We start from the raw sequence: 124,594 nt of genomic DNA on the forward strand, positions 1-124,594 counted from the left end.
TACTTTTGGGCCTTACCACAATGGCTAAAGTTAGATAAATCGCCTAAATCTACATTTGACAGAGTTTACGAGGTTACTAAGTATATTCGGCTTACTTATAGAAGGCTCTACAACCCTAGAACCCACCTTACCGTTAACAAGACAATTTAACGCTTTATGGGCCGCGCATGCGAGATTGTTAATATTCCATTAAAACCTACACTAGAAGGCTTTAAAGTATAGATTCTAGCGAACGAGGGCTATATTTTAGACTTTATGTGGCACGCTAAAGGTAATAGGAAAGGCCCAGTTGATTTAGATATGTTATTTGTTGACAATAAAGGCTTTTTAAAGACGCAGGCAGTAGTCCTCGATTTGCTTCTTTAAAAAGACGCCGATATAGAGGAACGCCTCTACCTACCTGGAAAGCACGTTATATGGCTTAATAACCTATTTATAAGCGTAAAGCTTCTTATAAAACTATAATGCCTTGGTATTAGGGGTGCAGGAACTGTTTAAACGACTAAAATAAAGCGTAAGAAGCAGGGGGACCTTAAAGGCGATATTGAGGTAGTTATAGCTATATAAGGGAAGAAGAAGAAGGTGCCTACTAAGTAAATCGACCAGACACTTGCAGAGCTTAAATTAACCCACGCGGCTTAAATACTATGGGGAGAACTGTATAGGGCCCTTTCTAAAGACAGCTAGGTAATAGAGTTTGCTTAAAAGGACGCTAATATTATGCTTTTTATAAGTACTATTAACGACGGTAAGTTCTATAATTTAACTTTGAGGCTTAAAATCTAATAACGTTATATATTACCAGGTCGCCAAACCAGAATTACTATACAGAAACGTCCTCCCCTTACTGCTAGCGGTGCTAGACAGACTCGGAAGGTCTTTAGTGATGATTTTAAGAAGCTCTTACCTATTCCTACCTTTATATTCTGGTACAATTATTATATATACGGTGTAGATATTGCAGATTAACTACGCTTATATTTTTTAACGCAGAGAACCCACAGGCAGACCTAGAAGCCTCTATAGCACTTCCTATTTAATACAGCAATTATTAATTACTTTTTACTATCCTCCTACCGTCCTACTAACCACCGCGAAGGCCGCTATAACGGCCACAAACAGTTCCAAATTAACCTCCGTAATACCTTATTTAAACGCTTGATTCGTAAGCGGAAGGCCCGCATATAAATATACGCTCCTTAACGCTCTACAAACGATATAATATGGGTCCCTACGGCGCAGCACGAGCTAATTAAGTTATTTAATAGGGACGTCTACTGCTCGGCTTGCACAGAGGCTGGTAGACATACTTAGGTGAAGCGTATTGGCAATAGGAAAACTCTATTAGAGCTATCGCCAAACACTATAAGGAAACCTCGCGATAGTAAGGAGTGGCAGAGGCGGCAGCGTCCTTTAAGGACTACTTTTGGCTGCAGTATCTGTAAAATACCTTTCTGCAGGAACAACGACTGCTGGAGGCCTTATATTGAGCAACTGAACTCCAAAGAATAAGCCTATATATCAATTTGCTATAAAAATAAAAGCTTTGTATTTCTGAGCACGGCCACCAAATCTTATTGATTTGATTGGTGGGCTCTTATCGATACCCTACGTGCCCAAGTTGACGGGTTAAGGGATAAAACTAAACAGTAAACTATTAGCAAAAAGCTCCCTAGCGCCGCTAGAGAAGCTATAAAATTAATACCTATAGGGGTCTATAAAAGGATATTATATACCGCACTAAAACGTAAATTGCTCCATCGATATATCATTCTCATTCTACGTTACATTACATCTAGGTTCATAAAAGCTACGTCAACAACCGTAGTACCATTAATCCTTCCCAAAATTCCTTCCCCAGAACGCCACGATTTTGCTTCCTAAACTCCCTATACCATACACTTCGTTCAACGAAGCCCAATATGTTCTCGATAATATCCGTACCGTAATCCTAAACACCGTGATGTAACTTAGTCAAGTGGGTATATTGGGGCTTTCCAAGTATTGGTTTACGGTTCCCGTGTTCCCAAACCCATTTACATCCTTTACTATCATTTTCTTTAAACTTGGCTCATATTCGGCCCCCGGATTCCACCACGTATATTGACGTTACCTCGGCCACTGAGGAATGGAAAAGCAGTAGACACGGCAAACGCAGCGAAGCCGAACCAGAGGAACGCTGTAGAAGCTTGGGCCTCACGACAACGTTTTTCTGTGTTAGGGGACCCGTTTGTAATGGAGTTACTACGAGTGTATGCCTATCAACATGTCAGTCGAAAAGTAGCATCATTCTTCCGACGTGCGACATACTCCATTGCTGCAGCTGTGAACATGTAGGTATGCGGCCGTTGCGATAGCGGCGCACAGGAAGAAGGTCGTATTAAGTAAATCGAGTGTAATGGTGACAACAGGAATCGAAAGTCTCTCACTGAATGCGGCAGTAAGGAGGTAGGGGAGCGACAACATGCTAAAGACGGATACGAACATGTCGTAGTTGACAATGCTCGGGTTTCCAGCAAAGGCGGTAGCGATCATGTTGCCAATGAGAGCCATTACTATGAGCGAACATAGGAACTACTGCACCGTCAATGGTGCCGCGCATTCTAGAGATAGCGATGCGACTTACCTCAAAGCTTCGCAGAGCAAGGTTAGCAGCTCGGGAAACCATTTTGTAGGTGCTTTGGAAGCGAAGTGTGAATAGATCTGCAAGTATACGAGAGAGGAGTTGATGGGCGAGTGCAGGTCTTGTTCAAGTAGAAACTATGCGGGTGACGTGCTGTTTTGCGGATTTAATAGGTAAGCGGTAGGTTGCGGAACGCTGCAGAAACAAAGCGATGACATCGGTCGACGTCACAAGCAGCGCAGCCAACGATGTGAAGCCAACGATGTGAAGCTCTAGTCCGCCGGCGCGACCGGATCGAGACTTACCTACTCGTAGTGCAACTTCAACGCAAGCAAATTCTTTGGTTTCGAAATAATGGGAAGATACAAACGGAATAGTTTTTCAGGTAGTTGTTGACTCACCAGAGAAGAACCAGAAGTTCATATCATGTCGTGTGAGTGGGGTCTGGTCTGGTTTCCCGTCCCACCTTCGTTGGTTTGGCAACCGTCACAAAGACACTCCTGTGCGGGGATCTGATATACGGGTGCCGACCAATCGTCGCTCATCACACCCTATCCTCGGCATTTTTAAGTTCGTAAATGCAGTTGTATATTGCATATCGTACATGTATGTTATCGCCTTGTGTAAATTGAATTGTCATAGGAAGCCCCTGCAGCGGATAGCAAGCCATCAAACACGCCACAGGAGAACAAGAAAACGCCAATCTCCCATTTCATCAGTAAGGCGTTTAAGCGTCTTTATGGCCTTATGATATTGGTTCAGAAAGGAAAAACCGTTGACTGAATTCGAATAATCAGAAATAAAAACACTTCTAAGTAGAAGTGTAACATAATACATCAGGGACCTAGATAAGCAGGGGTAGCAGAAGCACAGACATCTGGAAGTAGGTGGTAGAATGCTTCTGTGCATATCAGATCCTGCACAGGTTGATCTCACAATGTATACATCTACAAATTCAAACAATCGACAAAAATTAATTCCCCATCTTAGACATCAATAACTAATTAGAATCACTCAGAGGCTCAAGGTTCGTAATGTGCTAAAGATGTTGAACGAACATCGCGACTAGATCTCCTGGAGCTAGGATTAAGAATGATAATCGCTAATACAATCGCGGTACCCGATTGCTTCAATGCCAATATCATCTAACAGTCGCTTTGCTTCAAGTCTAGCTCTAATTATCACGCATAGATGCTGAGAGCAATGGTTGTCCTAGAAGGTATTTATTTGATAGTGTGCTCGAGTCTCAGTGCTCACCAAAAAGTTTTATTATCATGGCCGCTGGATTGACCTAAAGGGAAGAACCAATGGTCTACCGAAGTACCCGGAACATGAAAGATGCTCCTGTCCATACTTTTCGTCACGATATATTTCCCTCAGGCACAACCGTAATCTTTGGAGATTTTGAAAGGATTCAAAACCCATGGTTCCAAAAATGGTACGAGTAGTTTTGTAGGTGCTTTTAGGTGATTTTGTAAATCACACCCGTGGGATCCTCGCTGTTATTGGGAAGCTGTTCTGAACGCCGGTGGTCAATATTGAATTCTGGAATAGGTCAGAAGAGCAATAACCGCTGAGCCCACAGCCACGTCAAAGAGCGTCGTACTAACGCATATATTTCTAAAACCTCCCTTCGAAATTCACTGGGATTATCTCTAAGTCGGCTTTTTATTCTTTCTCTCAATGTTTCTACAAACACTTCAAGATTTCCGCAGCTATTTTTACAAGGAGAAAATTTGTCCCGACTCTCAGCCATGCCCTTTGGGAAAGGTATACAATTGGGGGCTTTGAGCAAAAGCTTGCACTTGTATTTTGCCTTTTCCCGATTTCTCCAAATCATTTATAATATGTGGTAATTTATGACAGAGCAACATACCTGGACCCTCCCCCGACGCTACCAGGCTATGCGTGAGGAAATAGGGTACGGGATTGTGGTTTCGTTAGGTTTGGATGATGTTGTCAAGTCGTATGAGACTCGCAAGGGCGCGGCTGTCCTGAGAATAGCGTAGATAGAAGACGTAGACGAGCTTTAGAAGCTTTCGTGATATGGAGTGGTATTTCGTACTCTCGGCCAGGTGTTTTTTGTTGGGCAAGACTGTGCCGGGACAGAATTGAGTGGTGGTATATGTTGGTAGCGTGTATCGTCCAAACTCTAGTTCCTTGTTGCGCAATATGCAAAGCCCCGTTCCAAATTGCAATGCGTTATCACGCTGTTTCTGTAGCAGGAGATCTACAGTGCCATTCTGTCGATGATTGTCGAACATGCAATTGCTGCGCAGCGTTTCTGCAGCTCTGTGGGAGGGATTGGCGGCGCATCTATCAGGCGAGCTTTCGTCTACTTGTAGCGATATGGGGAACTTTATTATGCATGGCAAATGTCAGAGGGAGTTTGGGTGGTAAGGCTACCGTCTAAAGGCGAGTTTAGCAGTTGGGAGAAGTGGCCTGTTTAGGTCTCCTGTCATGATATTGAAGTTGGGTGCAGAGTAGCAGGTGGAGGAGATAGGCCCCGTCAGTTCATCGTCATGCAAGGAGGCTGACAGAGTGGTTGTACTTTCTGTCCAAGACCTGTTGGGGCCTCCTGGAGGGGTCTCGAGGTAAGGGTTTAAACCTTGCCCTTAGATGCAGAATGGTAGAATGGAAATAAGAGGGGCAGCTGCTAGATATTCATTAGGTAGATGATTGTGTAAAGTAGTAGCCCCTTCAGAGCAAAGTGAATTAAAGAGCAAAGCCAAATGGCTCTAAGAGAAGAACATTTTCGTAATATATTTCTTTAATAACCTACCCTTTGGCTCTAAAACCCCCTCTTTATTTCAGGAGTTCTCAGTCAAGGCCGCAAATAATTTTTTAAGCAAGCATTTGTAGCTATTTTCAGTGCCTTTGGCAGCCTTCTTGATGTGGGTGATTGGTGGGTAGCTTCATCCCGAAGACCCAACCAGACGTGAACACCTACGCCGGAAATTCAGCATACAGCATGTCGACAGCTCTAGCAATCTATTAAGCTCAGGTTCGGCAATGGTCCTCCACCCTGGATGCATACCATGTAAGCTTTCTTGTCAATGACTTTGACGCCGCGCCGCGCCGGGGCTAGACGAGGGTCCATTCCTTTACTAAGTGCGGGTCGCTTGTACTCAGCCTTTTGGCTTCTGATCAGAGATGATTCGTCACAGCAAAGCTCTAGAACCCTAGCTGCCGGATCCCGTCTTGCTGTACGGAAGGAAAACCAGTCAGCTGCTGTTGGGGCCCACCATGCAGGCCTGGTAGCGTTCTGCAAATCGCAAGGCAACGCTCAGTACGAAAGAGCTTGACTTTAGAGGCAGTGGTTCGACTGACGAGTCTTGATGCGCTCCAGCTCCAATGAAATTCGAAACCCGCCCGTAACGCTTTGACGAAGCCATACCCAGTTGATTGAAATTTACCACAGCCGCTCTTTGGTTGATATGAACGCCACGCCTTCACAACGGCTTTGACCACATATAATTGATCGGCAGCCGAGGATAAAGGAATGTTTGGGAGAGGATACACTCCTTGACATCGTCGAATTTGCATACAGGGCGTTTTCAAATAAAGGGGTTTCAATCATGGCAGTCTCTACACCCCACTTCATGCAAAATTGTGCTCCTGTTGAGATAATGGCACAAGCGGTATACTGGAGGTCTTTAAACACAGGTGGGACGGACCGATACACTCAGGAAGAGCATGGTTTACTTGGCCAACTCCGATTGACCCACCACATCAAGCCGTGGTGTCATTACTAGGCGGCCTCTCCAGCTGAAGCTCCTACGGGAGACTGAATCTGAAATTAAATTCTCTTGGAAAAGAATGCAGGATTGGAAGCGCTTTTCTGGCAACACTCGCAGTTTTTTCTAGACCCCCACGGGACGTATATGCGCTTGTCTGGGTTCTAATAGTCAGGTTGCTCGCGACTGATGGTATTCTGACGAAGTTGAGGCTAGTGCCCATCGAAGTACAGGCACAACAAAAACTGGCTTCAGGGACGGCAACCTTCATCTAAATTACGTTACGCATGGTCTTTGATCATATGGTAAATGAGGAATGTTCGTGGAGGACGCACAGAACGTGGCTACAAGATTTCCGCCGACGGGGCTGGGTCTTGCGTGGCCAGGCGATCGAGCATTGCGCAGCCGGAGATCTTGTGCGAGGCACTCCAGGGGGCGCGTGATTTCCTTTGTTGCAGCGAGGAGCTCCCAGCATAGATAGTTTCATTGTCTCCGCATTACAGGCCGGCCCGGGTTTGGTGGATGGCTGGTTCGACTGCTTCAAGCGAACGATGGCGTACAGGAAAGTATCCTGAAAGAGGAGGTGATTCGGGGACGGCCGCAACCGAGCAAATCCTTGGGGCTGTCCTGCCATATGAGGAGACAGAGGGGTTTTTGGGACCCTGAAGGCGCAGCGCACCCCGGCTACAGACGCTAAGGGGGGTCTCACGACTCTGTTTGATGAGGAGAAGAGGGCGACGGCGAGGATGGATGTCACGATACGCAGGATCGTCGATGTTGATTTGCCCAAACACCCCCCCCCGGAGTACTGTCTCGCAGTCGCCCCCCGCCAACAGGCTTTCAATTTGCATGAGTTCATCCCAAATTTGTGCCCTGCTGGACTGGTGTTGGCCTGGCCTTCTCCGCATTTTTCCCATCTGCCCCCAAGCCCCCTGATCCTTGGCTGGGCCGTGCGTACTGCAAGAAGCCTCAAAGGCGTTGAACTCTCTGCGTTTCCAACCTCTGGCCACCTCTGTGATGAGCGTCCTGTCTCGAGGCCTGCTTCCTACAAAGTTGGGATCCCACCCTCGCCCATTACTGGACGAGCCGAAGGAAGTCGCTTTGTTCTCGGGTCGATACTTCTTTACAGAGTAACGTCGAACGAGCCACAGCGCACCTGCCGCGGCTGCGCGTGTTTCCCCACAGGTCTTGCGGACTCGACCCACCCGGCGAACTTTATCAACCTCCAACACACCTCCTCGTGCGTTCGCGACTTTGCGCCCTCGCTCTCCACCACCTCTCCCTCTGTCGCTCGGGATTTAGAGCGACAATGCGCCCTCGTTAATCCTTGGAGTTTCCAGTCCGTCTGGTTAGGATCGACGAGAGAGTCCCCAACGTTTGAACCGTGGCGTTTCCCCACATTCTTTCTTGCCTGGAGTATTACCGCTGATTGCCAGCATTTACGGTCCTATGCCACGATTTATGCCCCAGTGTAAACCGTCTCTTTCTTCCTCCACGATTCTGCGCAATTTGAAAGACTAGGGATAGATTGGTTCAAGAGTTTGGCGCATTATTCGGGCTTCGTTTTTCAGGTATACTGTCGCAGCGGGGCCTCGAGTAACCGTTCAACTCTTGGAATCTGTGGCTCACTATTGGCGTCAGCTTTTTTCTGGAATCAAAATTGTTTCGATACAGTACGAGTACGAGCTTTGGTAATAGAATTGCTCTCGGTAGGTCCGTGCCTCCAGCTCCTCCCAACAACCCTTTGACCTTATCCTCCGCGACGGCATAGGCTGTCGCGCGTATGCCATTTCGACAGGAGGTTTTAGGCGCTGACACTTATAGAAGGTTATCTGCTAGCGATTTAGATAGAGGATTTTGGCTCTCGAGATATCCCGAATTCTTGTATTTGGTAAAAAGTATTCTGTATCTAGGTAAGCAGCTCTCTTTAGAAATCCGATGGAGCTGCAATTGCAGCTACACGAAGCTTGCACTAGCTTTCTTTTCGTACCGCCTTGTGTGATCTCCTAATCGACAGTCTTTTTGTTATGCGATGTGCGCAGATAGATGTTCCTGCGAGCAGCAATGACAAACTGCCCGCGCAGTACCTTACTTTAGCTCAACCGCGTCGCACGTCGTGGCCCGATTGTAATGCTCTTGTATAGAGTGACTGCGCTGCGCATGGGGTCGCTGTAGAGCCTCAATCTCCCGAGTGCGGTGGCATAGGTTGAGCTGCGGTTGGGTGCAGACTGTATATCGATCGGTATCAACAAGCTGCAGGCCCTCCCTATTTTCCACAAGCTTCTCATCCTTCCGACCACTGTCTCTTTAACAAATCCTCTCCCTTTTAAGTCGCCCTGGGAGGCAGAGAGGGCGATTGACTTTGTTGTCGACTAAGAAGTGGGTGCATATAGTAATCCGCAGAGCTCCAAAGCTCCCAGCTCGCACACCCGAATCCGGCCTCACGACAACTCCAGGACGTCCACCACCTCGAAGCCGCGTGACTTTCTACGTCGTGTCGACTTCTCCCCCTCAATTCTCATCGACACTCTTCCACCTTCACCATTTCACGTCACCCACCCACCTTCTACCTTGATATTCATCCACGACCATATTCTTCCTCTCTCTCATCAACTGCACTCATCCCTCCTATTGATCAGCTCTGATCTTGCTGCACCTCGAGCTGATCGGCCCCAGTCTCCCCAGCCAACAGTCACTTATTCTTCTGGTGCTAGAGGCGTCGCGATAGAACGAAACATCTTCTAATCTATCGATTCAACATCCATCGGTCTAGCATCGACTAATTTATCACAATCATCTTCACAGTGCTTTTGAGATCTTCTGCTCAAATTGTCACATCATCGTCTAAAAGGGCGGTCGGCTCTAGAGTGGAGGTTTCTGGCGTATCTTCATTGACCTCACTTCAACACTTCTCTTCAACCACCACACTCTTCTCACGGAAATCTCATTTCAAAAGCAACTTGAGCATCATTAACGCAAGGAGAAGACCACTGATCCTTGTTGCTGCTTGTGAGTTTTCTGAGATTTCGACCTTCAACTTCTGCAACCTCAGGTCAGCTGAATTCAACCTTCCATCCCTCATATCTCCCTTACACGGTACACCTAGACAACGGCGGTATTTCTAACTCTTACTATTTAGCCTATCGTCACTCGGACTTATTAGAAGGGCTAAAGCAGGTCAACAAGTAAGATTCTAAACTAATCTTTCAGTACCTTCACAATACCTTGCATCAGAGACCTACCTCACTTATCCCCCTACACAATTTATCGCATTCTACTCTCAAGCCTGATATTACCCAGCGCATTCTCCATCACATATCTTCCAGTTACTTACTCACTTGCGACACCATGTTGTCTTCTTGCTCTCCACACCGCACCCTAAACATCAACTCGGATACCTTTCAGCATAAATGCTAACTCTTTCCTAAAGTACAGCTAGCTTAAGTTTACTTTATCTTAGGAGACCTTTACTATCTTACCTCCTCCTCTGGTATCCCTAACCGCTATAAGTAAGATTCACTTCACCGCCTTATAGTTATTATGCCACTAAGGCAACTATCCCTATGATTCACTAGCGCTTCTTTTAAGCGCCGAAGGGGTTTTCATACTAGATAGCATTCATAGCATTCTAGCTGCTAAGTATATATTGCTAATCTATCTCTAGAACGGTTGCATCCATCATGAGCTCATCGGCAATTTCCCCAAGCCACACATATAGGGCATCCTTCCCAACGCACGGCGCCACCACTCTAGCTGAGAAGACCAAGCTGCACGCGCGGAAGTCAACACCTGATTCTGAGGCATTGGCGTCATCTGATGACGAAAATCAAGACCACGTACAGCAGATCTTGAGATCTAGCCCTGCCACTGCCTTTTCTGCTGGACGCAGGCAGAGCTCCTCATGGCTAAGTGATATCCAGCCGAACCGCAAATTTTCGATTGGCGGTGCATCTCATTCTGGCGGATCGCAACCAACAACTCCATCAGGAGAACAGGGTCCTCTAACAATGTCTTCTCGTGGTGGGGCTACTGGCAACGCTTTCCCTTGGAATGCGTCAATGTTCTCTATTTCTATCGATCCGCGCAAAGAAGCGCCGTCTCGCCTGAAAGAAGTCCTGCAGTCACCAACTTCAGTGGGCCCTCCCAGCGAGCACTCCTTGGCCTCACCGACGTTTCGTGAAGAGTCAGCTGATAGCGGCATCGGTTTCCTGATCAACCAAAATCCAGTCCGCAAGTCAGTCCGCTCTCAATCATATTCAGTCGGTCAACAAGACCCCGAGACTGGTGGGCACGTGCAGATTCCTAACAATCAATTCAATCTGCGGATGCGAAGCAGTGGCTCGACCTCACTCCGTCATCGCCCATCGAAACCAAGCCTTCTGGGTGAAAACTCAAGAGACGCTGCGGGCCTTGCCCAACTTCGCGAAGACGACGACGATATCGAGAGTTCTAACGGATCTGAACAAGGTGTTCGGCTGCCAGCGTCCTACTTTGTAAAGCCAGAGCAGTCTGTGGATCTTGGTTCTCACGCACTGTTGAGACAGGCGGCTGTCGAGAACGCTCGCGCACGTCATCGCGCTTCGACAACTGGATCTCCCACTAGCCAACATCGTCGCAAACCTCCAGCCGCAATGAGAGGAATGTCCTTAACTGAGTCCGACTACGCCATCGAGGAAATGGAAGACACAATGGAACAGAATATTAACGAACCTAGATCAGCACTCACCCGCCGCTTCAGTGAGCATGTGTCGGTCCTTCAACACCGCGAGACTCCTGAAGATCCAATCATGGACAGTCCTAAGAAACAGCATTGGGCTAGCTCACTAAGTTTCGGAGGCGGCCTGGAAAGCCAAAGCCGACGCCACTCATTCGCTGACGTTCCTAGTCATCAAGCTTCACGCGCCCTTTCCACCCTTTCAAACACCTATGAAGAGGATGAAGGCCTTGGTGCTAGTCTAGCACCACCGCTTTCCCCTCGATCTCGCGAGCAATACGAGACGAGTGAGTACACCCATTTTCATAGGTTATCAGCAGGTATCGAAGAATCCCTATTGCATGAGCACGCAAGTGACCGAGCCTACGCAGCTACTTACTTCTCTGGCCATGGACCTGCTACTAGGAGTGTGCATGCGAGCACCATTTCGTCTGCACATCCAGCCCCAGCCCCAGCCCCAGCCCCATATCCTCAGAACCCATACGCAGTTCCAGCGGTTATTAGCCGACCCAATCGACAACTGTATATGGTGGCATTCAAATGTTCCCGCGCTGATGTGTACTACATCCCTGAGAATACCGGCTTGGAAGTGAAGCAAGGGGATATGGTTATCGTTGAAGGTGATCGTGGTATTGATCTCGGCACAGTTACTCATGCAGATGTGACGCTGGCTGAAGCTAAGCGTCTGAAAGACCAAGCTGCTGAGGAACATTTCCGCTGGCTTATGATGTTTTCTCGCCATGCAATGACTGGCTCAAGCGGAATTGGGGGCCCTAACGGGTCCTTCGCAGCATCCGGTGGGGAGACTCCGAGCACTGTCGGAGGGATGGGACCCCCAGTTCCCTACCTCCAAGCGATGGCCTCCCAACACGAAGCGGAAATCAAACCAAAGATGATTAGGCGTCTTGCCCAGAACCATGAGATTCAGGTCCTTCGCGATAAAGAAGGGAGTGAGGCCAAGGCCAAACGTGTCTGCCAATCAAAAGTGGTTGAACATAATCTTAATATGGAGATCCTCGATGCAGAATACCAATTGTAAGTCCCTTCCAATATGCAATTGTCCTATCTATTAACACTTCCCAGGGATTTCAAGAAGCTGACCTTCTACTACTTTGCCGAAAGCTATATCAACTTCAATGATCTGGTCACCGATCTGTTCAAGGTCTACAAGACACGCATCTGGATGTCTGCAATCAACCCTGCGTCTTTTGCTACCGCAGCTGGCACGCTTACTCATATCCCCCCACCGTCTGCCATCGGCCCGGGTGCCACCGCTCCTTTAGGAGGTTCTGTGACAGGCCCGCTTCCCGTTGGTCTTGGTTTCGGACGTGAGGCTTTCCGCGTTAACGAGCAGTTCGGTACAGGTATGTCTTCTTCCAATTGCCCTTCTTTTAATTCCATAGCCTTGGTTAACTCCTTAATAGTTCGTCCAAATCCTTCAGCTGAAGCATCTCGTGACGCGGGTCCTTACTATCCATTCGCCAACCAAATTCCGCAATTTCCTGTGCACCCCCAACCGCAGCAGTATGGTATAGCCGGTGGATGGCCCCAGCCTGTCCAGCAGCCACAACAGCAGCAATACAATCGATTCAATCCGTATGCTGGTGGTTACACGCCAACCACTTATCCATCTCCCGCTCAAGGCCTCACATCGATGGCTTCCCCGATGAATGCTCCATCTTACTATCCTTCTACGACTTACCCGTCTTCGCCTGCGCCCGGTGTGGCCAGCAGCTCTGCTACTCGTCCGTACGACTCTCATGACTCCAATTGGGTCAATCAGTTCCAGAATATGTCTTTCCAGCCTCAGAAGTAGGCGCGTTCACTTGAATCGGCTTAACCGGACTTCTAATACCTCTCAATAGAGCGCACAGATTGATTAAGAATGAGATTATATTTCATGCGAGACCTAGAGAGTGATAGCCGGATAGGTATTGGTTCATTTCTCTTCTTTATTACCTGTTTCCTGAAACAAGATCTCTGAATTTGCTGTATTAGTGCCGTAATGGCCTGCGGGCGGCGAATGGCTATGGGTTTTGCCTCCTCTTTGCTTCTTCTATTTTACTTTTGCTGGTACATGGCTTTTAGCCTTCCTTCCCCCGCCTGTATTTACTGATAGGCATCCAGCGAGCTTGGATTGGCTTGTAGTTGCCTCATCGGCGGATGGATTTTGCTTGTTTTCCGCACATTTTCCCCTAAAACTCACCTACTTTCCCTCATTTCAGATGAAAAACGTTGCTATAGATGACTCATCGGCGAGATTTTTTTACTCTACTTTAGCTAGTACGAAGGATGAATTATGCTGCCCATAGCTCACAAAAATGAAAACTTTTCCGCTAAGTTTCACCAAATTCTTCGTAATGTCATGAAATCTACATATAATATGAAATTTTTGGTGCTGGTAAGTTTCTTAGAAAATCTTTTTTGTCATTATAGAGGGTAGCATGTAAAGTGCTTCATTGGAGTCAACTACAGACTTGACGCCTTGCAAGAAAGGCCTAAAGGTCTCACCAGCCTTAAATTATCGTAGAGTATAACGCCCAGAGTATTTTATAATACTATTGGAAAATATAGAAAAATTATGCGACACTTTTTTTGGCCGAAATACCAATTAACAAGAAACAAGAAGGAATTAAGAATATCTCGCATTTACTATCCGAATTTAGCTAAAATTATAATATAGCGCTGAAGATATCCTAGAGCTATTAGTGAAAAGTAGGTTTGAGACGAGCTGTAAACCATACGGACTTTGAAGAACATTTTTCTTGGCCCGAGTCTCTACTCTGCCGCCGAACCTGCTAGATTCGTCGCACTTCACGTTTCTCAACTCTCCCATCTTCCCTATAGAAACCGAGCAACGCGCAACATGATAAAAGGACGTAAAAGAAGAGCCGAGAGTGAGCACTTCACCTTCCGTGAGGCTATTATTGACTGCGTGGATACAGGTGTTGCATCTCCGCTTTGGGCTTCCAAGGCACCACGCCGCTCCAACCCGCCGCGAGAGACCAGCAGCCCAAGCGCAAACACTGTAGCTGCCAAAATACCTGAATGGGAAGAAGATCCCGGCAGGACGGAAAGCCAGTGAGCGAATTACACGAAGTGGCGCCTGGGTTGAGGTGTTGAGGCGACTGACTAGTACCGTAGACACCTTCTTGCACTCTCGAAGATCCTACATAAACCGAAGCAGACAGACAAGGCTATACAAGAGTTTCGGGGCAAAGTAGAAGGGGATCAGCGCGACTTGGAGAAGCTGCTAAAGCAGAAGGAGGATGATATGTATATACTACACCTATCCATTCAAACGGGAACATACTCACTGAGGTGGTTAGTGTACACGCAGATATCCAGCATCAGTGTAACGTCGCTGCAAAAATTGCCAAAGCCTTCAAAAAACCACCAGCAGACTCCAGAGGCAAGAAGCCGGACGGAAATCATACAAGAAACTCTGCAACAGTCGCTATAGTCCCGACATCACATCCTGACTTCGAATACGTCTCACGGGTGATAGAGCTCTCACGCGGCTTGGTCAGCGAATATGAAACGATATCAACGAAAGTCCGTCCGGTCCTGCCCGAGCAAGATCGGTCCATCATCATAGATTGGCAGAACCATTTCGACAATACGGTGCGGCTACTGGGCATTGGGCATAAACTAGCGTTAAGAGATGTCGGGAAAGTGCTTAATTTGAATGAAGGGAATGAAAATGAGAAAGTTGAAAATACCGAAGATGAGGATGAGAGCGGGGTAGGGCGTGCCTTCCCATGGGTAAAGGCCAGTCGATCTGTCGGACTGATGTCGACACTACAATACGCTGAAAGAGGAGTCAAGAGAATGGCTAAAGGGTTACCACTGGATGAGGGAATTTGAGAGAAAATGGATTTTCGATATCTATCATGCCCGCGAGGCTTCAGTAAGGGGTTTTTTCAGCCCAAGTGTTCGTAGCAAGAGACATCATCCCATATAGCAACGTAGAAGATCATATCAGTTCTGCCATATACCCCAGATACTTCCAAACAAAATTTGGGCCTGCAAGAAACATATTCTGCGCCATACTGTTTTAGCGTTTCTCCTCCGCAAAGGCCACTTCAAACCCAAATAGATGTCAAGAGATATTATTTGTGTTAGTCAGCCATAAGCGAAAACTTCAACCCACAACACCAATTTTCCGCAGATGATAGCAAAACGACCAACCACACCCAACGGCCAGCGCAACAATCAGTCAAGGTGAGTGATTCCAGAGAGGATACTGCAGCCATTGCAGTTTCAGTGAGGCTATATGTGCTATTATGAACCCCCGCAGTCGTTATCCATCGGCTCATCTCGAATTGAAACTAATATCTACATTCTCCACAGATGGGCGCCCTTAAGTATGTTGAAGAGCTGCAGAAGAAGAAACAGTCGGATTTGATCCGCTTCTTGATGCGCGTCCGCTGCTGGGAGGTATGAAACACCACCTTCAATCCCCTTTCCTCACTCTGTTCCCTTCGGGAAGAGAATTCGAGGAACCGGGTATTTCTTGATGCCACTCGTTGAACATTAGCTGAGAGTGCATCAATCCGCAGCTTCGCCAACTGAAAGTCATCCATCGCGCCTCCCGTCCCTCCCGTCCCGATAAGGCTCGCCGTCTCGGATACAAGGCCAAGCAGGGCTATGTCATCTACCGTGTGCGTGTGAGGAGAGGTGGAAGGAAGAGGCCCGTTCCCAAGGGTGCCACATATGGTATGTGATATGCCCGACTTTCAATCTAGACAGACTGTCTCCAGCACCGCATTCAAAAGAGCCTGCGGAGTTTGAGCTTCTACATCGTTTCCAGGAATAGAGCGCTGACGCAGGTTCTTCAATTAACTAGGCAAGCCCACCAACCAGGGTGTGAACCAGCTCAAATACCAGCGCTCGCTCAAATCCACCGCCGAAGAGCGCGTCGGCCGCCGCTGCGCCAACCTCCGCGTCCTCAACTCGTACTGGATCAACCAGGACTCGACCTACAAGTACTTCGAGGTCATACTTGTCGACCCCCAGCACAAGGCCATCCGCCGCGACCCGCGTATCAACTGGATCACAAAGCCCGTCCACAAGGTACGCTTAGAGTTCCCTCCCTCCCTCCTCCCTCGGTTCCCACATATTGTGATCTACCCTGGTAGTCAGAGTGGTTTACTGACGTATGTGTCTACAACAGCACCGCGAATCCCGCGGCCTCACCGCCACCGGCAAGAAGTCGCGCGGTCTCGGCAAGGGCCACAGCTACAACAAGACGACGGCCGGCCGCCGCAAGACGTGGAAGCGGCACAACACCCTCTCGCTCTGGCGCTACCGTTAAGCGGTGCGTTGAGCGATGGGTCGTGCGAGGGTGTTTGGTGGTGGGTGTGTGTGTGTGGAAAATTTGCTGGCGCGGTTCCGGTACTCTGGCTGTTCTTGCAGCGATCTGGTTCTGTAGCTTGATGTGGGCCCATGAACCTGCGGCATGGATATGGATATCAAATGAAAAACTCATGTTCGAGAGGCATTTGTGAATTTCTTTGCGTTAGTGAAGGGAACTGTGGTTGGTAGCAGTCAGGGACTCTGGGAATATTCTCTTGACTAGAAGAAATCCCTGTGTTCCCAGCCTGCACCCTCTATGCATACCCAGAATGACATATTTCATCAGAAGTATAGGCTTGAAACCCCGAGAGGGATGGCTTTTATTGCATTGCTGACGCCATGGCTTAATTATGCCTTCCCGCAACTAACTCGCGCTGTATTTCAAAGATCATACCCCTATGCAAACCCCATGTGCACGCCGGGTGGATATCCGATGCCTCCACCAAAACGCCAAAAACACGCTGCTAAGGCCCCCAAGAAAAAATATCTCAACCCCTACGTAATCTGCGCTGCGGAACAGCTACAAGCCATGTACAAACACGAAACAGAACCCTGTATAAAACTCTCTCTACTATATAGAATGAGATAGAAAAACGCCGGCTAACACCCAAAAATGCCCTTTTCTGTTCTTTTCACTTGTTCTACCGCGTATATATACAATTCTGAGGTGCGCTCTATGCAGGAAATGCGTGTGTGATGACAAATGTAATGGAATAGATGGGAGGATGGAGGGAGGGAGGTTATAAGGCTATGGGATTCTTTTCGTCCTTTGCTCTATCCGCTTCTTCTTGCTTGTGGATTTCTTCCTCGGACGGCTGGGTCTGCTGGTGGTGCAAGTGGGAGGTCGAGTTGGCGGTCGAGTTGGTGAAAGACGCGAGAGTGGGTTGAGCTGGAACGAGGGTTGAGGTGGGGGTGAAGGAGTCGTTGTTTTGGTGGTCTTGGTTTTGGTGTTCGGAGTTCTGCTCGTTATTCTGCTCATCATTGTGCTCCTCTCCCCCACCCTCCGTTGGTTTCTCTTCCAGCTTCTCCTCCGTCATCTCCCCCAGCTTCTTCTCTTCCTCTTGCTTCTGCTCTTCTCCCTTCTTCTCCCCCTCTTTCTTTTCCTTCTCTTCCTTCTCCTTCGCTTCCTTCCCCATCTTCCGCATCTCCTCCGCCACATCCCACTCCTCGCCCCGTCCCTCCTCCAACCACATCCCCTTCCCGTCCCCGAACGCGATCTGCACCAGATCCAGCGTCCCGCACACCCCGTCCGCCTCCCCCCACCCCAGCCACTCTCGCCGCTCCGTCCACACCCCGCCGCGCCCGCCGCGCATGTCCCACCACGTGTCACCGCCCACCGCCGCCGCGTGTGCCGCGATGGGGCCCGAGGGGCTGCGCAGGTAGCGGCGTAGCAGAGCACGCGCATGGGCGTGGTACCAGAGGTCGTGCCAGGCAGGGTAGGTCGCGTTGGGGCCGGCGGGGAGGCGGTTGGGGAAGGGTGGCGCGGCTGCGTGAGGTGCTAGGGTTGGGGTGGGTGTAGAGGTGCTGCTACTGCTACTGCTGCTGCTGGTGGCGGCGCCCGGCGGCGCGTTCAGCTCGATCGGGTTGTCCCAGCTGGGCGGCTCGGGCGGGCCCGGGGGCAGGGGTGCGGCGATGTTGAGGTGGAGGACGACGGGGACGGTGCCGGTGTAGGTGTTCGAGGCGAGGGCGAGAGCGGCCCACGACGTGTCAGCGGGAGGCAGCGCGTCGAGGTCCGGGTTTATGCGCAGCGTGATAAAGTGCGCAGACAGGGCGTTTGGGCTGGCGTCCGCGTTCGGGTTGGGCGTTGAGAAGGGGGGCGCGGCGGCCAGGAGGGCGTGCGGGAGGCCGAACGGTTGCGTGGGCGTGTCGGTGTTGTGGTGGGTCGGTAGGTCGGTCGAGTTGTGGTGGGTGAGGAGAGCCAGCTCGGAGGCCGCGGTGGTGCTGAGGGGTTGGAAGAGGGAGTGCGTGTAGTCGAGGCCCATGGAGAACTCGTAATTTTGGCTGGGGTTGAGCGTCATGTTAACGGACAGCTTTTCCGCAACTGTCTTCGGCCGTCCTAGCTTGTTGGCAAGCCAGTTCCGCCACGCAGAGCCGGCAGAGAGCGTGTTCTGGCGAGCTTCTTCGCGGGCGAATTCTTGTTCGCCGAAAACGGTGGAGAGGAGGGATTGTGCTGTACGCTCAGAGAACGTGATGGGATCTTCAGCTTTGACAATCGCGGCTTTGAAAATGGCACGGAGGTCGCGAGCAGGGCCTATGACTGTGCCCGCATTGAGGTATTTGGCGCGAGTAAGATTTGCCGATTGATCTGTTTCCTTGCCGTAGATGGCCTTGGGAAGGATGGATTCGGGAACGGAGACGCAGGCAGGCTCGTCCTGCTGCTCTGGCGAGCAAACCTTCTCCGCGCCCCATATAACCGTCTGGTTATACAGCGGCCTTGCAGGTTCCCCTGCACTCGATGGCCTCGTCAAGCCATACTGCTCTCCCAAACGCTCGTTGGCGTCTGCTATGATATTCTGGTATTGCTTGATCATGACATCGGACGGAAGCTGGAACCACACATCGTAGCCATCCACAACTAACACTATATCATGTTCCTTCACATGTTTTGCGTCCTGTAGGTAGCTGTGTACGGCCTGCAGTTTCGCCATTTCTATATCCGCAACTGTGTCTAATTTGCTGTCGAAATTGAGGATAGTCGGAGGAGGATAATTGAGCAGCATGGCTGATAAGACGGTTTTGCAAAAGTTCGGGTTCTCATGTGTTGCCGGCATGAGCAGGTGGAAATTGGGTGTGCCCTTCTTGAGGTGGCTAGGGACGTTTGTGATATTTCCGCTTTCGATCTCGAGAGTCATATTCGAGGGTGCGAGGAGCGGAGACTCTTCGTCGGTCTCTTCTGGCGCATCGGGGCCTTTGGTTCTCCATGATGGTAGGTGGTAATTTGATATGGATTTGTAGGATAAAGACTGGAAACTTGAGTTAGCATGGCGGTTCTTGAACCACGAACAACCCCATAAGCCATTGCTAATCTTCGCAATCCTTGCAACAAGAGAGCAGCTTCGGTGTTCAGATGTCTCCTCTCCTCCGCTCCCTCCTCATAATACACCACACCCATTATGCCTCCGAAGAAATTCCAAAACACACCTCTGAAGAGCTCTGCAGCAGCAACCCTAGCAGTACCACCGCAAACACAGCCGATACTATCAGCGTCCTCCCCCTCCTCCCCCTCACAATCTGCAATAATGCATTGCCCAGATTCTGCGGCGAATTTCTCGGTGACGAAGGCATGCTGTCAAAAGGGTCTCGAGGAATCATGGCGAAGTCTGAGAAGTAAGGCCGCCGTTCACTGGCGCGGATAGCAAAGGGACACGACACTACGAGGTCGTGAAACTAGGGCTTGAGTAGGTAGACGCGTTCATGAGTGTAGCTATCGCTATCCCAGTCGAAACCGTGGCAGTTCGGCCGGCAGGACAAAAGCAAAAAAGCGAGAGACGTCGGCAAAACAGGCCCCAAGCAAGTTCACCTCCGCAGTCGGTCGTAAAATAGACAGATAGAGGGCGCAGCATGGGCGGGCTTGGGGGGATGGGGGCCCGGTCCACCCAGCCTAGCCCGTCAGCCCTAGGGGGGCCGGCGAGTGGGCTTACCATAGTACAGGAGACTCCAATCCCCCCCGCATAAGATCGCCTGTTCGCTTCCGCACTTTGACAGAGAGAGCACCGCTATGCCACCGGGCAGGCGCCAAAGTATGACGTGCCACTATCGAAAGCCATCGCTTTTGTCCGACCTGTCACACTTTTCTGTGCTCCCCTAAGCGATGCGAGAAAGGGATCAGGACAGGTGGTAAGAGGGGGTTTCTTCAGCTGTTTCTGGGTGCAGGATAAGCTTTGTGTTCCGGAGATTTTGCTGCTGTGCTACTTAAAAACCTGGCTTGGATGCTTGTTTGGGAATTAAAGCATCAAAACAAAAATTACATGGATGACCCGTTATGAGAAGCGATGATGACTTGGGCGAGTGTTTAGAATATGCAAGGTATGCGTTACTCCAGAGACAGATGTCTATTTACTCTCCTCTTTGGCATTATTAAAAGGAGGGTTTCTTTTGGGTTTGAACTGCTCATATTCATACAACAGCCTATCAAGTTATAAACGGCCGTAAGATCCTCCATTTCTAAAAGAAAAAAAGAAAAATAGAAAAAACCCATTTTCCTAATCCATTTGCTCGCTGCCTGATATGCTGTCCATAGCTGCCCATGCCATTACTGTAGAAATTGGGAAAAAGGATGCTCGCAAGCATCACAGTGGACCTAAAGGGTATTGTACAAAATCTGCAGAGCTAGCCAGCCAACACCAACGTGTCCACGGCAAGTGTTTGGACGCTCGCTGGTTCTAGAAGAAAGTTACCGACTTCACCGAGCGCCCAGCCCAGCCCAGCCCAGCCCAGACAAAAAGTTATATCCAGGCCCTAAAAGACAGATACGGGAGAGCTTCCAACCCAAGAAAGTCAAAACAAACACGAAGGGAAGAAAACCTTGGGAAGAGGTGAAGATACTATCTTCCAAGCAATAACAAAAATACCTTCTTAATCACATCCGCAGAAAGGACAGTGCCAAAGCTGATCTCAGCAAACGCCTTCTTCCGGCTAACAACGTCACTGCTACGCGTCGGGCATCCCTCGCGATACCTTCTCCCTCACCTTGGCACATGCCTCCAGCGCTGTCAGGTGCTTCTCACACGCTATATTCCAATGTTTCCTAACTTTCTCGTCTTCCTGCAGGGCTCTCAGGTAGCTGTCGAATCCTGGTTTGTCCGTTATCTCACCAGCAGTAGTCAACCACGTAGGATTAAGACATTCGCACCACTTCTCCCGTTCAGCAAAGTGTAATACCATAGCTGAGTTGAATTTATGCCACAGAGCCATATACGCATACATGGCCTGCATGTAGCTGGCAAACAATTGCTTGGTAACACGAGCTGGTTCGTCCGGGGCCTTGGGGACTGGTGGAAGGCCGAGGTTCTGAGGTGCCGATGGCTTGAGAGGGTGGTTGGCGGATGCACGTGACTCGAATGGCAGCGTCGACGTAAGGTCCCCCAGGTCGCGAAGACCGCCGTCTGAAGATGGCGCGATGGGTGCAACATTTTTCAGGCCAATGAGACCGTCAAGGCCTGGACCAAATGCATCTGTCGCGGACGAGGAGGCCCTAGCTGATTGTTTCTGCGAGCCTTCCTTCCACTCCGCTTTTTGTGGAAATGCTGGTACCGGTCGAGCTTCTCGAGCAGGGGCTGGTCCTTTCGGCTGACCATTTGGCGCTGAGGGTACATCCGTATCGATATCCATCGCGGAGCTATCTTGACTATCGCTACTGAGATTCTCGACCGAGGCTTGGTACCTACCGTTGGAAATGCTAGGTTCATTGGCGCCATCGCTTACACCAGCTTGCTTTGGCGCTGCTGAGGGTCTGCGAGCTATGGGAGCCTTTGTCCGCTTTGATGAAACTGAAGCTGGACGAGTTGGTGAAGGCCCTGTTGCCGGATAAACCCAGCTAGGCTCTTTGAACGTCCGCTGCCAATCCGATGGTGAGAAAATGGCGGGTTGCGATGCTGCTCCAGTTTCCGTCTGAGTGTTGACCGATTGGGGCGGTGGAGGAGGTGGAGGCATCTGTGACGATTGCTGTGGTGGCGGAGGCACCTGTGATGATTGCTGAGGTGGTGGGAAAACTGGCGGGGGTGGCGGAGGGGGTCGGGGCATCTGTGAAGATTGCTGCGTTGTGGCTCGCGGACGACTTTCAGGTCTACCCCGAGTCGGAGATTGTCTTCCCTTTGCAGTCCTCCCTATTGGTGGGACGGGAGTGAAGTAGTCAGGAGTGCCCTCGAATTTGCCGCTCCAATCATTAGGGGAGAATTTCGTATTGATGCTTTCCGCACTTCTACTTTTGAAACTAGCAAAGTTTGCTTTAGAGTTCTCTTCGGCAGTGGGGATGTTAAATCTAGTTTTTGCATTAGCACTTCCCTGTTCAAGGGCTGAGGTCTTCAAAGAAAATTTAAATAGTTTATCAGAGAAGATATAGTCCGTCTTGGTTGGATTTTTGGCCCGCGGCATCACACTGGACGGCATTGCCCAGTTTGGCACCTGCGGAACCCTATCTTCAACCTTGATAGAACCAAAAGGCCAGCGATCCGACCATTCAGCTGAATGAAAAGAAGGGTTGAAGCTTTTGAAAGAATCGTCATACATATTAGGTGGTTTCTGCCCAGTCCCAGGACGTGGGGCTCCATTTGGCGGGTTGACACCTGCCTCAGCTTGAGGCGATTTATGATGATGATGGTTTCGAGCTGCTGGTGGAGTTTGTTTCCCAGTCCTACGCCGATGAGATATGAAACCTTCGTCAGATTCGTCACTAGACAAGCCGTACATCGTAAACGGACGCGTCGCATTTCCTCCCGTTTTCGGTCTCGTATGAGCTGTGCTTGCGCTATTTCTTGCAGGCGATTGACCAGAGAAAGGCTTTCGTAGATTGGGACTAGCACTTCGATGCCGTGACCTCGTGTGACCAGAATCTGAATTGAAGCCCCCATTCCCCGATGAATTTGGTCGGCTTGGTGAGTTACGAGTGCTAGCAGAGCGTCCCAGACCCGCACTCGAAAACATTGTTTTCTCTCCGCTGGTCGAAGGATATGGGGTCCTTATACGAGGTCTTCCTTCCGTGAATGGCACCTCAGGATCCGCCTCCATCTGAGTCTTGAAATGACGCAGTGGGTCTGCTCTTTTCGGAGAAGGTGGCACTGTATTCTGCGCTTGTGGAGGTGGCGGTTCTGGAGGCGCGGCACGATAACGTGATGTATTATAGTACGCTGAGCCATGTGCTTGAGGCTCGTCCGCTCCTGGGGTTGCAGGGTCAAACCCAGCTTTCCTCGGGGTCCTGGTAGTATTACTACGGCCCATTCCAGGCTTTGAAGCATTGGGTGGGTTGTTCCACTTGGCCCCACCCACAAATGTCTCTTCACCGTTCGGTGGGGTTTTGCTCCTCATTCGTTGCCATGCATTGAAGACGTTGGCTCTGGCTTCGGCATCATCCCTCATATTAGGTCTTTGTGCGGTTGGAGACGGTTTCGGAAAGTTTGTAAAGCGGCTAGCGCCATTTGGGGCGGTAGAAGCTGTAGAGGTGTATTGGGGTCGAGGTGGAGGAGGTCGAGCGGCTCTTTGAGGAGGTGGAGGGAAGTTGGTGGCGGTGGTAGTGTAGGCATTTCGTGGAGGTGGAGGCGGTCTTCTGTGCGAAGGGGCATAGTATCCCTGATATTTCCTCCGCTCGTTGTCATATTTAGCTCTCAGTTCAGGGTCACCGAGGATTTCATGGGCAGCTTGGATGGCTTGGAACTTTGAGACGACGTCTTCCTCTCGGCCTGGGTTGCGATCTGGATGATATTTGAAAGCTAACTTCCTGAACTGCTTTCTGATGTCTTCGGTGTCGGCATTTTGCGGGACTTCTAGGTCTGCATAGTAGTCCCTCTTGGGATCGGACTTGACCATGTTGGCGGCAATGAAGGTGTTGAAGGTGGGAGACTGTCAACTGCCTCCGGGAGGAGGGAAAAAGCTCCAATAGTGTTGGTTTAGGCAGAGGCTTCCTTTCAAACTGGCTGCTGTAACTAGAGTGCACTTGACTTGAAGTCGGCTCGTGGCTGAGCACGGGTTTCACAAAAGGTGGAACAAGCGTCCCCAGGTGTCTGCCTTAGGTAGGATCACGGGCATCGCGAGGAGAAGTAACCTGCAGGTGACGGAATATACCCGACCAAGCTTGTGGAGCGACGATGTGGGGATGAAAAAGCCAAAAAAAAATTCAATTGTGCAGAGTGTGATTGGCAAAGGTGTAAGCAGAAACGTCGGCAGACATGCACGATGATCACCGACGGGTTTGTTTTGTGTTGGAGGGGCCTTGGCCTTTTCTCGCCCGTCGTCGCGCCGCCTTGTGAATTGGCGAGCGGCACAAAGCTGCTGAATTCGCTGAATTCGCTGGGTTGTCCAGAAGCTATCCCAGGCCATTCATCCACGAATTTATCCCACATCCAGCTACTGGTTTGTACTCTCCTACCCCCCAGCACATGTGCAAAACCGATATGTCCCGCATTGTATCGTTCAAGTACAAGGCTACCGCTCGGAAGGTTTTTCTCCTGCAGTCCGCCTGTGGTCCTTGTCCCAAAATAGTTATATTCCAGGGCGTTTTCACCGGTGAACGGCTAAAGTATTGGGTCAACAATTGGATCCTCTCCCTCATAAAATGCGCCGATTGAAGATACCTACTAGCAAGACTATCCAATGAATCTAACGGAGCATCCATCGAACCCATAATTCCAACGGCATTTGAGAGGCGGGTTGGTCGATTAGCACGATTGGATTGTGCTGAAGTGGGAGAGGGATTTATGACTGCACTACGTCATGAACACGAGCTAGTACGTGGGGGGCTCTAACGCAAATTTGCCTCTTTGCTAAGGCTAGTATACAAAACTGCTCATATTCTTGTGTCAAGCAGTGCGGTCATCAATTGCTGTCCTTCCGGCAATACTCATTACGATTTAGTTCCACACAAACCTACTGTGAGGGAGCATCAACAGGTCATTTCCCCTGCAACAAAACTTAGGTCGGTCCATAAAATTTATAGCATACTAAATATAAAAGTATAAAAATCCATACGCCGCTATGGAGACCCATTGAGTGCATGTGAAGATACATGTGTGCTATTCTTAACATCTGCAAATCAAATCACCCCGTATCTAGAGTGAGTTTTGAGTCAAACGAAGTGCGAACGAAGATAACGCAGTAAAACGGTTGCTTGAGGAAGAATACTGCAGCCTAGAAGGCAAAGAGAAGAGTAAAAATATGAAATTATACAGCTGCAGTGGAAGAGGCGGAACTCAATTTGGGAAAGTACGGGAGGGAACATAGTCTTCCATAACTAATTCATAGAGAGGAAATACATAAACAGCTTTACTCTTGAGCGCTACCCCCAGTAGACGATTTGGATATTTGAAGCAGATATCGTCATTAGAAGCTCTGCTACTGTAAGACGCAAGGACTACCGCTGGGCGCTGGCAGGGACGCTTGTAGTGGACTCGGCCCAAGTGACTAGCCTATCCTCGCCAACAAAAACTTTCCACGATGTACATTGAGGTGTAAGCTGACGATGGCGGCCGTTACAGGATGATGGCACCTAACTATCCCTTCCAATCCTCGATTCCGAGGCCGGTTGGACGGACACGCAAGGCGTCGTCCCAACGCACCATCCTTACCAATAGCTTCTAAAAACCTCCCGGGAAGCCTAAGGGCATACCGTAAGCGTCTAGCTCCTTTATAAGCACAGTGATGCCCAATACCCCATCATCTCCGGGTCCGAATTGTCCATTGCCAGTTCATATTCCGACGACAGCAGGACCACAGACCACACTAGCTCAAGTTCCCCAACCACGATACACTGGCATCATCTCCAAGGCAGGGCCGGCTAGTGCATCTCTCAAGGTTTGCCAATTCGTAGGCGGCCCAATCAAGAACGTTAAACCTCCACAATAGCTATCCCTCCATCAACATCAACCTCAACACTGCAACCACAACGAACTTCGAGAAACCGAAGACCAACCTAATCCAAGCAATCACAAGTGTATAAATACTCCCAAACCTAACCCAGGCTATGACGTGTTATACTTTTCCTAAAATAAATTTACCACATTCTGTAACCCAAACAACACTTAACTTTACTTTAGCAAATTACCTATTCTATTCTCAAAGCTATGAACCAGTCTGAGCATAAGCACACAACATTCAAATTATACTCCCGCTATCCTGAAACTATTCATCAGCCTATCTGTGACGATTTTGCCTAGCACATGCTACCAGAGGGCTTCTTATCCCTGAGAACCAACGATCCTGCCTTCCTTCCGCCGAAGGAGTTTTGCCGCAGCAGATTCATAAGCTCATAACAATGAGATTACTCAACTATATCAGACATTCCGTTAGGACCCCAAGGCCGTCTAGGAAAGATTTAGCTCTCTAAACTCGTTTTATCAAAATATTTGGGATCTTAGCAGATCATGATATGGTGAAGGGGCTATGAGTAGTCGCTCCGGCGCGGCTTAACAGATATTTGAACCGGCGGCAATACCTCCTCTGCTAATGATCCATTAAAGCCTTTATCATCAAGGACCAAAGCGCGGCATTTATCATCCCTTCATCTATTAAATTTACTAAGAAGCTTATAAAAGTTTAAGAAGACCTTAGAGTTCTGTCACAAACGCAGGCGTCGTCAGAGCATGAATGTTTGATCATATACTCACGCCTTACTTTTAGGCCTCTCTCATCACCCAACTGACTCAATTCCGAGACCATTTCCTGCTAAGAATGATGATCTTCAGACTTCGGGAATTTGTAATAAATTAGACAGCCCAAGCATCCGTCATGGATAACCACTTATCTATTCCTGCAGGTTCATAACTTTATCTTAAACCTTCCTGTATGTGAGCTGGGTTTTTTGTCTAGCTACCCCTTATCTCTGAGCTATACTCAGCTGACAGGGTCAGTAGTGATGGGCGCATACTTAGTAGAAAACGCTCAGATAACGCTTGGAAATCAGCAAGGCTGAGGCTCAGCCTTGTTCTCAACACAAAACAAGAGCTTTTGGCAAAGCTTGTCGTTTCATCAGAGACTCAGCCGCACAAGATCTTCGATTGCCTGTCGCTTTTCCCTGTAGCCTCCTCGCTCCTTTCGTCGCATCCCCTTCAGCTGGTGGTTCAGCTCACCACGGAGCAAGCTCTTTCCTCCAGAGCCGACCAGTCTGAAGATTCATCACTACACCCACCTTCCGTATGCGGCTGGCTGGGGCTGAAGACCCCCGCCAAAGTTATATCTAAACAGATGAAGGACGGTTTGAACCGACGCCTGAGAGGACGGATTTGTCGCTCGATAGAATAGGAGTTTAGACGCATCTGTCAGTTATGCAAGAGTTGTGTAAGCCACATGTTCTTCTTCCAAACATACGCAAGGGCCTTTAAGCCTCATACAGCTTTGAAAGCAGCGCCTCGCCACATGAGATAGGTAGACGCTTTATGAGTGGTTGGAAAACCGGTTCATTTGATTATGATTACTTCAGCCTTGCTCAAAACTGAAGTTTTCGCGCTCCACATATATTTCTTTGCATATTGTGTGTTATTGTTTCGCGCTCAAAATGGTCTGAAGTCTATACTTCCTTTTTTCGGCCACTACTTTCGATTTAGGGGCTCTTCAAAACTAATAATAAATACTGCATTACCATTCGTTCATACTTATGACATGAATTGCCTTCTTCTGATTTGCGTCACCTTTTTTCTCACACTAATTCATGCATACCATTCTACCGTAGCAGCAATGACCCGCTGCCAAGAGTGTCAAAGGAGCCTTGAAGCAGGCACTGCCAGATCAGGCATGGCCGACTCTCACAACCACTGGATCCCCAAGGAACGCAAGCACAAACCGCTACCCAAATACGAGTCCAAGACTTACGAACGACTACCCACGAAGCGGGGCTACATTCGACTTCTGAATCTTCTTGCCAGCAATCCAGAAAACCCTCACATCGAATGCACACTGGTTGTTATGGAATTTATGAAGGACAGTAAAATTAAGCCGTATGAAGCCTTGTCGTGGTGTTGGGGATCAGCCAAGCAAACTTCCTATATCCATATTCGGAAAGATGGACAAATATACGCAAAATATGTCTCGCGTGACCTCGTTAACGCACTCAAAGTTCTCAGACACCCAAAGAAAGATCGCTATCTCTGGATTGATGCCGTGTGCATCGACCAAGAAACACTTCAAGAGAAAAATCATCAAGTCGAAATGATGTCAGACATATATGGTAGGGCTGACTGCGTATGCATCTGGCTTGGAGATGGCGACAAAGCCAGTCAAATGGCCTTGAGGTTCATCAAAAAGGAAGTCCTGCAACTTCAAAACTTTGACGAGTTATGCGAGAGCGAGCAGGCTAGCGAGAAATGGGGCGCACTACTTGATCTTATGCAGCGCCCATGGTTTTCGAGGCGCTGGGTAGTTCAAGAGATCGCACTAGCTCGCAAGGCTGTTATATACTGCGGCGCAGACAGGATATCTTGGCGGAAGTTTGCCGTCGCCGTAGAGCTATTTGTCGAAGTCGAAACGGCAACTCACCGGCTTTCCGAGGTTATGAAAAAGGACCCTAAGTTTTACCACGTTCCCGGCTGGTTCGAGTATGTTTCCGCTCTCGGTGCGACTCTACTCGTCGAGGCAACGGGAATACTGTTCAGAGACTATAAGACTAATGGTCTCGTAGGCTTTGGATCCGATTCTGAGTCCGACTCCGAGTCCAATTCCGGATCTGAAGCTGGATCTGACGCTGAATCCGATGCTGAATCCGATGCTGAATCCGATGCTGAACCCTGCTCTGAAGCTGATTCGGACTTGGAAACGGTATCCAAGCCTAAATCTGGTCTTAAACCTGATCCTAAACCTGATCCTGGAGTTCGAGCTGTGTCCAGTGCCGTCCCGCTCAGCAAAAGACAGCCCCTTTTAAGTCTCGAGTACCTTGTTTCAAGATTGTCTATCTTTGAAGCCAGCGTTGAGCACGACACTATATACGCCTTGCTTGCTATTGCGAAAGATACCACTCCATCTGCTAGCGAAGGAGAAGGAGAGTCACGCCTTGTATTAGATCATACTCAGGATGTCCTTGAGGTATTTACACAGCAAAAAAGATACGAAGTGGAGTATGAAAAGCCTTATGTCGACGTCTGCAAGGATTTTGTTGAGTTTTGCATTGAGCGTGGCGATCCGACCCGAGCACTGGACATTATCTGCCGACCATGGGCGCCAGAGCCTAAGAAAAAATCAGCAAAGCGCAATTTACCCACTCAAAAGACAGCCAAAGAAGTTAAGAAAAGTAAAAACGACAAGAAAGGGGCCAAGAAAAGCAAAGGCAGCAAGAAAGGGATAGACAGTAAAAAAGATGGAGAAGACGAGAAGCTTGAAGACGATGTGCCATTACCCTCCTGGATTCCTCAGCTTTCCGGTGCGGCGTATGCCATGTATGCGCATGCAGGCATCCATACATTGAAAATGGGTCGAAAGAATGCCGACACTTTTGTCGGCTTGCCAGCATCGAACCAAAGAAACTATAACGCTGCCGAGAGCAAGCGTGTGGACCTCAAAACCCTAAAGTTCAGAAAACGCCCAAAACCGAAGCACTATAGTATGTACGTCAGGGGATTCGTATTCGATACTGTCACAGAAGTGCAGCCTTTCTCTCAAGGTGGGGCCATCCCTCGCGAGTGGTCTCAGGCTGGTGGCTGGGCTAACGCCCCTGATACGGATCCTCCAGATGAATTCTGGCGTACCCTGGTGGCTGACCGCGGCCGAGATGGCAAGAATCCTCCAGTCTACTATGCCCGTGCCTGCAAGGAATCTTTCAGTAAAGGCGGGCTATCTAGTGGCTCTGTGAATACCACCGACTTGATAAACAACGAGCGTTGCTCTGTTGTCGCGCAGTTCTGCCGGAGAGTGCAAGCTGTCATCTGGAACCGATCTCTCATCAGAACGGAAAGTGGAAATTTAGGCCTAGCGAATAGCAATGTTCAGCCGGATCTTTTGGTCTGCATCCTATATGGCTGCAGTGTTCCAGTGATTCTGAAGAAAAGCAAAGAGAAGACTTCAGAGGAAATAGATTTGGAGATAGAAGATGAGATCCGCCATCGAAAGACAGAGTGGTTTCACCGGTGGAAGGAGAATGCTAGACGCATAAAAGTATTTCGAGAAAAAAGAGAGGATGGGAAGAAATGGGAGATAAATATGCGGAAGACGTACTATAGGGAAAATATAGGAGCGGTTTATGAAGTTGGACAAGGCTCAGAAGAGTGGAAGAAAGGAATGCGGGAGAAGATCAAACAGGATCCGTATTTTAGGGAAACCGCAGGCGTGGCTGTTGAGAATAAGAAACACTACGAAAACTGGAAGAAGGCAAAGCGGGATAAGGTAAAAAAAGAGGGAAAAGAAAAGGAGTGGAACGAACCAAAGGTAAATTGGCTTGAGTTCGAGGCGGGATTGAAGTTCTTTCGCCGTCGGAAGAAATTAGCCCTAGAGCGAAGAAAGGATGACTGGCAGAAATTCTTGCTACAACGGCGAAAGACGAAGACATTAACTATGTCTATAGATCCGAAATCAGACCCGACGGAGGAGGTTAAGTTAGAGCACGCCTCTTCAGAGCCAGGGCCCGCGAACGGCTCTCATTCAGAAGAAAAGCGTACCAAAGATTCTGAAAACAATAACCACACAAAGCAAACCTTTCAACTAGAATCTGCAAAGCACTCTGCATTGGTAGGCGCCTCCCAGGAATTACCTGAAAAGGAAATCCAAACCGACAGTAAATCTTCACAAACGTCAATGAAGCCACCAAAGCCACGAAAACCACCAAAACCCTCAAGTGCCGCTGGGCTAGCACCTGTGCAGGGCAGTCAGAAAGAAACCGATATGGAGGAAGATACGCCGGGGTCGGTGTCCGGAGCAGAATCATTGCGCAGTAGTAACGCTAAGGCTGGCGAGAAGGATGTCCTCGACAGTACAGCTGAACTAGAACCTGTATATGATTGTATAGGAGAAAAGGAACTGGCCGAAAAGATCAAAAAGCTGCTCGGCGAGGACGACAAATATTGGTATGAGTTCCTTGGCGAATGTTATATTCATGGCATGATGGATGGAGAGGCGATGGCGTATCAGAATAACACAAAAACGCCGGCACAACTGTTTGAGCTGCGGTAGTGACATTTACGTTAATTTTTTCTTGGTGTTATACAATACTCATTTTATGTTGTAGAAAGTTGGATATTTGTTCAATTTTTAGACAATGGAAAACATGATTGGTGTGAACTTGTGTAGCTATCCCGGGCATGCACTCTTCATGACAAAATATTCTTGCTGACACAACTCTACGCAAAAATTCTCTATCGGGCCAAGATATTATAGTAATATGTATTAATCTAAATTTTGCGAATGCATAAATCAGCTCGATTTACCGTCCGTTGTGGTCTAGGGGCTAGGATTGTGATTACCCCCAAATCTCCCATACACAACTTCGTTCTCATAATGTCTAGTGCCGCTCTCAGAGCTTTTACACTTAACAAGTGCCGGCAAGGCCCGGGTTCGATTCCCGGCGACGGAAGCCGTTTTGGTTTTTTTTCTTAAGGTAGTTTATCCTGGCAGGAAAAGGTGAGGTTCGTAATGCTGGGGGTAAATTTTTGCTCTACTCTCAGTGGGTACGGTCAACAATTTCCATAGCTGGAATGTAACTATTACGTTGTATGTCTGCTCATTTCAAAGGATCTTTAAGCTGCTCTGAGAAGCCGAGTCTACACCTCGTCCAGGTCCAGCCAGACTAACTCGTGCTGCCTATTTAAGTTTAGCGTGTGATTTGCATTAGGGTAACGGTCACGTGATGGTATATTCATGGTGATACCAGGACTGTAAAAAACAACAGACGATTTTAGACACACACAGTAATTTTCTGGGAAATATATCATGTTCTATGTCTTCCTGCTTCCTTTCGTTTGCCAGGATGTCCTAAAAATCGTACAAGATCAAATACCACGTGATGCCAAGATTGTGAGATCTTCAACAGCAACTTCGTCAACGCTTAGCTTCATTGATCAAATTGTGCCAACAACCCACTCAAAATTGAATGAAAGATTTGCACCTCAATCCGATTTCTCTGGCTATCAAATAGGCTGCAGTTACTTCGCTATCTTTGCGTAAAGGGTTGAAGAACTTGTCCGGTACAAGCCACTCTAATTTGATCTTTCTGCGGTCAGACATAATTGTGTGCGCTGTTACTCATGAGTGAGCCAAATGCAGCTCCAGGTGGGATTGGAAACGGTGACATCGAACGCGTCGACTCCAGGACCAGGCTGGAATTAAACACCTCACATCTGTGAGCTTATGAACTCACCCAACTGTCCATTGGATTCTGGATTGAACAACCATGTCCTATCAGCACCCCCTTTGCACGTCTTCTTAACGCGTTATGGCATGGCCGCACAGCTTGTCCATCAGCCCAGCCAGCCCCTAAAGCCCAGATCTCAGCCGCAAACCTCAAACCAGTCTCGAATGCACATCAGGATCAATAAACCCGGACTCCTCCGATAACCTCTCCACGCATCCCTATCCCTCCATTGATGCAGCACATCATGACCGGTAATCATATCCAGCGCCGCCTCCTTTATAATCAGCGGCTCAATCGTATCATCCTCCGCATACAATATACTCTACGATACGCATCAGCCCAGATCCCCGATCTCCGGATCCCCAGATCCCTAGATCCACACACCTCTCTCCTCCTCCCCCCCCCCCCCCCCCCCCCCCCCCCCCCCCCCCCCCCCCCCCCCCCCCCTCCCCCTCCTCTCCCCTCCTTCCCCCCTCCCTCTCTCATTAAACCGTAAAATAATACCCTCGGCACATACCTGCCGCAGATAATCAACGCAATGCCCCGCATGCACCAAATCCAACTCCCGCACCCCCCCTTACCACCGTCGACTCATTCAGCGCCCACGCAGCAGCAGCCTCCTGGACGGCGCGCCGCAGCATGGTGAGGCAGTGCAGCTGGTGGAACATGGCGGTGGAAGGGGTGGCGGCCGCCGTCGACCTCTTCGACATAGAAGCCGCCGTTCGGCGGGTCGAGCCGCGCCCAGAGCTCGTCGTGCGCGGGTGCGAAAGACTCGAAGTCTGGGTGCGGGAGGAAAAGGGTGCGGTTGTGGAAGGGGATGCAGGGGGCTGGGTGGTTAGGGCGGAGAGATGGTGGAGGGTTAGGAGGGCGAGGAGGTTGAGGAGCATCAGGAAGGTATAGGTGAGGATAGTGATGGTCTGGGCTTGGGGTGCGGTTTTGGAGCTGCATGCTTCAAAGTAAAGGACTTGGCTCGAGTTCTCGAAAGAGCTATCCGCATGTACGATCCAAAGACCCGGAGTGTATTTCACCTGTTCTGGCGTCAACAGATCGGCAGCCGGTTCATATGCCTTGGCGTTTCCCCTAAAAAGCTACTACCTCTCGAAAGCCTGGGAGGTGGCGTCTGTCGAGAGGACTTAAGAGAGGCGAATTTGGGAGAAAATGGCTATTTGGCAAAGCTCCTACCAGAAACACTAAACCTTAATTACCAGCACGAGCGGTACTCGAAACCAATTTCGTGCCTGGCGGCCAACGCTGGGATTCTGCGCATGCAGGCCCAGGTCCGTCAACTATTTCCAAGCGCCGTAAGCGTCGAGTTTGACCTCGACGTGAGTATGCCAGAATCCTGGGCTTTTCGCATGGCTTTGGCTATGGGTTGCCTTTCAAAGGCGCGTCAGAATAGTTTAGCGCCCGCAGAAATAGTTCAGAAGCTCCTCGTTTTGCTGCGCACCTCCAGTCCCCAGAACGACTATCCGCCCAACGACCATCCGCCTTCCTTGAGACGGTCACAGAGGATCAGAAAACCCATTGTGGTCCCGGCGATTGACGAAGAATCTGACTCGGACTCGGACGTGGACTCGGACGTAGTCTCGGAGTATGAAGAAGGGTGGGATTCAGCATTAGACTCGGACGCGGAGAAATTGAGAGGGCAGTTGAGGGGAAAGCACTCCAGAGCGAAGCGAACTATGGCATGGACAGAAGAAAAGGTTAATTGTTTGATAAAAGCCTTCCAGTCCAATGTCTATAAGGCAAGCAATACCTATCTAGTAGACATCTACGACATTTCTTCCTTGTTGCCGGACAAGTAACTCACTACGAGAATGATCAACTTCGCGCTCAATCGAATTTTCGACCATCCTTTGAATAGGAATGCCGCTTTGGCTCCCCTAGGGCTGCTGGAAACCAATAACATTTCAGAACTTGGTCCCTACTTTCGCATCTGGGAAACCTTTAAGACGGTTTTCTTCAGGCCGACTTCCACAAAATTTGGGGTTGAGCTGTTAGGGATTTGCTTTCTCCTTACCGCTCCTGGGCTGCCAACTATGGACGTGGTCGCCGTTGTGACCGTTGCTCGACGAGAGTCTTGCCCGATCACTATTGTCAAACAACGAAAGCAGCGATTCCAGAATGACTTGGAGTCACTTTTACAAAACATTTTGGCTCATAATGAGAGCCCGGACAATGAAACAAGCTCCTTCGTCGTGAGTTGCATTGACCTCCCAATCACAACTTCCGAAACTCCAGGTGTCAATGTCTTGAATATGGCACTCCTGCTCCTGAGGTCACCGGTTTCCCCTCTTGTAACACTTTTGGGGTATTCATCAATTTAATTCAATGGCTCACGTCTTTTGTGTCTTCCCGAACATCCAATCGATGAAGTCATGGTTCGAGACACTATAGCCCACATCGCGGTGTCGAGTTTGCGTTTGTCAACATTGGAACGAAAGCCTCGGGCAACTCCAGCCCCGATCAGCAACGAGGAGAATGACGACGAGCACCAGGAGGATGAGATCTTCGTCGAGAACCAGGACCAAGATATCGATGATGAAGAAAGTCAGGAGCTCTTGACTGTTGAAGAGGAAGATTTAGAACTCGAGTAGAGTGCCGAGCACCTTGCCGATAACGCTAACGATGACCTTTCCGAACAGGCATTCGATAAGAATGAGAAGAATGGGCCACCGAAACTTAGCCCGATATGGGTACGCTCGCTCGATCTAAACCTCCAGGGATCGCAATTTGGCCTTGAGAGCGGGGCTCGTACAATCGGGGATCTGCCCGACATTTCTTGCAACATGTGATGCCTATGTTAAAGCTCTGATCAAGCAGAAGATGACCTGCGAATTGCGGACGCAGTATGAGTTCACCGAGGAACAGTTGGAGAAGATCATGGAAGCGGCCGCCCGCTGTGGACTCGTGAATGCCGATGATGCACCTAATCCCGAAATGGAGGGCCATGAAGCAGTGGTGACATACCGACGTCGAGTACGCTTTGCTCTAGAACGGTTAGCAGCGCAGATGCTTTCTCTGAAAAGCAGCAAACAAGCGGCAAAGTGCGAACTCAATCAGAGTTTGTACTACTTCATGTCGCGAATGCGGACCGGGCGTCCAGAGATCGCCTGCTCCGAATTTTCACACTCCAAATTCGTCCCGTATTCCGTTCAGCTGATCTTTGGCCAAGATTTCATCTCACCAGAGCTAATGGAAAAACTTCCTGGTTTAGACCCGATAAATGCCCCTCGCCTCTTGGGCGTATATCTGATCCTTATTCACTCGGACCATTGGTGTGCCTACGCCGGAAGCGCAACATCACAGACAGGGTTCTCCGAGCGAATAGCGTTCCATGCTAAGCAAGGATGGCTTTCACTAATGGAGCTTAAGGCGCGATATGATTTGGGTAAACCCAATGTTTTGGGTGTACATTTTGAGATGGCAAAGCCGGGAGCCAAGTCTTGCTTCAGGTGTGCACTTCAATTACCCGCCATCAAAAACGAAGGCGTTCGTCCCTACGCTCGAATTATGAGTGTGTTGTTCGAAGCACTCACGATGAGCGTGCTAGGAACATTCAGTTCTGAACGACCTCAGGGAAGTTTCTCGAAGCTAAAAGTGCAGAGCCGCGAGCTCTCGAGGCGGATACGCGAGGGAGCAGCAGCAGCATGCCCGCTTCGACCAGGAGTGTGGAAGGGGTTGAACAAAGTCTCGCCATGCTTTCAACATTTCGATCCCCACTTCTCAATACCTGACAAAAAAATACAAGTGGACTCGGAGAGTGCCATTGTCGAATATCCGGTCGAGCATTTCCGAGACACCAAGGAGCTATACTTGCATGCTGATACAGCGGACGCCGCAGCACAACTCCTTGGAAGCCCTGTGGATTCAGATCCCGTAAGACGCCGTCCCTTGATACGACGTATTTATGCCGAAATCCTGAAATGGAATGGTGTTGAGTATCTCCGAGGAGCTGGCGGGGAGAAGGACGAATTCCTGGCAACAAGTAGGGTTGCGCTCATCCAGGTTGCTCATCAGGATGGGCTTATCGAGATGTTTGGTGATAAACGGCGGATAAAACTGGAGACTATGGACTGGGAACGAGTAGCTCTGAAAGCGCAAAGCCTTATCCCTTACGCAGTGATGGCAATAATCAGTTAGTTAGTTACGATTATGTTGTATTATATAGGAACATAACTAACCTAATCATAATCGCACCTGCTGATTATGTTACGTAGATATAACTATATAATCAACCGCGGAAATAGCGGAAATAAAAAGAGGAAGAGGTAGAGCTTTAGGGGAGAGCTCTAGGTAAGCTCTGGGGCAAGTGTGTTATCTACACGTGAAAACTCACGTGTAGATAACATCACGTGGAGGCCCGTGCCCAAAAGATGTAATCAATATAACTATATAACGTACTTTACAAGCGAGCCGCGAACCTCAAAACTCACCAAAAAATGGCAAAATCGCACCTTAATATCTCGACAACCACTTAATAATAATTAATGCAAATTTAATAGCGGCCTATTAATATAATAACTAACCTATATAGGAAGTATTGGAAATCTTATATAAGTGGAAGTAGGTTAAATAGAAAAGTTAAGGCAATTCCGCCCCCACTTTCCTATTTAACCTACTTCCGCTTATATAGGATTTCCAATACTTCCTATATAGGTTAGCTATTATATTAATAGGCCGCTATTAAATTTATATTAATTATTATTAAGTGGTTGTCGAGATATTAAGGTGCGATTTTTCCATTTTTTGGTGAGTTTTGAGGTTCGCGACTCGCTTGTATTCGCGACTCGCTTGTAAAGTACGTTAATCAAATCAGAATCACTTTCTTTGATTATATAATAATCGGAATCATGGGGCTGATTATGGTTATATAGTTATTGCCATCACTGCCCTTACGAAAGACAAGCTGACTATACAGCAGACATACTAAAGCGCTACTTTCTGCTCGTAGCCAGAGATCCACACAATTACCTGACAGAACAAGTTCTGGAGGATGGAAATCTTCAAACGGTTCTGGGTATGTTTGGGCGGATCGAAGAACATATACATAAGCATTGTAGAAATTATCGCAACAACCTATCCCTTGAGACTCAGCCTCCTTATCCTCCCTCCGGTTCCTTCCGGCTTATTCAATGATGTACAAGCAAGGAATTTCAATTGGAATGCAAATAACGCACAGCCGTCGTCCATTGCGCATCTTACAAATTGCTTGTGCTAACAATACTATCTTGACAGACTATACGCCCGGCGTATCCCCACCGCTTGCCATCATGTGGCTACATCACAATATACCTAAGTGGATGCTTGACTGCTTTAACAAAGTCAGCCGTGGCGTACTCTGGGATTGCGCACAAGAACTGGTTGGATTCATCAATGGATGGTCGGAGCTGAGCTTGGAGTTCCCTCTCACTCCCGTCAAGATGGCGTGGAATCTCGTGCCTCGGCTCGAAGCGAAGATACGGCTCTTTTTCGCAGAACGCAGCAATGGCACCTTCAACGACGATGCATTAAGTTCTGTCTGGATCGAAGAACGACTGCGCGCAATTCTTGTCGCCAATCCGTGGCCTCCAAAACGGCTACGTGAGCGAGTTAGATTGGCCGCTCTGGGAACTTGCACGACACCACCAAGATCCCGACCCAGCGCAACTACTCGATCTGGATGAAGACGTTTTAGCCGAAGTCGAGGCTCAAGATCCGCAAGAGGCTGGAAATCTGGATAATTTGTTCATCACTTTAGCACAGCTGGAGGAGAAAGTTGCATCTGTCACCGTTGCTGCCACTATTGTGAAGCGATCAAAGGAACTCACCGCGACAACCACAGCTTCCGAAGTGGAACGGCAATTGCAAGAGAAATTCCACACCATCATCAGATGCAGAGGCTTGATTACCGATGAGCCTCTTTGGCGTAAGTCGACTGGACGCAAGGGTCAAACTGTGGTTGCGTTCGATGGACCAGGTTCTTCCACGTCAAAGAGGGGGCGCAAAGGCAAGGATGGGCAAACTGAGGTTGTCTCTGCTGAAGAAGACAGTTCTCGTCAACCAAAGAAGAGGAAGGTGCACGACGCTCAAAATCCTTTCGAATGTGGCGATTGTGGACGACACTTTACTTCCCAGCGCCCCTTAGACTCGCACAGTAAAACTTGCGTTGGGCGATGCCAGAATTGTGAGCAGCATGGTTTAGAATGCCACATAGGCGCCAGATGTGTATGTAAGAACTGCAGGGAGGAAAAGGTCAATTGTCGGTTTTTTCTTGAGGACTGCACTGACAACACCATACAAAGCTCTATCAGAGCGCGGCTATGCTCCAAATGCGGGTGTATGGAGCAATGCTCCTACACCCAGTCTGCCCATGAGGACAACTGTCGAGGGAGATGTAACGCCTGCCGAGATCACACACCCCCTCTATCTTGTCGGCATGCTCCTACTTCGTATCTCACATGCACTGAATGTACAGAAAGCGACTCCCCTTGCAATTTCGCTGAATGTCATGGCTGTGGCATAGTGAAAAGTAGTAGGCACAAATGCGTTGGCAAATGTCTGTTGTGCTCGGAAACAGGCGAAATCTGTGACTCAGGCATGCGAAATGGTTGTGTGCGGTGCGAGGAAAAGGGAGAGACGTGTATCTTTTTTCTGGAAGAGCATGATGAGAATTCGGAAGAGCGAAAAGAGCGCGAACGTCGGCTATGTACCAAATGCGGTACGCTGTTTCCAAATAACCAGCAAAAAGGATACCACGAAAAAATTTGCAAAGGGAAATGCGATGAATGCATCGCCAAGGGGATCCCATGCAGGCCTACTGCTGCCATTGACAGCCGTGTAACTTGTGCTTGTTGCCTCAAAGCTAAGATAGAGCGTTCTCGTGGTAGGGATACTAGGGTTCGGCGACAGCGACGAAGTTTAGCGTAATGTAATGGCTAAGTAGTAATACCTAGTGTTCAAGTGACTCCCGCTCATCATGATTCACGCAGATCCATGCATGGGTACTGTGGCGTCGGCAAAATCTCGGTGTGGCGGTGCATCGGAGCAAAATCCGACGTCGGCAGCCCTTGATGACTTCAATTTTCAAATTTTACAAGCAACGCCTAAAGTCATGACAAACCAATTTATCTCGAATGATCAGAAAGTGCCCAAAAAGCGATGCGGTATGTATGGACTTTCTCCTTTTCCCTCTTTCTCTTTATATCTCTCTCCTCGGCCTCGTCCTACTATGATATTTTCAAGTGGCATGTTTGGATACAAATATAAACCGCCTAGTAGTTGAGCTTATTTGATGCGTATAACTGATTCTCTCTCTAGGTATTCTCGGAGCCACAGGTGCTGTCGGCCAACGCTTTATTCTTCTTCTGTCTGAACATCCGTATCTGGAGATTTCCACCATTGGCGCCTCTGAGAGAAGTGCGGGAAAAAGCTACGCTGAAGCGGCTCATTGGCGTCAATTAGAGCCTATTCCTGCTACGGTTGCAAGCCTAGCTGTGCAATATTGTCGACCGGAACTCTTCAAGGGCTGCGATATTATCTTTTCAGGCCTCGACACGGCAAAAGCGCAGGAGGTCGAACTGGCCTTTGCTAGGTTGTACCCCGTATTCTCGAATGCTTCTGCGTATCGAATGGATCCCTTGACGCCCCTAGTTGTCCCTACGGTAAATTTAGCCCACATGAGTCTGATTCCAGCTCAGCGGCAGCACTTGAAGTCTGAAGAGAAGGGGTTTTTGGTGACGAATTCGAACTGGTACAACTCCATCCCATCCCTCTCCATACATATACGTACATGTACGTATGTATTAGAAGAATGATTAACCTCCCCACCTAGTGCCGTAATCGGGATCGTTATCCCCTTCGCCGCCCTCCAAGCAAAGTTCGGCCGAATCTCCGAAGTCAGCGTGACGACGCTCCAAGCATTATCGGGCGCTGGTTACCCAGGGGTTTCATCGATGGACATTATAGACAACATTGTACCCTATATCGAATCGGAAGAGTCGAAGATCGAGACGGAAGCCTGCAAAATTCTGGGCAGTCTAAATCCTGAAAAGAACCAAGTTATGCCACAGCAGATGCGAGTATCAGCAGCCTGTAATCGGTAAGCACAACTACTACCTCCATCCTATTACAACCCCATTCGATTTCCACCGCACTAACTACCCCTTCTATCTAGTGTCCCCGTCCTCGACGGCCACACCGCCTGCGTCTCCCTCCGCTTCGCCACCCGCCCCCCTCCTACTGCTTTAGCTGTTAAAGCTGCCCTGCAGTCCTATGTCAGTGAAGCCCAGACCCTCGGATGCTACTCTGCGCCCGCGCACGCTATCATTATACATGAAGATCCGACACGGCCGCAGCCCCGGCTGGACCGCAATGTGGAGCGCGGGTATGCTGTTAGTGTGGGGCGCGTGCGAGAAGACGAGTCTGGAATCTTTGATATTAAGTTTGTGGCGCTAAGTCATAATATTATTATTGGAGCGGCAGGGAGCAGTGTTTTAAATTGTGAAGCAGCAATTTTAAAGGGATATATTTAAATATGAATAGAAAAAATTCTTCTTCTTATTATACTTCTAATTCATCATCTAATTTTTAATAACCATTAAAAATTTAGAAATTTATTACACGTACTTTAGTGGCGGAGTATGAGCCAGAGGATTATTTATATTTAAATAAAGCTGCTATCCAAACCAGGCGGCTGTCCGAATTATCCCCTTATGCGGCACGCCTGGGCATCCGAAAGTGGTCCGTGCGTATGATATCCTTGTACCCGCAAACAGTACTGTAAACAACATGAATTTAAGCACTTTGTACCCGTGAATTGTACCCAGAAATGGGTAAAAAGCGTGCCTCAGATGACGTTGACTTCGTTGACCTCGAAAGGGAGCCAAAACGTACCCGAAAGAAGCCTCTAGAGCTGTGGGAGCCCCCAGATTTCGAGCCTCTACCGACTGCAGCAGATGCCCCGAANCATGGGTCCCCTACCCCCGAAATTTTGGCTGTCCAAGACCCATATAACCTATTCAAACTGTTTTTCACTGATCAGGTCATTAGGTACCTTTGCCAAGCAACAAATCGGTACCAAGTAGTAAAGGATACGGGTACAAAGCCAAAGAAAAGAGCCTGGAAACCGGTACAGCCACCTGAAATGGAGGCTTACCTAGGGGTCTTAATTTGGAGGGGGGTGTTCCCATTACGGACGCTGAGGGAGCTATGGAACAGTGATAAGCGGGGGTGCTTAGCAAGGGAGATACGGGAGGCACTACCTTTAAAGAGATGGGAGCAAATCCACCGGTGATTTCAGCTACCTCAGGACCAAGAAACGGGTACACAAGCACCCCTCACAGTTATTAAAAACTATAGTGGGTATATCTAGCTTTATACATTTCTTAGGGACTTAGAATGCTAGATATACCCCATATAATAGGCAAAATACTAACTATAATTTAGTAGGATAATAGATGGCCCACTTTTAGAATTAGGAATATGGGGCTATACCGGTAATAGGTGATCGAATATGGAAATACGCCAGGTTGAAAGTTTTGATAGGGGAGATATATCGCTTAGGGCTTGGCGCATGGGACAAGCACTGCTTAAAACAGCGAGTAAACCACCCGAAAATGGATACCAGTGTCCCAGGACACAGAGTTACTGTAGTAATATTTCCAGAAGACATCCTTGCTGAGGCAAACTTGCTAGGGATCAATAGGTGGGCCTGTAGGAGTGATTCGCAGGGCGAACTAAATACTGAAGAGCTAAACCTTGAGGTCGCAGTCTCTATCAAAGCCCGTTATCCGCTTTGCCGTTATGGCTCCAGAAGCCACGTCCGGGAATGAGAGAGTTGGAGTTGCTGATGCGGGATCATGCTGAATTGCAGTGTAGGGTCTGAGAGTGAAGGTAGTCCCGGAATCATTAGTTTATCGTGCACAAGTAATATAGATATTACTGTGCTCATAGGATTGATTCCCGTGAATATCATATTAACATATCTAGTTGTTGTCATCGTCAAATAATTCACTTCGGTATTAAGTATTAGTAGAGGCTAGCCCATTAGTCCGGCACCGTGGGCTTATGAGACTTGATTGATAAGATGCTTGTGTATGAAGGAGTCATGTTTGGCACTTCGAGGTATACTCCTTCCCACTCCTGCAGTGTATTGAATCCATATGCGCTAATGTTCCACTTTGCCCGATACGTTGTGTTGCCTAGTATTTGCTCTCCTTGGAGGGGCCGGAATGCAAGCAAGGCGAAGATAGGGCAAGGAAACGAGAGCATATAGAGGAACATTATTAGCCGGAGTTTTGTCCCGAAAACAAAACATAGAGAAGTGTAAACAGTATTTAATATGAACATGTGCTCAAGTAAACGAGATCAGGAAAGCTGGAGGTGTACCTTGAGTCAAACGTCTATGACCGGCAGTTGATAGAAGAATAAAAATGCGCCAAGGCTATGGGTGGCAATTAGGGAAACTTCAACCGATTATACGAATGAAGCTTGAGTAGTATATTGGACGACTTTGGCTAACGAGCTGCGTCTGATCAAGCTACGGTTCGGTGATGTATACCGTAGGCGACGGGGGAATATCGAGTCTACCTTAGGCACCATTCCGGCCACTAATAGATGGCTTAAACGTTTCAATTAGCCATTGTAGTAGGCCATCTGAAATCTCCACTGAAAGTCTTCAGCGAAGAGGCTAGACTCTTGGTAAAATTTCTTGATAAGCCGGCTGTTTTGATGCCGGTATCGGTCGCATCTAAGCACGATTGCCTCTACGTAATATTGTTAGCATAATTCTCCCAGGCTAGGTAGAGGCAGTGCTGGTGGGGGTGGGCTTGCTTCAGTTTTGAATTGTCACATATAACACCCATCAAAGAAGGATCTATATGAACGTATACTTAAAGCTAGAGTTGACTAGTCGATTGCGTCATAAGCACAATTAGAACATTAATTGTATTCGTGTAGCGATTGACATGACTACTCATCCCTATCACCTATTCCACTGCCTCCAACACATAGCTGCTGTTACTACTAGAGTCACGCCTCCAAACACAGTGCCAAACACAGCACCGAGTATAGTAGCCATGTCCGTTGCTGAAAGGTGATGTTCTGATGATGGCTGTGTTGCGGAAGTGGTTGTTGAAGTAGGTGGAGGCTGCGTGGATTTTACAGTTTGGAAGGTAGAAGAAACTCGGGTAGCTGTGGATGCGGTATTAACATAGCACATTAGTAACAAGATGGCAAGATGGTTTGAAGACAAGCTTACCGAGATGAAGTGCCAGAATACAACCAGAAATACTGCTAGGAGGGACTCACATATGGAGGGGCTGGGTAATGCAGGGCTCAGCGATGTGATGCCCGAGCTCGGGGTCACAGTCTCTGCTGAGACGACCGTCTGTGTTGGTTGAGCGCCTTGAGCAGGAGGCTGTGTGACTGGAGGAGTAGGAGTTGATGGTGTCGTGTCATGTCGGAGCACGGTGTATGGCCCAAGAGTGAATGTTTTCGCAATGCAACAGTTGGGCTCATACACAAGAAGTATTGTTGTTGTTGTGCTCGTAGGGTTAATTTCTGTGAACACCATATTGATATAGCCAGTCGTTGTCATAGTGATATAGTTTGCTGTTTGGCGGTAGGTATCAGTAGAGCCTCGATCAGAGAGCTGGGTTGCTTACGAGCCTGGACCGGGAAGGTGCTGGTGTATGGAGGAGTCATGTTCGGTATTGCGAGATAGATTCCATCGATCCTCGTATTTCCTGCCCCGGCGTATTCAGTGATGTTCCAGTTTACCGGGTAGGTCGCATTGCCTGGGATGAGCTCTCCTGCGCTGGGCCGAAATATGTTGTCTGAGAGTACTTGGGGAAGATACAGTAGGGAAATAAGGATATGGAGGAACTTAAGCATAGTTAGCTAGTATATAAGACTATTAGGATATATATTATGAAGGAGAGTAAACTAAGTTCAGGTGGATGGATGTTGAAATAAAAAATATATTGCTGTAGAAAGGCTAAGCATGTCTTCGGCCCTTCTCTTATCAAACATTGGATGGAGGCAGAAGGATGCCGGGTTCGTGGATGACAATAAGAAAAACCTAAGCCAGTGACAACTGATTGGAGTTCAAGCAGTACCTCGAATGGCTTTGGCCAGTTGCCGCGCCTGATAAAGCCTGCGCGGGTGCTACATATCCCATGGCTTTGCTGAATATTCTGGCTGCCTAAGGCACCAAATGATTTCCAAAAGACGGCTTCGGGGGTCGCACTGATAGGTATGGTATAATCCTTATAGATTTCGAGTCAAATTTTCAGCGTAGATGGAAACTAGCCGTGCTATCCTGTGCGTCGCTGACGAGCCACTCAATTTCTGACCGCCTAGTTGTGTCTCTCTGAATAACTTAGGTACTTAAGATAACTATAAAAGTCTTCTGTATGTTTAGCTGAAGTACTTCGGCTACTCATTCAAAACTCCCACGGCGTGGCGAGGACTGATCAAATGGCCCTCGCGTAAATGCTCTCATAAAGGCAACGTAGCGACACCAGAGCACGATAGCCTCTGCATAATACGGTTAGCATAATACTCCAATGACATGAATCATGCAAAACAGCCGGGTGGACGCGATGATGTTTTATCTGTGCCTCACGCTTTCGTGCTGCGCCTTGCATAGTAAAGCTCTGACACCAAGAAACACCATAGGCACTAGTAAGCTTATCCCCCACAACTTCGGGATTAAGAAAGCTTTAATGACGCTAAGGATGGCTCGGCTCCAACATAAATGCTAAGAGTTGTGCAAACTTCCGGCGATATCGATAGATTCCGCAGTTATGCTACCCGCGGTTTGGCTTGCAGAATGTAGTCAACCCCCGGGCCACCCAGGGCGCCCCAACGTTCGCTTTCGAGTTTATTGGCATACATGGCGGAGACTCCAGCGCAAAAGCAATGGAAGAGTGCTTGTTGTTGAAACGCTAGTTTTGTGTCCTTGGGAACTGTAGCTCATCCAATTTTTTTTTACAAGCCTATTTGTCACATAAGGTCGTTAACTAATTAGCTATGGCCTTGATATAATACACTTTTGACTTTCAATGCACGTCTGAAAATAAGGCAACTCCCTCGCAAATGCTATGCCTTTTGGCTGACCTAATGTGGCGGGCACGTCCAGCAGCAACCTTGAAGTCAATCTGCAGTCAGAACGAATGAGGTTGCACGCAATAAGTATCCCATTTTGAGGGCTTAAAATGCAGTTCATGACTGGCGAGTAGAGTGATGACTATGATCCAAACGCTGGGCTCGGCGTGGGTTGGATACGAGGCAGAAACTGGGCTCGCGTCTGGCGGTTCAGAGTTATTCGTCGAGTAACTCCATGACCAGCTCTGGGATGGCCTCTACGCCTTCTGCCCGAATGGCACTTACGGGGACCGAATGCAGTGTTTTCATCCATGCATTCTTATGTCCGCTTGGATGAGGCAGGTTGCCTGCTTTGATAGATTCTAGATACTGTTTGAGATTCTGGTAATTCGCTTGGGTTTCTGGGAGGTCTGCCTTGGTTGCAACAACGAACCATGGCTTTGAGGAGATTGGTGGAAGAGATAGCGGAGGCAAAGGCTGTGATGGTAAGGCGTTGAAAATGGCTATTTGCTCGGCTGTGGAGCCTCGGCTTTCCGACAGGTTGCTCACTGGAGGCTTCCAGTTCACTATTCGCCTTTCTGTCTCAGCATTTAACTCCTCACCACGTAAAGTCTCATACTCGGCCACTTCTTTCCAAAGAGCCTTCAAAGCGGTAATAGCATCTCCAGCAGAGAGATCTACCACAAACGCGAGTACTGCAGCTCGCTCAATATGGCGCAAGAAGCCTAAGCCAAGCCCCTTATCTAGATGGGCATCTTCAATTAGCCCTGGCACGTCGGCAATAGTGAAATTTACTCTAGGTTCACCATGTCGCCTCCGCTGCGTGACGCTCGGCCTGCCTTTGTAGTTGTCAAGAACCACCGTACCAATGTTTGGCTGTAATGTTGTAAAAGCCCAGTTGCCTACTCTTGCTCGGCTGTTGCTTAACGACCTCAATAATGTGCTTTTGCCAGCATTCGGCAGACCAACCAGTGCCAGATCAGCGAGCAGCTTCAGCTCCAGCTGAATTGACAACCTCATGCCGCCATCCCCTTTCGTTGCGATTTTGGGTCTGGGAGTATTTGAAGTTATAAAATGAGGGTTTCCAGAACCACCCATTGCTCCTGCCGCTAGGAGCATCGGAGTGTCCATGGGTTTATCCAGATCGAGCCAAATAGGTGCTTGAGGTTGAACTGCCGCAAGATGAGACCTCCTAGGCTTAGGTAACGCAGGAAAATCCATTCTCGCCAGTTTCGATGGCAGAGTTCCTGGAAACACGAGCCATTGGTCACGTCGCCAACTTCCCTGCGTTTCCTCAGGGTTTTCTTCGAGTTGCGCCTTCCATTGAGCTTCCTCTGCCTCCGTGACAGGATCGTGCCTTGAAATTTCTCGAACAATGGTTCCTACAGGAACGTTAATGACGATGTCTTCACCTCTTTCTCCGCCCTTCAATCTGCCCTGGCCATTTCTCCCTCTTCCGGCCTTGATCATGCCCCTTCGTGCAAGCTTGTGCAACGATGTCTCTCCCCGGACGGCCCGAATGTAGATATTACCCCCGCTCCCGCCGTCTCCGCCATTGGGAGGACCTTCCGCAATGTACTTCTCTCGCACGAAAGATACGCAACCATGACCGCCGGAACCTGCATGGAGGGAAAGGATAGCACGGTCGGTGAAGGGTGTTAGAGAATAAGATTCGGGCGAAGGGTTAAGATGGGAAGCTCGATCATCACCCGGAGTCCCCGATAGCGGTGTCGGAGGGGTAGACGTGGTATTGCATCTTCCGCAGATCGATTCGGGTCCAAATCGGAGTGAAGATCTGGTCGATGCAAGAATTGAGTCGGCAAGAAATGGGTAGAGAAATGGCGTTAAGGTCCCCCTGATTCTGTAGGCACGAACTGAAGGCATACGACAGACTTTTCAAATGATTGGTACTCTTGGGAGGCAAGAAAGCGGGATGCGTGAGATGTTTTTCAATCCCAGCACTGCGCGAAAAGTGGACCGGTCCGACGTCTTGGCATGCACCACCATCCCAGCCCTGGCAGATGGTCGCAACTGTTACTCCGATATTTCAACGCGTCTCAAAGCAGTCTAACAAGGTCGACTGTCAATTATGGGGTGCTAGCATCTTCTTTCACCTTGCTACGCTGTCGTTGCTCGATGCCGGGGCTAGATATTGTCTAGTTACTAATATAGGAAGGACGTGCGAGTCAGCTTGGCGGGAGCTTACTGTCTCGTCCTTACGAAGCAAGATGGCCTGAAGTTCTCTGTCGAAGGCGCATTCAATCGCCTTTTATTGTTCTGTCCGTACCAACGAACGTCTTGTCTGATTCTGCGACATAGGTAGTCTCAACTGGCTGATCTGTGAGAGACTACAGGCTGCTCGATCCAGCTGCCCGACTTGTATTCAACAACTACAATTAGCCGTTAACAATGGCACAACTCATCAAAGGCACCGCGTTTTCTCCCTATTTCACAGGTCCACTACTATACCTCCTAACCGCTGCTCCTCCGTTCCTCCGTGATCCCCTCCGCCTGCCGGAGAACTACTCCGCGCCTCTCACAACTTCTCTGAAATGGCTCTTTGCCATTGGGCTGGTTGGCAAGGCCAATAGATGGCTTAGTAATTGGGCGAATCGTAAATGGCTGCGGAAGGATGACAAGAGCGCGTGGGACTGGAAGAACGAGGTGGCTGTCGTAACAGGGGGCTCAGGTGGTATAGGAGCATTTGTGGTGAAGGGACTTGTGTCTAAGGGAGTTAAGGTTGCTGTCATTGATGTCCTGCCTCTGTCTGATGATTTGAGGGATTGTATGTTCCATAAATCTACTGCTCTATCCTGCTCAATTGCTGACGCATTTACTAGCGGCTAATGTATTCTTCTACCATTGCGATATAACATCTCGCGGCGAAGTAAGGAAGACAGGCGACGCGATTCGCTCATCACTAGGCTCTCCCTCTGTCCTGATTAACAATGCCGGCATAGGCAACGCACATAACATTCTAGATGCCACGCCGGAGAGTTTGCGAGCTATTTTCGATGTAAATCTCATCAGTCATTGGTATACCGTGCAGGAGTTTTTGCCTGACATGATTGCAAGAAAGAAGGGGCATATCATGAGTACTGCGAGTATGGCTAGCTTCCTTGGTGTTGCCGGCATGGCGGATTACTGCACTACCAAAGTCGGATTACTTGCATTTCATGAAGGCCTTATCCAAGAACTCAAATACCGTTATAACTGTCCTGAGATTAAGACAACTATTGTACATCCTGGGTGGACCCGCACAAGATTGATACAGAGGGTCGAGGAGGATCTGAGAAAGGCTGGTACACCTATCTTGGATCCTAAGACGGTTGCGGATGTCATGGTCAAGCAGATTCTGGAAGTAAAGAGTGGACAGATCATCCTGGGGCCATCAATTGCTTCTATGCTCCGGGCACTTCCAGCTTGGCTGCAGGAAAAAGTCCGTGATAAGAATTCTCAACTTGCAAAGGTGCGGGCCACGACGGGCAAAGCAATTTAAAGGGTGTACGTTGTTGGGAATGACCTGGGTGGTTTGGACAGGGTGTTCTCTACTTAGCTGTGATCCTTCCATTTCAGTTCGCACTTGTGAGACGAGGCACGTACAAAAGGGCTTTTTATTTAAGTTTTGTACACCAGTCGACGAGGCTCAAGCGGCGGTTAACTGGCGTGCCTGGGGTCAATGTTTCAAGGTAGAATCGGATCGATCGTTTGTTTCAAATGGCGCCTTTAGGAACGTATGTGGCTGCAGCTATAGATGCATGTATCTTCATATCTCCCGTGAGCTAGCGTCTCGAATTGTTAAAGGCAATTGGTGCGAGGCTGACCAGAGTTCTCGATAAGCGTCTGACTCCCGCAGATTTGCTTTGACGAATTCACGGAGGCTGAGAAGGCAGTCGGCCTGCCCTTGTGCTATTTTTAGCTGGGCTGTGCCGCACCAGGCAACGCGGCGGGTGCTGCTTTTGCTTCGCCTCAGCCAACACCCAAATATACCTTGGCACCTCCGCGGGAAAGGATGCGCGATGGATGCGCAGTCAAATTATTTGTCCTTGGTCTCCGGATGCTGTAATAAGGTCTGACCTCCTTTTTTCCTTGCAATTGGTCTACTGTTCCAACTCTGTTCTTTCCTACCTCTCTACTCTCTTCTAGTTCTGCTCCTATTCCGACCATGCAATGTGGGACAAGACTTCCTTTCTTTTATTCTATGCGACTATTCTCGTTGCGCAGAAGGCCGCTGCCGCCCAAATACTCGGTAAGTCTATTTCTGCTCGTAAATTTAATTATCCGCAGGGGCTGACTTCTAAAGATGGCCGATTCGCTAATACCGCGAGGCCTGCAACGTACCTGTCGACCAGTGTTATATTACAGTCAACAGCCTTAGGAGCATCAAGAAAAGCGCAAATTCCTTCACTGGTAGCTACATCCGATAGCTCGAGTCCTTCTTTTGCTTCTGTATTTTCCTCCGTTGGTGGCTCCTCTGTGGCTAGGGGAACACCTGGTTCACCGTCGTCCCTTTCTATGCAATCCCAAGCAACTCCTGGACGATCCTCTCAAGACTTGACTCCCATTGTCATTATTCCAGAACCAACTGCCGTGCTGCCATCGGCTAGTGGCAGTCCGCCGTCTGGTCCTCTACCGTCCAATGTATTAGTCACAACCCAACCATCTCCTTCACCTATAACAATTGAAGTGCCAGCAAGCGAAGTATCTATAATTGCCTCCATCGTGGAATCTCTATTACAGCTTTCCAATACACTTTCTTTTACACAAGTGCCCTCATCAAATGCTGCAAGTAGCCTGCCTACGGGTTCCGATGCTACTACGCCAACAGTCCTGAGAACATCTGAGATCCCAGCCAGCACCACTCAAATGCCGCTGTCATCTCTACCGTCTTTATCATCCGCTGGGAGCGGCGCCCAGACGTCAAATTCGTTACCGTTTAATTCTGGATTTTCCACTGTACAAATAAATACCGCTTTTTCTGACATTTCGACCGCGATTTCTTCTGGCGTTAATTCGATACCAACATCATTACCTAGCACGGGCTTTTTTGCTTCTTTCACTTCGTTGCTTTCATCCAGTCTCATGACCTTACCAATGGCTGTTTCTTCGGGGATGACAACTCGCCCACTGTCGTCAGTCCTCGCGGCTAGTGCTACTACCTCATCTGGATCTGGAATTACGGAATCGTCAAGTTTCTCGACTCCAGTAACCTCGTATCCCATAACTCCAACAACTAGCGTGGTTCTGTCTTTGAGCACGAGGAGGCCTACAACGAAGATTCCAACACTATCCCCATTTTCATCAATATCAACACCAAGCACGACCCCTTCTATTTTATCAACACATTCACCAATTAGCTCTTCGCTATCATCAACACACCGCTCGTCTACATACCTTACCTCATCATGGTCTTCTTCGGATACAACCAGCAGCAAATCATCGAAAGCCACTTCCATCAGTTCCTCACCCAGCTCTTCAACCGTATCCTCCACAACCTCCTCCGCCCTCTCCACCAGTCTCTCCACCTCCACTTCATCAACGACAACCAACCTCCCAATCACCCTCACAACAACCACCTCCGCCTCCGCCTCCTCCACCACCACCGCAGCCGCCACAGTCGCGGCCTCAACCCCCTCCAAATCCGCCATCGCCGGCGCCGTCGTCGGCGGCACGACCGGCCTCCTACTCGCCGTAATCGCAACGCTGTACCTGCTCCGCCGCCGCTCCCAACGCGCCGCCGCGCGCCGCCGCTCCGGCGGCAGCATCTACCCGGAGCTGGCGTACCTGTACGACCCGCCGATGCCGGCGCACATCGGCGCACTGAGCGCCAGCGACCGCAGCAGCCCCGGCTCCGGCGGCCTGCGCGGCGGCGGTAGCGGTGGTGGCGCGGGCGGGAGTCCGGGCGGGCCGAGCCAGCAGGTGAATCCGGATACGGGCGCGGGCTCTACCGCCGCTGCGCCGCTGCTCGGGCAGTACCAGTACCAGTACCAGAACCAGATCCAGACCCAGGGCCAGGGCCAGAACTGGAATCAGAGCGTCCAGCGCGGCAGTCCGCGGCTGAACGGCTATGGCGGCCCCGTGGCGGATGCGTCGGGCGCGCTGGCAGCGTACAGCGGGGCGGGATACGGCGAGCGGGACGGCGCGGTCGAGTCGGATGCGCTGCTGGCGGGCCGTGGCAGTGGCGCTGCGACGCCGGACCCGCCGCAGCTGCCGCCGCAGAGGTACCAGCCCGGGAGCGAGGAGGCCGCGCCGCTCGTGGGCCCGTTGCCCGCGGTTGGGGACGCGAGTCCGACGCTCAGGGAGCTGTTTGGGACATGGCGGGGGATGGACTTGGAGGCGGGAGGGGTGGGGCAAGACAGGAGAGGGCTACCGGTGGGGGCTGGGCAGTCATTGCTGTTTTCGGGGGCGGGGTTGGGGATTGGAGGGATGAATGGGCCGGGGAGGAGGTGAGGCAGTGGTGATGAAAGGAGTCTTAGGCTTTGAACGGCTTGAGAGAAAAAATTGGGGAATTTGTGGGATCGGGATGCATAGATAGGCGTTCAGAGGGCGTTTCGAGGTGTCGGCGGTGGGCGTGAGCGTTTTGGTCCTTCTTTTTTCATCCCCCTATTCTTCAGCGGCTGCTGCATTTAGCATTTCTTGTCTAATCTTCAGGCCTGTATTAATATACCCTAATGGCCAACATTCAACGGAGGAAGACAGGGAGAGCTGCCATGGCAGCGATATGTATAAACCTGGGTTGCCATAACCACATATCTATTGATTCTCCTTACACTGCATTTCGCGTGCCTCCATCTCCAGCAGCCATGAATATGCAGACGCCAGTGACAGCAACGCAGCCTATCTAACTGCGATGCGCACCCATTCCCACACCTCATCCCCAACCGACCCCGGCAAACGAGCCGCCGTCTAAATGACGCCGAGGGCCCCCAGTCCATTCATCTCTTCAGGCAAGATAAAAGGCGTGAAAAAAAGTAGCGGAGACAAAAGACGAAAGTGATCCACCAATCTAACTCCGAGTATGCAGTAGTCTTCTAAGAGAGGGCCCTTCACCCCCAAGACCAAAGAAATAAAATATTCTGCGTCCCTGTAACATCCCATTCAATTCGGTTTCCGCCAACGCCAGAGCCCTTGGGCGAATCCCCGCACGCGAGCCGTATCCAGAAACGATCCTCCCGCTCGGCCCAACAAAGCACAAAATCTCTCCCCTCCTCGTATCTTAGCTTTCACTCAGACGAAAAGGTCCGCTCACGTGCGCTGCTGGAAGAACCAAGTGCTCCGCTTCCCGCCCCCGTTCGCCGCGTCCTGCTGCTGCAGGCCCGACAGCACGGGGAGCATCGGTCCCTCCGCCCCGCCGCCGCCTCGCAGCGGTTTCGCGATGCGGGATCCCGCGCCGCCGAACGCGACGCTAGCGCCCGACGTCGGGGAACCCAGGCCGCGCGTGGAGCCCGCCTTGGCGGCCTCGAGGCGCTCCTTGACGACCGTGAGCTGGGCCTCGAACCTAATCACCGAGAAAATGTCAGCTAGTGCGTCTCGCGGCCGGGTGGTTGTAGGAGACCAGGACCGGCCGGTTTTTATGTGCAAGGGAGGAGTAGAGGATGTAGACTGACCTGTGGTTCGCTTGCGTCAGCTTCTCCTGGCTGTCCTGCAGCAGGCTCTCGAGGCTCTGGATGCGCTCGTTGCGCGCGATCAGCTTGCGCTCCGCGATCGCCACTTCCTTCTTCAGGCTGCTGTTTTGCTCAACGAGCTGTCGCTGCACCACTGTTAGCTGCTCGAGGTTGCGCTCCAGGAACATCATCTTTTTCTGCTGCGCGCGGTTGTTGGATGTGCGGAGCACGTTGTTGTACTGCTCGCGGGTTTCATCTAGCGAGATCTCGAGCTCGACGACCTGTGTTTATAAGGGTTAGTATGCTATGCTATGCTATGCTATGCTATGCTATAGGGAGGGGAGTTGGAATAATAGCCCGGAACTTACCCGCTCGCAGCGATTCTGCAGATCCCGCATCAGGCTCTTCTTCATATTGTCGAATTCGGCAATCTGCTGTTGGACCGTCTTGCCGTTGATGGCTCCGGATGCGACGCCGTTGACGATTGCTCCGCTCTTTAGCCGCTGCTGGAGCGACTCGAGCTCGGACTTCATTTTCTGGTTCTCCTCCACTTTGCATGCGAGGTCGTCTCGAAGTTCGTCGACGAGCTCGAGCTCGCCCTCCTGTCTTGCAGCGTACGTGTCAGCTAATCGGGCCTTGACTTCCTCAATGTCACCGTCTCCTAGGTTACGCTCAAGTATCTCCTCATATCTCTGTTGTAGGATTGCTGCGCGTTCCTCTAAAGCTTCTCGCCGGCGAACATGGGCTTCATCTTCCTCTCCCCTTGCTGTGATTGAGAGTTCTGCTTGTCGAACGATGCCCTGAGTTTCAATAAGTTTGTGCCGTAGCTCTTCTAATGCATCCGGGGCGATAGCCTCGCCAGCCGCGCTCATCTCGTGCAGAGTGTCAACTTGCCCGATCATCTTTCGGATACTCCGCTCGTTGTCACTGAAGACCTCGCCTCCTAGATCGAATCCGGCCATCATCTGGGCCATCCGCTCGGCCTTCTTCTTCTCCTTCTCATCAAGGAGGGCGCTAGTCTCCTTCGCATTCATCCTGGCATCCAGGAGCTGTTGCTTCACCTCATCTAGCTCGGCGGTGAGCTCGGAGTTAGCCTCCTTTAGGCCATCCATAGTTATCAGCGCTTCCTTGGTCTCGAAGTTGATTTTCTCCACCTGCATCTTCAGCTCGTTGATTTCGCCCGTTAAGCGCTCATTGTCCTTGTTTGTCTTGGAATCGCGGTCCTTGTAATACTGCAGCTCCTCCTTTATGGTCTTTAGCTGATTCTCAGTATTCGCGAGCTGCGTCTCCTTCTCGGCAACTTGGTCTTGCAGCTCATTCTCTCGCCGTAAGAACTCATCCTTCTCGTCTTTTTCTAGCACAATACTGGGCGTGCTGGCGCGCTCCATATCCATTCGAGAGTCGGGTCTTGATGGCGTATCTGACCTTGACGGCGTATCTGACCTTCTAACATCCGTGCTCGCAAGTCTTGACGGTGTCTCTGATCGTGGAGGAGGTGGTGCTTTCTTTGCACTGCTGGAATCCAGCGATATTGCTGGAGTCCACCGCTCTTTTGGTACAGTTTCACCACTACGCCAGATCTGCACTTCTCCCTCCAGACTCGAAATGTAGCCCTCAAATGTGAGGATTTGACCCTGAGCTTTCTTGAGCAGCGCCTTAAGTTCTGCGGGGCTGAGTTCGGCATTGATCTTCGCCTTATTCTTAATAGCCTTGGCTCTGACACCGAACCGCAGCGTACTCAGCGTTTCCTGGTCATTGTAGCTACTCGGTGAGCAATTGATGATAAGCGTCGTCCTTGAGTTACCACCTAGTGATTCTTGCAGAATACGAGTCAGTTTCGAGTCTCGATATGGGATATGCGTCGATTTGCCATCCGTCAGTGAGTTGATAACCATGCCCAGCGCGCTCAAGCTCTTATTGATCTTCTTCGCCTCCTCCAGCGTCTGCCCGCTTGCACCCGTCTTGCCCACCTTCTCACTACCCGCCAGATCCACCAAGAACAGCTGCCCGCTCTTCGCTGATCCCGTCTCGACGTTCTTTTGCGTGACCGTGATAACGAAAATAGAATGCGACCGCGACGACTCTTGGTTCATGTTGGTGGCCGCCACCGCCCTCGCCATGCCGCCGCGCCGCATGACTTCGTAGACCTCCTGCACGCTGGACACATATATCTCGAGCAGGCCCTTGACGTACACGCCGCGGCTCTTCTCCTCGTGCACGGGCAGGTTGTCGTTCTGCGGCGCCAGCAAGTCACGAATCCGCTCCATATAGATCTCCATGTAGCTAACCCGCACCGTGTACTCGATGTTGCCCGGGCTGGACAGGATGCTCGCGAATATCTGCTCCACGATCCGCGGTATTATGCCCTTCCCTTCGCTGTCGTCGATGTCGCTGCCCATCATCGTGTACGACTTCCCTGCGCCCGTCTGCCCGTAGGCGAACACGGTGCCGTTGTACCCGTTGAGGATGTCGTCCACGGTTGGCCGGATGGAGAAGTCGAAGACATCGCTCTGCCGCGATGTCATATCAAACACCCGGTCGAAGGTAAAGGCGCCTGCTGCTTCCCTGGACTGTTTTCCATGTATACATGTCAGCGTCTATTGAACAGATGCTATGCTGCATAGCTCCCAATTCTACAACCGCTCGTCTTCCCCGTGTGTGGCGGTCCTTACCTGGATGCTGCATGTGTCTTCCGTCTCAAATTCTACTATCGGTTCGCCTCCGCTGGCGATTTCGACCTTGTTCTGCGGGCGGAACCGCGCAACCACTGCCCAGCTGCATCATCAGCATAACAATCTCAAGTAGCATAATCTGGAAGACTGGAAAAATCCGCACCCTTAATAGTGTTGTAGCTCCTGCAAACAGCCATCGTGTCAGTATCTCTTATGTTCCTATGATCCTTAATCCGGTGTGCGGGAGATACTTACGCCATGATTGCGGTAATGTGGCGGCTATGGCCCGATGGCCTATAGTATTAAACGGCTTCTGTGCCAACTAGAGGAGCGCAGGTGGTGCAGCTGCGGTTTGCTGTAGTGGTACGTAGGCAAACCCGTTTCGAGGATTTTCGCGTCCAAGGGATGGGCCAGGTTTGCGAGGTGTATTAGGGGGAAACACAGTGTGGACTGGGTGGATTGGGGACGGGGGAAAGAATGACTGGAACAGATCAAAGGTAAATGACACGGTGTGGACTCGTTGGTAGATGTGGTTGTGGGGGCCGTGATGTTCTCTGTTGACTTGACGATCCAGCGTGTTGGCCTGCATGGCTGAAGCGGGATGCAGGCCGTTGTTAGCGCGATCACTACCCGTCGGCATCATTGCGCCAGTGTCTCACTGTCAAATGCCATTTTTTATTTTCGGTTGTGCAACAGTCAAATTTATCTAATTAAGATACAAGGCCCATCTGTACAGTTCGTGTACTAATCCTCTGGAAAGACACGTAGGGGAGACAGCTGTTCGTGGCCCACTGGTTCCTTTCCCTCCCTCTCCAAAAAACTTTGTCCCAGAACGCCGCGCTTGATGAATGAAAAGTAGCACCTTGACACCAACCACCAGCTATGACCGCACCTTATGCTGTGTAAATTCCTTTGGGTAGACAGTATGTCAAGGAAGACTCAGTCGTGTTTGAAATCGCCACAAGGATATGACTCAATCCTCCCAGCTCTTCTCCACCGTCTCGCGGACCCGCTTCGTATACTCTCGGCGGTTGTCTTTGTACAGGTTTGATGCTTCGACATTAGCGGGAGAGGAGGTATTGGGATCGTTAAGAAGACTATGAATGTTAAGCTAAGTCGAGTTTAGGTAACGGAAGTCTGGCATGATTATCCTACCTTTGAATACTTGTCAAGATAGCCGCTACGTCATATGTTGGACTCCATCTGTTCTGAAGAATATCCAGACAAAGCTCGCCGGTTCCATAAACATTTGGATGGAACATCTGGCTGATGAACTTGACTCCGGGTGGCTTGTTAGGATACGCTTCCTCGAAGTGCATTACAAGCCTAAATGTGCCATCTTCAAACGGTGTATCCGCAGGTCCGATTATAACAGCATTCCTAAGTTTTGTATAAGTAAGATATACGCGGTGGTCGTGTGCGGGGTGGCCATACCAGGTCATAACATTGTCAGCGATTGGAGAGGCGGAGACTCCAGCAGGAGGATCGTTTTGCATTCGCTACAAAGATGGAATGTTAGCTTGTCCATAAACTATCCATAGCAGCTAGGCTAAAATTTTCTAAGGATTCAAGATGTTAGATTGTGACACGGCGCCCTGCTGGACGTACCTTGAAATCCCTCATCAAACGGCGGCGAGCAGAGGTCGACATGATTGTTTGGAGCAGTAGTATAAGGCTGTGTGTTTCGAGTTGGTTATAGGATATAATCAAGAGATTCTTTGTATTCGACGCGGATTACGAGGAAGGCCAATCTTGCTTTGCCTTCGATCCGGCTTGCTTAAGAAGCAACCCGGGGGCAATCTCCCGATCACATGACCACCTTCACAACAACTTCATCTTGAAGGTCACCCAACGGGATTCTAGAAGGATCGTCGACCTGAATTTCGGCATCACTGTGCTTTGGTGAATATGAGCTCAATTGTAGATGTGGAATGCCCTTCTAGGACTGTGACCTGTGACTAGCCCTCAACCGAAAACTTAGTCACGGAGCATGCTGGGACCAAGTGAATACCTAACCCATCTAATTTTCAATTTCATTCTCTACCTAGCAACAGCTGATCGATCTCCTCATAATAGAACCAGGAAACAATCGCTGCAATGGTATCTCGCAAGAACGCTCCAAAAAGAAACAAATTGCTAGAAAAGGAGGAGCCGCGCTAAACACCGTAACAATATAATAGGCACTCTCCCGAAAGGCACGTTGAAGTACCACTTACTAAAGTCAATTTCATGTCGACTCATTACCATATCCTCTCTGGAAGTCAATTTGTAGCCCGTGCGGACCTTACAGGGGAGGTGCTGGACTCGGCGTCTTTACTCCGTGGTTTGATAGCCGCCGAGCAATGTACACCCTCCTGTCAAATCTGGTGGTTAGCGCAGCCACGTCTGCACGGCCTTTTTGTAGAGTTTTGATATTTTTGCTGTTTAAGGAAAAGTAAGGCCGTGCAGACGTGGCTGCGCTAACCACCGGAGATGACAGGGTGTACAGTTAGTGAACAAAAGTCTCCGCGTCTAAGCGATTTTACACCAAAACTCACCATATTCGCAGCATAATTACTACTACTCTAAATTATAAATTTATTCTATAAAAATTAATAATTAAAAATAAGGAGTATTTCTAAAAACCTACGTACTTAGATTTTTATTTAATAAAGAATTAGTTTAGATAAATATACTTTAGAGTTAAGTATTATAAAATTTAAGCGAATTTATATGTAAAATGCTCTTTTTTTGCTCTTCTCTAACTTTAAATTATATTTATCTAAACAAATTCTTTATTGGATAAAAATCTAAATAAGTAGATTTTTAGAAATACTACCTATTTTTAATTATTAATTTTTTTAGAATAAATTTATAATTTAGAGTAGTAGTAATTATGCTGCGAATATGGTGAGTTTTGGTGTAAAATCGCTTAGACGCGGAGACTTTTGTCCTGGCACTGTGTCCTGTCGCAACCATATCATCAACTTGACACATTTATTCTCCAAGAGCCCCCGCAGCCCCGTGATGCATGGCTGCTGCTGTGTGCTCGCGACCCAAGTAGTCAACAATCGGGAAGCGTGCTCGTCTCTCAAGATCATCAAGCGGAATCTGAGAACGAATGTATCTGCGGAAGCACTTTAGCTAAATCCTCGCCAATCCCCCAGTCGGTTTGGAATTATCTGAGATTAAACTTACTTTTGCCTGTGATCATCAGTGGGCTGGAAGTCCCAGCTTTCGAACCGTCCTATTCGATGTCAGTGTTTGAGAGATATGCTGGGGGAACCACGAAATGCCTACCCTTCGTCAGCGCGGTCCAGCATAGCCTGCGCTGGCGCTGGCTCGCGAGCACCTCCTGATGAATTTTCTTGAAATCCCACTTCTCATGTGCCTCCTTCTCAAACTCCGCCGTCATACGCACATGCTCCGGCTTCGACGATGCCGCAAGATTCACAATCTCCAGCGGATCGGAGGACAGATCGAACAGCTGTGGTGGATCCACGAGGGACGTGACGTACTTCCATTTGCCGCGTCGAATCATCATGACGGGTGAAATAGTGCCTTCACCCATGTACTCGCCGAACACTTCGTCACGGCCGGGCTGGTCACTGATTAGGTAGTGGTACAGGCTGTGTCCGTCGACAGGGATAATTGCTTTGGGATCGCCGCCGGCTAGGTCAACGAACGTGGAAAGCAGATCCATCGTCGACACTGACTCGTTTACCCGCTTCGGTGCGAAGAGAGGGGGGTAGTTGATGATGAGCGGCACACGGGAGCTCATCTCAAACCAAGACATCTTGTACCATAGATCCCGTTCGCCGAGCATGTCGCCATGATCGCCACTAAAGACAATAATGGTGTTCTTATCCAGTCTGCAGTTCTTCAAGATTCGGAGAAGCTTCCCAACCTGGTCGTCTACAAAGGTGCATGCACCGAAGTATGCTCGGCGGGCACGCTCGGCGGCTTCATCTGGCACCGGGTTGTTCCAGAGATCGACGGTCTTGAGAAGGCGGGTTGAGTGGGGATCCTGCTCTTCTTGCGGAATGTGGACTTTCGGCAGTGGAATTTCAACGTCTTCATATTGATCCCAGTACTCTTGAGTCATGGTGTACGGGTCATGAGGGTGAGTAAGGGAAACTGTAAGGCAGAATGGACGAGCATCAGGTCCTTGGCGAACATAATCGTAAAGATACTGAGAGGCCTAGCGATAACATATCAACAACTTTTCTTCTTGTGGGAGAATAGAGTGATTAGTAGTCCAAAATGCTTTCTAAGGGTGTCTGTAGCCTGAGAGTTTCTCTTATCGCTCAATGACCCTGAACAGGGCTCTTCATACTTGGCTAGCTTTTATTCGCCGCGTCCTATAAATTCAATTCTTGAAGGTCGAAAGCTTACCTTGTGCATGACATCTTCGTCATAGTCTAGCTGATTGGATCGGACGCAAGGGCCCGCCTGCATGACTGACGACATGTTGTGGTACCATTCCGGCCTCTCATCCGGCCTGTCCCAGTTGACAGTCCAGCCCAGATCCCCAGGATAGATGTCCGAAATGAGTCTATAGGTATTAGGAAGAAGGCCAGTAGTCATAAATAGGGAGGATATCTTGCCTGTGCTCAAAACCATGCAATTGATCAGGTCCAATGAAATGCATCTTGCCTGCCAACGCAGTCTCATAGCCCTCATGTCGAAGGTAGTGCGCGTAAGTTGGGACGTCAGATGCAAGTACAGATGCATTGTCGTATCCCTTAATCTTCGAGGGTAGCTGGCCGGTGCACATGGAAAAGCGTGAGGGTGCGCATAGTGGAGAATTGCAGTATGCGTTCGCAAAGACCACACCGGTCTTAGCGAGGGAGTCAATGTTTGGGGTACGAATGGGCGAGTTTGGATCGTGTATTTTAAGGAGAGGTGCGGCCATTTGATCGGCCATGATATACAAAACGTTTGGCTTGGAGGTGACAGAATGCCTTGCTCCTCCCAGGCCCTGGCCTACGAAAGAAAGGGGAGTAGTCTGTTCAGATACAAATCCATTGTTCCCTGACAAAACCCCTCTCACTGGGAGGCCACTGCCAAACTCAGCCCTTCTAGGCGGAGATTGCTCGTCGATTTGCGCTTGACAACCCAAATCTGAAGCAGAATGCAAAGATTGATCATTGCTCAAAGAATCACGACCGCCCAATGAAGAAGCACTTCCCGGAAGAAGGTTGCTGAGAGCATGGCCGTTGCTAGCAGAGGTGCTCTCCGACAAGACCTCCTGCGGCAGCAAAATACTAGGAGCCATGCCGATGATTTTTTCTGTGCAGCCGTTAGTGAAGATACGGACGATACTCAAAATTGAAATCGTGCGTTAGATTGAAGAAGGAAACTAAATGCTTAAAGAGAAACGTGATGACCCTAAAGACAAGTAGCTCGACAGATGGCTCTTAGATGTATCAGTAAGGCAACAGTTGGCGAAGAATAGGAAGAGGGAAACTGGAGGCAGCGAAGCGTTTCAAGGAATGGGGCGGCCTAATATATTATGGTTGAGAAGTAGGCGGTGAATAACACACTACTGGGCGGATCCGAGCACGCAAGTTTACATCGGACCGCAATCGGGCTAGCCCTGAAAAGAATATTGTCGCGTGCGAGATATGAGGGATATTTTATGGCGACCAATATCAAAATACCTGCCAGTACAGGCTCCAGTGTCCCCCTGGTGCGCTACATCTGCAAGTAAATTAGTAACGTAGGTGATAGGGTTATGACGGCGGTAGGATTATGACGGCTTACAGGTTTTGCACCCGAATTTTGTCTATGCGCCAGTTTTGAAGTTCCAAACCGTCATGCAACACAGCAATTTCGCTTTACGCACTAGAGAATTTCAAGTTTAACCCCTATCCCTTGGACCGGCCGCGTCCTCCCAAAAGCACAGATCAACCTTAAGCGAGGGCGATTTGACTAATTAGATTGCTAGAATCCTCAACACTAACGCTATACACCTTAGTACGCGCACAGTCCACTAGCTTATGGGAGGACGCGGCCGGTCGAAGGGATAATTAAGCTTAAAAAATTAAAGACTTTGCCGTTGAATTGCGCCTCTGTGGCCCTTTCGTTCTACCACCTTCTGGGATAAAGAAAACATCTCTCCATTTGATAGTCTATTCAGATTTAAATCAAGACGGAATGCATCCCACAAAACGCTGACACCTACTGACAAGGCATGCTGTCGAGCATATGTACTCCCTACCCGCAGATATTGTCAAAGTGGTGGTGAAGAAGATTGAAAGAACCAATCTTCACCTCGCGGAAGGTCATTCGGAGATAAATTCGACTGTTTGCACCTAGGACCTAGTGCGGTGAATAATCTCGAATCACTTTCCGAGTCGATCGACGACGAAAATCCAATGTGAAGTGGGGAACGCTTGGCAGCGCCATGTGTCACCAATGGATTCCGATGAATCAGATGAAGCCTAAGACCTCGAAAGTAGATGGTACAGCAATTTCCAATGGTAAAAGATTTTACGTCGGACGAATCCTGCGCAGTGAGGCACAAATGGCCACCACTAGGCAAGCCTACCGTGGGAACATCTCCCCATGAAACATAGCCAGTGGGAGGATATCTAAAGACGGTCCGAACTCGGAATGGGCTGGACCAATGGTTTTTGACATGAGTGGCCAGACTGCAGGTGAGCAGAGAAGGGCATGATATTCACCTATTGCTGGCGAGATTTGCTTCCCTTTGCATGACAGTGAATCTAGAACAAGGCCGTGAAGTTTGATTGGAGATGATAAGTGAAACAAATAAACCAACATTCCCAATTGCATGGAGACACCACCCAGCCCATATCGCCATAACCGGTCGGGGTTGCGAGATTCGCGAAACTCCGCGCCTCGCCCAGCATCCAGTATCTACCTATAGTACAACAATATGCGATCGTAAACGGAAGATCGAAGCCAAGGAGGTGCCATCGAACAAGGTATTTTACGACCCTTGGACCCAAGCTCATCAAAGAGAATTATGATCGATCCGCGTCCATATTATATCGATTTTCACGACTTCCTCCTGATCTATCCCCAAACCCACCTTTCGACCTGTAACCAAAACCGCCAGTACGGCCTCTAGGTCTACCATCAGGTGCGCCACCCCCAAAGTGCGCGCCAGATCTGCCTCCATAGCCGCCCCTTGAACGACTAAATTCGCCGCCTGATCCGCGACTATAAGAAGAACCTCCGCTCCTAGATCCAGATCGGAATGAGTCAAAGCTTGAAGTCGAACGACCACGCGAAGAGCCTAAGTCCGAGCCCTGGTCGAACTCATCATGACCTGACGGGTTAAGGCCCCTAACACTATGAAGACGGAATCTCTGAATTGAGTTTGATGAAATCTTCGGGGGTTCTTTCATACCCCAGCCGAACGTCGCGAGGTTGTTGATGGAATCAATTAGGAACTGTTTGTCTGAAAGCCATCCGAATACTCCAATGAAAGCCATGTACGATTTCTGCTTGACGTCCGGGTAAACACGCTGATGCGCTCTCGCCATGTCAGATAGAATATTTGCGGCCTTCTCAGACACCTGTCCTTCTTTTGTCATGTCGATGGATGCGATTTCCAAAGACGTATCGTTCTTCAAAGGCAACCTACTTAGGCGACGACGAACATCTGGAGAGTCAAGTGGTGAGACAATAAGCCAGCCTTGGCCTGCTTTACCCGCGCGAGCAGTGCGTCCAATTCGATGAATATAAGTCTCACGCTCCCTCGGCAAACCCATCTGGATAACATGAGTCACATTGGGAAAGTCCATGCCGCGAGCTGTGACATCAGATGAAAATAGAATGCCCGATTTAGAGTGTCGGAAATTGTCAGAAGCTTTGGTGCGCTGTCCTTGAGTGAGCTTGGAATGAATCTCATAGACTCGAGCAGGGTCCAGTGGGTGTTGTCGATTGCTGCCGCGAAGATTCCTGAAAGCCTCAGAAGCGAGTGTAACTTCTGCCGTAGAATTGAAGTACACAATGGCCTTGAAAGGCGAGCCATTGTTCTGTATAGCATTTTTTACTTCCCTTTCGCAAAGTTCAAACAGAGCAGGGAGCATATTCTCTAGACCGTTTGTATAGACGACATTCTGTGGAACTCTTTCATGTGTTGGCTCCTCGTCGTCGCGCACTGTCTTCACGAAGTGGAACCCAGGTTTCAGAGTCTGCCGAACAAGATGAACAACTTCCTTGGGAACCGTGGCTGAGAACATGAGAGTCTGTCGATCTCTGTTCTTAATATGAGGCAATTGTCGTTGGATTTCCCTGATTTCATCAGAAAATCCCTGATCAAGCAAGCGGTCGGCCTCGTCCATTACAAGACAGCTGAGCTTCGGAGCATCGACGCCTGAGGTTTCATCGGAAAGCAGGTCATTGAGTCTTCCAGGAGTTCCAACAAGTATATGGCAGCCTTCGCTCTGTGTTTTTTGAAGCATTGCTCTCTTTTGAGTTCCTCCAACGCCAACCTGGACAACAACGCTCGTACGAGCGACTAGTCTTCGGGCCTCTTCCGCAATCTGCTCGGCTAGCTCTCTTGTGGGGGAAATTATAATCGCTCGAATGTCGTCTGGGGATGTTCGTTTGCGACGGCTATATTCGCCTAGGCTTGGGTCCTCGGAGATAATGTTTTGCAGTATGGGCAGGAGGAAAGCTAGCGTCTTACCCGTGCCTGTCTTGGCTTGAGCAATGCTGCGAGAGATTAGTCCAACCTTTACAACGCGAAAAGTGGCGCTTACATATCAGAGCCTTTTAATGCTTGATTAATTGTTCTGGACTGAACTTCGGTCATGGCCTCAAATCCCATATCCTGCGTTATCGTGCGAATGACATTCTTGTGCACCAACCCTTGGGTTTCGAGCTCGTGAAATTTTGTAACCGGTCCGTCCGCAACAACATTGTCTATTTCAGTATCGGGAGCAGGGCGTGATGCATTAACTTGCCGCTCGACTTCGGCCTCAACGGCATATGTTGCTGTGTTCTGTTGCCACCGTGTGGTCTGGTGTAAAGCTGCAACGGCGAGTTCGGGTACTGATACAGCAGGTCGCCATGCTGCTCGGGATTGGGCAAATGCGGCCGCGCGCAAGACTCTAGGGGTGAGTGCCGTCGAGGACAGAGCCCAGGGGAGAGATGCAGGGCATCTCCGTAAAGCTCCAAGCATGGTAGTGTATGAAGTGATCGAATGGGAACCACGCAATTGTCGCAAGGCAAATCGGAATTAGAAGAATATAATAAAAGAAAGTGTGTTTACAGAATATAGCGATCAAGGCCTTGGTGGCTTAGAAGAACCCGGCAATTCCAGGGAAATTTTGGAGTTAAGGTAAAAGCACAAGGAGGTAGGAATCTCTGAACTTTTTTTCGAATGGGAAAGGAACCGCGCTTTCGGTTTTTCCAGAGCGCGCTAGCAATCGTGTCCTATCTTATCACCTCGTGATATCAGTTTTAAATTCGAAAGGGACTTTTACTTCAGCATAGCCGGCACATTCATATAATAAAAGTGTCAATTCGCGCACAGTCTGCCGAAGTGACATATAGACTTGGAAGGTGGTGAAATTATGCATTGATCCCATAAACCCCTTTCTATGTTCTGTAGACATTACAATCATTATCATTAAATCTCTACCACCGTTCATAAGCCATGCACATTTAAGACCCTCAATCTGCCGCTGTCCTTCTTAGCCATGGGATCTGGCTCCTCTCTGCACCTAGAACTACCACTCCCTCCGATATACCTTGATGGATACCTCCCGTCACTCCCCGAACCCACCAGGTGGTCAATTCGTTGATAGCCTGGCCCACCTTTCCATCGTTCATCTTACATATCGTATGCGTAAACTGCACGCACCACCGACCAAACTCATCAATAGTGTGAACTCCCTTGCTAAATATCCGTTCTGAAATTCGATGTTCACGCTCATAGTGGTAGGCATGTCCAATAAATAGCTTGACATATGGTAGAATAATTTGCAAGGTTCTGAAGAACTGGAGTACTAGCGCAGCTGTGACTTGCTGTAATATTGAAGCCTCTTCTTCCAGACCTCTATCGGGAACTAGCGGTCGCCATGCGAGAGCAGGTATCAAGGCTTGACAAGCGGGATCGAGGCTTAAAACTTGAAGGACGTTTGGAGGTATGGCGGCTTGCACACTCATGATTTCTTCGGGCGTCATGTCAGCCGGCAAACCACGCAGCAGGTAGGTTATACCATGAATGTACAGCTGCCGGCTTAACGGTGGTAGCCCCTCCTCGCCGTCACGTGCAAGAGATGAGGATTCTTGGTAGGCCTGCGCGACGAGAGTCAATCCTGAAAACGGTTAGTACAAGCCTTAACAATCTTCCTGAACCTAACTACCTTGATTCGCATATTTCCAGTTGATGCCGCTTTCAGTCTCAGACGAATTGAAGACCGGTAGAGCAGAGCCGGAGGAGATGGGACGATCATATGTTGAAGCATCGTTTGATTCCTCCGCGTCCGTCATTGCCGTCGACCAGCCATTTGGCATAATGCTTCCCTGCTTGGACGTATAGGTTGGTGGTGTTTCCGACCTACTATTCTGCGCACTCACACTTATGGTCCGGGTATGGTTTGGGCGACTACGAAAGTCACTGACTGACCGGCGAATAGACGGCAGCTTTGGTATTCGATTCTGAATGATGGATGGAAACATCGTATACAACGTCGAGGTCAGCGCTTGCTCACTGTGAACGGAGTGTAGAGTTTCAAGGCTTTCCAAGCTAGTAGGGTGGGTAGCAATTTGCCCTTCGGAAGCGATTCTCGTCTTAGTTCAAGGCACAAAGCATCGGGAATGGCCAACGGTTTCACGCAGTCGCAAACGGACGAAAGGCTCAAAGGTTCAAAGGCGCATTGTAAGGTGGAGAGAGAATCCACGAGGAATATATTCTGGCATTCCAGGCGGTTGCCTACCATGACAGAAATATTATCAGCGAGAAGAGTCTGGGGCATGTGAAAGAAAAAGGCATTCCGTTGATAGGCCGCCGCGAGGCTACGCCCGTTTTCTGTTGTGTCTCACATGTGCATTTTTCCGCAGCCTCAACACCCCCACTCTGCCACTCCCTATCATTGTCTCGCCCCCTTAATTACGCACTGACAGGGCAGGGGAGACAATATCGCTGTCTCGATCCGATAGAGTACATCAGAGAGCACTACAAGGCAAAAAATGCCCCAAGAGCAGAATCGGGCCATGAATAGAGGGATTATTATCCCTTAGCACGGCAGCGTCCAACGAGTAGGTGGTCTGTGCGCGAACACCAGAATTAAAAGTTCGCGTATGGTCACGGAGCCTTACTACAGCTATCGTGCAATTTATCTTCCTCACCTGCTTGTCTAACATCCATTATGGTATTGTCCCTAGTGTCACGTGTGTCTTCTTGAAAATCTTCCAACCAAAACAGGCTGTGAGCTCCCGTCTATTTAGACCTCCGCGAATGTCCTCTCTTAATAGCAGATTTACAGCAACTGCAATAATAACAACCGCTTTTAATACATTCTGTTTCCCTCGCCAGCTCCCTCAATTTGTGCCTTACAATAGTCCCCCAAAGCCCAAACCTATGCCATGGCGTATCTACAAACGTCCTCCACCCACTTCTAACGAGTTGGCTGATATTAATGAGATCCTGCGGGCTATACCAGGACCGAAAGCTACATCGGAAAATAGGGACCACCAACTCCTACAAATGGGAGGGCAAAATCTTGGGATTTACTGCATTCAGGCATGTTTCACAACAAGTATATACAAACTTTACCAGACTAACATATACAGATAATAAAAGTAATCGTAAAGATGGCATCTCTCTAAAAGATCGGCAGAGTTACCAATCAAGCCTTAAGGAACTTCTCGAGGCTCCGAACGTTGAAGGAATAGATGGAAGGCTAGATTATTTATTTAAGGGTAATAGTCTAGGTAATACACTATTCTAATCAGCACGTTATGGGAATATAATTCTAATAGTTGGTAGAGCATTCAGTTCTCATTAAGGATGACCCAGCCGATAAAGAGCTTTAAGGAAAGTGTGACGGTTGCTGAGTTGGATGGTGTGCAAACGGAGCGCCAAATTAAAGACCTTCCTAGTATAGCCGATAATCAAACGTACAGCTTCGGAGGGGAGGATATGTCACCAGATATCCCAGCACCTCGCGCCTCTAGACGATGACAGAGATAGCAGTCAAGGTGAGTAACCCTCTTGCCCAAAGCTTTAGAGAGTGTATCTTGCTAAGTACTTACAGATGTCTTACGGCACGAGAGAAGTTCCAACGATGATGGCGACCTAGCAAGCCCACCTCTCTCTACACAAAGGAAGCGGAAGCGCTCCCAGTCCGCCAATACCGACACGTCTGACGGCCAAACAATAGATCCAATCTCCAAGGAGTATTATAGCAATACGAATTCGATAAAGCGACGCAGGCCACTTACTCTCCAACACCAATTTAGTGTCTAATTGCGTATCTACGCCAGACCCGGCTCCTTCACAGCTATACAGTAACACAAACCCGGAAATCGATAATACAAGCAACAAAAACTCTAGTAATAATAACGGCAACCATGCCGGTGTCCCAGTCAGCGGCGAGGGCAATACTAACGACAAGAAAGGGGACGGTAACCACAATAAGTGCTACAACTAAACTCGTAAAGATAAATTTCTGGAGCCTACTATACGCCCAGCTCTCTTTTCCCGCCAATCACCTAGCTATCGGCACAGTAGTAAGGAGCTACATATGATTAATAGCAATGGGGGGGAAGAGATCCATAAGGACGTAGTTAGTGCCGACAATGGGGCCCGCGTAGGAACGGCTACGGCAGTTCAACCGCCAGACGTCATCAATTCCCGTCCACCTGAGAGAATAACGGAAGGCGGTTCCCCACAAGATGCCGTTAAAGATCATACCGATAGCGAGAGCGAACGGCTTAGGGCGAATTTAAAAGGCCAACAACAGCCCTTACTCACTGCAATAGGAATTCCCGCACAGCCTACAAAACGGAGGTCGCGGCATACAGATCGCAAATTACACCCTAAGAGCGCGCCTGAGCCTAGCCGGAGGAGGCTCAAATTTGCTGCATCTCATGCCAAAGGTAGATTCCTCACTCCTCTCCTCGCACGATCTGCAACCGCGGATGTGAGGGCGCCGTCTGACCGCGACGGCGTTGGCAGGTCGAGACAGACTCCGCAGAAGCTACAAAGGGCGAGGCTCGGAGGATAATCAAATCTGAAGCGGCTAAGCGAGGCTAGGAACACCAAAATCACCCCAAATCGACACTTTTCTATGGGCGCATTGCAACACCACGACAAGAAAATTAACTCCTGAAGTGCTAGGTGTCTTTGCGGACGCGTCTTCGTAAGGTTCTAAGTGGCTAGAAAATTATTACTGCGTGGTTGCGCAGCGAAAACGTAGATTTTGGTGGTCGTTTGATTATAATACGAGCCGTTATCTCAGGTGCCTCAGCCGCTTCTCCGAGGAATTTGTGGCGTTGCATGGCCCCACTCTCTTGCTTTCGTCCCACTCTGCGGCGCGCACTAACTCCTAAGCCAATAGAACGTCGCGCTACCTCCTACCACCCCTGCCACCCCAAAAATTCCTCTGCGAAGCGTCTAAGAGATTATAGGCGCGCGTTTGGTGTAAACTGGGTCCTTTTTCTAACGTATGTTAATTTTAAACAACTCTAGCGGCGTGAATATACTAGCTATAGTCTTAGTGCGCGATGCATTTAAATTATAATCTCTTCTTTTATTTAATTATAATAATTATAACTAGCTAACTACCGTATTAGGGGGCGAGATACAGCCTTAAAGTTTAAAGACGCGTTTTTGAAACTGGTCCCTCTCCGCCAGCCGTATCAAAGTAACGGCCGTACTCTACCACTACCACTCCGTTTCCTTCCAAATTTACGGAGGCACCTCTTCTATCCTATAATAACTAGCTCACCCGGTTAAACTATATAGATTTGCTTTATAAACCCTATCCCTCCGTCGTGCTGCGCTGCGGGGGCTGCTTCGTAGTAGGGGGTAAGCTTTGGGCAGAGCCTCGTGCAGAGCTTTAGTAGAGCTTCGTGCAGAGCTTCGTGCAGAGCTTCGTGCAGAGCTTCGTGCAGAGCTTCGTGCAGAGCTTCGTGCAGAGCTTCGTGCAGAGCTTCGTGCAGAGCTTCGTGCAGAGCTTCGTGCAGAGCTTCGTGCAGAGCTTCGTGCAGAGCTTCGTGCAGAGCTTCGTGCAGAGCTTCGTGCAGAGCTTTCGTGCAGAGCTTCGTGCAGAGCTTCGTGCAGAGCTTCGTGCAGAGCTTCGTGCAGAGCTTCGTGCAGAGCTTCGTGTAGAGCTTCGTGCAGAGCTCCGTGCAGAGTCATGTGTAGGCGTGCAGACGTGTAGATTGCAGACGTGCAGGCGTTCGTACGGGCGTTCGTGTGGGTGACTAATTGATTGATCAATTGTATGGACGTTTGTGAAGCCGTTCGTACGGGCGTTTGGTTGATTGATCGTATAGACGTTTATAGAGCCGTTCGTGTAGACGATTATAGAGTCTTCCTAGTATATTAGTGCTGCGTATTAGGAGAGCTTTGGAGCTCCGTATTAAGCTTTGAGTAGAGCTTCGAGCAGAGCCTCGCGTAGAGCTTTTAAGTAGAGCTTTTGAGCAGAGCTCCATGCAGAGCCTTGAGTAGAGCTTCGAGCAGAGCGTCGTGCAGAGCTTCGAGCAGAGCTTCGAGCAGAGCTTTGATAGAGCTTTGAGTAGAGCCTCGTGCGGAGCTTCGAGCAGAGCTTCGAGCAGAGCTTCGAGCAGAGCTTCGAGCAGAGCCTTCTGTAGAGCCTTGAGTAGAGCCTCGAGCAGAGCGTCGTGCAGAGCTTCGAGCAGAGCTTTGATAGAGCTTCAAGTGGAGCTTTGATAGAGCTTTAAGTAGAGCCTCGTGCAGAGCAGAGAGCAGAGCAGAGAGCTTCTCTATATAGACCTTGTATTTAGGCTTATTTTTAAAGGCCTTGTAAACGGCTTTGTATAGAGCTTTGAGCAGAGCTTTGTATAGGCGTTTGTGCAGGCGTTCGTGCAGGCGCGCCCGTGCAGGCGCGTTCGTGTAGAGACGTTTGTAGAGACGTTTGTAGAGATATTAGGGGCACAATCAGGCTCCATTGCGGATGGATTCTATAGAGCGAGAGGAGGGCTTTCGAATGGAGGTATCGGCGAGTTAAGCGGTGGTGTATTAGGGGGCGATATACCGCGTTAAAGGCGAACAACCGTTGTCTACTAGGCAGGCTGGCCTGCCCTTACAAATCGCGACCATAATCTCTCAGACCCTCGGAGAGGAATCCACCTCGAGGCTCTGTAATTGGCTACTAGAGCTAGCGCAAACACTAACGCCTGCGGCGTACATTAGGCTGCGGCGCCAGTCGCTAATTGGCTTAGGTGTGGCGGTGCCAGCCGCTGATTGGCTCAGGAGTTTGCAGGAGGTGAGGTGGATTTTCTCTCCGAGGGTCTGAGTTAACTGGGATAAACGAGCCGCACCCTTTGTAACTCATATCATGCTTCGGCCCATCTCCTCGGGTTTGTCATTCTTGGCAACCATTATTCACGACGATCGCAACATGCCAACATTCTCTTACTGCCAGTCGCTGACGCTCATAGAGAGCGCGCCCGGCGATATAGGGCATATTAATGGCGTCACCATCATGCCTTTGGCGCCGAATTCATGGTTGACTGGATTTCTCCACACCCTTCACGGCACATCCGGAATTGCGGCAAACCGAATGGCTATACAAGTAAGCGGCGCCGGCAGCGACTCGGAGAGTAATGCGCGCACTCTACGCGGCAAAACTACCACGGTCGGAGTCATCCCCTCGATTGATGATAATAGCTCAAGCGGAGACGATAATAGCGTAAGCGACAGTAACGTTAATCCTAACCATAATAACGTCTATCCCTGGGTCGCGCAAAACCCACTGTGCCGCAAAATATAAGGGGTACTTTAACTTTAAGCGACTATAACTCTACACACACATTGAGATTTATTATAATTCTGTATAAGTCGTGTAATAGAGCTTCTTTTAAACATTTAGGACAGCTCCCGCCTATAAATTATATTTGCATTGTCGCCTTCATGCCTAATTTACAAAGAGCCTCCTTCTATAGCATGACAGAGTTCCTTCCCTATAGCACCGCTATTAAGCTCTTACCACTCTATAATACTTATAAATGGTCTTATTGAGCCTTAGAACCTCGCTATAATGCTAAGAAGTTCTCATTAGCCTTATGCCTGCTGTCGCGCACAAATTTATACAAGGCCGCTACCCTAGTTGGTACTTCTGATTAAACTAACTACCAATTTCGGCTAGTGCAAAACAACCCCGCACCTACATAATTATCGCGGTGTAATTTATTTGTGATGACTGTTAGGCCTATGGCTGTGCGGAGTCTTAGCGGGCGAGCTGACCTTAGCCCCGTAGCCTTGCGATCCCCTCCACAACTCTCTGAAAATACCTACAGAATTCGCCACCTCACAAGGGTATGGCCAGAGCGGGTCGGCCGCCCTCCCTGCTAGCGATGGCGACATGAAGTACCACGGCGGCTCGCATGCCACCTACGTTAGTTAATTTATAAGCAGAATAGAGTTACCACCACCTTGGCGAAATAAATGGAACACTTTTAGATGAGTCAAAACAATATCTACTCATTGCGATAAACTGAGATAAAACGCTGCTGACTCATCAAAAGTATTCCATTTATTTCGAGGAGGTAGTGTTACAGCAGAATTGATTGAAAGGTAGGGAAGCATTTTAAAGGAACAGCTTTCTAAGTGAATAACTTATTATATTATAACTATTAGGAGTGATGCAGGCTGAGTGGTGGAGCTGTAGTGGAGGTGTCCTGCTACGCTATAAAACAAGGCGCTCCGCAAATCGGGCGCGAAGACGACGATAACATTGGTAATTTTCTAGCAGCAGCTGTTAGGAGGTTAGAGACGCGGGAAGGACTTCTGCTGCTTAACAGTCTAAGTACCTATAGTTTTTCTCGTGACGGAGTGGTTCTCGCTAAGTTAATTCACGTTTAATCTAAAAATCTGTCTTTGATAATTTGGACGTTGTACCGGAACCACTAACTTACTGAGCTTGCAGTCACTCGTTCATCCTTCAGCCACTGGTCATCCAAGCTATATCACATGATCAATATGTTGATGACATCAGCGACATCCAGGACTCAGCGCGATCATCCAACCCTCTCCCAGCCGAATTCTTCCATTCGTCCGCTTCTATTAGGAGCTCCTGCAACCCATCATTGAGAAAATTGCCACACAACTTCGTTCCGTCCCTAATCCAATCCTCATTCCCACTAGGATTTCATTTCCCTTTCTCCCTCACTCTGGCACCTGATGGTGTCTCAATGGCTCATACGCCGTATTAGTCTGCAGAATCTGACCGCTATCATACAGTATCTCCCCATGCTCATTGGATCCAGCTCTGCCCCTCGAGCCTGCTCTGCTCCTCGAGCCTAGCCGGGATCCCGGCCGCGAATGATCCTGCGATCTTGCTCGCGAGTGCGAGAGGAGATCGTTATGTGAACTATTTTGTGAGCTCATGCCTACCATTTCTTGGCCTCCGCCGAAGTGCTTGTAGCTTGTAGTATCTCGGCCCGCCTTCCCGCCGAGGAGACCGCCTGTGGCACGACGCATAACGCCAATGAATGGAATCTTCTTAGAAGTTTTCCTATTAGCGGCGTAGTGCTTGGTAGAGGCCTTCTTGGTTCGTGCGGCGCGCTTGCGCCATGTTATGAAGCTCCACAGCAATGCAGCCGAGAGCGAGAAAGTTGCTGCTGCCCAAACGGTGCTTAGGTAAGTATGTCCCAACTTGGTGACGATCTTGCTGGTCCCAGGGAGTTTCGCTTTGGACGAGTAGTTGGCTAACTTGTTGGCGAAGGTGTGAGAAAGGGCGGCTGTGCTAATGGCAGCAATGGCGGCGATCCAAGAGATGACTGTAGTGAGAACGGTACCCCTATAAGAGCAGAAAGCGACGAATCCTAGGATTACAGCAAGAGTAGCTGCAGTGCCACTGATGAGGAGGCCAATGAACACCATTTTTGGCGTTTTGCCAATGAGGTTATTTTTGATGAGGTCGACGCCCCAGACTCGCCAGAGCCGATGCAGGTCAAAAAACTGCTTGCCCCAAGAAGAGCAGTAGTCGACGAAATATTCCCCGTTTTTCTTTGTTCCGCTGCAGTAAAGAGACGGGAATATGCCGAAGAAGTCCTTGACTTTGGAAAAGTCATGAGAGTCTGGGAGACCATGGTACGTCTTGCCGTTGACTTCTGTGGTGTACTGATCTGTGTTGATCTACAAACCAGCGTTAATTTGAACGCCTCGAGTTCTAGACTCCACCAGAAACTCACCAGAGCAATATATCTGCCTGGATCGGTTGGGAGATTATCCTTGATTGGACCGCCCCCAGCACGTAGCATTACTCCCATTCCAGCTAGCAGGATTATGTGGAAGAGGATGGCAAGAGGTATCAAAATGATACTACAATTGAATTTCCTCATCGTGATGCTCGTGAGGGTATGGGATAAAACTTTCTGACAGGAAAACTTCTTGTAGCTCGACGGGTAGTGAATATCCCCGTTTGGGCGGCAGAGTATGTCAATCAACCGCCCTGTGGTATCCCTCTTCCCCAAGATGGCAGCTGAGTAGAACTTGCCTTGTTTCTTTTAGCTTGCGCGCCTTTGTGTCGCACATGAAATGTTTCACGAGCCGTAAGTGATGTGGCAGCTCTCATCATGCCATACCTGAGCAACTCGTTATAAGAATAACGGGTTAAGCAGCTATTAGCGTACCAAAGTCCTCTTAACCAATTAGAGGAGAGTACGCTAACAGCTGCCTAACCAGTTATTCTTATAACAAGTTGCCCAGGTATGCATCATGCTAGCAGTTCAGGATGCAGCATTGCACGGTTACGTTACGGTTATAACAAACTCATCAAATGACCTTTTTACTGTAAGCCTGCAGCCTTTCTTTCTGGTCTAGCCAGATGCAAATAATGCTTAGCCTATTAAGATAGTCTTTATAGAATGCCAAGGAGTTCTATAGTTTATATATCTAGACAGCTAAATAGCAATTAATAGCAGCTAGAGTTAGCACTATAATCTTACTATTAAATTTGGAGCTAAAGCTTAAACCCACCTATAGAAAAAGGCAAACAGCTTTCAGCTACACCGCTCTTTGGTGAAAAGCTCGTGTCCTGGTTAGTCTAGAAAAGTCAGCTTGCTCAACAAAGCTCAGCTGAAGCTTTGGCGTTCTAGGCATTCTCAGCGCACAGTCTGAACCAAAGGAAGGTTGGATCTCCCTTCCTTCATGCGCCCAGACTGCGCGCTGAGAATGCCCAGAACGCCGAAGCTTCAGCTGAGCTTTGCTGAGCAAGCTGACTTTTCTGGACCAACTAGGACACAAGCTTTTTACCAAAGAGCGGTGCAGCTGAAAGCTATTTGCCTTTTTCTATAGGTGGATTCGAGCTTTAGCTCCAAATTTAATAGCAAAATTATAGCACTAACTCTAGCTGCTATTAATTACTATTTAGCTGCCTAGATATATAAACTATAAAACTCCTTAGTATTTTATAAAGACTATCTTAATAGGCTAAACATTATTTATATCTAGCTAAACCAAAAAGAAAGGCTGCAGGCTTACAGTAAAAAGGTCATTTAATGAGTTTGTCATAACCACAACCATGCAATGCTGCATCCTGAACTGCCAGCACGATGCATACCTGGGCAACTTGTTATAAGAATAACTGGTTAAGCAGCCGTTAGCGTAATAAAGCCCATTTCGGTCAATCTAACAGAAAGCATTAATAATAATATCTCCTCTGATTGGTTAAGCAGCTATTAGTGTACCAAAGTCCTTTTAACCTGTTATTCTTATAACGAGTTGCCCAGGTATAGTTTTGTGCTGCAGTCAGTAGTCATATCTACAAATATATTCCAACACTGGGCTTGGTGCCTTATATGGAAACTTTGACGACTTCTGCAAACATTTAAAATGGCTTCAATATTTACATTTCTGGTTCTAATCTCTCATATATTTGGCTGGCTCTGCCATGGACTCTCATCACCACGCCCAACACTTGCTCCGTTTCGATTCCCTGTATCGAATAATCTATGTCCTGTACTCCCATCTGATGAGAGAACAAGCTGTGGAGAACCTACATTCAGAGAGTGCGACACGCCAACGAAAGATTGCGACTTCTGCAAGGAGCAGGGCGCTCCTGCCACCCTCACGGAGTTGTCTGAATACTTTGATACGAATACGACAAACGTCAAAATGTCGCCCTTGGATTATTACTTCTGGAAGGCCATTGAACTCGAATACACTGTTGCGTTTATGAAGAATCCTCTACCATGGGAACCTAAGGAGGACCTACCATTTTGTGGGCTGCCAACGCACACCTTCACGAAACGAGACGCTACTCGTGAAGATGAGAATGATCTGGCCAGGAGAGGACTCTTACCAACCCTGAATGATATCAAGAGAGAGGGTAATGTAGTTTTAGGCAAAGTGGAGGATTTGCGCAAGGAGGTTCATGATGCGGTTACTCCGCCACTTATCAAAGTAATTGAAGACTTCACAACGGACGCACTTAAGGGTATTGGTAAAATGGGTGAGTTTTGAACCATTGATTTCTCTGATCAGTCAACATGATGCAAGGTTGAGTTGATATTCGCGATCAAGCATCACCTTTACTGAAATACCTCTTATGTTATTGAATGACATTTTCGCTGATGAATAAATCAAATAGACATTCCAGGACTAGAAAGAGCTCCGAAATTCTCGTTTCCGCCAGTCTGTCTACCGACTTCCATTTCTATACCCATCCATTTTTCAGTATTCACAGCCAACGCATCCACTGCTGGTCTTGTAACCCCTTCAGTCATAGAAGGTCAAGTGGCAGCGACAAATAAGCACTACGAACCAATGGGTATCCATTGGTTTATCGCAACCATCAATTATCATATTGGCGAAGAGTTTCGCAGGTTTACTCAGCACGACAAAACTGAAACGGGAGACTTCAACACCTATGTTGAGTCTGTGAAAAGCAGATACCGATATGGCGGCAACGATGAGGCGAATGTTTGGCTTGTAGAGCGAATAGGATCGTTCAAGTGTTCAAATAACCCAGATGATCCACCTGTTCTTAATGGTTACTGTACTAAGGCTCGGGCCCTCTACGATGCTGATCACGGAGTTGACGGCTGTGTCGTTAGAATTGATAGACTTCCCGGAATTCGGTTTGTAGAGGACGAAAACGCCGATGGAATAACACTTACTCACGAACTCGGTCACTGGCTCGATCTTAGTAAGTTCCAAATATTCAAGTAGCCTGCCGACATGAACTAAAAAGTCTACTCTAGAACACGTTTTCCCATCATCAGGTCTCAAAGAGATAAAAGCACGAGGTTGTAAGGGTGAGGCGGACGGTATCTCGGACACTACTCAATTTGCCAATGATCTTCCCGACGGTCAAAATGTCTTCTTAAGGGTTCAACATCCATGCTGTCCTGTCCAAGGGGGTCGATTTGGCCAATACGAGTTCTGTCCTCCCGACAAAGACTCATTACATGTCACAAATTTTATGAGCTACAGCAGAGACAGAGGAGTGTTTGTAGAGAGCGACAAACTTGGAACTAAACCTTGGACTTCTGGCCAACGAGTACACGCATTTACCTCATATTTTGTCACAAGACGAGGTATTCCCGGCAGACTAGTAACTCCTTCTTGCGATGACTGGATTGTTTATCCGGATACTTTCAACAAAATCAAGTCTTTACGCGAACGAGACCTCACAATCAGCAAGTTAGCAGTGTTCTCAGGTGAAAACATCCTCAGACAAGCATCAAAACTCAGAGAAACACTCAAACGGGTGTGTGCGTCACCTATCAGTCCAAATACCGATCAGGCGATCGATATGATCTCTGGAGAACAAATCATATGTAGAGGCACAACTTGTGAACCGCCTGCTGGCGGCGCGACCTGTCCAGACGGTCCCGATCCACCATGTCAACTAGTCGAGCTATGTGCGGATAATAGCTTGCCTCCTTGCAAATCCGGCAGAAAACTATGCGAAGATGGCACCGCACCACCTTGTCCAAGCGGTGAAATTGTGCAATGCACTACACTCCAAACAAGCGATATACCTGGAAACCAAAATTCAACCCAGAACACAAACACCAATACCACGACTTGTCCAAAAGCCTGTGATGTCCATTTCAACACCTGCGATCCTAAGACAGCACCAACATGCATCTACCCTAATCCACAGGTGGCACGGCCCAGAGCTGCTTGTGCTTGCCGGCCTGGATGGAAAGCTGCCGCCTTTGCTGAGGGAGATACCACAAAACAGTGGCGACTGCCGATTCTTGGACAGGAGCATCGTGTTTGGGTTGCCGAGGGCGTCAAATGTGATAAGGAATGTACTGGTTTTGGTGTTAATAGCTGTAAAGAAATTACTGTGATATCGGAGGCTTGCGTGGGATAGTATGTGTTTTAACGATTGAGACCTTTAGCGAATGAGATGAACACTTTGAATATCCTATTCCTCCATCGTTGCATGTCATCCCGGTTTGAAAGCAGGCTGGGAGATTTCCACCTAGAATGGTTGAGCGAAATTGCCTTCTGCTGAAGAGCTCACATTACGAACGATTGGACTAACTTAGCAGCTTCATTACTTGCTCGTGGCCTCCTTCTGAAGCCGCCTGGAGTGCGTTGCCGTAGTCTCCACCCTGCGCGTTCAGATCGGCGCCCTTGTCGAGTAGCAGCTTTACCACCTGCTCGTGGCCTCCTAATGAAGCCGCCTGGAGTGCGTTGCCGTAGTCTCCACTCTGCGCGTTCGGATCGGCGCCCTTTTGGAGTAGTAGCTCCACTACCTTTTCCAGACTCAAGAGTGCTGCATAATATAGCGGGGCTGATATATCTTTCAACACCTTCCGAAAATCGGGCCTGGCGTAGGGACGGTCTGGGTCATGTATTCGGATCCAATTCAGGTATGCAACGTTGTCCGTTGTCAGCAAACGCATTGCAGCTTGGCTCGTTTCGGTTCCTTCGAGCATGGCTCACCCAGAACTCCGCCGAGTAACTTGCGAGCTTGAACGTCTCGAGGATATTGTATGGAGCTAACTTTGGTTGTTGAAATTGAAGTAGATAACTAAGACAGGCGATTGATATAGCGTCATGGCAGACACTACCCTGCATACCATACTCTGCTGCCTTGCCTGTCTAGATTCTGGCGGAAACTAGGTACTCCTTGACCGAGTAATGAGCCAATGCAACAATGTGTCTCGATGATCCTCGCCGTCGATCTTCGTCATCGATAGCCATAGTGATAAGGCTAGAGCAGATGTTTAACGCTTCCAACGGATCTTCTAAAACTTCATCACGGTCGAACATAGGCTCACGGTCTACGTCAATGGCGACAATTTCGGCGACTTCGTCTATTGAGAGTGGCCGAGCGGAGAACGTCAGCCATCGTAAGATTCGGATAGCGTATTGAGAATAGTCTTCGCTGATAGCAGAGAGAATCCGGTCGTATGTCTCGTCCAGACTCGGCGGTAGTGTTGCGAGGGCCTTCTGTAACATTTTTCGGTTCACACACTTCCCTAGTTCATCTAGCTGACAAACAGCCCACCGAAACCTAGCGTTATTGTTAGCACAGGATATTAGGGTCTCGTTTTCAGGTAAACATACATTCCATTGGCTCCGCCCATCAAGGTAGCCTCGATGTCTCCCATAATGGCAGCGTCTCTCCTCCATTTTCGTAAGCGCTTGTCGTCAGACAGCCTTTGGCGGACATATCGCTGTATGTATTTGTCCACTAATGTACTTTGGAGACAGATTCTATGCCGGCCATCTACAAACGCTTCTAAGGATTCCTCAATGTCCCGTTCTCTTCGGCTCGTTACCAGCAGGTGCAGATTCTGAAATTGCCATCCGGCTATTGTTTGAAGCATATGCATTAGGTCTGCGCGTTGAACGCATTCATCCAGAGCATCGAGCAGGACGTAAACTTGCGGGAGCTCCTGTATTATTAGCCGCAATGTCTCCAGAAGCCCATGCACTGACGGCTGCCGCTGTCCGCTCTCGCACGAAGAAAACAGGGTGTCGAGACTTGGAGGGATTTTGATGGACTGCTGTGAGAGTTGACACAGCAACGAACGCAGCATCTTCTCTGGGTCCTGCTTCTGCATGTCATTGAAGTCAAAGAAGAAGTACACAGTCACCTTCCCAGGATCATCTTGACAGTATTGGAGCACATGTTGGAGAACGGTAGAGCTTAGGATGGTCTTGCCACATCCCGGTATTCCATACAGCCAAAGAGGCGACGCAGCGTCCGTCTTCCATCTAGTGTATTGTTCGCTCTTAAGGAACCAAAGTCCAGTATCGGCCTGCCGTTGCTTAAGCGCTTTTTGATAGTTCGTAGACGGGTCTGGCGCAGATAGCCACTGGCGGATCTTGCAGAGCTTCGCATCTACAGACGAGTCAGACTTAACGTTGTGTAATTTCTTATCAAGACACCTCCCTGTGAGGGGCTGCAATGTTGATGATGCAGCAGCGTAGTAGAATGTCAAAATCCCGATGTGGTTCCGCAAGGTCTTCGTAATACTCTCGACTTTAGCGTCGTGGTGTAGGCTCACTAATGCCTTCTTGCCCCTTTCTCACCAGTTGTCGGTGATTTCGGGTAATGTTTTTGCGAGGATGGCGTCTAGCTGCGCGACTTGTTCTTGACATCCTGTTATGACAGGCAAGAGGGCCGTTTTCGATCCGTCCGCCACCAAGTCTGCGTCTATAGCTTCTTTTATCTGTTGAAGCGTAGTTCCCAATAAAGGAAGCTCGGTTTTGACTTGACGAAAAGACTTCGGGATTTCTCCCGCGATGGAGTGAAACTCATTAAGGCGACGTACAACTCTGTTGCTGAAGTCAGCGAGTTGGACGATGCTGGCGACAACGGCGACAACAGCTAAAGCTTCGGCCATCTAGAGCATGTTACTGACTCCTGTGTTCTTGCGACTAAGTTGCGAAGGGTCGGCGAAGTTGTGAGGTGAAGAGCTGAACGGCGCAAGGCAGAAGCATGGCGGGGTAGCAAAGCTGAAGCGATTTGGTGCAGCAGCGCAAGGCTGAAATCCTATAAGATCCACAATGTCGTTTAGAGATAAAGTAGCCATGCGACATCAGTAGACCTCTGCCTAATGCATGACGTCAAAGTCTCGTCTCAAATTACCTATCGCGCGGTAAGTCATGGTTATATATTTCAAGTAACGATTCTGTGGCGACACAAGTGCTAGAACTCGCCACCATCTGCAGGGAGGATGGCCGACCCGCTCCTGCCACACCCTTGTATGGTGGCGAATTCTAGAAGAGATGAGTTGGTTCACTGGAGGTATGGCTGCGGGTTAGGGCAGGCCCGCTTACTAAGACATTACACAGCCACAGGTGTGAGAGCCACAAGCCAGCTTGGTGGCCGCTGTAAATAGATTACAATGTGATGATTATGTAGCTGTTTTGCACTAGCCAGAACGGGTGATTGCTCCCGATCGGAGGTACCGACCGGGGTTGCGACCCTGCATGAATTTGCGCGCGACAGCAGACACGAGGCTGATAATAACTTCCTAGCATCGTAGTAAGGTTCTCAGGTTTAGGTAGCACCGTTACAAGTGTTGCGGAGTTGTTAGAGCTTCACGGTAGTGCTATAGGGAAGGAACTCTGTTTCGTTAAAGAAACATGCGGATAGTTGGGGCCCCAACTAAAATTTTGACCCGAGTTTGTAATTTAGAGCTTTATTATATAGACTTTAATTAATATATATAGAGATGAGGTTTTCCAGGGGGAGACCCCCTGGGACCCCCCTATATAGAGCTTTTGCTTAATTTAGAAGTAGTAGTAAGACTAAGGCGCCTGGTTATCGCTAGGTAAGTATATACTGCAGTAACCGAGGCGCCCTACTTAAACTAAGCTTAAAGGTTATATTGGTCACAAATCTAGTATATATTTAGACTGCAGAGCTTTAATATAGAGCCCTCTACGTAGGATCTGATATAGTAGATTGTGATTCTAATTTAAAGCTTTATATACTAAATATTTTTAATGCCTAATAAATAAATCGCTGTATGGCTAGAATTAAAGTCTACTACCCCAACTCGATCAAACACGCGTGTAAGAAGAGACATAACGGTATGCCGAGACCCCTCCCCCTAACGGGTAGAGGCGGTGCGGCTATAGTAGCATTAATTAACTACGTCGTTGCCCACTAGTTCGGATGTATGACGACGCGATGGCTCGGCGACGACGTAATAGCTTGGCGCCGAGCAATAAGAGAGAGGGAGGGGAGGGAGGGGAGGAGATTGGGGGTGGCTCGGCCACTGCAAGAAGGTCGTAATAGTGGTATAGTATTGAACTTTAAAAATTGTGTCCTGGGAGCTTGATTGACGACCCCTATATAAACCGTTAATAACGTTTAATTGTAGAGCTTTAAATAGGTAGATATTTTAGGAATGCCTATTATAAGTAGCTCCGAGTGCGAAATTTAGAATATTTAGTAGTGGTGGAGTACGGGACGGGGTATATATTTATGTTCCCAAATGTTATTACGTGACGCAATCTTTAGGTAACAAAAACCAGCCATTAATGTTGCTCGACTGATACTTACCGGAGGCTTATCCATCCTTCCTGTCTTCTCTCTTGCCCGTCGTCTCCTCGTCCGATGCTGTTTATATCGCCACGTTAACTAATAGATCCCTTAGTGGGGACTAGGGAGGGGTATTAGAGCACCTCCAGCTCCTATAAGGAAGAAGAAAAGAGGAGAGGAAGGTATAGAGGAGGGCGTATTTATAGACGGGAGGAGGCCTATAAGCACGGGAGATTAGGCGGCCATAATATAGCTATTAACGTTGCTTAACTAATACCTACCGGAGGCTCCTCCGTCCTGCCTGTCTTCTCTCTCGCCCGTTGTCTCCTCGTCTGATGCTGTCTATATTGCTACGTTGACCAATAGATCCCTTAGTAGGGACTAAGGAGTATTGGAGCACCTCTGGCTCCTATAAGGAAGAAGAAAAGAAGAGAGGAAGGTATAGAGGAGGGAGTATTTATAGACGGGAGGAGGCCTGCGAGTATGGGAGATTAGGCGGCTATAATATAGCTATTGACGTTGCTCAACTGACACCTACCAGAGGCTTATCCGTCCTTTCTATCTTCTCCCTCGCCCGTTATCTCCTCATCTAATGCTGTCTATATCGCTACATCAACTAATAGATCCCTTAGTGGAGACTAAGGAGGCGTATTAGAGCACCTCTAGCTCTTTATAAAGAAGAATAGAAAAGGTATAGAAAAGGGAGTATTTATAGACGGGAGGAGGCCTATAAAAGGAGTGGTAGTAAGGTTAAGGCGCCTTAGTCACTACTAGGTGGTATTATCTTATTAAAAGGGTCTACTGCAGTGACTAAGTGACGTTAATTTAGAAATAATATACATTCTTAGAGATTACGTGACTTATTATATAAGCAACATTTCCGCCCTTAAAAAAAAAAGTAAAAAATTCTAAAAATTGATTAACGCTATAGATAGCAGTAATATTAATCCGGCAATACTGCTAATTCTCCCTATATACCATTGTATATATATCTAATAGCTCTAAAGGCGATAAGAAGGTAGAACGGATAGGGGGGTTAAAATTTAGACAAATTGGATTTCGTAGATTAGCTATTTAAAAGTTAGGAAATTAAAACAAATGCCGCATTCTCCGCTTACCTCTAAGCTAGTATATAATTTCCTATTTAGGAAAAGTTGTTTATAAGTAGTTGCTACTGCCTCCGTATAAAATCTTCCTATTATGCCTCCTTAGCCTTACTTATAGATAACTAAAATTATTCCTTATTAAATCTACGTTTAAATATAAGCCCCGAAAGCTTTTTAACTTGTGAGATTGCTATATAAGTTAGCCCGGCTGTCTTATCCTTTTCCTTAATATCTAGAACCACCCGGTTAAGTGTTAGGCCCTAGCTTTTATATACTATAAGAGCAAAAGCTAGAGTAACTAGAAATTAACGCTATAAGTAAGAGCCTTTTATACCCTCCTACTTATAAAGCACGGAAAATATAGGGATAACTTTCTTACTATCCTGCTAAGTAAATAGGGCAGGTCCGTTATACCTATTTACCGCAATTAGTAGTAACTAGGGTTAATTCTTTTTAATATCCACGTGTTCCTTCTATATAATATCTTTAACTATACTAGTAGTACCGTTTACTAAGCCTAGTTCAACCTAGATATTCTATATTAGCATTACTTTCGCGCCAATATATAGGGCTAGATTCTCTATAGTATTGCACTAATTAGAAGTAGCCTTCTACGGACCTACACTAGTATTAACTAACTTAATAGCTACTACCGGCTGTAAAAGGTCGCGAAGCTAAGTAGTGTTATACTTACCTATAGTAGCGCGTATGCCATATAGCCGAATTGCGTTATTAAAGCCCGTAACCTTATTAGTAAATAGGCCCTACTTATACCTAGTTAAAAGAAGCTGTATAATTACAGCACCTGTTGTACCAAACGCGTGCTTACGCGTTTATGCGTTTAGTGCACTAACCACTCACTTACGCGTCTGGTGCACTTATAAAGCACTAACTAATTAGGGGGGAGGTGCATTAGTATATAGACCACGTAGTCTGCTTTATATAATCGACAGTCACTATCCAAACAAGCATACGATACTATATGTATTTCGTGCCCGTGAATACGACTTATTTATACTATTAAGTTAGTACGAACAGAAGCTTTTAGGTTAAATTACTTATAGAATTACTACGTAGCTCTATAAGGGTAGTCCTAAATATAAAGCTCTTAGCGTTATTACTACCCTACTATATAACTTAATCTAAGATAGTAGTTTGGTTAATCGCCTTATAGGCTCCCTTTTTATAGCTAGCGAGCTCTAATAGGCTAGTAGGTAGATTATTATATAAGGCCGCCTGACCTATAGGGGGAAGCTAATAGAAATCGCCTACTAGTAAGATGTTTAAGCCTCTAAAATAGTCGTTGTTATATATAGGGTAGATTTAACAGAGGCGGCGATTAATCTAGGCCAGATATACTTGCCTAATTATAGATTTCTTATTAAGGATAAGATAATAAATATCTTTAAAAGCTTATTATAGAGGTATAAGACTAGCAGCAAGCAATTCCTTAAAGGGGCGATTTACTAGTAGTCTTAGTAGATCGTATATAGTTTTGCCATTAATATTAAAAGTAGCTACCCTAGTAGGGGCGGCTCGAACTAATGGTAACGGCTTGCTATTAGCCCTTGCTATAGTATAGAGCGTAGTAGAGAGAACAGCAATAAGATATAATTTACTGGTTTTTGTCACGGCTTAAACAAATACCTCTAAACCGAAGCTTGAATGAATGCTGTATTACCAAAATACTAAGCTAAAGAGAAGGAAAAGGGGTCGCTAGGACCGATGTAAACAAATATATAGGGTAAGCCGCCAAGGCGCTAGCTTTAGGCGGGCCAATTGTAGGTCAGCAGAATATAGCAGAATTTGGCAGGTAACGTGCGATAGCGCCATTATATTACCCCCCTCTTTAAAAGAAAGCCTGCCCTTAGGCTTAGTTAGAAAAAATAGGGTAGTACTAGGCTTATAAACGTAGGATTATAAAAATATAAGATAAGGAGATAAAAGGGGATATAAGTCCGTCCTGACTAAGTATAAAGGCAATTATAGGCTAAGTGGAAGCACTAGGCTAGAAAAAGTAGCCGCTAAAAGTCTTGGCACGGATCTGATTAATTAGATAACTTTAACCGGTGGTTAAAGTTCCTAAACATCTAAAATTTTATAGTACTGGCAGAAAACGGCAGAATATAGCAGAATTTGGCAGACAGCTGTATTAGGGCTTTAGGGCGTTTTTATCCCTATATTCTTCCGGTAACTTATTGTCTTTATTATACTAGCATTCTATCTATTTATCTAGGTACTTTAGGGGTCTAGGTATATTAGGGTATTAGTTATAGAATTCTTTAAGCTTCTAGGGGTAGCCTATAAAGTTCTATATAGGGTACTAGGTTAGGTCAGGATCGTAGCCCTTCTATTAGACACGGTATTTTAGCGCTCCCCGTACTATCTTATAGGCTAGTATTTTGTTAACCTCCTATTTATTATTACCGTTTACTTAAACTGGTAGGGGAGGCTTGTTTTTTTATCTAGGTAATAGGTTATTTATAGCTTTCTATAACTTATCTAGCGAGAAGATAGGGTAAACCCTAATTAAGTCTAGAAGCTTTATCTTATATAAGTTGCCTATTTTTTAAAAAACCTTATATAGTCCTGCTATCTAGTAGTCTAGTTTATAGCTAGGTCGTTTGGTTTTCTAATTCCTTATTATAACCTAGATTATATTGCTAGGGGCAAAATCGGGCTCTTAACGGTGTTTGTTCGCCTACTGTTCTATTAATCTCTAAGCTTTTTTTAGGTTCTCGTAGGCTACCGTCTAGGCCTCCTCTAATCATTTGGCGTATTGTTAGGCCTTAGCATAGGATAGCTTCTCTTGTATAGTCTGGGGTTCTTCTAGCCTTTTTTAGTTAAAGCTTATACGGGGTAAGTATCCTATTTCTAGCTAAATTGGGGTAAACCCTATAAAGTTATAGGGTAGGGTTGCTTACGCGTAGTTTATTAAGGGTAGTAGTTTAGACTAGTTATCCTAGAAATAGTTAATAAAGGGCCTAAGCCTCTAATCTAGGTACTAATTTACGATCTCTATCTAACTATCTATCTAGGGGTAATAAGCCGTAGAAAGCTTTAGCTTAATACTTAGGATTTAGGTAAACTTATTCTAGAAGGCCGATATAAACTACGGCCTATAATTAGATATAATAGTATCTAGTGGTCTATAGATTTAGTAAATATAATAGACATATAGCCGGGCTGCCTCTTTAGCATTAATATTCTTATAATATGGAATTAAAAACAGGCGTTTACTAAAGCGGTTAACTATAACTATAACTATATCGTATCCGTTACGGTCCCTAGGTAGTTTATAAAAGTCTATAGAGATATACTACTAAGGGCGCTCTAGTATTAGGAGTGGCTTAAGTAGTCCTAGGGTCTTATCCTATAGGATTATAGCTCTCTAGTAGTCTTCGCAGTTCCGTATATATTAATTAATATCCGCAACTATTCTTGGCTAGTAGTAGCGGCAGTTAATAATTTTATAGGTTTTATTCTTGCTAGGGTATACTATAGAGACTTAGTAATAAGCTTCACGGATTAGTTTGGTTTGTAGATTGTTAATATTAGGGACTATAAGCCGCTCCTAGTATAGGAGTAATCCTTCCTCCGTCTTAAAATCGGGGTCTCCTTTTACGGCTTATTTGTAGAGGGCCCTTAGGGCGTTAGCCATGCGGTTTATAGTTAGGAGGCGGTTAATTAGCCCTATTAGCTTATCTAAGGACTCCTCTATTGGTGCTAGCTTGTTTTACTAGAAGTCTAGCTCCTTAAGGATCTGTGGGTCAAGCTATTCTAGATAGAGGAGGGCGCGCGTCTAATATTAGGTCCTTAGCTTATCCTAGGGTTTTATATCTTATTCTCTTTAGGTTAGGGCATTAGCCTTAGAGTTTTACTTACTAGAATAATATATAATCGTAAAGAAGAATTAGGAAAGTATTTCGGCCTATTGGGCTTATCGCTTTATAAGCTGCTTTATAGTTATAAAGTACTCTAGGGCTTTATAATCTATATATATCTTAATTTAGGAGTTTATACCTTTAAGCTCTGCGCGCTATTAGGAGAGTAATTAAATAATAACTAGCATTTTTTTGTTGTATACTTTATAGTTATACTTAGCCAGGTCTATTATCTTTAAGAAGAAAGCTATAGGGTACTATTTGCCGTCTAGATATAACTATAATAGGATTCCCGCTACGACCCTATTAAAGGCGTCTGTTTCTAGCATTAATTTAAGGTCTAGGTTATAGTAATAAAGGATTAGGGAAGAGATAAGCCGATTCTTTACCTTTTTAAAGGCCTCTATATAGCTATTGTTAAAGATAAAAGGCGTATCCTTCTTAGTTAGTTATATAAGAGGTTTTACTACAATTCCATAGTTACGGATAAACCGGCGGTAGAAATTACAAAAACTAAGGAAGGACTAGATTCCTTTTACTATATAAGGGGGCTTCTAGTTATAGATTACCTTTACCTTTTTAGGGTTAACCTTAATTCCTTTTATAGTTATGATAAACCTAAGGTATTTTATACGTTTTACCCTAAACTCGCATTTCTTAATATTAACTTATAAGCCCGCGTTCCGTAGTCTCTCCAGAACCTTCTTAATATAAACTTAATGCTTAAGTTTGTTATCTAAGTATATAAGAATATTGTCTAGGTATGCCGTGTAGAATTTATTAAGGTAATTAAAAAGAACGTTATTTATATACCTTTAGTACATAGCTAGTCCGTTTATTAGTCTAAAAGGAAGAACTTTATATTTATAGGAACTATAGTAGGTACGGAACGTTATTAAATCTTTAGATGTAGGGTTTATCCTAATTTAGTAGAAAGCTTGGCGGATATTAAGTTTAGTAAAAATCTTTACCTGGCTTAGATATGTAAGGGTCTCGTTAATTAAAGGAATAGGATATTAGTTCTTTTAAGTAATAGCGTTTAGCTTTTAATAGTTAATATAAAAACGAAGGCCTTTATTAGGCTTTTTTACGAATAAAATAGGGGAAGTAAAAGGGGCTTAACTTAACTCGATAAACCCTTTATCTAGGTTATTAATTAAGTACTACTTTATTACTTTTAGCTTATCTATTAATTAATAATAGAGGGGGCTATAGCCTAGCAAGTTATAGGCCTCTAATTAAATCTTATAATTATATGTCTGGTAGGGGGGTAATTTATCTAAGGCCGCCTTTAAGAATATATCCTTATAGCCTATATAAATGGTAGGAAGGAGGCGTTTAACTAGTTCCTCGTTAGTTTCCTTATCTAGCCTTTCCTCTCTATTATTAATAATTTGGTTAATCTTATATAGGCTTATTATAAAGACNTTATTNTCCTTNNNGTATATATTAAAGTANAACNCTATAGCGCTAATTNCGGNNATNTCTATNGTAGGGGGGTTANNTNATAATAGGGGCGTATATAACTTTAGGGACTTCTAGGGTATTAGCGTTATCGTTACTCCTTTTAGCTCCTATTATATCTTTTAGAGGTTATCCCTTATATCCTATTAATACGTTCTTTTCTATAATGGTTAGATCTATATAATTTAAACGTTATTTACGTTATTATCTGTCCCGCTTTTATATATAGAGTCCTCTTTAAATATAGCGCTTTAAGAGAGTATCTTTATTAGTATGGAGTTCTTTCCAGCTTTATGGCGGGCGTCTTTTTAGGTAAAGGCTAGGTTACAGGCTTAGATATCCTACTAGTAGGTAGGGTTAGCCCTTATGGCTAGTGTCTTGCGGTTAGTTTAGATCTCCCTAATAAAGGAGGGCAACCTTAGTCTATCCTCCAGCTAGATAAACCGTCTTTTTTGTATATTTAACCAAATATTAAAATAAGATATCTATTTTTGTCTAAGGATTATATTATAGGACCCTAGGTCTAAGATGTAAAAGGGGATACTATATTAGTGTTATCCGTTAAGAGCGATATATAACTTTAAGATGTAAATAACGGGCTAACCGGCTTAGCCGTTGTAGCCCTTTACCTAGATAGGCTTCTCTAGTTAGATAGCTTCTATATTTAGAAACTTGGCAATATTATTTATATAGGCAGTATTTATAAAGGTAAAGCTATTTACTTTAGTGTTAATAAGGGCGGTTATATTAACTCTATATCTATTTTAAGATACTATATATAAAACTGTAAAATGCTTTTTACCTATTAACTAACTAAAATTAATCTCTTTAAGATTAATAAGGTACCCTAGGGGGGAGTTTTTCCCTAGGGTTCTTCTTTTCCTAACTTATTAGATGTTTCTCCTTCCTCCATCTCCTTAATATTGCCTATATCCTTTAGCTCTGGGCAGGATAAGGTAAAGTAACCTTATTTATTGTAGTTAAAGTATATAGCCGAGGCAGGGTTAATCGGAGTATTACGGTAAATACTAGTTAATAGTGTAGTATATAGCTAGTTAGGCAAGGCTTACTAGTGTGTAGTTATAACCGCCTTTAGTATAAGAGTAGTTGTAACTTATCTTCCTACTTTAGCTCTTATAGGTATAGCTGGCGAGTTCTAATTATTACGGAGTTACTTCTACTAATTAGGGTGGGTGTTAATCTGCTTTAGTTCTAAGTCTAATAATAGGCAATAAGCTGTAAGTCTTTTATGGGTTGGTAGGTTATTTAAGGTTATAGCGATCTTTTTTTATAGCTAGATTATTAGCTTATTATATAGGTCTAATTAATAGTTCTTAAGGGGAACCTGGCCTTCTTCTATAAGGTATAGAAATTAAGTCTAAAATTTAGTAAAGGGTTAGTTTAGTTTTATTATTAGGTAATTATAGTTATAACGGGCATCCTATACTTTGTTTAGGTTAACATAGATAGCCGCTAGGTGCAGTATTATCTTATTAACAGATATAAATTAGATAGGGGAGTCATCCTTAAACTTAGCTTAAAGGTGCTGTTAGGCGTCCCCAGTGGTTTAACTAAAGAGGTAAAGTATTTTAGCTTCTTTGGAAAGGAAATAGTTATAGTTAACGCGGAGCTTTCCTTGTACTTAAATCCTCTAATTCTTAAAGGTAGGGTCTATCCCGTTAAATAGTAGTAGGGGGTTAAGGAGCTTAACGGACTTTAATTACTTCGTTATTATATCCGTACTCCCTAGTATATCGTATTTAGTAGAGTAAATAGGTTAACTAGGGCTTTAAGAAGGGGAAGCTGGGCTATTTTATAGGGCCGTAAGGCTTTCTAGGATCTCTTATAGGGTCTCTTATATATTTCTCACTTTAAGACAATTGGCTTCCTAGCTGGCTACGAGGGCGCGAATCTACTCGCGTATATCTATAATACCATTATTATCTTTAATTTCTAATCCTAATTGGATCTTAGGTTCCTCTTAGGTAAAGGCAGCTCTCTTAAATAAGCTTGCTTTAGGTGCCATTGTTAGCTTCCTAAGGTTTATTAATATTGTACGCTTTAGTTTCAATTCTAGGGGTATAGGTCCAGTCCTGTCTGGCTTATAAGGTGGGATATTATTTAGGCCTTCCCAGGCAATGTAGAGTTGTTTTGGTGTCTAAGTATAGCGCGTTAATGCGTTATTGCAGACGAAGTTTCTTTGGGGTGGGATATTATTGAGGCCTTCCTAGGCAAGGTAGGGAGAGCTTAGTATAATGTCACGGCTTAAATAAATGCCTCTGAACCGAAGCTTGAACGAATGCTGTATTACTAAGATACTAAGCTAAAGAGAAGGAAAAGGGGTTGCTAGGACCGATGTAAATAAATATATAGGGTGAGCCGCTAAGGCGCTAGCTTTAGGCGGGCCAATTGCAGGTCGGCAGAATATGGCAGAATTTGGCAGGTAACGTGCGATAGCGCCGTTACAGTTCCTGTCTCTCTATTAACGTTAATCCGTAGCGGGGGGGGGCTAAGGCCTAATTGGATCTGCCTGTAGTAATTAACTATAGCGTTATAAATATAACGCTGGCCTAGTTATAAGGAAGACGGAGTTGCTGTTTAGGATAGGCAGCTTAATAGTAGAGGCTATAACCGTGCTTCCTGCTAATAAGTCCTATTATTAAGCTGCGGGTATATACTACAATGTATACCCCAGTCGTAGTTATAATTAAGCTCCCTATTACTAAGCCTGTTAGGATCCTTAATTTTAACTTTGTTAGTATTTTAGACGCGGGTATATAGGGCCTTAAAAGACTAGTATAGCTCTAAGTCGTCTGCGAAATCGCCCTTAAACTTATTAATATTATTAGCAGTTTCGCGGCCTTTTTCTAGTTTCTAATTATAGAAGTAGTTAAGTGGGTACTAATAAGAGTTAACGTAAGCCTAATAGGAAGCTATATAATTAGGGGCCCTAAATCTATTAGTATAAGTAGCTACTTTCTTATACTCCCTCTATGGGTAATAAAGAATAAGCTTTATACGGCAAAACTTAGGATACTATGGATAGGAAGGATCGCCTTTATATTATGGAAAGTACGATATAACTTAAGGCTTTGCTCTTAGCCAACGCTTATAAGTAGAGTGATTAAAATAGAGTAGGAAATTAAAGAAAGTGATGTCCTCTACCTTATCTAGGCGGCGCTTATATTTCTTATAGTTAGATAGTCCGTACCCTCCTAGTTGGCTATCCTTAAGCTTATATATAGCGCTTTAATCATCCTCCTAGTAGTAGTCTAAAGTTACTACATTCCTAGAGCCCTCGTAAAGTAGAATGTTAAGAAGTAGATAGTATACCTCTTACGCTAACTAATTGTATTTAGTAATAAGCTTATTTATAAACCTGGCTATTACCAAACTAAAGGTATAAAGGTAGTTAGCGTGCGGCTATATTAATTAGAGTAGCTCCTAGTAGGAAGTTAACTTCTTCTCTTCCTTACTGTAATATTTGCCTATATAGTTAACTATTACTAATATGCTTATAGTAGGTAACGTATTAATATTCGCCATCCACGCTAATATTATGGCTGCATTGTAACTATTAAGAAGCTTATTATTACGCTATAGACAGAACGTTTAGTAATATAGATTTTAATCCTTTAATATAGCGGCCTTATTATGGAGAGAGCGTGGAAAGTAGAAGCGGCACTTCTTTACTCTAGTAGAGCCTTTCTTTAATCTTAAGTAGTAAGATTTGGTGTAATTACGGTGCCGCTGAAATCGATTAAGGTAGGCGGTAAGAAGCTTACTAGTATTAAGCTGTTCTTTATAGCTAAGAGTAGAAGGATATTAAAGATTAGGAGGCCTAGATTAATTAGGATTTATTATAGATATAAAAATAGCCTAGTACTTAGCAAAAGCTGCCCTTAATACACTAGCTAACGGATCTAGCTCTAGGGCTATTAAACTCTATAAGAAGCTATATATATAGCCGCTACCTTACACCTACCACTTATATTAGGACTAAAAGTTAGTGCTATTAAATAGACCTATAAGCACGTACTTCCTAAATAGATTAAAGCGGTAATATAGCCAGTAAGTAGTAATATATAGATTATTATTAAGATTTCGAGAAGTAATCCGGTAGCGCTAAGCCTTATTAGTAGCCTTATATTTATTAAATAGAGGTATATAAGAGTATAGATTATACTAATATAGATTAGTAGCGCTAAGTGTAAAGAATAGAGACCCGCTTTTAATATTTTTAGTATAAGCTATAAGCTTATTTCTTTTCTACTTCTAGTAAGGTCTAGTAGCCTTAAGCTTCCATATATACCGTATAATCTTATTTAGAACCTAGTTACCCCTACTACTATTTATAAGATTACTAAGCTTATTTAAAGATAGACTATTCTTATCTAATTGGCCGTAAAGAAACCGGGTGGCGTTAAGGGCTTGCTCTCTTATAATCCAATTAAACATATAGTAGCGAAATAAGGGGTAACGGCTAAACCGACTGTCCTAATACTTAAGTATATACTTGGCGTATGCAGCTAGGGTAACTATACGGCTTCGTAGTATGTCAAAATCTGCTTTACTATAAGGAAATAGGGTAGGAAAGGCGCCGCGTATAATAAAACTAGCTAATCGCTTAGAGAGAGGTATCTGTTGTATAGTAGGAACCTCTAGGCCCGCTTGTAGGTCTTATTAGTATTAAACCTCGCGACCTAAAAGCTTCAATTTATTAAGGTTAGGCACTAGATTAGGAACTAAAGTATCTAGTACGTTGTTATCGAATTTGCTGTCTAGTATATTACTACTAAGCTTAGCAGGCAGAGGATTAATAGCAGGAGGATGTTGTATAGGAGCAGTAGGGTAAGCCGTCAGGCTACTAGAATTAGACTCTAACTTATTAATATAAGGTAGCTAATCTAATATAGAGCCATTTTTAGGTAAACTAGTAAGCTGGGTGCTATATATTTTAACGTCGCGATAATTAGGATAATTGACCTTTAGAAAGTAGAGCCACTATGCTATAGTAGAGCGCCTTACGGTATACCGCTTGGTAAACCGCCGACTTAGGTATTCGCCACCCTCTACTGCCGCGGGCTTCACGACCAGTATATTAAGCTTAGTAGGTAGCCGTGGTAGCTGCCTCTAAGTCTTTAGTGTGTTCTGGCCAAAGTAGCAGACGTGGCCAGTATAGCGGTGTTGCTGGCCGCGTACACGCACGACTTGCAGATGAATGTATACGCGCGCAATCAGAAGCTCCTTTACCGCGGTAAGTATAGGTAAGAAGCCAGGAACAGGCCCCAGATTAAGCCCGTTGCTTTTACCAAATAGGGGAGGAAGGGTTGGATTCTTAAGGGCGTCCTTAATGCAGGCTTTGTATATACCTATATCGTTACCCTCCGTAGCTAGGCCTATTTAGAACCACCGCTCCTTATAACAAATGCACGTCTCCATATATTCAGCCTATAGTATACTCCTGAACTTCTTAATTCGCTCCCAGTTAACAGCCGAAATGGGTAGTAGTATAGCCGTAGTCGGAGCTTACCGCGAGAAAGGTGGTATTGGCGGTAGAGTAGGTATTGGCGGTAGAGTAGGCATAGGAGCTAGTTCCGGCAAGGACGTATTTGGGCTATATAGAGCGCCCCTTCTACACGGAGCTTTATCTGTGGTATATAGCGGAGGAGTGGAAGAGTGAGCTTTACCCCGCCGATTAAGAATGCGGTGCTCCCGTTGTATTGCCCTAATTGTCTTCCGCCGTTGAGCTATTTTAGGGGTATCTTGGCTGTTCTGGCCGCGAGGTAGGAAGGCGTTCTCGGTATCGTTTTTAGGTAGAGTAGTTCGCCGGCGCCTTGCAGGATAATTCTTAGTAGTAGAACCTAACTCTACAAGAGCTCTCCGCTTATTTGAATTATATTTGGAGATCTAGAAAAGTAAGTAGGAGTAGAAGTAATATATAGGGAAGACGCGCCTTTGACTAACATAACTGGCACAGCTTTAAAAGCTTTTTTGAAGGGCCGTCTTTAACAAAGTTAAGGCGGGGCTTGTAGATATGGCACTTGCTATACTTAATTACAGTAGGATCTGCCATCTTTATAATATGTAGTGATGTTAATAGAGATATTAATGAAAGGGAAGGTGCAATACTAAGATATTTTGATGTTCGTAATATTTTGATGTTCGTTATGTGGATTCTGCCATAACTTACCGCGCGCGGTTTTGATTCCAACTAATTAGAAGCTGGCTTGGCGGGGGTTTGAAATCCAGGACCCGAAAGTAATAGACCACTCGTAAACTCGGGTCAATAAGACTCTCTGCGTATTAGGCGCGAAGGCGACGATGTGTAAGGTAATTTTTAGATAGAAGGAGTTCTAAATGGTTAAAAGTAGCCACAGCACACGACTAATATAGAATTATAGTAAACATCTACGTGTGCGCATAGTTATAGTCGCTTGATGTTAAAGTACCCCTCATATTTTGCGGCACGGTGGGTTTTGTGCAACCCAGGGACGGACGTTAATGGATGTTCCAGCGAGGGTAATGGGTGTGCGAGTGCTGGGGGCCGTAACCAATAGTCGCCATCGGACGACGAGCGCTTACTGGCGTACAGAAGGCAGAAAAAGCCATGAAAGTAGATATTTCGCCAACTTCCTCAGAGAACCCGGGTGCAGTACGTACACGCTATCACATATTGCGAGGGAAAGTAGAGAAGGCCTCCACCTGAGCCGGACAGTCCACAGCTCAGAGCTCTCTTCCCGTCAATCAACCAGCTGTCGGCACAGTAGTAAGGAGCGGAATATGGTTAATAATAATAGAGATGGAAAGATCGATAAGGACGAAGTTGGTACTAACGACCTAACTTCCTCGCCGGTAGGAGCGGCTGCCGCGATTCAACAGGCAGACCTCATCAATTCACAGGAAAAAGGAGTCGCCGATTCATCGAACTTTCTCACACCGTCAATGACATAAGATTCTTGCCAAGTTTTATTATTACTTTGCCGTGTCCACTCCAACTTCAATCGTCGTCGTGCATTCTCTGAACTAGAGGGTCATCATTCACTAACTCCGGCCAGAATGCTTAGACTGGGGACCTAGGAGTCGAGATGAGCGCTCTGTCGAAAACATTACCCGGGTTGAAGAGTAAGAACTTGAAGCTCCGTCTCACTGGAAATTGCGAAGTCGCAAGGGAAGTCAGTGTGTCCAAGAGTCAGCGTCGCTGCCAGCGTCGCTGCCAAGAGGCTGATAACGTAAGCAGTCAGCGAGCTTAGAGAGTTGTGACAGTCAGTCAGCTATAAGACTGCAGCTAGCTGACAGCTCGCTGCTTTAGTGGTAAGATTTGGTGGTAAGTTAAAGCTTTCGGTAGAAGTTAAGGATATTCAAATCTTCGACTGAGATTATACGCCAAGCCATAAGAAACCCATGGGAATCTCTCGCTTAGCCATAGTAAATAAAGCATTTTCCTCAATATCTCCATTACGCGCCGTACACCCGTTCTCCTATGCCAAAATTTACCATTTTATCACCTATGTAAAATGCGACGTATATTACATTTCACGCATTAGCCAGGCAGTAGAGCTTCTTCCTTATTAAATCCATAATCTATGCGTTACTCAACTCCTTTAGCACCACGTAGGGTTCGTGGATCAACTCCCTAATCCTCTTAACTAGTGGCTTAAAACCAGTTAAATCCTTTATCCAACGCCTGTTAAGATTGCTCTTAATATGTTCTCTATACCGGCGATAAGCTCTACATGCGAACGAGCCTTTAGTTAAACTAAAAAGATTGTTACCGATGAGCGTAATAGACTATTAGCCGACACGATTGAAGCAGGTTAATGCCAGAAGTGGTGGTTAATTAAAGGCCTTTTATCAAGCAGTTTAATCGACTGTATTAACTCTAATGGAGCTTAAATGTTAATTTTACTGGCTATAAGCCAACTACAGAGGCAGAAAAGCCAGCTTGGTAAGGTAGACTTAACAGAGCTTTGTATTTAATTAAATCTAATATAGAAATAGAGCCTCCGGAGCCCTCACCACCAACCGTTCTACCTACCTTTTAAGCCTCTGCGGGTGCAGGACAAATTTAGCTATGTTTAGATACTGTATTGGGTGAATTAGGGCTAAATTTTAATCGGACAATGTTAATATTGTATATAGAGAGGTGCTGCTAAAATATGAAATAAAACACCATAAAGTCTATACAAATTTCCTAATTGGGACAGCTAGCTGACAGCTTGACAGTCAGCGTACGTCATCCAACAGCCAGCGGACAGCGAGCGATCCAATTGACGCAGTCAGTCAGCTATTTTGCTCAAGCTCGCGGCTAGGCTGACTGTTGGACACACTGAAGGGAAGTATAAGGAGTCCGAGATCATATGCTCACAACCAAATGAAATCGCTCACATTATATAGGTAACTATCTAAGCATTTACTCCTGGTTACCTTGTCGAAGTTTCTGCTAATCTAGCATCATTCTAGGTGGTGCACTCGGAACGCCATTTGGCGAGGCCGGATTCCCCTTTGGCTTAGGTGAGATATCGTAGTACTGGCACATGATATTCGCACCTCCTCCGGCTTTCTTATCATCGCCTGCAGATGAATGTTAGTCTACTCTCGAATCTCCGGTTCCGAGGTGGACTTACATTGGTTAACGATATAGGTAAGAGCAGTGACACAGTCATTTTCGACCATCTTTATGCCGGCACCTGTGCATGCATCGTCCATGTATGCGTATATCTGGATTCTACCACCATCTACATCATAATTGGCTATAACTGCGTTGGAGAATCCGCCGCCGACTGGACGGTGTCGAAGCCAGTTGTCGCCATTGTTCATCTTGTCGCGACAGAACGTTTTACCGTTGTCTATAGCCACATCCTTTACTAGCGATCGATCCCCTTTATCGTTGCATTTATAGTTCGCGGGTGTCGCTTGTGGAGGCGGAGTCGATGATGCAGGTGGAGGCGGAGGCTTCCAGTCGGTAGCCGTGCTGAGGGCCTTCTTCACGTCCACGACTTCTTTGTAAGGATAGGTATGGCGATCGGGAAATGCATAGCACTGGCAACCCGCGTATTGATAATTCTTGTCTTTGATCTGCAGTCTAGGTCAATGAGGGGCACGGCAGCGTCGTATGGCGGACTCACCCCATTGCACTTACCCTCACCGAGACCGATGGGGATGAATAGCACGGTTTCCCTCCCACCACATTCATCGCAAAACGGCCAATGCTCTACCGCCTCGGGGCAATCTCGATTGCAGTCGCATCCTTTATTATCCGCGGTACATTCATTGTACTGGTCGCCTTTGCACTTATCGTCGTCGCATTTCGGCTTCTGATCTCTAGAGGGGCATTTATCTTCTTCGCAAGGACAGCTGGCGAACGCTTTCGTGCACACCTCGTTTGTCCCTGCGCATAAGGTACACGGTAGTTCCTCCGTTTTGGGGCAGTTCTTCGAATTAGAGTCTCCGCCTCCCCCGAATGAAGATGAAAGCGCGCTTGTCATGCCGCTCAGAAGTTTGAAGACCGGCTCTAGACCGAATTTGTAAGCGGCTAATGCGATCGAGGTAATCGAGAGAACCCTTGCGTCGGTAATGAAATTGATAACGGAGGCGATATCTGATGCAGTGACAGTTGCGGTCGGAATATCACGAACCCAGTCTAACAGACCGCCTGGTTGTAGCTCTTGCGCGACCCGTTGGGCGAATGTTTGGGCTCGACTCTGACACACCTGCCGTTTCCTTGCTCCGCAGGGTGTGGATTCGACGTCCTTTGCGATCTTATTCAGGACCTCGAGGAATTTGGGCGATAAACCGAAGGCTACGTCGCCGGGTTGGTAGCCTGATGCCGCGGCCGTCGCTGTACTGGCCACGATAGCGGCCGGGATGGTTGTCGTCGAAACCTTGCTTGCCGAATCCGTTGTCGTGTATGGAAGGTCGGTCAAGTACTCCGTGTTGACTCCAATCCACTGATTTGCTGGTTAGTTGCGTTCATTGACGAGGCATCGGGGAGTCGAACCTTAGTCGTGGACGGCTCTTGATCCCAGTACTCCGTATGCGCGTGCGGTGCATGATATGATTCTAGAGGATACATAGACACAGGATTGACGCCTATTTGCCCCGAGGAGGTCGGCACGATGGCTTTGTTTATGGGCGTTGCTGTGATGGCTTGGGCCGACACTAAGCTCGCCCATCCTAGCATCAAGGACACTAACTTCGAACGCATTTTCTATTCGTGATAAGGAAAGATAAAGAAAGTATCTTAAAGATCCAAGTCTAATCCCCCTGACAGCAAACACATAAGATGATTCCGATTCCTACGGTTTTATTGCTTCGCCGTGCCTGGGTTTGCCCGATCCTGTGCCGCCTGCGGTTTTATTGCTTCGCCATGCCTAGGTTTGCCCGATCCTGTGCCGCCTGCGGTTTTATTGCTTCGCCATGCCTGGGTTTGCCCGATCCTATGCCGCATGGCATGTCGCAGAGGACTAAACGCCACGTTGGGCTGTTTTGCGGCCGGGTAAGCTGATGGATGGATGGCTTGACTCTGTTCGGACCAGACTTGCTATTAAGCAAGCAAGCCAAGCCGGAATGCATTAGCTTGCTGGCTTGAAACTTTCCGTACTTGAATCCGGCTTGCTTGGCTTGCTTGAAGGCTTGTTTGGTTTTATAGAAATTTTGGAGTTACATACAAAATCAAGCCTCCGAGCCACCGATTTGGCCAAAAAGCTCCTCCGCAACCCCGATTTATAGTCATTGTAATATAAGATAGCATAGAGATAACGTAATAAGGAAGTTCATGTGGCCGAGGGCATCTATCGCAAGGCTTGGCATGGTAGTGAGGAAGGTTTCGGTAGAAAGGCTTCAGTAGGAAGATCCTGCTGTTAACTCCAACGGTTAGCTACTAGTTATACTAATCCCGGTAAACTTATTACCTCATATACTAGATCCTTTGAAGCCCATTCTTAAATAGCTACAATTGCACTATAAGGCAGCAATGATATTAGGGCAAAGCTTCGAGAGACGCGGCTCTAGTAGATTATCAGCTTCACTAAACACCCGTTCGCAGTTGTTGCTTATAGCCGGTATAGTCAATATATCAAGAGCCATCTGTATGAGCTTTAGCTGGGTCGTTCGCTCCTGCCACTAGTAGGGTATGGGGTCGTTCGCCAGTGGGTAATCGTCTGGTAGTGGCGGCAGGGTCTTCCAAGCTTCGTATTCGTCTGACGCGTCGATAGATGAGCCACGCGGCTGGTGTGGTTACCTAAATAGTCCTGTTTGCTCCATTTGCATACTCAGAAATATCTAAAATCGTCAACTACAACATTAAAAATATATATATATATTTCCTATCAAGCGGGCAAGCAAGCAAGCAAGCAGGCCCTTTTTTGGCTTGTTGGCTTGCCCAAATCAGGTCCTTTGGCTTTGCTTAATAGCAAGTCTGGTTCAGACGACGTCGTATGGGCGTAGGTGTGGGACCACGGTATTGAAAACATTGGTTACCGTATTAACTCGTATGCAGTCTGGTGAGGAAAGTTTCGGATGGAGAACGATTGGGAGCTTCTTGGTAGGTAAGCTCTGACCTCGAAGGTCTTCTGCAAGCGAGGTGAAGTTTTGTTCGACTGATTGAAATCCTTTCTGAAGTTTCGTCACCCGGCTAGTAGTTACTGTAGTTGCAGGGGAAAGTTTACATGTCTTGTTGAACATATTTTAGCTGCCCAACAGCAGCAGCACATTGCTATTGGTGCAATGGTCCGGTTAACGCTACGTCAAATTCTGGGTGTGAACCATCTAGGTAAAAGTTACCTCTACAAGAGCAGTAAGCTACCTGTTAATAGACCAAACCCAGCTAGATCTAACCCATTAGAAACCCGATTTATGGTAGATGTAGAGCTCCATGTAGAGCTTCGGTAGAGCTCCGTGCAGAGCTTCGGTAGAGCTCCACACGGCGCGTGCTGTATTTAACCGAGAGTCTGCTAATCTATAATAGTTCTAGCTTAAAGCTAGACTTCACAATTAATTTCCCTAGCTGCCAAAGTTTTACTAGAGTTCTGCAAGGAGCTCTGCTAAAGGCCCTGCCAGAAGCTCTACCAGAGGCTCTCTACGAAGCTCTCTTAAAGCTCTGCACGGAGCTCTGCCAAGACCCCGCATAGAGCTCTACCGAAGCTCTGCACGGAGCTCTATCGAAGCTCTACATGGAGCTCTCTCTTTACTCCCCCCTCTACTCCTCCCTCTATTCGTGGCTCTACTCGTGGCTCTACTCGTGGCTCTCTGCTCGTGGCTCTGCCCGTGTCTCTACCCGTGTCTCCTTGCGTCTCCTTGTGCGTTTTTTTGCACGTCTTATAGGGGGTTAGGTAGAGAGGTGTAGAGACAGACATAGACACAAAGATGTAAAGACGCCGGGATATAAAGGCGTAGAGGCGCAGAGGTACCTCTAGGGGTAGGCCGTGCTAAATTAAGCTACAACTCTAAAAATAAGCTCTAAGCCACTAATTTTGCACCAGCAGAATAAAACTTGGCAGAAGATTTGGACAGTAAAGTTACTGCCAAGAGTTACCACTCGGATCCTGTCCGGATTTTGATCGTGAAGATGAGGACCCAACCCTTACCTCAGCTACTCCGTACTCCAATCCGACGCCAATTAGAATCAGATTTAAAAGATATACAGTCAGAACCCACAGCTTCTTTGAGACGGAAAAACTGCTTGCATGATATATCACACTTTGAAAAGTTTTGCCTTAAAGTAAAAATGTACGGTAAGCTAGAGACCTAGTCTACATTTAATTTTTTGCTTTCCGTCGGCACACACAACATCTTATAGATAAAGGCTGAAAAAACTTTCTTCATTTCCACACCTCACTTTCCACATCTCTGCACCCCCCTATCGTGGCTTCGAGGCGCGCCTCGTCCAAGTTTTCGAAGCAAGTCGTGGCTATTCAAATTTCTGGAAGAGGAGGCTAACAAGATGTTAGAAGTATACTTCAAGATGGCGTCAGAGAATGTCAGTGAAATCCGTGGAACGAAGCGTGGTGACTGCGGTAGTGTTAGCGCTGGTGGTAATAAGGTCCGACGGGTTCGACGACGAGTTCAACGCGGTGATCAGGTAAGCGGACTCTTTTAACGATGTTGCCATGTCGCTAACCAAATTAGGAGCGTATAACGTCAGTGTTCATGCGCCTTCCTCTTGAGCTTCGCCGAAAGATTTACAAGCTGGTCCTCGCCGAGACGTTTGATCCTTTACGTTGCAGTTATAAGGTTGTAGAACTCGAAGATCTATTCGTGGTAAATATCTGCAATAGATACCGCGACCTGCGTCAACTTCTCCTGAACCGTCAAGTTGGCTATGAAGCTCTTGAAATCATTCTCGCACGCAATAAGGTCTTATTCTATAACTACCTCACCACGACTTCGGACCGCAAGCTACGACACCCGGAATACCAGCCAAAACTCATGCCATTCGACGTCATCCGAAAACTCGAACTTAAAATGTGTAGCGACCACCGTACCACTCTAGGTTTCCTCGAGCTGTGTACAAATTTGCAATATCTCAAGCTTCATTTCGATATTCGCTTTGAATCCGCGCTATTCATAGGCGTGACGTTTCCAATATATCAAAGAAGGGCGGAAGAGTTGAAGATGGCAAGGGACATTTCTCAGAAGTGGATGCTGTTCTTCGATCTTCAGTCGCTTATAAAGGCGACCGCTCTTCAGACTTTGAATATTTCGCTCAGAACACCATACATTCGTGGATTTAGCGAGCTTATAAATGGCAGGGTTATCAAAGATGTTATTAAGCGGATTAAAAAGATCCTACCCTCCTCGGTACAATTTCCAGGAGAGAAGCGGGTAGGGGGGACTTCTTTTGACCGCAGCGAGTTCTATAGATATATAGCTTGATGGAGAAAGTGGCGGTGTTACCTAGAGATAACAAGAATAAGCGATAGCAGAATGGTAGATATCCAGATAGCCTAACAGAGAGACTTATAATCATTAATAACTGTAACCGTTATTTCCTTGCTATACTATAACTTTCCTCTCTTGAACGACAGTCTAAAGCACTATTTTTAGTATTCCTGGCTAACGGCCGCCTTACTGGCCGACTGCTGCTCGCCGAAGCTCTAATGCTGATTTAAATGTTATTTCGTTATTAATTCTTAATTCGGTTAATATTCCAAAGGGTAACTATAAAGAAGCAGTGTTAAAAGTATCGTAGTTCCCAACGTTCAGCGCCGATTAGAGATGGAATTTTGTAAGAAACGTCCGACCAAGTTGCTGCCCAGAGATATCTCCAACTACCACGCACCATTTGCTGTTTCCACACGCTGTCCTTAAAGCAAATAACGAAAAATAAGGCACGAATTATAGAGTCTGTCTCGTATCAAAACATCTTCCTGTAATCTTCCTACTATACTTACGATATACTAACGATAAACTAACTCGGATCAATAGGAACTCGAGGAAAGACTACTCGCCAGTGAGAAGATGACAGAAAAGGGTAAAATAGACGAGTGAACTGACATCAGAAATTCGCGGTGCGTAGAAAAGCGTGTAACAAAACCCAATCTCGTTTTCAAAAAGCGCACAAACAGGTTTGGGAAACGACCCTAGAGTAAAAACCCGTATGTATTTACTACCTACTCACACCCTTCCTCCAACCCAACCCAGCCAGCACACGCCCAAAACCCCAGCAACGCACCTACTCCAGCTCAAGCCTACCCTCTAAACCCCAACCTCCTCCTCCTCCTCCCACCCACCAGCCACACTCCCAATATCAACCCTCCCTATCTTCTCACTCAAAGTCCCAAGTTATCCCCCTTCCCTCATCCAACGGTATCTTTGCCGGAACGGGAGGCGGCGGCAGCGCCCCTCCCACCCGTGCCCGGGCTATCGCGCCATGGCTGCGTGTCATCGGGAAAGGCGGATAGAGAGTGGGGTCTTGGGGGCGGGGGCGGGGGCGGGGGCGGGGGCGGAGTATGTTCTTAGCCACGGCGTGGTGGGTGTTGTGTCTAGGGAAGAGCGCGGGGCGGCGAGGGGGCCAGGTGCCGGGGCTGGCGAAGGGATATGGTTGGGTAGGTTTCTGGCTTGGTGTGTTTGTGGATGGGGTGGTGTCGTGGAAAGGGCGGGCGCCGTTCAGCCGTGACGTTGCTTTCTAATTTGTGAATGAAGTCGGCGTGTTCGATTACGCGATCCGTTCTGCACACTGTGAGTCGAGAAGAGGAGGTGCTCGATCAGTCCATACGAACATACTTATCCGGTTGCAGTTCATTGCACTCGTTATTCAGTTGATGCTGCTTATAGAAACTAGCATCAGTATACCAAACCCGCACTAGTATTGTGGAAAACTGTACCTGCTTCGCTTAAGGCCTTTCTCCCACACCGCCATTGGAAGTTTCTGCGGCGTAGTCATTTGCTTGGGAGTGAGACACGATAGGTGTAATGGAGTGCTAGAAAAGCGCTGTCCGCTGTCTGATACCATTTTTGTTGAGAGCCTTTCAATCGCTCATCACGTGCGTCGTCGTTCATGTCTGAATCCATTGTAGTTAATGGCCTGGTGGACGGAGCAAGGCAGAGAGAGCTGAGCCTAGGTAGGCTCTGTGGCGAGTGCTTGGCAGAGAGTTGCTAGGCAATTTTAGTCGAGCCTCTCTTAGAGCTAGAACTACCTAGGTAGCTCCCCAAAGAGCTAAAACAAGCTCTACTCCGCTAGCTTATCTCAGTAAGCGTTTCAGACGGCAACCGAGATAGGCAAATTCCCTAGTACCTAAATAGAATAGCTTTATAAAACCCCCGCTAGCGTTATATAACCCCTGTATTTTAGCATTGCTGTCTCGGTTGCCCTTTAGTGCGAAAATATAGGAGGGTCAACTATCAACAGAACGCGACGCTACTAAAGAGCAATATATCTCCACTAGTTGGCTAGTTAACCACTTTCAAAGGTAATCGATTATATTTTAAGGGCCGCTTTATTTATCTATGTACTTATTTATGCATTTTAGCTAATATAAAGTTCTAAAATTACGGGTCGAAATTTCTTAATGCGCCTTTTTGGGTCGACTGCTTATCTGTACGCTATGCGATCCCCACTATCATCGTAATCAGTGTAATCGCTCGATCTGCTGCTCAAATACCCCTAAAGGCATACGATTACTAGTTCCCCTATGGACCATCTTCCAGGCATCAGCCAGCCTTGGCGGCCCATACGAGTTCCGTACCTTGAAGGTCCAGTATTTGAAAAGGAGGAAGGATTCCTGGACTTCCCAAAACGTCATGGATAAAATATCGAGAACATTCTTGAAGAAAAGTACGAAGAACATACTCCAGCCCACGTTGCGGCTATGCTTCAATAGAAGGGATGGTCGACGAGCCCCAACCGGATCCAAGCCCGCTGCTCTTCGCACTCGGCGAAGAGCCCTGACCTTGCCGCTACTAGATCGCCGATCAGACCGGAAAGGATGTCCCAGCACCCAGTCCGAGTCGCCGCTTTTCTCAAAGCTCCCATTTGAACTCCGCGAGCAGATCTGGAAGGAATGCGTCGGCGGAGAAATGCTTCACATTGACTGGTCCGATCGACGCATGCACGGTCTTGCCTGCCAAACACCCGAAGATCCAAGATGGAGTATCGACCATAGCTGCTGGCGATCCCGGCAGCATGAGCAACGGTTCTTGGAATCCAGGGGCCTGATCGCGCTGCTTTTGACATGCCGTAGAGTGTGAGTACGCCTTCAATACCACAACCCATGGCGACTTTCTGATGAGTTCGATCTACCAGATACTCCGAAGCCATCGGGGTACTCTATTCAGACAACCTTTTCGACTTTTCGGCTTCATATTTATGCTTGCTACATCTTCCTAATTTCCTTATACCTCGCCGACTTGACGCTGTTTCACAAGTCCATTTCATCTGGCACCTTCCCCACGGGCCTCCAAACGTCGCAAGATCCAGAGAGCACAGCCACTACGACAAAACTTGGATAGGGATATGGACGAATCTTTCTTTACTTAAAGGGCTTCGCTATTTACGTGTTGAGCTAGACATTATGCCAGTTCAAGCTCGGTATTGGGCCCAGCTGGAAGACGAGGTATGGGAGCCAATTAAAAAGGTGACAATACCACAAGTATTTGAGCTAGTTTTGCCATTTCCAGAGAATCCAGGAGGGAAAGTTGCAAAAGAGTTGCCATGCAGAATTACTCGAACTCATGAATCTCTAAACTGAAGTCTTTAACGGGTAGCAGAAAATATATTAAGACAAAAATTACGAATCCTTTATTTGTTTTAGTAGCATTGTTCCTGTTAACACTATATATAACGCAGAATCATTATCGTTTAAGTAAGAAATCATAACGTTTATCATAAAGAAATAGAGAAGAACCGTTCGCTCGCCAGTATGTAATGACTTTCTCACTCCAAAATAAAGCCGAACCCTATATCCATCCAATTGCACGGAGGTAGAGTACAAGTACGGCCTCTAAGCCTCCCAGGAGATAGCCGCTCGCTTCTGTTCAGCTTTCTCACTTATGCTGCCGTCGCTGTTGATGGTGAGTCCTTGGGAGATTATGTAGCATCCTGCGACTAGATATCAATCGTTTGAGAAACTCCAAGTATAAGTTGATCCATACTTACCAGACGCGAAAATTGCATATGAATCTGTTCATTATTAGCTGTCAGTAGGGGTACGAGTGTGTTGCGACGAATATTTGAGCCTGAAAACATACCAGCATTTTTCTCTGGTCCATATGTTTTTGTTGTAGGGTTGGTCACGACTGTCGATAAAGCACTGCAGCTTTTCCATCCTACGGAGGACATAAGACAAGAGCCCCATCGGGAGCGGGGTAAATTTACCGTAGCCACTTCTTCCACCCACATCAATGGTCTCAGTTCCAGCCCGAGTGTGAGTGAGCTATTGGCAGGTGAGTATGATTGGATTATTGTTGGGGGGATCTGGCTCCTCACCTCATGAAGCATTACTTTGTCAAACAACATTATCAGATCTACCGGGGTATACCATTTGTCTGTAACAAATTCATTCAATTTCAAAGCCATTCTAGCCAGCATATCAGCCTTAATGTCATTCTTGAATCTATAGCTATCCTTCATCGCATATTCTAGGAACCAAGGACAAATCTGAATTTGGTCGTATCGATCTGTTCTCAACGGCCTCTGAGTGTATGCAAAGACCTGACCCGTTTTACAGTCGATCTTTGAGTCAATGTTGACCGTTTCATCAATATCTAGGTGTGTTCGTCAGTAATACCCTGATGAAAGATGAGATTGCAAGTTCGCGACGCGGAAGGAACTCACGAGGATCATAATAGTGAAGAGGATCCTTCACCCTGGGCTTGAGCCTGCTCTGGTCACAGTAGATTCTCCGTAGTTGTTATTAGCTTAGCGGAATCATTTCAAGTTTAAATACATCTCATTACCACGTCATTTCTTTGAAGCTGGTTAGCATTGCAGTGCTGGGTTGAAATCCCCGCGACGCCTCCCAGGGCATCTGCATCACTCAACAATATTAGCAGATTGGCACAGCGTATGAGAAAAATCAATTGCAAGAGGTCTGTCACATACTGTTTACTGCCTGTGCCGTGAAGGTGTCGTTGGTGCCGAAGAGCTTGTGCATTAGGTCTCTTTGCGGAGGGCTCGGTGCGTTTACGACTACATCTCCAAGACGAGCAAGGGTGAAAGCTTGGATGAAAGCGGTCCTAACAAAGTTTACCTGGCCTTCTATGTTTTAGCAAAAGCATACAAAGCAATAGAAGTTGCTCTTACTTCCAGTGCAGGAAGGATCAATATACCACGCCTCCGTGAAGCTGACCATGTGTATCAAGGTAGCTAAGGCCAACAAAACGACTGGCCTAGACTTCATTGCTAGTGTTACAAAAGGGTGAAATGTAATCTAGGACGAGGAAAAGAGGGAAAGCAGTTGAGGTATGAACTGTCAAAGTTGACTGGGAATTGGGCACTACTTTAAGGTTAGTATATCTCTTCCCGGCCAGACAAGTATAAACCATCTGACACGGTATCCGCAAGATTCTTGCTACGTGTCTGAGAACACATTTTGTTCTGAAAGAGATCCTGCCTTGTTTCCTCCAGTGGGATGACAGTGCTACGGATTTGAAATTTGGTGCCGCAATGTTTCGCTGTAGCCTGTTCTTCAACCAATTTCGTCAATTTCCGATTGCCACGCAACATCACATCCCATAGGATGGAAGGCGCAGCACAACACCGTATGTTCTGAAAAGAAATTTGAGATGGACACTCTAGAGCTTCACGGCTGGTGTTTTCAATCCAGACCTTGCTAGGGCGGTGGTGCTAGGGATCGTGACTGCTTAGTCAGTGAAACTGTCGATCGGAAGTCCGTGCGCAGATGTCAGGAAAGAAGAACTCGTTGTGTAGATTGATCTATGAAGAAAAGAGACTACATATACATGAAATTGATGAGTCATAAGCATCCCTGATCTACCCCTAATATAGTAGTGATCGGCACCAGGTCGACAGAAACCAACTGATGATAAACTTTCGAAAGGAGAGACAATGTCCTTCAGGATGATGGAGAATACTACATCCTATCATCGGAATCCCGGCTGTGCAATAGGACAGATAGTCGTTGCCGCTGGCGAGAAGATTAAGACAGGGCATGCACACGGCGGATGGCAGCACTGAATGTACGCATCAAGATATAAAAGAATGAGCACACCTCCTGCATCTACAATAGCAATCTTTTTTCACCAAGCTCTTCAAACAGATCAAGTTCGAATCTTCGAATGCGAACTTTTTTCTCCTCTTCTGTATCGATCTGAAATCCCGAAGCCAACAATAAGGTCCAGATGTACCTCTTATCATACTTCCTTCATCTTACTCTATTTGTCAGAGTGCAGGCTGCTACAATTACTTTAAGTATACATGAGAACGCTATTGTGCCTACCTTATCTGGCCAGATCGGTGTCAATCCTGTTACAGTAGGGATCGGACCTGCGGAGGAGTATTTAGGTCCAATTGGAACTGACACCAACTATCTGACGCAAGAAGGTAGTACAACAAAGGTCAGTCCCTTTGCAGCTGTCAAACGGTGTATCCAGGCTGTCATTATAACATCGTGAATAGTGGATTGGAGTCAACACTGAGTACTTGACGCTTCTTACTGCTACCATCACAACAGATAATGTAGTTTCGACTATTACCTCCACAGTACAACTCTCCGTTGAGACGGCTACCACATCAGCGGACAGCCTATCACCTGGAGATGTGTCTGTACTGCTCCCTGAAGCCTTTGTGGATTCACTGGAGGGTTCAGTGAAGACGGCAGTCCAGACATGCAATGCTGGAGTAAAGATTCGGAAGCGAGATGATCCTCTTCTTACAGGTAATTTCTCTCAGGTCTCTTCTCTGATGACGATTGGATTACATGCCACAAAATACACCTGCTGACATTCCATTTGTCCAGTTCTTACCTGCTTGATTGATGCAGCAACGGAAGCTTCGAAACCTGGAGGTGTATTGGATATGATTAATAATGGCGAGTGGGAAAAATTAGGGTTAAAACTATCCAAGAGTGCCCCGGACGTTCTGCTCAAGGCATGGCAAATCGCCAAGAGCAAGGCAGAGCAGAACAAACTGCTCCTTTACATGGCCGCAATAACAGTTGTCATGGGATCGTCGACTCAAAACCTAGCAGCAAAGTTGAAGTTCAAGCAAGGTGAAGTAGGCCCCACTTCCACTCAAGAGACATCTTCGTCGACATCTTCGTCGACATTATTAGCGTGTAATCCTACCGCAACAACAGATGAGAACTCCGTAAGTGCCATCATCCGTTTTTACGGCATGTCTACTCACCTACCACATAGATAGGATGTGACGACACCGATTGCAAGGGAGAAGACAAGAAGTGTACAACTGTGAGCGCCCTTCCCAGACTGTTGTATTCTGACCGTATGTGCTGACCAAGCGGCAGGGACCCAATAACGGCTGCCCCTGCCTGGAAAACGCCCTTGAAATCAATGAAAGTTATTTCGACAAGGATTACTGGGACGAGCAGCAGAAGCTCCTCGCATCAGCTGCTGCCAACCCAGCCCCGACGGCTCCACCCAGTTGCTTCGCTGACACGAACGGCAAAAATTTCAAAGGCGAACCTGCTGCCAACCCTGAAAGCTGGTGCGTCTGCACAAGCGCGGGCAAAACGGGGATATACTCGACCATTGAGTCGACAACTCCTCCATGTGCGTACAATACGCTTCCCTCACAAACGATCAGCATATCTGTTAGTACGCCTGTCGTAACGGGCCCACCGACTTCTTGCAGATTCATAACGTGAGTGACTTCTTTCTAAGCACCTTTCGGCTCCGAACTAAATCAATGTTAAACAAGAGAAACCGAGACCGAAATTTCCCCCACAGGGGTTTTCACCAGTTGCACATGCGACAATGATATGAGATATCTTACCGTTGAAACTACAGTCGATGGCTCCGCGACCGTCGGATGCCCCACAGCCACATCCGCAAACGATAATCCACCAACCTCTACATCATCCCCCGTCCAGCTGCCTCTCAACAAACCCAAATGCAGCGATGGTGATACCACCTTCGCACGGGACGGCGACGGCTCTGCGTCTAATACTGCCACCTCATACTGCCAGGATCTCATCGACAAGAACATGCAGTTCACCCAGAGCGGGGGATGGTCTCTGCAGTCCTTTGGCGCCGGTTCTTTCGTGGACCCGAATTCCAAAACTAGCGATAGCAACAAGAAGATCTCGGTCGTGATCACCGCTAACCAGGGAGCTTGCGCACAGGGAGCAGAGTTCAAAATTGACTTCAAGGCCATGGGTCTGACAGAGTGCACGCAAAACTTCATGACTGCTATAGATGGCTGTAAGTTACAAACCCTTAGACTCATATTGCTGAATGTGTGTGAAACTTACCGTCTCGACCAGGCCCCTCGGTCTCGGGTCCCGGAGGTAACAAGGCTTGGAAGGGAGGTGTTAACTACAATGACTGCGCTATATGGCAGATTGGGTCTCAGGCGCTGTCATGAAAACTGCGGAACTGAAAGGGCAACGACGTATTCAGTATTTGCGGCAAGCTCTTTCAAAAAGCCGATTAGTGTTTAGAGTGGACATAACTAAGTTTTACGGAAACGGCTGCATGGTAATAGAAATAGTTTCAGAATAAGAAGTATTATAAACCATAACTAGCTTAACTAACTTAACTAACTTTGGATCAAAATATAAACCTTCGCACAGAAGAATAAACCACCCCTAACCCACACGAATGGCTGATGGAAAGACTTTGGTTAAGTCGCCGCAAGCCTCGATCTGAGAGAGAGCCCACGTCTAACGGAGAGTCCATGTCGATCCGCGTCTAGCGAGCCGCATCTGGCGTGGAAGTGCCTTATAGGCGGGCTGGCAAGGAAAGCAGCGTTGGCAATAATCAATTAGTTAGTTACATTAATTATGATTATAATGTAACTAATCTAATCATAATCATAATCAGGTTTGTGATTATATTATATAGATATAATCATATAACCACCTAGGGCAATAAGAAGAAGGTGGTGATAGAGATTCTGGTGTTGAGGTTTATTTTGGCGATTATCGCCATAAGTGCTGAGGTACTTCCGCCACGCCTAAAACAAACAAATTTACATACAAAATATAGCCGTGCGCGCGTAATCGGAGGTACTCTATCACAATACCGTGTGCGCATCTTTGTTACCTTTTTGTTAATACCAACCTTAACTACCACTATCCCTCCTCAGAACTCGGGCAAGCAGAAGGCAGCAAATGAGGTAGGTGATGAGGCTTCCTAGATAGCTATCACAAACTTCATAATGCGGTAATTAGGCAGGTATGCGGCGGTCAGCATCTTGGTGAGACTCTTCGGGCCCTCCTAACTGTGCCAGAAGGCTCGCTGACTTCTATATTAGGTAATTAGGGTGTAATCGTATAGTCAATATAATCAAATCATAATCTACGTCGGTGATTATATAAAAATCAGAATCGGCCTGCTGATTATGATTATTTGATTATTGCCAGGGCTGAAAGAAAGGCTGTCCAACTCATGTGAGGATTGAAATCTACGTAGATGCAGGCTTATATATAGGTGGCGTAGTACCCCCTAGGGGAGGGTCCCTAGAGAGTGGTGAAACTAGGCTGAAACTGACGTCTGACAAAGGCTGAAGGGTAAAGGTGGTGAAAAGGGGTATAGAGCGGCCTGGTGAGGTTGATCTTTATGTTGTTCCAGATATGCTTGGACGACCCACAAAGAGACAAACATTCAGGGACCTGCGCAGCGAACTCGCTTGACAGGGCTCGGAGCTCCAGGCCGCTCAGATATCTTGAAAACATGAGGGTGAACAACGTGACCACGTCATGCCTAGTCGCGGGGTAGGGTGCCTTTGCTTGAAAGTGAACCAACCTGAAGACCTGGACATTCTGCAGTTCCCTTTCAAGCCCTTCCAGCGTGTCGGAATTCGGTATTGGTTGATCAGTGTCGAACAGCGTGATTCGCGAGCCGCCATCGTTTGATCCGGGCAAGTGATCTTCGCGATACATAGGGCAGTTGCTTATCCCCCACGAATACCCACAAGCGTCGCTATAGGATCAATTAATGCATTATCTATCATGTGTGCGAAGGAGATGCCTGAGCTTAGGGTAGTAACGTACCATCTTCTGGAGCCGTCATCGTGTGCATATATATTCACCGTGCCGCATCCAAGTCGAGGGCAAACGCCGTTCCCAACGCTCCGCCCAAGGCTACCATCAACAAGCACTGCCATCTCAATGTGAGACCCTGGAAATACCGTTTGTTTCCAGTCCTCGGGACAGATGGTATGCCTATTCCGCCTAGCATCCAGGATGCGGTATTTCCCTTGCCTGACCTTCTCTTCGCCTGGGAAATCCTTGAATCATATCAACAACCTCAGCGTAAAGAGCTCCCAATCCTGGAAGAATGGATGCAGTTCTCAGTATACATCTGCCAGTGTGGTTGGTAAGCCGTCCGATGGACGAATAGGGTCCCGATTGGATCGATTGAGACGCTTAATTTAGATGATGGACTGATCGGATTACTAAAAGCGGACTACATCCGACTAAAGACGGATTAGTACGGAATCTTGGCGTAGATCTCGGCTGATTTAGTATAGTAAGGGGTGAATGCACAGACCTTATTCAACGTATATCCCGCGACGCGTCCATAAAACACTACCTCTTGGCGCGTATTGTATGGAGAACCCTATACACCCTCCTGTCAATTCCGGTTGTTAGCGCAGCCACGTCTGCACGGCCTTTTTGTAGGGGAAGTTTTGGTATTTTTGCTGTCTAAGGGAAAGTAAGGCCGTGCAGATGTGGCTGCGCTAACAACCGGAATTGACAGGAGGGTGTATAATATCAACCTTAATTAGGACTATATCTAGATTAGAGACGGTTAACTTCCGGATTGATTAGAATGGACGGCTAAAGATTAGGATTGTCTAGCCGTCGATGGACGGACTGAGGATAGAGGCGGAAATAACCACGCTGATCGGAGCCTAAAATCTTCAACCAACTTCGAGATTGAGGGAACCAATGAATCCTCTAGGCCGACATCTCGTCCCAGCTGCTTCATGTAACGGCCAGCAGTTTGAGCGCGCCAAGGCAAAAAATTCCTTTTAGATGTCAAAGGTTGACCTTTCAAACGTTCGGGTTCGCGAAATATGGGTTCTTTCAGCTTGCTCTCCTTCCATCTGAAGATTCTGCTTAGTTTTCGAGCAGGAACTCGGGCACGCAAGATATGTTTCGGATCTTGTATATTTAAGGCGGCAAATGCGTTATTGTAAAGTCCTACAGCAACCATGTGTGCAATGGGACAGAGAAAGGGATTGGCATTCTGATATACTTTGTATGTTTTCCTGTAAACTCGTCAGCTCCCCGGTAAATAAAGGAAAGTAAATGGAACGCTTCTCCTTTTGTGTGGATTACTGTAATGAACATAGCCAGTCCTGAACGATCTCCAACTTTTACTGCGGGTATTGTGACATGCTTGTAGAGGGCTGACTTTAGCTCTTCCATATCCGCATCGGCAAAAGAGAATTCGTCCGCATCATCCCCACTGTCATCCCAATACTTGCTTTCGTCTTCATCATCTTCGTCAATGTAGTCGTGAGGTTGACCTTCTTCTTCCGTATTATCCTCTTTGCACTTGTCGAAGCTCTTTACTCTTGCATCGACCAGCAAGCACGGTCGAGAACCTGCATAAGCGGCAAAGAGGAAAGCGTAGCAAGTAGCAGCCGCTGCTCCTCGTCGGAATATACAGCACCCAGTGGTAGTGTAGCACTCGGAGAAGGTCGTCGACCGACAATACTAGTTTATCGCATACAGATGTATCGAGCTTGTACTTCTTCAGAATTTTAATATACTGTAGCGCTCACATTAGCAATGATCCTTTTAGTAGCGTCCGCGGATCGGATTTGTACGTTGTTCACGTCTTTCACTAAGTTTTCATCCAACCATCCATTTGCGTGTTCTTTATACAGCATCTTGAGGACTCTCCACTATTGACGGACACTAGACTTCTTCCGTACGCGAGGGTAGCAATCTAAAATCTACTTAAAGAACGCTATATAATCTGCTGGGATCGAAAACTTGAGTAAGTTAATAGGATCGTAGTTAAGCGTTTTATAGTATCTAATTGCTGGTAAGCCATGGTTGAAGTCTAATAAGTAGTTAACTTACAGCTTCCACTTCTTCCAGACTCCACCCATGTTTATTTGAGTCGTGCCTGCGCGTTCCACTTTTATCAGACCTTGTGACGCTAGCTCTTCGCGAAGCTTATTGTAATAATCGGCTGAGAGCTTGACTCTTTTCCGTCCCCGTTGCCGACTTCCTCCTGCATTGCCGTTTCCAAGGTACAATTATGAGTAAAAGTTTACCCAAAGGAGGACGAAGGTGGAGGATAGTGTACCATCCAACTGGGTATGCTATGGAAAACTTTCTCCGGATAATTGCTCCCCGCACAGGCGTCTCTCAACCCCGAGTGATAGGGGTGAAGATGGCTTGATTTCTCCAGATGTGTAAATCCTAGTCGAGCCTTTTGATCGGTGAAATAATAGTTCTCAACGCCACTCCTCCTTGCATTTACACGGCCGACATAATGGTAGCTTCATTTAAAGGCAAAATCATTGCCATAACAGGTGGTGCCTCAGGCATGGGCCTCTCAATATCCAAACTCCTTGTTACCCATGGCGCATCGCTTTCACTGCTTGGCGTGCAAGAAGAAGCACTCGACCGCGATTCAAGTTGTCGCCGCACCTGATGTCAAAGTAACCGGTACGAAAGCCGACGTCCGTGGACGCTCCTAAGTCGAGGCTTGGATAAGGGAAACAGTCATGGAACTTGGGAAGCTAAATGGCGCGGTTAATTTGCGGGAGTCACAAATAAGACTATGGGAAAACCGGAGGGCGGGATCGAGGTGCTGGATCAGGATGAGTGGGATTTTTGTATTAGGATCAATTTAACGGGTGTCATGCAGTGTTTGAGGGCTGAGATACCGCAGTTTGCAGATGATGGCGGTTTCATTGTTAATGCAGCAAGCACATTAGGTTTGACAGGGCACCAATATGGCGCAGCGTATGCGGTGAATAAGCATGGTTGCATAGTTAGGGCTGATAAGATTAGTCACAAAGGAAGTTGGGGTAAAGAACATACGGGTCAATTGTTTTGCGCCGTATGTTAAAACTGATAGTATCCCATTGCTATACCATTAGCCTGCTAACGTAATACTACGTACACGGAGGATACATTGTTACCCTAATGGTTATACAGTCGGCCAAACAAACAGCAAAATCTCTCGAGGAGAATCCTGAAGTAAAGAAGGTAGCTCTTCAACGGCCGGGTCGGCCGGAGGATGTAGCCAACCTTGTGGTATTTCTTTTGAGTGACGAGTCATCATTCATCATTGGTGCCGTGCATACGATAGATGGAGGCTGGATTTGTTGATGATTTGATATGGCATTGTTAAAACTCTCGGATTGAGTCAAATATAGCAAAAGTCTTCTAATTATTAGAAGAAGATCATAGAATTTCCAACGCCCGGGAAAAAAATTCATGAACTCACTCACAAAGCCATGCTAAAACCGAACTAGTAATCTGATGCGATTACCTGGTGAGAAATATAAAACAAAAGTGTCGATTCCTTACTAATAATCCTAGCACCCTGACGAGAGCCACAATGAGCTAGGTTTAAGCCATCTCCTAGCACTCTAGTCCCCGAACCTGGGCTCTTCTGTCGGACGGACAAGTCACTAAGAAGAACTCTGTCTATTGAATGTGGCTCTAGAGCCTCTATAAATACATAAGGAAAATAGGTAGTAGACTACTTTGCTGACCGTATCGTAGACCGAGTCGTAGACCAAGTCATAGACCGTGTCGTTGACCGAGTCGTTGACTGAGACAGTAGTAAGACATACGAGAATAAGGTGGTGAGTCATAAGGTGGTACCTGAGAGTGACCTCAACGGTTGACACACCCCCCCAGCTGCTTAGTCTTGACTGAGCAGCTGGATAGAAAATAAAACGAAAAGTTATGATAGGCAATTTGGTGTTAAGTTTTAAAGGAAATCCTCTATAGTTACCTTACCTAATATCATTTAAATTAAATTAAATTAGATCCTTAATATTAACTAGATTTAACTATTAAACGAACGCCTTATGCTTCTAACGCGGTAGGGCCTTTGTTAAGCTGTTTGCGACTATAGCAGCTATAGGCGTCTAATTGATTTTAATTTAGCTATTACGTACTTCTTGGCGAAGCTAGTGATGGTATATATTGATATGTTAAAGCTTTATAGAGAGCTCTTGTCCGTCCTTTGTAAGCAGTTTAATCGTCTATAGATTATTATAGCTGATTGTTTGCTCCTTATTTAAAGATAATTCGATTTCTTTAAAGAAGTAACTTTACTAGATTAACTCTGTTTCTACATGGGACAGAGCTATAAGCTCTGCCTCTGTGCTTAACTTTGTTACTATTATTTACTTAGTAGAGCGCTAATTAATTGCTCCTTTAAATAAGGTGAATAGGTATCCTTCTGTGCTATATCTACTTATTAAATTGTCTCCGAATGCTGTGTTACTTGCTCCTATAAAAGCTTAACTTCCTATATTCTAACCTAAGTATTTAATTGCAAGTGTCCTCGTTTAATAGAGGTAGGTGATTACTTAATAGGCCGTGGCGTTGTGTAGAGGTAAGGGGTTTTGTAGGAACTTTAATAGCTTGCTTAAGGCTCTAGCTATATTAGGTCTTATGATATAGGTCACATAGAGGAGTAATCCGATTATCCTTTAATAGATGTAGATTTCCTATTTTAAAGCTTCCTCTGGGTTAGGTAGGAGCTTATTAGTGCTTATTAGTATACTAACTAAGCGTATATTAGTTAGGTAAAATGTATTAGCAATCTTCTTAATATAGGAGTCTTAATAGAGCTATAGCTTCCTCTAACTCCTATTTTTTAAGACTTAAATTTTTAGGAACTAGGACAGTTTACCTAGGTCCTTTATCTTATACTTCTTTATTAGTACTTCCTTAAAGCTTTAAAGGTCTAATTAATTTTCTTTAGTAGAGGTAATATAGATATTGTCTATATAGAAGAACATAATTAGTGAGTTGTTATAGTAGAGGTACGGCTTATTACTGACGGGCTTTAACCCTAATTTAACGAGCTAATTGCTAAAGTTATTATACTAAAGATGTAGCAATTATTGAAGTCTGTAAAGAGCTCTATATAGTAGTAAACATTTACCCTTAATGGTAAATCTATCTGGATATTTAATATAGACGATTTTGTTAATTAGGCTGTTTGTAAATGCGTTAACAGCGTTACCCTACTAGACGTCTAAATTAAATGCTGTAATAATTACTACAAAAGCTCTAAAGACTTTAGCTACTAAAGTCGCTGTATATATATCCTTATAGATTAACTATTATAGATTACTGTTTGTACTAACTTAATAGTATGAGTGAGTCGTATCCACGGGCACGAAATACATGTAGTATCGTATGCTTGTTTGGATGGTGACTGTCAATTATATAAAGCAGACTATGTAGTCTATATACTAATGCACCTCCCCCCTAATTAGTCAGTGCTTTATAAGTGCACCAGACGCGTAAGCGAGTGGTTGGTGCACTGAACGCGTAAACGCGTACCTAGTGTACCGAACGCGTAAGCACGCGTTTGGTACAACAGGTGCTATAATTATACACTGGCAGTACTTAAAAAATGAAACCACCTATGTACAGCCTCTGTAATTGCTTTAATAAAACTATAGAATATAAAGGAAAATATATAGGAAATCTCCCCCGAGGTGCCGTCTAGGCTGCCTTCCAAACGGTACCTCAAGCTGGCCGTAAGTCCTGCTTACGGTCCGTAAAATAAACCGTACGGCCTTTTGACGGGCAGTAAGTCAGATTTTAAGGGCCGCCAAGGCGCTAGTGCTAAGCGAGCCAATGGCGATTTTCCATCCCGGGGATGGAAAATCGTAATTGGTTAATTCAACTACCCTATAAAATTTAGTAGGTCACGTAAGTTCACTAAGTTCCACCGTAGCTTTCTACCGTTTTCCACCTATACCGTATAATAAGTCGTACGGCCTTCCAACGGGCCGTAGATATACCGTAGGTGCTCCGTTAGTCCCGTTCTACCCATTCTATAACCTTTAGGTTAAGCTTATTTATATTAATTAGGGTTTTAAGGGCTTAATACGGCTTTGCCTTAGTTATGGTGTCCGCTAGGTTATCTCTACTGCTAATCTATTTAACCTCTATAATCTCACGTCGTTTATAGGCCTAATATAAGCACATTAGGTCGACTATAAGCCTCTTCTTTTATATTATACCTAGTTTAACTAGGTAGTTATAAAGGGACTTTAAATTGGTGTATAAAACTAGGGGTAACTGCTTTAGTTATAGAATCTTTTAGACCGTTAATTTAATTGCGGCTGCTATATTAAAGCTATAAGCTAGTATATATAGTTTAGAAGCTAGTATACTATAGGTTACTTATTTATACTTAATTAAAGACTAGTATAGTATATTTGCGTCCTAATTATAGTCTATAAGTACAATTATAAAGCCGATTTATAATAATAGGTCTTTATTATTAGTAAAGGAGGTGTCCGTAAATACTAGTAAGCTAAGGGAACTTAGGTCTAGTGGTACAAAAGTAAGTCCCCTTACTACATTATTAATTTGCTACTAAATGCGCTTATTAAGCTGCTTAATATTTTCTTCTTGCGGATCTACTACCTAGGCCGTAAAGGATAAGTTATAGGTAGATTTGGGTTAGCAGACTATGGTAATATAGGCGCCTCTTACACGCTATATAGCGTATTAGTCCTTTATATTTACGGTCTTATAGGTCTCTCCGTAGGAGCTAGTAAGGTCTATAGGCTTTACTATAATAAGCTTTAGGTTTTAAGCTTGGCGTTCCTAGGTTAGCTAGATTAAGTTACCCTTTTATATAATTAAGCCTCCGTTAAACTTAATTGGAGTCTACTTAGTTAACTACTCTTATGGCTTTGCTAGGAACTTAGCTTCTTATAGTTTAGTCTCTTTAGCGTCCATAAATATCTAGTCTGCTAAGAAGAGGGTATTGTCTATTTAGAGTCTAATAATACTAAGGCCGTTTAATAGGCTATATAGGAGGCAGGGGTTATAGGTCGACTGTTCCATTTTAAGTTTACTAATATAGTGCTAGTAGTATATTTTAAACCAGTAGTTCCTAGCTTCTGGTACTCCGTAAAGAGGTTTTATAACCCATAAAATTATTCCTAGTTATAGGTTAAGCTTATAGGGTAGTCGTATAAAGATGTCCCTACTTAGGTAAATATTAGACTGTATATAGGCTTATGAGATATCCCGTAAGTATAGGGCTATAGGTTTAATTTGCTGTAGTCCTAGCGTAAGTATAAGTATAATTCGTTGGCTGACTTATTAAATTGTAGGTAATTGCGTAAGGACTAAGTCCTTTCCCTTATTATTATAAGCTTGTATAATAAGCCTTAATTTCTTAAAGGCTTTATTAGTACTAGGGTACTTAATCTTATTAATAAAGCGTAAGTTAAATATACGGACGCCTTACGGGACGTCTTTCTCTATTATAACCGCAAAGACACCCTTTTTAAGTAGTCCGTTAATCTCTTTACGTCATAAGTCCGTAAACGGGGTTTTCTATACTAGAACTAATATATCCACAGGCGGAGATTGCCTTGCGGATATTCCTGCGGAGGTTAGGTAATTTTCTATTACGGTGTTCTTAGTTATGGGGTGCTTTTGGGGGCGTCCTTAACTACGCTTTATAGTAGGTTTAGTAGGTTTAGTGGGTTTTTAGGGGACTTCTAGGGTAGGCAAGGGTGCTTCTAGTTTGTCTAATTCGGCGGGTGCTTTTAGTTTATCTAGTTTAATAGGTGCTTCCAGTTTATCTGGTTTAACATTATAGGTGTTTTTGGGCCGAAAGTAGGGTTTTACGGACGTACTTTTAAAGCTAGTTGGCCTACTAGAAAGCTATACACAGCACGTCTTGTTTTCTACGGCTAGTAGATAATAAGGTCTATTCTAACTGCCGCTTTTACGCTATATAAGGACTTTAGAGTTAAGCGGGAGGTCGTATACTAGGGTCGTATTAGGTCCGTTACGGTGGTATAAGGCGTTATTAATAGCTTACTTAGCCTATAGCTTAACTATTTTAGTTATTGCCTTCCGTATTATAGCTGCTCGTTCCATAATAGACAGGGTAGGAGGGCCTAGGTTGCTTATCCTTAGGTAGGCTTCGTAAACTAAGAGGGTAGATACTAGTCCGTTAAGGCTAGCGGTGTCATTAATAGCTTTTACGGCTATCTATAAAGCTAGTTCCTTTTAGATGTCCTTATACTTATCCGTAATAATTTAGTAAGCTCTCCGTAAGGCTAGGTAAGCTTACTTAATAAGCCTAACGGACTAGTGCGCCTTAACTGGAACAGCTTTTGTTAATATAGCCATAGCTGTAGTATACTACTAGAATTCCTTACTAATGAAGTTCTTACCGGTGTTGTGGGTAATATACTGTAGAGGTCTAATATATGTATTAATCTAGTAGGTCTGTAAAATATCCTAAGTATATTTTACGGATATATTTTACAACTAACGGGCGGCTTAATAGCGGGTTGCCTCGTCAATTATATATAATACTAAACTGCCGTTAATGTATATAATATCCACGTATACTAAGTGGTTAAAGTTAAGGTCCTTATAAAGGGTGAACTTAAATTAGCCTAGGGAACGTTTGTATTTCTGGCAAAAGGAGCAGTATTTAGTTAGGTGGTTAATTGCCTTCCTATTAACGTCGTTATATCTAGAGCGTTTAAGGACTCTATACAGCTTTTTGGCTAATAAATGGCCGAAACGGCGGTATAGGCGGTAGATCTCTATATTAGTAAGGTAGCACGGGTTATAGTCGAAAGATTCCTAAATGTAGGTCCGTAAAGTCTCTCCCTATATAAGGAACGGGTGTCCAAATCATTATATAATTGGTAGGGTAATATGCTTGCTTTCTAGGGCAGTTGTGGGGCCGATTAAGGTGTCCGTAACATTATTATAGTATACCTATAACCTATCTATATTTATAAGATAGAGTAGGAAAGGGGTGTCCGCTTTTATTACGTGGAAGTTAACTAGGCTAATTAGAGTCTTAACTTTAACTAATCTAATTAATGCGGTTAAGCCGATGCCGAATTAGACGTTTATGGCCCTAGTTTACGTAATATTAATATCCGTATTGTTATTTATAGTAGTCCTATATATAAGGTATTGTCTATAGCCTGCGGTAGACTTTTTAGAGGTACCTATATTAATTATAACGCCATAGAATTCTTTGGGGGTATAGCGTTTTATAGTAATATATGCAAATAGGTCCTACTTATAATCTATAATGTTTATAATAGGGGTACTTATAGAATAGTTTTTGGGCGTAACTAAGTGTATAAAGGAACGGTCGGCTAATACGGTCGTAATATTAAAGGCTTAGCTGTCCGTAAAAGGTCTAAAAGTAGTTAGAAATATCTTTAAGGTCTCTTATTCCTAAGCGTCTAAGTTAAAGTTAATTATAAGGGCTTCTATTAACTTATTAGGGGGCTTTTCTGCTTCCTTTCCTTTATATTCTAAAATAAACTAGTTAATATAGCTATTAAGTCTCTTCCTAGACTTATTACGTTTTTTCTAAGTATACCTTATAGACTAATATCCTTCCTTACCGCACACAAAGCACTTCTAGCTGGTTTATCTATGGGGGTATATTTTTATACAGGGGTTACTATAGGGGTTATAGGTGGGACTTGGTCGGTATAGGTGCTGCTAGCGGTAGCGGCGGTCCGTAAAGTAGACGTCTAAGTCTATTTACGGATATTAAATATCCGTAATAAAGGCTTAAGTGCTGCCTAGTAGGTTTAAGACTTTATACGTTATAATAGAGGAGCGTAGGTTATTAATAAGGCCAGCTAAGGTATTTATAGGCTTGTAGTAGGCGTACTTATAGGGCTCTACTTCCTAGTAGGCTGTAATAAGTTTATTATATAGGAAGTCGTCTATTTAAAGCTTAGTGTTAAGGCCGTACTATAGGTGCCAAAGGTCTTTAATGAGAATTTACAGGCACTCTATAGTCGATTTTTTAGTATTCTTATTAATTACGGTCCGTAGCTTAGTCGCATTCTATTAGGTAAGAATATTATATTTATATTCCGGTCCTTTAAAGTAGTTACGCGTAGCTTTATATAGCTTATTAAAGGGAACACTAAAGGGGTTGCTCTTAAGGTTAGTGTAGTAGTAGTTAAGTGCTAGGCCGCGCAGTATAGTGGAGTAGGCTTAGCTAAATTCCTATTTAGGAATATCAGCCTTCTAATAGAGGTCCGTAAAGATAGTGAGTTTAAAGTTAAAGTTATCGTTTTTACTGCTATATTTAGATTCGTCGGTATAGAGCTTAGCTAGGTTAGCTAGCTCCTTACCATAGGTCTTTACTTAGGTAAGTTACGGATCTATAACTTATAAATCTATGGCTTGCGGATATATAGCTTATGGATTTATAACTTAAATAACAGGGGTAATTTGGTCCATATTTTGGTTTATAGGGGTATTATAGTCCGTAATTTGGGTTACGGGGGTATTATAGTCCATAACTTAGGTATTAGGTATACTTTAGCTAGTAAGATTAATTCTAATACTACTTAGGTTTATGGAACGAATTCGGTTAAATAGGTTAGCTATAAGGCTAGAGATTCTATTTAAGTTTAAAGGAGGTAAAAAGGTTACTAGTTTTAATATAATCTAAGATCTACTCTTTAGTCTATTCCGTTTGGTCCTCCTTATATAGTATATCGTATAGAGACCGTGTAATAGTAACTTATCTATCCCTTTTAACCTATACGCCTTAGTGACGTAAAAGGGTTCGTAGGTTATAGATAGTAGTAGGGTTGTAAGCCTTAAAAATAGCTTCTGTAAAGTCCGTAAAGTCTTCCTTATATTACTCCTACAGGTTGTTATTTATAAGCTTAAAGTGTTTATATTTAAGGATTTTAAAGCTAATATAGTTGTTAACGTCGTTTATAGACGTAACGTTGACGCCTTATCTTCACTTCTTTTAACCTTCGCTAACTTGCTTGCTAATGTCTGCTATACTATAGTATAGTGTGGTGCGTAGCGGGTAGTAGCAGCTTATAACAGGTGGGGGAGGTCTTATAATAGTCCGTAAAATCGATTAACGGGTCCATAATAGTTTATAGGAGGGTAGGGGGTTTCCGCAAAAGGTCTAAAGAGGTTTAAGGTTTAAGGGGGTTGAGGATAAGGGTTCCGTATAGGTCTATATTCGCGTCTATAACTTCTAGTAAACCATACTAAGACTTAAATAAGTATATAGAGTTGGAGATAAGTCCGTAATCCCCGACTTCCGACCTTTTAGCAGGTCGTACTAGGAGTTTAAATAGGTGGTCACTATCGTATATATCGCTCGGGGGAGGTATTAAGTAATTGCTAATCTATGCGCGCTTACTGATTAGTATTCGTACTAACTTAATAGCACGAGTAAGTTATATCCACGGGCACGAAATACATGTAGTATCGTATACTTGTTTGGATAGTAACTGTCGATTATATAAAGCAGACTACGTGGTCTATATACTAATGCACCTCCCCCCTAATTAGTTAGTNCTTNATAAGTGNACNAGACGCGTAAGCNNGTNGTTNGTGNACTNAACNCGTAAACGCGTACCTGGTGTACCGAACGCGTAAGCACGCGTTTAGTACAACAGGTGCTGTAATTATACAATTACCTCTTATATAAAGTTAAGCTTTAAACTTTATAAGATATCTATTAGTATTTGTCTTATAGGTAAATACCTAGGTAATAGGTACCGTTTTAATAGATTGAGTCTTATCTACGATTTTAAATGTTCTATAATTGTTAAGATCTATATACTCCTTTATAGTAGCTACTAGAAACTCTACCTTATATTAGTAAGTTAGCAGCTCCTTCCAGTTCTTAGGTAGAGGTAGAAGCTTATTATAGTGTATTTTCCTTTAATATTTAAGGCCTGTATAAAAGGCTGCTTAAAGCGGTTAGAAGGTGTCCACCTCTTTAAGGTGAGTTAAATAAGCTTTATATTTTTTAACTGGCTTCTTTAACCGTTTACTTTATATAATATTGTCCTTATTAACGGCTGCGCTATTCTTATCCTTTAACTCCTCTAGGTTAATTTTAACGTATTTAAAACTGGGGCGTTAAT

General features: G+C 46.5%; 37 protein-coding genes and 1 non-coding gene across 38 annotated transcripts; 21 read left to right on the forward strand and 17 right to left on the reverse strand.

Annotated features, from left to right (window-relative positions):
• Positions 1-1,710: 1,710 nt before the first annotated feature.
• K441DRAFT_650942 (uncharacterized protein) lies at positions 1,711-3,073 on the reverse strand. The gene is made up of 4 exons (XM_067647113.1): positions 2,929-3,073; positions 2,627-2,776; positions 2,311-2,574; positions 1,711-2,258 (listed from the first exon to the last, which is right to left on the reverse strand). The coding sequence occupies exons 2-4, from the start codon at positions 2,666-2,668 to the stop codon at positions 2,061-2,063; spliced, it is 504 nt and encodes a 167-aa protein (XP_067509657.1). The 5' UTR covers positions 2,669-2,776; positions 2,929-3,073; the 3' UTR covers positions 1,711-2,060.
• Positions 3,074-5,296: 2,223 nt separating this feature from the next.
• On the forward strand, positions 5,297-6,037 carry K441DRAFT_650944 (uncharacterized protein). Its single transcript, XM_067647114.1, has 3 exons — positions 5,297-5,606; positions 5,661-5,888; positions 5,954-6,037. Exons 2-3 carry the CDS (start codon positions 5,680-5,682, stop codon positions 5,979-5,981), a joined length of 237 nt encoding a protein of 78 aa, XP_067509658.1. The 5' UTR covers positions 5,297-5,606; positions 5,661-5,679; the 3' UTR covers positions 5,982-6,037.
• Positions 6,038-9,832: 3,795 nt separating this feature from the next.
• Positions 9,833-13,233, forward strand: K441DRAFT_650948 (uncharacterized protein). The gene is made up of 4 exons (XM_067647115.1): positions 9,833-11,361; positions 11,446-12,109; positions 12,158-12,438; positions 12,499-13,233. Exons 1-4 carry the CDS (start codon positions 10,041-10,043, stop codon positions 12,888-12,890), a joined length of 2,658 nt encoding a protein of 885 aa, XP_067509659.1. The 5' UTR covers positions 9,833-10,040; the 3' UTR covers positions 12,891-13,233.
• A 983-nt stretch (positions 13,234-14,216) lies between these two features.
• On the forward strand, positions 14,217-14,941 carry K441DRAFT_533496 (uncharacterized protein; the record flags this gene model as incomplete). Its single annotated transcript, XM_067642291.1, has 2 exons — positions 14,217-14,350; positions 14,404-14,941. Coding segments are annotated over 2 exons (672 nt in total), but the record flags the coding sequence as incomplete, so codon positions are not given.
• A 309-nt stretch (positions 14,942-15,250) lies between these two features.
• Positions 15,251-16,522, forward strand: K441DRAFT_650953 (60S ribosomal protein eL15). Its single transcript, XM_067647116.1, has 5 exons — positions 15,251-15,298; positions 15,428-15,514; positions 15,637-15,793; positions 15,924-16,150; positions 16,251-16,522. Exons 2-5 carry the CDS (start codon positions 15,428-15,430, stop codon positions 16,389-16,391), a joined length of 612 nt encoding a protein of 203 aa, XP_067509661.1. The 5' UTR covers positions 15,251-15,298; the 3' UTR covers positions 16,392-16,522.
• A 650-nt stretch (positions 16,523-17,172) lies between these two features.
• Positions 17,173-20,076, reverse strand: K441DRAFT_672768 (uncharacterized protein; the record flags this gene model as incomplete). The annotated part of the gene is made up of 3 exons (XM_067650585.1): positions 17,173-19,395; positions 19,574-19,819; positions 20,074-20,076. 3 exons carry the CDS (start codon positions 20,074-20,076, stop codon positions 17,173-17,175), a joined length of 2,472 nt encoding a protein of 823 aa, XP_067509662.1.
• Positions 20,077-23,737: 3,661 nt separating this feature from the next.
• On the reverse strand, positions 23,738-23,953 carry K441DRAFT_469668 (heat shock protein DnaJ; the record flags this gene model as incomplete). Its single annotated transcript, XM_067641850.1, has 1 exon — positions 23,738-23,953. A coding segment is annotated over one exon (216 nt), but the record flags the coding sequence as incomplete, so codon positions are not given.
• Positions 23,954-27,868: 3,915 nt separating this feature from the next.
• K441DRAFT_533327 (HET-domain-containing protein) lies at positions 27,869-30,235 on the forward strand (the record flags this gene model as incomplete). The annotated part of the gene is made up of 2 exons (XM_067642275.1): positions 27,869-28,888; positions 28,982-30,235. Coding segments are annotated over 2 exons (2,274 nt in total), but the record flags the coding sequence as incomplete, so codon positions are not given.
• Positions 30,236-31,484: 1,249 nt separating this feature from the next.
• Positions 31,485-31,628, forward strand: K441DRAFT_t2. Its single transcript has one exon. It is a non-coding gene; the product is annotated as a tRNA-Leu (tRNA).
• A 1,492-nt stretch (positions 31,629-33,120) lies between these two features.
• Positions 33,121-34,270, forward strand: K441DRAFT_95198 (uncharacterized protein). The gene has a single exon (XM_067654553.1). The coding sequence runs from the start codon at positions 33,401-33,403 to the stop codon at positions 34,208-34,210; it is 810 nt and encodes a 269-aa protein (XP_067509665.1). The 5' UTR covers positions 33,121-33,400; the 3' UTR covers positions 34,211-34,270.
• An 847-nt stretch (positions 34,271-35,117) lies between these two features.
• K441DRAFT_95206 (uncharacterized protein) lies at positions 35,118-36,817 on the forward strand. Its single transcript, XM_067654554.1, has 2 exons — positions 35,118-36,536; positions 36,590-36,817. The coding sequence occupies exons 1-2, from the start codon at positions 35,232-35,234 to the stop codon at positions 36,623-36,625; spliced, it is 1,341 nt and encodes a 446-aa protein (XP_067509666.1). The 5' UTR covers positions 35,118-35,231; the 3' UTR covers positions 36,626-36,817.
• A 1,514-nt stretch (positions 36,818-38,331) lies between these two features.
• K441DRAFT_95237 (uncharacterized protein) lies at positions 38,332-39,413 on the forward strand. Its single transcript, XM_067654555.1, has 3 exons — positions 38,332-38,616; positions 38,690-39,315; positions 39,377-39,413. Exons 1-2 carry the CDS (start codon positions 38,591-38,593, stop codon positions 39,312-39,314), a joined length of 651 nt encoding a protein of 216 aa, XP_067509667.1. The 5' UTR covers positions 38,332-38,590; the 3' UTR covers position 39,315; positions 39,377-39,413.
• A 70-nt stretch (positions 39,414-39,483) lies between these two features.
• K441DRAFT_650962 (aspartate-semialdehyde dehydrogenase) lies at positions 39,484-41,083 on the forward strand. The gene is made up of 4 exons (XM_067647117.1): positions 39,484-39,550; positions 39,705-40,137; positions 40,219-40,485; positions 40,561-41,083. The coding sequence occupies exons 1-4, from the start codon at positions 39,499-39,501 to the stop codon at positions 40,916-40,918; spliced, it is 1,110 nt and encodes a 369-aa protein (XP_067509668.1). The 5' UTR covers positions 39,484-39,498; the 3' UTR covers positions 40,919-41,083.
• On the forward strand, positions 41,029-41,679 carry K441DRAFT_718720 (uncharacterized protein; the record flags this gene model as incomplete). Its single annotated transcript, XM_067654011.1, has 1 exon — positions 41,029-41,679. The coding sequence occupies exon 1, from the start codon at positions 41,215-41,217 to the stop codon at positions 41,677-41,679; it is 465 nt and encodes a 154-aa protein (XP_067509669.1). The 5' UTR covers positions 41,029-41,214.
• A 1,630-nt stretch (positions 41,680-43,309) lies between these two features.
• Positions 43,310-44,236, reverse strand: K441DRAFT_650964 (uncharacterized protein). Its single transcript, XM_067647118.1, has 3 exons — positions 44,051-44,236; positions 43,645-43,997; positions 43,310-43,577 (listed from the first exon to the last, which is right to left on the reverse strand). Exons 1-3 carry the CDS (start codon positions 44,088-44,090, stop codon positions 43,545-43,547), a joined length of 426 nt encoding a protein of 141 aa, XP_067509670.1. The 5' UTR covers positions 44,091-44,236; the 3' UTR covers positions 43,310-43,544.
• A 1,162-nt stretch (positions 44,237-45,398) lies between these two features.
• K441DRAFT_95283 (GTP-binding protein-like protein Obg) lies at positions 45,399-47,416 on the reverse strand. Its single transcript, XM_067654556.1, has one exon. It carries the CDS (start codon positions 47,376-47,378, stop codon positions 45,711-45,713), a length of 1,668 nt encoding a protein of 555 aa, XP_067509671.1. The 5' UTR covers positions 47,379-47,416; the 3' UTR covers positions 45,399-45,710.
• Positions 47,417-47,552: 136 nt separating this feature from the next.
• On the forward strand, positions 47,553-49,312 carry K441DRAFT_625600 (NAD(P)-binding protein). The gene is made up of 2 exons (XM_067646109.1): positions 47,553-48,279; positions 48,335-49,312. The coding sequence occupies exons 1-2, from the start codon at positions 47,904-47,906 to the stop codon at positions 48,991-48,993; spliced, it is 1,035 nt and encodes a 344-aa protein (XP_067509672.1). The 5' UTR covers positions 47,553-47,903; the 3' UTR covers positions 48,994-49,312.
• Positions 49,313-49,473: 161 nt separating this feature from the next.
• Positions 49,474-52,053, forward strand: K441DRAFT_95299 (uncharacterized protein). The gene is made up of 2 exons (XM_067654557.1): positions 49,474-49,743; positions 49,798-52,053. The coding sequence occupies exons 1-2, from the start codon at positions 49,665-49,667 to the stop codon at positions 51,942-51,944; spliced, it is 2,226 nt and encodes a 741-aa protein (XP_067509673.1). The 5' UTR covers positions 49,474-49,664; the 3' UTR covers positions 51,945-52,053.
• A 531-nt stretch (positions 52,054-52,584) lies between these two features.
• Positions 52,585-56,346, reverse strand: K441DRAFT_95303 (kinesin-domain-containing protein). Its single transcript, XM_067654558.1, has 6 exons — positions 56,026-56,346; positions 55,934-55,953; positions 55,771-55,865; positions 53,467-55,668; positions 53,102-53,379; positions 52,585-52,992 (listed from the first exon to the last, which is right to left on the reverse strand). The coding sequence occupies exons 1-6, from the start codon at positions 56,028-56,030 to the stop codon at positions 52,740-52,742; spliced, it is 2,853 nt and encodes a 950-aa protein (XP_067509674.1). The 5' UTR covers positions 56,031-56,346; the 3' UTR covers positions 52,585-52,739.
• A 77-nt stretch (positions 56,347-56,423) lies between these two features.
• Positions 56,424-57,528, reverse strand: K441DRAFT_650968 (ubiquitin-conjugating enzyme E2 2). The gene is made up of 4 exons (XM_067647119.1): positions 57,379-57,528; positions 57,205-57,269; positions 56,926-57,150; positions 56,424-56,867 (listed from the first exon to the last, which is right to left on the reverse strand). Exons 1-4 carry the CDS (start codon positions 57,418-57,420, stop codon positions 56,744-56,746), a joined length of 456 nt encoding a protein of 151 aa, XP_067509675.1. The 5' UTR covers positions 57,421-57,528; the 3' UTR covers positions 56,424-56,743.
• A 974-nt stretch (positions 57,529-58,502) lies between these two features.
• On the reverse strand, positions 58,503-61,221 carry K441DRAFT_650969 (choline-sulfatase). Its single transcript, XM_067647120.1, has 5 exons — positions 60,357-61,221; positions 60,145-60,304; positions 59,050-59,950; positions 58,948-58,996; positions 58,503-58,876 (listed from the first exon to the last, which is right to left on the reverse strand). Exons 1-5 carry the CDS (start codon positions 61,025-61,027, stop codon positions 58,747-58,749), a joined length of 1,911 nt encoding a protein of 636 aa, XP_067509676.1. The 5' UTR covers positions 61,028-61,221; the 3' UTR covers positions 58,503-58,746.
• Positions 61,222-62,421: 1,200 nt separating this feature from the next.
• Positions 62,422-65,096, reverse strand: K441DRAFT_600551 (DEAD-domain-containing protein). Its single transcript, XM_067645200.1, has 2 exons — positions 64,491-65,096; positions 62,422-64,443 (listed from the first exon to the last, which is right to left on the reverse strand). The coding sequence occupies exons 1-2, from the start codon at positions 64,910-64,912 to the stop codon at positions 62,742-62,744; spliced, it is 2,124 nt and encodes a 707-aa protein (XP_067509677.1). The 5' UTR covers positions 64,913-65,096; the 3' UTR covers positions 62,422-62,741.
• A 196-nt stretch (positions 65,097-65,292) lies between these two features.
• On the reverse strand, positions 65,293-66,492 carry K441DRAFT_600556 (uncharacterized protein). Its single transcript, XM_067645201.1, has 2 exons — positions 66,099-66,492; positions 65,293-66,053 (listed from the first exon to the last, which is right to left on the reverse strand). The coding sequence occupies exons 1-2, from the start codon at positions 66,415-66,417 to the stop codon at positions 65,407-65,409; spliced, it is 966 nt and encodes a 321-aa protein (XP_067509678.1). The 5' UTR covers positions 66,418-66,492; the 3' UTR covers positions 65,293-65,406.
• Positions 66,493-67,168: 676 nt separating this feature from the next.
• On the forward strand, positions 67,169-67,658 carry K441DRAFT_650972 (uncharacterized protein). The gene is made up of 2 exons (XM_067647121.1): positions 67,169-67,480; positions 67,531-67,658. Exons 1-2 carry the CDS (start codon positions 67,196-67,198, stop codon positions 67,564-67,566), a joined length of 321 nt encoding a protein of 106 aa, XP_067509679.1. The 5' UTR covers positions 67,169-67,195; the 3' UTR covers positions 67,567-67,658.
• An 89-nt stretch (positions 67,659-67,747) lies between these two features.
• K441DRAFT_692087 (uncharacterized protein) lies at positions 67,748-68,966 on the forward strand (the record flags this gene model as incomplete). Its single annotated transcript, XM_067652533.1, has 5 exons — positions 67,748-67,802; positions 67,864-67,938; positions 67,995-68,136; positions 68,249-68,364; positions 68,401-68,966. 5 exons carry the CDS (start codon positions 67,748-67,750, stop codon positions 68,964-68,966), a joined length of 954 nt encoding a protein of 317 aa, XP_067509680.1.
• A 136-nt stretch (positions 68,967-69,102) lies between these two features.
• Positions 69,103-69,749, forward strand: K441DRAFT_95379 (uncharacterized protein). The gene is made up of 2 exons (XM_067654559.1): positions 69,103-69,405; positions 69,535-69,749. The coding sequence occupies exons 1-2, from the start codon at positions 69,239-69,241 to the stop codon at positions 69,695-69,697; spliced, it is 330 nt and encodes a 109-aa protein (XP_067509681.1). The 5' UTR covers positions 69,103-69,238; the 3' UTR covers positions 69,698-69,749.
• Positions 69,750-73,000: 3,251 nt separating this feature from the next.
• K441DRAFT_650975 (uncharacterized protein) lies at positions 73,001-73,402 on the reverse strand. The gene has a single exon (XM_067647122.1). The coding sequence runs from the start codon at positions 73,322-73,324 to the stop codon at positions 73,094-73,096; it is 231 nt and encodes a 76-aa protein (XP_067509682.1). The 5' UTR covers positions 73,325-73,402; the 3' UTR covers positions 73,001-73,093.
• A 2,361-nt stretch (positions 73,403-75,763) lies between these two features.
• Positions 75,764-78,257, forward strand: K441DRAFT_672784 (uncharacterized protein; the record flags this gene model as incomplete). The annotated part of the gene is made up of 3 exons (XM_067650586.1): positions 75,764-76,382; positions 76,521-77,078; positions 77,134-78,257. 3 exons carry the CDS (start codon positions 75,764-75,766, stop codon positions 78,255-78,257), a joined length of 2,301 nt encoding a protein of 766 aa, XP_067509683.1.
• Positions 78,258-78,432: 175 nt separating this feature from the next.
• Positions 78,433-78,651, reverse strand: K441DRAFT_489951 (ankyrin; the record flags this gene model as incomplete). Its single annotated transcript, XM_067641969.1, has 1 exon — positions 78,433-78,651. A coding segment is annotated over one exon (219 nt), but the record flags the coding sequence as incomplete, so codon positions are not given.
• Positions 78,548-80,332, reverse strand: K441DRAFT_718738 (uncharacterized protein; the record flags this gene model as incomplete). Its single annotated transcript, XM_067654012.1, has 3 exons — positions 78,548-78,600; positions 78,657-79,409; positions 79,463-80,332. Coding segments are annotated over 2 exons (1,285 nt in total), but the record flags the coding sequence as incomplete, so codon positions are not given.
• K441DRAFT_650979 (uncharacterized protein) lies at positions 80,196-80,816 on the reverse strand. Its single transcript, XM_067647123.1, has 2 exons — positions 80,295-80,816; positions 80,196-80,243 (listed from the first exon to the last, which is right to left on the reverse strand). The coding sequence occupies exon 1, from the start codon at positions 80,746-80,748 to the stop codon at positions 80,431-80,433; it is 318 nt and encodes a 105-aa protein (XP_067509686.1). The 5' UTR covers positions 80,749-80,816; the 3' UTR covers positions 80,196-80,243; positions 80,295-80,430.
• A 16,038-nt stretch (positions 80,817-96,854) lies between these two features.
• Positions 96,855-99,394, reverse strand: K441DRAFT_692090 (uncharacterized protein). Its single transcript, XM_067652534.1, has 4 exons — positions 98,852-99,394; positions 97,980-98,801; positions 97,479-97,929; positions 96,855-97,425 (listed from the first exon to the last, which is right to left on the reverse strand). The coding sequence occupies exons 1-4, from the start codon at positions 99,056-99,058 to the stop codon at positions 97,295-97,297; spliced, it is 1,611 nt and encodes a 536-aa protein (XP_067509687.1). The 5' UTR covers positions 99,059-99,394; the 3' UTR covers positions 96,855-97,294.
• Positions 99,278-100,022, reverse strand: K441DRAFT_95501 (uncharacterized protein). Its single transcript, XM_067654560.1, has 2 exons — positions 99,765-100,022; positions 99,278-99,710 (listed from the first exon to the last, which is right to left on the reverse strand). Exons 1-2 carry the CDS (start codon positions 99,767-99,769, stop codon positions 99,497-99,499), a joined length of 219 nt encoding a protein of 72 aa, XP_067509688.1. The 5' UTR covers positions 99,770-100,022; the 3' UTR covers positions 99,278-99,496.
• Positions 100,023-101,815: 1,793 nt separating this feature from the next.
• On the forward strand, positions 101,816-102,726 carry K441DRAFT_672787 (uncharacterized protein; the record flags this gene model as incomplete). Its single annotated transcript, XM_067650587.1, has 2 exons — positions 101,816-101,932; positions 101,980-102,726. The coding sequence occupies 2 exons, from the start codon at positions 101,816-101,818 to the stop codon at positions 102,724-102,726; spliced, it is 864 nt and encodes a 287-aa protein (XP_067509689.1).
• Positions 102,727-104,882: 2,156 nt separating this feature from the next.
• K441DRAFT_95662 (uncharacterized protein) lies at positions 104,883-106,092 on the forward strand. The gene is made up of 2 exons (XM_067654561.1): positions 104,883-105,536; positions 105,596-106,092. Exons 1-2 carry the CDS (start codon positions 105,094-105,096, stop codon positions 106,038-106,040), a joined length of 888 nt encoding a protein of 295 aa, XP_067509690.1. The 5' UTR covers positions 104,883-105,093; the 3' UTR covers positions 106,041-106,092.
• Positions 106,093-106,292: 200 nt separating this feature from the next.
• Positions 106,293-107,690, reverse strand: K441DRAFT_672789 (uncharacterized protein; the record flags this gene model as incomplete). Its single annotated transcript, XM_067650588.1, has 7 exons — positions 106,293-106,369; positions 106,448-106,471; positions 106,540-106,617; positions 106,667-106,724; positions 106,778-107,055; positions 107,393-107,545; positions 107,594-107,690. 7 exons carry the CDS (start codon positions 107,688-107,690, stop codon positions 106,293-106,295), a joined length of 765 nt encoding a protein of 254 aa, XP_067509691.1.
• A 548-nt stretch (positions 107,691-108,238) lies between these two features.
• K441DRAFT_692093 (uncharacterized protein) lies at positions 108,239-110,968 on the forward strand. Its single transcript, XM_067652535.1, has 7 exons — positions 108,239-108,867; positions 108,929-109,187; positions 109,269-109,618; positions 109,669-109,719; positions 109,776-110,131; positions 110,189-110,691; positions 110,754-110,968. The coding sequence occupies exons 1-7, from the start codon at positions 108,652-108,654 to the stop codon at positions 110,852-110,854; spliced, it is 1,836 nt and encodes a 611-aa protein (XP_067509692.1). The 5' UTR covers positions 108,239-108,651; the 3' UTR covers positions 110,855-110,968.
• Positions 110,969-114,948: 3,980 nt separating this feature from the next.
• K441DRAFT_683634 (NAD(P)-binding protein) lies at positions 114,949-115,793 on the forward strand (the record flags this gene model as incomplete). The annotated part of the gene is made up of 5 exons (XM_067651709.1): positions 114,949-115,093; positions 115,158-115,266; positions 115,302-115,424; positions 115,468-115,538; positions 115,591-115,793. The coding sequence occupies 5 exons, from the start codon at positions 114,949-114,951 to the stop codon at positions 115,791-115,793; spliced, it is 651 nt and encodes a 216-aa protein (XP_067509693.1).
• Between the last annotated feature and the right edge of the window lie 8,801 nt (positions 115,794-124,594).

The sequence above is a fragment of the Cenococcum geophilum genome (genome assembly GCF_001692895.1).
Source record: "Cenococcum geophilum 1.58 unplaced genomic scaffold K441scaffold_2, whole genome shotgun sequence".
NCBI classification, from domain to species: domain Eukaryota; kingdom Fungi; phylum Ascomycota; class Dothideomycetes; order Gloniales; family Gloniaceae; genus Cenococcum; species Cenococcum geophilum.

Coding starts and splice junctions, on each gene's coding strand:
- K441DRAFT_650972 (XM_067647121.1), top strand. CDS start 67,196: ATGTCCTCTCTTAATAGCAGATTTACAGCAACTGCAATAATAACAACC. Junction 67,481..67,530: donor TTGGGATTTACTGCATTCAG/GCATGTTTCACA, acceptor TAACATATACAG/ATAATAAAAGTAATCGTAAA.
- K441DRAFT_95206 (XM_067654554.1), top strand. CDS start 35,232: ATGACCTGCGAATTGCGGACGCAGTATGAGTTCACCGAGGAACAGTTG. Junction 36,537..36,589: donor TCCCTTACGCAGTGATGGCA/ATAATCAGTTAG, acceptor AACATAACTAAC/CTAATCATAATCGCACCTGC.
- K441DRAFT_650953 (XM_067647116.1), top strand. CDS start 15,428: ATGGGCGCCCTTAAGTATGTTGAAGAGCTGCAGAAGAAGAAACAGTCG. Junction 15,515..15,636: donor TGCGCGTCCGCTGCTGGGAG/GTATGAAACACC, acceptor ATCAATCCGCAG/CTTCGCCAACTGAAAGTCAT. Junction 15,794..15,923: donor TCCCAAGGGTGCCACATATG/GTATGTGATATG, acceptor TCAATTAACTAG/GCAAGCCCACCAACCAGGGT.
- K441DRAFT_625600 (XM_067646109.1), top strand. CDS start 47,904: ATGGCACAACTCATCAAAGGCACCGCGTTTTCTCCCTATTTCACAGGT. Junction 48,280..48,334: donor GTCTGATGATTTGAGGGATT/GTATGTTCCATA, acceptor CGCATTTACTAG/CGGCTAATGTATTCTTCTAC.
- K441DRAFT_600556 (XM_067645201.1), bottom strand. CDS start 66,417: ATGTTTCCATCCATCATTCAGAATCGAATACCAAAGCTGCCGTCTATT. Junction 66,054..66,098: donor GAAATATGCGAATCAAGGTA/GTTAGGTTCAGG, acceptor AACCGTTTTCAG/GATTGACTCTCGTCGCGCAG.
- K441DRAFT_650968 (XM_067647119.1), bottom strand. CDS start 57,420: ATGTCGACCTCTGCTCGCCGCCGTTTGATGAGGGATTTCAAG. Junction 57,270..57,378: donor GTTTGATGAGGGATTTCAAG/GTACGTCCAGCA, acceptor CCATCTTTGTAG/CGAATGCAAAACGATCCTCC. Junction 56,868..56,925: donor ATCTTGACAAGTATTCAAAG/GTAGGATAATCA, acceptor TAACATTCATAG/TCTTCTTAACGATCCCAATA.
- K441DRAFT_650979 (XM_067647123.1), bottom strand. CDS start 80,748: ATGGCCGAAGCTTTAGCTGTTGTCGCCGTTGTCGCCAGCATCGTCCAA.
- K441DRAFT_95237 (XM_067654555.1), top strand. CDS start 38,591: ATGCCACATAGGCGCCAGATGTGTAT. Junction 38,617..38,689: donor CATAGGCGCCAGATGTGTAT/GTAAGAACTGCA, acceptor CACCATACAAAG/CTCTATCAGAGCGCGGCTAT.
- K441DRAFT_650969 (XM_067647120.1), bottom strand. CDS start 61,027: ATGGCTCCTAGTATTTTGCTGCCGCAGGAGGTCTTGTCGGAGAGCACC. Junction 58,997..59,049: donor CTGGACCGCGCTGACGAAGG/GTAGGCATTTCG, acceptor GACATCGAATAG/GACGGTTCGAAAGCTGGGAC. Junction 58,877..58,947: donor ACTGATGATCACAGGCAAAA/GTAAGTTTAATC, acceptor GTGCTTCCGCAG/ATACATTCGTTCTCAGATTC.
- K441DRAFT_95198 (XM_067654553.1), top strand. CDS start 33,401: ATGTACGATCCAAAGACCCGGAGTGTATTTCACCTGTTCTGGCGTCAA.
- K441DRAFT_692090 (XM_067652534.1), bottom strand. CDS start 99,058: ATGCGTTCGAAGTTAGTGTCCTTGATGCTAGGATGGGCGAGCTTAGTG. Junction 98,802..98,851: donor AAGAGCCGTCCACGACTAAG/GTTCGACTCCCC, acceptor CCAGCAAATCAG/TGGATTGGAGTCAACACGGA. Junction 97,930..97,979: donor GTGAGGGTAAGTGCAATGGG/GTGAGTCCGCCA, acceptor CCTAGACTGCAG/ATCAAAGACAAGAATTATCA.
- K441DRAFT_650962 (XM_067647117.1), top strand. CDS start 39,499: ATGACAAACCAATTTATCTCGAATGATCAGAAAGTGCCCAAAAAGCGA. Junction 39,551..39,704: donor AGTGCCCAAAAAGCGATGCG/GTATGTATGGAC, acceptor TTCTCTCTCTAG/GTATTCTCGGAGCCACAGGT. Junction 40,486..40,560: donor GTATCAGCAGCCTGTAATCG/GTAAGCACAACT, acceptor CCTTCTATCTAG/TGTCCCCGTCCTCGACGGCC.
- K441DRAFT_95299 (XM_067654557.1), top strand. CDS start 49,665: ATGTGGGACAAGACTTCCTTTCTTTTATTCTATGCGACTATTCTCGTT. Junction 49,744..49,797: donor CGCTGCCGCCCAAATACTCG/GTAAGTCTATTT, acceptor TGACTTCTAAAG/ATGGCCGATTCGCTAATACC.
- K441DRAFT_600551 (XM_067645200.1), bottom strand. CDS start 64,912: ATGCTTGGAGCTTTACGGAGATGCCCTGCATCTCTCCCCTGGGCTCTG. Junction 64,444..64,490: donor GCATTAAAAGGCTCTGATAT/GTAAGCGCCACT, acceptor AATCTCTCGCAG/CATTGCTCAAGCCAAGACAG.
- K441DRAFT_650944 (XM_067647114.1), top strand. CDS start 5,680: ATGACTTTGACGCCGCGCCGCGCCGGGGCTAGACGAGGGTCCATTCCT. Junction 5,889..5,953: donor CATGCAGGCCTGGTAGCGTT/CTGCAAATCGCA, acceptor GGTTCGACTGAC/GAGTCTTGATGCGCTCCAGC.
- K441DRAFT_95662 (XM_067654561.1), top strand. CDS start 105,094: ATGGATAAAATATCGAGAACATTCTTGAAGAAAAGTACGAAGAACATA. Junction 105,537..105,595: donor CTTTTGACATGCCGTAGAGT/GTGAGTACGCCT, acceptor TCGATCTACCAG/ATACTCCGAAGCCATCGGGG.
- K441DRAFT_692093 (XM_067652535.1), top strand. CDS start 108,652: ATGTACCTCTTATCATACTTCCTTCATCTTACTCTATTTGTCAGAGTG. Junction 109,188..109,268: donor AGATGATCCTCTTCTTACAG/GTAATTTCTCTC, acceptor CCATTTGTCCAG/TTCTTACCTGCTTGATTGAT. Junction 109,720..109,775: donor AAGACAAGAAGTGTACAACT/GTGAGCGCCCTT, acceptor ACCAAGCGGCAG/GGACCCAATAACGGCTGCCC.
- K441DRAFT_95303 (XM_067654558.1), bottom strand. Junction 55,669..55,770: donor AAGACACATGCAGCATCCAG/GTAAGGACCGCC, acceptor CATGGAAAACAG/TCCAGGGAAGCAGCAGGCGC. Junction 52,993..53,101: donor CTGACGCAAGCGAACCACAG/GTCAGTCTACAT, acceptor CTCGGTGATTAG/GTTCGAGGCCCAGCTCACGG.
- K441DRAFT_650942 (XM_067647113.1), bottom strand. CDS start 2,668: ATGGTTTCCCGAGCTGCTAACCTTGCTCTGCGAAGCTTTGAG. Junction 2,575..2,626: donor TTGCTCTGCGAAGCTTTGAG/GTAAGTCGCATC, acceptor ACGGTGCAGTAG/TTCCTATGTTCGCTCATAGT. Junction 2,259..2,310: donor TTCACAGCTGCAGCAATGGA/GTATGTCGCACG, acceptor ACATGTTGATAG/GCATACACTCGTAGTAACTC.
- K441DRAFT_650975 (XM_067647122.1), bottom strand. CDS start 73,324: ATGGTAGGCATGAGCTCACAAAATAGTTCACATAACGATCTCCTCTCG.
- K441DRAFT_95283 (XM_067654556.1), bottom strand. CDS start 47,378: ATGCCTTCAGTTCGTGCCTACAGAATCAGGGGGACCTTAACGCCATTT.
- K441DRAFT_650964 (XM_067647118.1), bottom strand. CDS start 44,090: ATGACTCCTCCATACACCAGCACCTTCCCGGTCCAGGCTC. Junction 43,998..44,050: donor CACCTTCCCGGTCCAGGCTC/GTAAGCAACCCA, acceptor ACCGCCAAACAG/CAAACTATATCACTATGACA. Junction 43,578..43,644: donor TATTCTGGCACTTCATCTCG/GTAAGCTTGTCT, acceptor CCGCATCCACAG/CTACCCGAGTTTCTTCTACC.
- K441DRAFT_650948 (XM_067647115.1), top strand. CDS start 10,041: ATGAGCTCATCGGCAATTTCCCCAAGCCACACATATAGGGCATCCTTC. Junction 12,110..12,157: donor CTCGATGCAGAATACCAATT/GTAAGTCCCTTC, acceptor AACACTTCCCAG/GGATTTCAAGAAGCTGACCT. Junction 12,439..12,498: donor TAACGAGCAGTTCGGTACAG/GTATGTCTTCTT, acceptor ACTCCTTAATAG/TTCGTCCAAATCCTTCAGCT.
- K441DRAFT_95379 (XM_067654559.1), top strand. CDS start 69,239: ATGGCCCCACTCTCTTGCTTTCGTCCCACTCTGCGGCGCGCACTAACT. Junction 69,406..69,534: donor AACTGGGTCCTTTTTCTAAC/GTATGTTAATTT, acceptor CTACCGTATTAG/GGGGCGAGATACAGCCTTAA.